The sequence below is a fragment of the Ochotona princeps genome, chromosome 1, assembly GCF_030435755.1.
Source record: "Ochotona princeps isolate mOchPri1 chromosome 1, mOchPri1.hap1, whole genome shotgun sequence".
NCBI lineage: Eukaryota > Metazoa > Chordata > Mammalia > Lagomorpha > Ochotonidae > Ochotona > Ochotona princeps.
The window spans coordinates 171303777-171447955 of record NC_080832.1 but is presented as its reverse complement, the minus strand read 5'-3'; the positions used below and the strand labels follow the sequence as shown (position 1 = coordinate 171447955).

The 144179-nt window shown below is 41.4% G+C and overlaps 1 protein-coding gene and 1 pseudogene across 6 annotated transcripts; one reads left to right on the top strand and one right to left on the bottom strand.

Moving 5' to 3' along the window:
- Positions 1-57291: 57291 nt before the first annotated feature.
- On the bottom strand, positions 57292-115196 carry LOC131481170 (ankyrin repeat domain-containing protein 26-like). Of its 6 annotated transcripts, XM_058668864.1 has the most exons (13): positions 115077-115196; positions 114794-114979; positions 106192-106225; positions 105223-105352; positions 96751-96964; positions 94517-94700; positions 90557-90621; positions 90158-90251; positions 86622-86912; positions 85880-86094; positions 65310-65538; positions 58504-58555; positions 57292-57428 (listed from the first exon to the last, which is right to left on the bottom strand). In XM_058668864.1, the coding sequence occupies exons 2-13, from the start codon at positions 114943-114945 to the stop codon at positions 57304-57306; spliced, it is 1785 nt and encodes a 594-aa protein (XP_058524847.1). In that variant the 5' UTR covers positions 114946-114979; positions 115077-115196; the 3' UTR covers positions 57292-57303. The 6 variants fall into 6 exon arrangements, with proteins under 6 accessions (XP_058524847.1, XP_058524853.1, XP_058524856.1 ...); XM_058668870.1 differs by lacking the exon at positions 115077-115196 and having other exon boundaries at positions 94538-94700; positions 114794-115070; XM_058668873.1 differs by lacking the exons at positions 58504-58555; positions 115077-115196 and having other exon boundaries at positions 114794-115070.
- Positions 115197-117731: 2535 nt separating this feature from the next.
- Positions 117732-118232, top strand: LOC131481536 (elongation of very long chain fatty acids protein 6-like; annotated as a pseudogene).
- The last annotated feature ends 25947 nt before the right edge of the window (positions 118233-144179 follow it).

Sequence of the window (144179 nt, the reverse complement as noted above, 5' to 3'; positions counted from 1 at the left end):
ATTACCTGCTGGCACCCACACAGGCTGCAGCTCAGTTTCTGGGAAAACACAAACAAACCCTCTTCCCATAGTTAGCAAGGCGCCAGGGCCTCTCCACTTGTGAGTGGCTGGGTCCCTCCATCAAACAACAGGTGTCCGTGTTGAGCCTGCAAGCAGCCTCCAGTAACGCAGAGTTGGTGCTCACCAGGAGGCAAGATCTGAAGAAAATTTAAGGTGAGTAAGGCCAAATTAATGCATTTACAGGGGTAGCATATTCCCCCCTCTGCTTTTAAAGCATAACTAACATCTTTGTGCTTTTACAAACCTATCAGAAAGTTCTGGGCGTGGCTGCAGGTTGCCACAGCCCCAAGGCAACCTGCTCTTGATAAACAAACAGCAACACATGATAACAATTTGAAACAACTTTTTACAAAGGACAAAATGTTAAGACACATATGTATGCGCGCACTTACACAGACACACACACACACTTTTGGAGACTTGAAAATATTATTCTCAACCAAGCTTAGTAGTAGTGTTCACCAGAAACCAGTAAGTGAAACGCCATTAAATCAATAGTTTTGAACCAAGAAACTCAGACAAAAACATTGATCATTCTATGAAATCCCTCCATCAATCTAAAATTGCAAATTTCAGTCTTCCTAGCAATACAGCCATGCTAAGAATACATAATTAGCAATGCAAACTAAAATTAAACCTTCACAACTCCATGGATGTATACAACGTTTTGACACAATAAAATTTTACTCCATTTGCTATTTGGCAATAATCTTAGTATAATCCAATAGCCTGGTCAACTGTCTCCACAAAACGGGAGATAGATCCGTTGGCATTCTTGAGGCCTCGTAAGAATACCAAGGGAATCCCTAGGATTTGAAACCTTTGAATTCTTAAATGCTTTTTTAAGGATAGCTAAAAATATCTGAAACAAGATTTGTTGTTGACATTAGCATAACACATGATAGATTACAATTGGTTATTGATGCGAGATCATCACTCAAATATCTTTAAAACAAATACAAAACCTTGACACATTAAAGGCAGTGAGAGATTTGATAACCAGCCAAAAACACAAGAATTACATTAATACATGCAATTAATACATGCAAACACCTTGTAGACAATGGATATCACATTAACTTATACCTTGAAATAATCAAATAGTGTTCGAGTTCAATTTTATACCAAACTATTTACGATAAAATTTCACATTTTTATTAAATGTCCCCCCCAAAAACCCTCAAGATTTACAAAAGCCTAGTATCTTTGAATTCCAAGCTCCCAAAAGTTGCAACGGATATACAGATGAAGTCAGTTTGCTAAACATCTACCACAACAAAAGACCTTGAAATTGGTGATTATTGTGAAATCCAGCCATTAGACTGAAGACCTGTATTCCAGCTTCCTCAGCATTACAAAATATTCCAAAAGACATGTAGTTGCAACTTGGGTACATTAACAAACAAAACAGCAAACATTCACTTTATAATGATATAATGACATCACCCAAACATTCCTTAAAGCAAGAACATCTCTTTTGTTAATTTTAAACAATGAGAACGTAATGAGACAGTGAACATAAAAATTAACTTAATATAAAGACTTGTACTTAAAAATTAGTATACATGATTAAGCAATGCTGTATAGGAAAAAGTGCTATATGAATAACATGCATACACCACAACTGATTGGAATTTCAGCCTCCAGGATTTATACTTGCAGGGTGAGGAGCACAGGTGGGGCAATGAGACAGTGGCAGTTTTAAGTTTGTAGCTTCTCTGCAGATTCCCGTTTTGTAAACCTGTGAATGTTTGGGACCTGGGGCTGACCCCTCCCAGAGTCTTCTGGCCACAGGCATCTGCCATCAAGGTCAAATTTGGATTTACATTCTTTTTTCCAGTGTTGGCCTCTTCGGCACTTAGGACATATTCCAGGGGAGTGACTGTTAAAAGTATCCGCATGGTATTTTTGAGTTGAAGGAAGCATTCGGCAATCTTTTCTAAGGTGTCCTGGCTTGCCACAATTAAAACATTTAGCCTTCATTTGTTTTTGAATAGCAAAAGTTTCAAGTGCTGCTAGGCGGGCATGGTGTTTAAATGTCCCTATGTTGCAACAGGCTCTCAGGTAACCCAGAAGATCCTCTTTTTCTTTTATAGGACAAATAACAGCCTGGCAGTCCTCATTCGCATTATCAAAGGCCAGTTGCTTTAACAACAATTTCCTAGTGCCTTCTCCCCTAACTTGTTTTTCAATGGAGTCTGTCAAACGTCTTACAAAATCAGCATAAGATTCTCTGGCTCCTTGAATGACTTTTGTATAACTACCTGCAAATTCAGACCCAGTCTCAATTTTCTCCCATGCCCACAATGCTACGTCTCGTATATGCATGAGTACAGCTTGAGGTAGCTGTATCTGTTGCTCTGTAGTAACCCACTGTCCATCTCCAACCAACATATCATAAGTCAGTTGTCCCCCACCAGGGAGTTGCCGACCTGATGCTCCTAAGGATCGCAGTTTTTCTTTAGCCATATCGCTTCTCCACATTTTCCATTGTAAATATTGAGAAGGAGAAAACCCTTTTTTGCTATTACTTCAAAATCATAAGGAATCCAGTTTGCTCCCTGGCTCCAGCCATTTAAATATTCCCACACATAAGAAGAAGTAGGTTCATAGGACACGCAAGCCTTTTTAAAAGCTATGATGGCATTAACATCTAGGATTTTAAAGGTAGGTTGATTATTTTCTTGACTAAGAATGATTGGAAAAAGCAATCGGAATTTATGAGGTCTCCGGAAAACATCAGGCATTTGGAAATGTCTTTGATCAGATTTAAGAGCAAGACGGCATGGGCTGATATTTAACTGTTGTTTTATCCCAGCCTCATTTACCTCACTAGAGAAATCCTGTGGTTTAACACTAAAAATGTTCTTTTTCTTAGTTCTAATTTCATTTTCAATCACATTATGGTAACATCTTCCAAGCTTTCTTTTCCTAATTTCCATATCTGTAGTATACGGCCTTTCTCTTTTAGCTGCATTACAGTGGCATCTCCTCATGGGAGGGTCTCTCACACATTCTTTCTCATCTTCATCTGTAGTATAAGCCATTTCTTTAGTAGCCACATTACGGTGGCGTCTCCTGATAGGGAAATCTCTCACGGGCTCCTCTTTGCCATCCTCCTCATCTGTACTATGAGGCATTTCTTTTTTAGCCATATTACAACGTTCTTTCCTGTTAGGTGGGCCTCTTAAGGATTCCCTTTCTCTTTCTTCCTTGTTCGTACTATGAAACACTTCTTTTCTAGCTACATTTCGGGGGTGTCTCCCCTTAGAGGAATTTCTTGCAGATTCCCCTTCTAAAATTATAATAGCTCTAATTAAAGCCGATGTAATCCAAAAACTAGCTTGAATATCTTCTATCCTTCCGGCCTTTTCACCATTTTTCTGAGTAAAATTCTTAAGTCCAGTTTCTAGTGTCCATTCATCTGGAGACCAAGAATTATATTCACTAACAAGCTCTAAATAAGAACGCAATTGCTGCCTAGTTATCTTCGCTTCACTTTTCTCTAAAAAATTCTGCATAAGAGAGATAAAAGACTGTGCCCTACACTGGTTCTGACCATTGTCCCACTCACCACTTTATGTGGGGGTCTCCGCTGCACTTTCTCTTCTTCTTTCAAGTCCCTGTTCAGGCACCAGTTGTCGCTGTCCCGCAGCGATGGACTTGGTGCACGGAGCCGATAATAACACACGTGGACCCTGACGGATGGTCAAAAGCCGAGGTTTATTAGTAGCATCAGACTTTATACTCTGAGGGTCATATAAGATAAGGGAGGAAGTGCTGAACTTCTCAACAAAACCATTAATGCTTATTTGGAACACCTTTTGTCTTGTATATTCCACCAGGTGTTCTCATATACATATGCAGATGATATCCAATAAGGTATACACAAGGTAGCCATTTGGTTATTCTCCTCCAAATATTATCCAACCAACTGTAATCCTGTGCTCACTAACATTTTAGGGTCACAATGTCCTTCTACATTACGGTTAGGGTTAGGTTTAGGATTAGGGTTAGGGTTAGTGTTAGGATTAGGGTTACGGTCAGGGTTGGGGTTCTGGTTGGGGTTTAGGGTTAGGGTTGATATAAGCATTAGGTTTACAGTTAGGGTTAGTGTTAGGGTTAGGGTTGCAGTTACGGTTAGGGTTTGTGTTAGGTTTAGGGTTAGGGTTGGTGTAAGCATTAGGGTTAGGGTTTGCGTTAGGATAGGGTTAGGTTTAGGGTTAGGGTTTGTGTTAGGGTTAGGGTTATGGTTAGGGTGAGACTGAAGTTTAGGGTTAGGGTTAGGCTTGGTGTAAGCATTAGGGTAGGGTTAGGTTTAGGGTGTGTGTTAGAGTTAGGGTTGAGCTTAGAGGTAGAGAGTGTAAGGGTTAGGATTAGTGTTGGTGTAAGCATTTGGATTAGGGTTAGGGTTAGGGTTAAGGTTTGTGTTAGGGTTAGGGTTAGGTTTAGGATTTGTGTTAGGGTTAGGGTTAGTGTTGGTATAAGCATTAGGGTTAGTGTTGGTATAAGCATTAGGGTTAGGTTTTATGTTAGGGTTGTGTATAGGGTTAGGGTTAGGTTAAGGGTTAGGGATAGAATTCTAATAAGCATTACTTTAAGGGTTAGGATTACGGTTTGTATCAGGGTAATGGTTATGGTTAGGGTTAGGGTTTGTGTTAGAGTTGGTGTGTTAGGTTTAGGGTTAGTGCTGGGTTAGGGGTACGGTCAGGGTTAGGGTTCGGGTTATTGTTAGAGTTAGGGTTGTTGTAAGCATGAGGGTTAGGGTTACGATTAGGATTAGGGTTGGTGTTAGGGTTAGGGTTAGGGTTAGGATTGGTGTAACCATTAGGTTTAGGGTTAGGGTTAGTGTTAGGGTTAGGGTTACCGTCAGGGTTATGGTTCGGGTTAGGTTTAGAGTTAGGGTTGGTGTAAGAATTAGGGTTAGGGTTAAGGATAGGGTTAGTTTTTTGTTAGGGTTGGTGCAAGCATTATAGTTAGGGTTAGGGTCAGTGTTAGGGTTAGCGTTAGTGTTAGGGTTAGCGTTAGGGTGAGGATGAGGTTTAGGGTTCGGGTTGGTGTAACCATTAGGTTTAGGGTTAGGGTTAGTGTTAGGGTTAGCGTTAGGGTTGATATTAGGGTTAGGGTTTGTGTTAGGTTTAGGGTTAGGGTTGGTGTAAGCAATATGATTAGGGTTAGGGTTAAGGTTTGTGTTAGAGTTAGGGTAGAGGTTAGGGTTAGGGTTAGTGTAGGGTTAGGGTATGGTGAGATTGAGGTTTAGGGTTAGGGTTAGTGTTGGTGTAAGAATTAGGGTTAGGGTTACGGTTATGGTTAGGTTTGTGTTAGGGTTGGTGTAAGCATTATGGTTAGGTTTAGGGTTAGTGTTAGGGTTAGGGTTAGGGATATGGTTAGGGTTAGCGTTGGTGTAACCATTAGGTTTAGGGTCAGGGTTAGAGGTAGGGTTGGATTTAGGGTTAGGGTTAGGGTGAAGCTGAGGTTTAGGGTTAAGGTTAAGGTTCTGTAAGCATTAGGGTTATGGTTAGCGTTAAGATAGGGTTAGGTATAGGGTTATTGCTTGTGTTAGGGTTAGGGTTCTGGTTAGGGTGAGATTGAGGTTTAGGGTTAGGGTTAGGATTGGTGTAAGCATTAGGTTTAGGGTTAGGTTTACGGTCTGTTTTAGAGTTAGGTTTGGGCTTATTGGTAGAGATTGTTAGGGTTAGGATTAGTGATGGTGTAAACATTTTGGTTACGAATGGAGTTAGGGTTAGGGTGAAGGGTTCTGTTAGGTTTAATGTTAGTGTTAGTGTTAGAGTTAGGGTTAGGGTTAGGTTTATGGTTAGGGTTGGTGTAAGCATTAGTGTTAGGGTTAGGGTTAGGGTTAGGGCTACGGTATGGGTTAAGGTTCGGGTTAGGGTTAGAGTTAAGGTTGGTTTAAGAATTAGGGATAGGGTTACGGTTAGGGTTAGGGTTTGTGTTAATGTTGGTGTATGCATTTATGTTAGGGTTAGTGTTACATTAGTGTTTTGGTTTGTGTTAGGGTTAGGGTAAGGTTTAGGGTTATGGTTTGTGCTATTGTTAGGGTTTTGGTTAGGGTTTATGTTAGGGTTGGTGTAAGCATTAGGGTTAGTATTAGCGTTAGGGGTACAGTCAGGGATAGGGTTTAGGTTAGCGTTTGAGTTTGGATTGGTGTAAGCATCATGGTTAGGGTTACGGTTAGGTTGAGGGTTTGTGTAAGGTTTAGGATTAGGGTTACTGTTAGGGTTAGGATTGGTGTAATCGTTAGCTTTAGTGTTAGGGTTAGTGTTTTGGTTAGGGTTACGGTAAGGGTTAGGTTTCGTGTTAGGGTTAAAGTTAAGGTTGGTGTAAGACTTAGGGTTAGGGTTACGGTTAGGGTTACGGTTAGGGTTAGGGTTTGTGCTAGGGTTAGTGTTGGGGTTAGGGTTACGGTTAGTGTTTGGGTTATGTTTAGTGTTAGAGTTAGGGTAAGTGTTTGGGTTGGTGTAAGATTAGGGTTAGAGTTAGGGTTAGGGTTAGTGCTGGGTTATGGGTAAGGTCAGGGTTAGGGTTCAGGTTAGCGTTAGAGTTAGGTTTGGTGTAAGCATGAGGGTTAGGGTTACGGTTGGGGTTAGGGTTAGTGTTAGGGTTTGTGCTAGGATGAGGTTTAGGGTTAGGGTTAGGGTTAGGGTTTGTGTTAGGGTTATTGTTAGGGTTAGATTTAGAATTAGAGTTAGGGTGGGTGTAATCATTAGGTTTAGGGTTAGGGTTAGCGTTTTTGTCAGGGTTAGGTTTAAGGTTAGTTTTAGGTTTTGTGTTAGGGTTAGGGTTAGAGTTAGTTTTTTGTTATGGTTGGTGTAAGCATTAGGGTTAGGATTAGGGTTAGGGTTAGTGCTAGGTTTAGGGTTACGGTCTATGTTATTTTTCGGGTTAGGGTTAGAGTTTTGGTTGGTGTAAGCATTAGGTTTAGGTTTACGGTTAGGCTTAGCGTTTGTGTTAGTGTTGGCGTAAGCATTAGGGTTAGGGTTAGCGTAAGGGTTAGGGTTTGTGTTACGGTTAGGCTTAGGGTTGGTATAAGCGTTAGAATTAGGCTTAGGGTTAGGCTTAGATTTTTTGTTAAAGTTACGATTAGGGTTAGGGTTAGGGTTAGGTTTAGGGTTAGTGTTAGAATTCTTGTAAGCATTACTTTTAGGGTTAGGGTTAGGGTTTGTGTCAGGGTTAGGGTTAGTGTTAGGTTAATGGTTTGTGTTAGGGTTATCGTTATCGTTATTGTTAGGTTTAGGGTTAGTGTTAGGGTTAGGGTTAGTTTTACTGTTGTGTAAGCATTAGCGTTAGGGTTAGGGTTAGTGCTGGGTTAGGGGTAGGTCAGGGTTAGGGTTCGGGATAGCATTAGTTAGGGTTGGTGTAAGCATGAGGGTTATGGTTACGGTTAGGTTTCGGGTCCGTGTTAGGCTTTGGGTTAGGGTTAGAGTTTGTATTGATTTAACCATTAGTTTTAGGGTTAGGATTAGTATTAGGGTTAGTGTAATTGTCAGGGTTAGGGTTAGGCTTAGTGTTAAGGTTTCTGTTAGGGTTAGGGTTAGTGTTGGTATGACCATTAGGTTTAGGGTTAGGGTTAGAGGTATGGTTAGGGTTAGGGTGAGGGTTAGTGTCAGGGTTAGGGTTACGGTCAATGTAAGGGTTCGGATTACGGTAGAGTTAAGGTTGGTGTAAAAAATAGGGTTACGGTTACGGTTAGGGTTTGGATTTGTGCTAGGGTTGTTTTAAGCATTAGGGTTAGGGTTAGGGTTAGAGTTAGGGTTTGTGTTAGGGTTAGGTTTGGGGTTAGGGTTAGGGTTAGTGTTAGGGTTAGGTTTAGGGTGGGATTGAGGTTTAGGGTTAGGGTGTGTGTGTGGGTTAGGGTTGGGCTTACAGGTAGAGAGTGTTAGGGTTAGGGTTAGGTTTGGTTTAAGCTATTTGGGTTACGATTGGGGTTAGGGTTAGTGTTAGGGTCAAGTTTAGGGGTAGGGTTTGTGCTAGGGTTAGGGTTACGGTTGGTGCTAGCATTAGGGTTAGCGTTAGGTTTAGGGTTTTTTTAGGATTAGGGTTAGGGTTAGATTTAGAGTTAGGATTAGGGTTGGTATAATCATTAGGTTTAGGGTTAGGGTTTGTTTCGGGGTTAGGGTTAAGGTTAGTGTTAGGGTTTCTGTTAGGCTTAGTGTTAGGGTTAGGCTTTGTGTTAGGGTTGGTGTAAGCATTCGGGTTATGGTTAGTGTTAGGGTTAGTATTAGGTTTAGATTTAGGGTTAGGTCTAGGGTTAGGGTTAGGGTTAGGGTTAGGCTTGGTATAAGCTTTAATTTTATGTTTAGATTTAGGTTTTGTGTCAGGGTTAGCGTTAGGGTTAGTGTTTGTGTTAGGGTTAGGTTTGGGTTTAGGGTATGTGTTAGGGTTATGGTTAGGGTTGGTGTAAGCATTAGGGTTAGGCTTAGGGTTAATCTTAGTTTTTCTGTAAGGGTTAGGTTTAGAGTGAGGGTTAGGGTTAGGTTTTGAGTTAGGGTTAGAATTTTTGTAAGCATTGCTTTTATCGTTAGGGTTAGGGTTTGTGTCAAGTTTAGCTTAGGGTTAGGGTTATGGTTTATGTTCGGGTTAGGGTTAGGGTTTGTGTTAGGATTGGTTTAAGCATTAGGTTTAGGCTTTGGGTTAGAGTTAAGGTTTGTGTTAGGGTTAGGGTTGGGGTTAGGAATAGGGTTAGTGTTAGGGTTAGGTTTAGGGTGAGATTGATGTTTAGGGTTAGGGTTAGGGTTGGTGTAAGCATTAGGTTTAGGGTTAGGTTTAGGCTGTGTTTGAAACTTAGGGTTGGGCTTACTGGTAGAGAGTGTTAGGGTTAGTGTTAGTGTTGGTTTAATAATTTTGGGTTAAGATTGGGGTTAGGGTTTGTGTTAGGGTTAGGTTTGGTGTAAGCATGATGGTTAGGGTTACGGTTAGGTTTAGGGTTTGTGTTAGAGTTAGGTTTAGTGTTAGGGTTAGGATTGGTGTAACCATTAGGTTTAGGGTCAGGGTTAGTGTTAGGGTTAGGGTTACGGTCAGGGTTATGGTTCGGGTTAGGGTTAGAGTTAGGGTTGGTGTAAGAATTAGGGTTAGGGTTACTGTTAGGGTTAGGTTTGTGTTAGGGTTGGTGTAAGAATTAGGGTTAGGGTTACTGTTAGGGTTAGGTTTGTGTTAGGGTTGGTGTAAGCATTAGGGTTTGTGTTAGGGTTAGGGTTAGAGTTGGTGTAAGCATTATGTTTAGGGTTAGGTTTAGGGTGTGTGTGAGGCTTAGGGTTGGGTTAGGGGTAGAGAGTGTTAGGGTTAGGGTTAGTGTTGGTGTAAGCATTTGGGTTAAGTTTGGGGTTAGGCTTTGTGATAGGGTTAGAGTTAGGTTTAGGGTTTGTGTTAGGGTTAGTGTTCCGGTTAGAGTGAGGGTTAGATTTAGAGTTTGGGTTAGGGTTGGTGTACTCATTAGGTTTAGGGTTATGGTTAGGGTTTTTGTCAGGGTTAGGGTTAGGGTTAGTTGTATTGTTATGGTTAGGTTTAGCGTTATGTTTAGGGTTAGGGTTAGGGTTAGGGTTGGTGTATGCATTAGATTTAGGCTTAGAGTTAGTGTTTGTGTCAGGGTTAGTGTTAGGCTTAGCGTTATGGTTTGTGTTAGGGGTAGGGTTCGGTTTGGGTTAGTGTTAGGTTTAGGGTTATGGTGAGATTGAGGTTTACGTTTAGGGTGTGAGGGTTAGGATTGGTTTTAGGGGTAGAGAGTGTTAGGGTTACGGTTAGTGTTGGTGTCAGTATTTGGGTTATGATTGGGATTAGTGTTTGTGTTAGGGTTAGGGTTATGATTAAGGTTAGATAGAGTTAGGGTTAGGGTTGGTGTAATCATTAGGTTTAGGGTTAGGGTTAGAGTTTGTGTCAGAGTTTAGTGTTCGGGTTAGGGTTAGAGTTAGGGTTCGTGTAAGAATTAGGGTTAGAGGGGACAGAAAAAATGGCCGACCTGAGATAATAGGAATAGAAAGGGAAGCGCTGAATGTGAGACTGGGTATGGCTGGATAGAGATCTGCGGACCAAAGAACCACAGGAAAGATTTGCCAGAAGCTCGCTGGACATCAAGCATCCAAGAAGAAACACATTACTCGGAAGAAATCCAGAGAAGGAATGCAGGAAACACAAAGACCCGGTTAAAACGTGGTGAGTCATCCCGGGAAAAGGGCGCATCAGCTTGAAGCCCAGAGGGCCCAGGGCGGCTGGAGACAGCGGGACGGGTTGCCTTTTGCAAAGGCCCCTACCAGCAGCAGCGACTGCTCCCCTCCTGGCGGAACTTCCAGCAACCAAAGCTGTGAGACTGCTTGGCACTCTAAGCAACACGGGCTCCTAGAGGCAGCTGGCTAAGCAGCTTTGTTGTGGAGTGGGCACCTGTGACTCTGGGACGCACAGGAACCCAGAGAGGTGGAATACCCCAGGGGAGAAAAAGAACAAATTTTCGGCCTTTTCGCTCCCTGGGAGAACCATACTGAGACTGACCCTGCTCAGTGCCCCCTCTCCCCTGGAATTCTCCCAGTCTGAAGCTGTGTGAGAACTAAACAGTCCAATTTGTGTGGGAGCCAGGGCGTAGGGCTCCTACAGCCTGAGTGGTGCACCGCAGGAGACTTGTGCAGCTTAGCTTTCTCTACCGTCTCGTGGGCGTTGCCCCACTGAGGACTTCCTCCTCCGTGTGGGCCTCTGCTGCTTGTCCCTTGGGATCCCCGGTCCCAGGCTGTGTTGGAGAGTTCCGCGGGCCTCAGCACCAGACTGCTCTCTGGAATTCCTGCTTGGGAGTGCTGCTCCGGAATTCCCTCTCATGTGCTGCTCTGCTGAGAGGGACGGCGCCGCCTCCAGCTACCACAAGCAGACTCTTCTGGGCAGGCCTCCAGCTGGAAGAACCAGTCTCACCTATTCCGCTGAGTTGGCTCTGGTTTGGCCTCTCCCACTGGGCCCAGCAGGGGATTCTGCCTGAGAGGGGCTACTTTCTCAATTGCACTCTCTCAAACATGGAAGCAGAGTCCTGGGGGATGCAGGGCTGTGGGGAGCCACGCCCCTTCTGGCTTGCTCTTCTGCCCAGGTCATGGGGTTGTGCCGAGTGTTGTCCGGCCTCTGAAGCTCAGGATACGCCCAGCGGTAAGAGCCATTGGATGCTCTAGCAGCCGCTCCACTGTTCAGAGCTGGTGTGGGGACTTCTGAGCCCCAGTCCACGGCCCCGCTGCGGTTCCCTCTGCACTCTCTGGGAGCTACTAGGGAGTGGGGAGGCGCTTCAGGGGACTGAGGGCAAAGGCTGTGGACAAAAAAGTCAGACGCTAAAATCCCAAAACAACAGGAGGCAAAACACAATGAGGAGAAGTATCAGAAAAAGCAATGACCCAGAAGAAAGATCAAGCACTCCCTCCCAATACAACCAAAAACTAATCTCAATACCTGAGATGCAAGATGAATATATAGAGGAAGTACCAGAGAAGGACTTTAAGAAACTAGTGATGAAATTCATCAGAGACAGTGAGAAGCGTTGGGAAGAGTCCAAGGCATTTGAAAACCATGTCACTGCAGAAATAAACCAAGTCAAAAAGGGAATCCTCGATATAGAGCACAAAATTGAAAGCCTAACCAACAGAATGAACACAGCAGAGGACAGAATATCAGAATTGGAAGACAATCAGAATGAAAGGCAGCAGCTCATCAAACAGTTGGAGACAAATCTAGAGAAAGCCAATAGGTCCATACAGGAAATGAAAGACAACCTCAAAAAATCAAATATTAGAATAATAGGCCTTCCCAAAGGAGTGGAAAAGGAGACAAGCTTGCAACGGGTGCAAAATGAGATAATACAGGGGAACTTCCAGAACACTGGAAATATAAATCCAGCACAAATCCAGGAAGGACAAAGGACCCCCAGTAGATATGATCCAAACAGATCGTCACCCAGACATGTGGTCCTCAAGGTACCCTCAAGTGAACATAAGGAAACTATTCTAAGACAAGTAAGAAAAAAGGATAAGATTACTTTCAGAGGAAGGAAAATCAGAATCACAGCCGACCTATCAGAAGAAACGCTCCAAGCAAGGAGAGAATGGGGTAAAACCTATCAAATCCTGAAACAAAACAACTGCCAACCAAGAATAATGTGCCCAGCAAAGCTCTCCTTTGTATTTGAGAATGAAATCAAATACTTCAACAGTAAAGAGAAACTCGAGGAATACATCAATACAAAACCAGCTCTGGAAAATCTCCTCAGGAAGGTGCTAAACCCAGAAAGAAAAAATGAAAACCAAAATCAAAATGGCAAATGAGAAGACCTCCCCACTGAAACCCATACAAGGAAAGTCAACCAGTCAGAAACTCTAATAGTCACAAATACACACTTGCACACTTACACACACTCATAGCAGGCCAAAATCAATTCCTCTCAATATTATCTCTAAATACAAATGGCCTAAACTCACCAATCAAAAGGCATAGATTAACGGAATGGATCATCAAACAGCACCCAACAATCTGTTGCCTACAAGAGACACATCTAACCAGAAAAGCCTGTAAGAAATTTAAAGTGAAGGGATGAAAAAAGACATTTCATGCCAATGGACGAGAAAAGAAGGCTGGAGTAGCTATTCTAATCTCAGATGACCTAGACTTCAAGCTGACAGACATCAAAAAGAACAGAAAAGGACAGTATATAATGGTGAAGGGTCTGATCCATCAGGAAGTAATTACAATCATGAACATATATGCACCTAATTCCAATGCACCTAGCTACGTGAAGCAATTACTTACAGACTTAAGGGGAGCCATAGATATACACACAATAATAGTGGGCGATCTTAACACTCCGCTAACAACTATAGACAGATCAACAAAACAAAAACTCAACAAAGAAACAACAGAGCTTGTACAAACATTAGAAGAACTGCACTTAGTAGACATCTATAGAACTTTTCACACCAAGGCCACAGATTATACATTTTTTTTCAGCAGTGCATGGCACCTTCTCCAGGATCGACCACATGATAGGACACAAAGCAAATCTAAATGACTTCAAAAAGATAGAAATCATACCATGTACCCTCTCAGACCACCACGGAATGAAACTGGAAATCAGCAATTCAAAAAGCCCAAGGAAATACAGAAACTCTTGAAGGTTGAACAACATGCCATTGAATGAACAATGGGTCAGGGAAGAAATTAAAGGTGAGATCAAAAAATTTATGGAAACCAATGAAAACCCTGACACAACATTCCAAAACTTGTGGGACACTGCCAAAGCAGTGCTGCGGGGTAAATTCATCGCAATTGGAGCTCATGTCAAGGCCCAAGAGAAGCGCCAAATACAGGAACTAACCACACACCTCCAGGAATTGGAAAAGTAGCAGCAGATGAGCCCCACACACAACAGGAAACAAGAAATCATCAAAACAAGGGAGGAAATCAACCAGATAGAAATAAAAAAAAAAAACATACACAAAATCAAAGAATCAAAAAGCTGTTTTTTTGAAAAGATAAATAAAATAGACACCCCGCTGGCCCAACTAACAAAGAAAAAACAAGAGAAAGCAAGAATTAACAGCATCAAAGATGATAAAGGCAACATAACAAAAGACATTACAACCATTAAGAACATAATTAGAAATTACTACAAAGCACTGTACTCCAACAAATCAGAAGACCACCAAGAAATGGAAAAGTTCTTAGACTCACACTACCTGCCAAAATTTAGCCCAGAGGCAACAAATGACCTGAACAAACCCATAACTGAAGCAGAGATTGAATCAGTGATTAAAGACCTCCCAACAAAGAAAAGCCCAGGCCCAGACGGCTTCACTCCAGAATTCTACAAAACATTCCAAACCGAACTAACCCCAATCCTCTACAAACTCTTCAAAACAATAGAAAAGGAAGCAACCCTTCCAAACCCATTCTATGAAGCCAACATTACATTAATCCCAAAACTGGACAGAGATCCTACAGAGAAAGAAAACTACAGACCTATCTCTTTGATGAACATTGATGCTGAGATACTCAACAAAATCCTAGCCAATAGAATTCAAAAAATCATCCGACAGATCATTTTCCGGATCAAGTAGGATTCATCCCTGGAATGCAGGGGTGGTTCAAGATTCGGAAATCCATAAATGTGATATACCACATCCAAAAACTAAAAAACAAGAATCACATGATAGTATCAATAGACACAGAAAAAGTTTTCGACAAAATCCAGCACAACTTCCTGCTAAAGACCCTAACCAAGGTAGGCATAGATGGAAAAATCCACAACATAATCAAGCAATATATGAAAAACCCAATGCCAGCATCATACTGAATGGAGAAAAACTAGAACCCTTCCCACTGAAATCTGGAACAAGACAGGGATGTCCACTTTTTCCACTGCTATTCAACATAGTTCTAGAGATACTCGCTTAGGCCATAAGACAAGAAAAAGAAATCAAAGGAATCCAAATGGAAATGAAGAAGTCAAGCTCGCACTATATGCAGATGACATGATTTTTTATATGGAAGAGCCAAAAGGCTCAACACAGAGACTACTAGAACTTATATGAGAGTTCGGTGGAGTGGCAGGGTACAAAATTAATGAACAAAAATCAACAGCCATATTGTATGCTAACAGCCCCAAGTTGGAAAAAGATCTAACCAGTAAGATAACATTCAAAATAACAGGGAAAAGCATGAAGTATCTGGGAATTAACCTAACCAAAAATGTAGGAGACCTATTTGAGGAAACCTACAAACTACTTAAAAAAGAAATTGAACAAGATCTAGAAAGATGGAGTAACATCCCATGCTCCTGGATAGGTAAAATCAATCATTAAAATGTCTATATTGCAAAAAGCAATATATACATTCAACGCAATTCCCATCAAATTGCCAAAAACATTCTTCATGGAACTGGAAACAATGATCCAAAAGTTCATCTGGAAACACAAAAAACCACGAATAGCTAGAACCATCCTGAAGAACAGGAAGTTAGCAGGGGGAATCACAGTCCCGGACCTCTGGACATACTATAGGGCAGTGGTTATCAAAACAGCCTGGTACTGGCACAAAGATAGAGAGGAAGATCAATGGAGCAGAATAGAAACAGCAGAAGGGAACCCACACAGATACAGTCAAATAATCTTTGATAAAAGGACAAACGACAACCCAGGCAAATGGAAAGGTCTGTTCAATAAATGCTGTTGGGACAACTGGTTGATAGCCTGCAGAAACAAAAAGATAGATCCACATCTCTCACCATACACCAAGATCAAATCCAAACGGATAAAAGATCTAAACCTGCATCCAGAAACCCTCAAACGTTTGGAAGAAAATGTTGGAAACACACTGCAACACCTAGGGGTAGGCCCTCACTTCCTAAAAAAGACTCCAAAAGCAGTAGAAATCAAGACCAAAATAAACAAATGGGACCTCATCAAACTAAGAAGCTTCTGCACAGCAAAGGAAACAATCAACAAAGTAAAAAAGCAACCCACAGAATGGGAGAAGATCTTCGCGCACGACATAGGTGATAGAGGACTAATCTCCAGAATATACAAAGTATTACAAAACAGCCAAAATACCAAAATAAACAAGCCACTCAAGAAATGGGCACGGGAAATGGGCAAACATTTCACAAAGGAACAATCCCAAATGGCAAATAAACATATGAAAAAATGCTCAAGTTCCCTGGCAATAAGGGAAATTCAAATTAAAACATCAATGAGATACCACCTAACGCCAGTAATGGTGACCCACATGAAAAACACCAACAACACTTGCTGGCGAGGTTTCAGGGAAAAAGGAACCCTACTCCACTGCTGGTGGGGCTGCAGATTGGTACAGCCTCTATGGAAATCAGTATGGAGGATATTCAAACAACTCAAAATCGACAACCCTATGACCCAGCTATAGCACTCCTAGGAATATATACAGAACACTTGTTTTATGAGAAACCAACATGCACTCCTATGTTCATAGCAGCACAATCAGTAATTGCAAAAACATGGAAGCAGCCAAAATGCCCATCAGCAGAGGATTGGATAAGAAAGCTATGGTTCATCTACTCCATGGAATACTACTCAGCTATTAAAAAAAAAAATAAAATGCAGTTCTTTGTGGCCAAATGGGCCAAACTGGAAACCATAATGCTAAGGGAAATGAACCAATCCCAAAAGGCTAGATACCACATGTTTGCCTTAATTTAAGATGATATGATGTTAAGCATATCATGTTATGTTATGGATATTATGTCATTTGTAGTATATAAACTAAAATTGAACTGTGAATGGGGGTGTCACACAAAGTGGTTAAGAAATCACATTTATTTTTAGCATGTTGACTGCTCAATATCATGTCAATTCAATCCATAATGATGTTAATTGTTGCAGATGGTATATTAGTGCTTTTATTTGACTGGGAAGATGCTCTGCTGACTTTGCCCTCAGACCAGAGAGGGTCTTCCCAATAAGTAGATGGGCTTGTCTGGACTATGGGATGTTGGACTCTATGCTTGGCAAATTCTTGCAGGGAGGGAATTTCAACTAAACTTGAACTATGGTTATGCAGCGCGGTGGAGGAACCCACCATGGGGGGAGGGGGGGGAGAATCCCAGATTCTATGTAATTACAACACAATGTAATTAATGAATAAATTTAATAAAAAAAATCTAAGGGAAATGTGAAGGAAACGTAGCATGCTCCCTAACCTTACCCTTAATCCTAACCCAACCATAAGGGAAATTTGCAGGAAAAGTAGCATGCTGCCTTTACCAATCACTAACCATAACCATAACCCTTACCTAATCTTAACCCTAACCCAAACCTAAGCAAAATTTGAAAGAAAAATAGCATGCTATCACTCTCACTAACCCTAACCCTAAACATAACCCTAACCCTAACACCTCACTCTAACTCTAACCATAACTCTAACTCTGACTAAGGGAAATTTGAAAGAACAGTAGCTTGCTTCCTATTCCAAACCCTAACCCTAACCTATAAGCCTAAACCTAACACTAACAAATAACCCTAACCATTATAAAAACCCTAACCCTGACCCTAACCCTAACACCTCAGGGAAATTTGTAGCAAAAGTAGCATGCTCCCTAACCCTAACCCTAACCCAAACCCTAACCCTAACCTTAACCCTAACACCTCAGGGAAATTTGTAGGAAAAGTAGCAGGCTCCCAAACCCTAACCCAAACCCTAACCCTAGCCCTATCCTAACGGAATTTGGAAGGAACAGCAGCATGGTCCCTATCCCTATTCTTAAACATAAACCTAACCCAAACCAAAACACTTACCCTAACACCTAACCCTAACCTGAACCCTAATCCCTAACCCTAACACTAACACTTAGCCCTAACTCTAATGCTAACGCTAACACTAAACTAAGTGAAACATGTAGAAAAACTAGTATGCTCTCTCTTCCTAAACCTAACACTAACCCTAACCCTAAGCGAACCTAAGGGAAATTTGCAGGAAAATAGCATGCTGCCTTTCCCAATCACTAACCATAACTATAACCCTAACTCTAACCCTAACCTAAACCTAAAGGACATTTGAAGGAAAAATATCATGCAGCCTATCACTATCACTAACCCTAACCCTAGCACTAACCCTAACCCTAACCCTACCAAAATGGAAATTGGAAGGAAATGTAGCATAGTCCCCACCCTATTCCTAAACAGAACCCTAGCACAAACCAAAACACTAACTCTAACACCTAACCCTAATCATAACACTAACCCAAACCCTAATCCTAATCCTAACCCTAACCTTAGAGAAATTTGAAGGAATAGTAGCTTGCTCCTGTGTCTAACCCTAATGCTAACACTAACAAATAACCCTAACCCTAACCCCTATGCCTAACCCTAACCCTAACATCTATCTCTAACCCTAACCCTAACCATAAACATAACCATAACACCTCAGGGAAATTTGCAGCAAAAGTAGCACACTCTCTCTTCCTAAACCTAACCCTAACCCTAACCCTTAACAAAATCTAAAGGACAACAGTTTTTGCCTCAAACCTGTGTGTGTGTGTGTGTGTGTGTGTGTGTGTGAGTGTGTGTGTGTGTGTGAATGAAAATGAAGCGTTTCTGACTTCAGTGTGCACAGAATCTCAACATCAGCAACTAAACCATTGGGCATCGGAGTCCCATCCGGAGGTGTTTACCTGGCATTTTGACAAGATATTGTGCCAAAGCTCAGAGAGAGAAGTGAGGAGAAAATAAATTTTAAAAATTACTAAATAATAAAAAAGGCGGTGGAAATCAAGAATGTAAATTTGCGAGAGTGAGTGAAATTTACCGACACTGTCTGGTGTACCTTTGTGTCATGATAGTCAATGATGGAGAGCAGTGGTGGTAGTGGAGTTTGAGGGGTGAGATGAAATTTTCAGTGTTCTCTAGCACTTCAGGGAAATTTGTAGCAAAAGTAGCATGCTCCCTAACAATAAACATAAAACCTAACCCTAACACCTAACCCTAACCCTAACACTAACACAAGCACCTAACCTTAACCCTAACCCGCACACCTAACCATAACACCTAACCCTAACTATAACCCTAACCTGAACACCTAACCCCTAATCCTTAACCTAACTCTAGCCCCAGGCCCACCACCCCCGTTTTGCTTGCATTTCTTTTCTAGTCTGGGGGGTAATGTGGCACACCTGAGCATCTCGGTGGTTTAGTGTTGGGTTAATTAACAAGCAGACCAGGTGGGAAAGAGCTGTGGGCAGCACTGTACTGCCCCAGGTGGAGCCAGCAGAAGCAGGTCATCACTGAACGTTGAGCCCAGCTTCCCCTGGTGGAACGAGTGTTCCTCTCTTTCTTAAACAATGGGAAAAATAAATGCATAAGTCAATGAGAAAATGAAATTTCAACCTTAAACAGTTTTTAGAAAGACTCTTCAGGAATACACAAAGAAGAGAGAGAGAGAGAAAGAAAGAAAGAAAAGAAAGAAAGAAAGAAAGAAAGAAAGAAAGAAAGAAAGAAAGAAAGAAAGAAAGAAAGAAAGGTAGGTTTTAAAGAAAGAAAAAAAACCCATTGGACAAGTGTAGAGATGGATGGATAAGATTCTTTAGGAAGGATAATACCACTGTAGTAAAATGGGGAAAATCTGTGGAGGGGTAGGAGTTGAGGGGTGGTGGGGAAGAAAACAAGACAGTCAATTAGCATTGAACATCTAAACAGAGGGGGGAGGAGAACCGGTGCAGAGATATCAAGGAGGAGGCAAAGAGAGAGTGGGGAGGGAGAGGGAAGGTAAGTTTTAGGAAGACTGAGAGGATACAGAAAACAAATAGGTAAACAGAGACACCTGGTGCCTAAGGATGTGCATCAATTGCCGCCGGGCACCTGATGGACCACCGCCAAGAGACTAAGTGCTACCAGGCACCTATGGACCACCGCCAAGAGACTAAGTGCTACCAGGAACCTAGGGACCACCGCCAAGAGACTAAGTGCTACCAGGCACCTATGGACCACCGCCAAGAGCCTAAGTGCTACCAGGAACCTATGGACCACCGCCAAGAGACTAAGTGCTACCAGGCACCTATGGACCACCGCCAAGAGACTAAGTGCTACCAGGCACCTATGGACCACCGCCAAGAGACTAAGTGCTACCAGGCACCTATGGACCACCAGCAAGAGACTAAGTGCTACCAGGCACCTGATGGACCACCGCCAAGAGCCTAAGTGCTACCAGGCACCTATGGACCACCGCCAAGAGCCTAAGTGCTACCAGGCACCTATGGACCACCGCCAAGAGACTAAGTGCTACCAGGCACCTATGGACCACCGCCAAGAGCCTAAGTGCTACCAGGCACCTATGGACCACCGCCAAGAGCCTAAGTGCTACCAGGCACCTATGGACCACCGCCAAGAGACTAAGTGCTACCAGGCACCTATGGACCACCGCCAAGAGACTAAGTGCTACCAGGAACCTAGGGACCACCGCCAAGAGACTAAGTGCTACCAGGCACCTATGGACCACCGCCAAGAGACTAAATGCTACCAGGCACCTATGGACCACCGCCAAGAGACTAAGTGCTACCAGGCACCTGATGGACCACCGCCAAGAGACTAAGTGCTACCAGGCACCTGATGGACCACCGCCAAGAGACTAAGTGCTACCAGGCACCTATGGACCACCGCCAAGAGACTAAGTGCTACCAGGCACCTATGGACCACCGCCAAGAGACTAAGTGCTACCAGGCACCTGATGGACCACCGCCAAGAGACTAAGTGCTACCAGGCACCTGATGGACCACCGCCAAGAGACTAAGTGCTACCAGGCACCTATGGACCACCAGCAAGAGACGTAGTGCAAACGGACACCTGGTCGACCGCCGCCAAGAGACTAAGTGCTACCAGGCACCTATGGACCACCGCCAAGAGACTAAGTGCTACCAGGCACCTGATGGACCACCGCCAAGAGACTAAGTGCTACCAGGCACCTGATGGACCACCGCCAAGAGACTAAGTGCTACCAGGCACCTATGGACCACCAGCAAGAGACGTAGTGCAAACGGACACCTCGTCGACCGCCGCCAAGAGACTAAGTGCTACCAGGCACCTGATGGACCACCGCCAAGAGACTAAGTGCTACCAGGTACCTGATGGACCACCGCCAAGAGACTAAGTGCTACCAGGCACCTATGGACCACCGCCAAGAGACTAAGTGCTACCAGGCACCTATGGACCACCAGCAAGAGACTAAGTGCTACCAGGCACCTATGGACCACCGCCAAGAGACTAAGTGCTACCAGGCACCTATGGACCACCGCCAAGAGACTAAGTGCTACCAGGCACCTGATGGACCACCGCCAAGAGACTAAGTGCTACCAGGCACCTATGGACCACCGCCAAGAGACGTATTGCAAAAGGACATCTGGTCGACCGCCGCCCAGATACGAAAAGAAAGGGTTGGTTTGGGAGGGAGAGAGGCAAAGGGAGAGACAATCTTCCACCACGTCACCAATCAATTCAGGACATTTTCCTCAAATGCAGGCCTAGAGAACTCAGAACATTGGTGAACAGAACATTTGAGAAAGGATGGAATCCTGGTTCTCAGTGCCACACAACTCTGTTTAGGATACAAACAGGCTTTTCTACAGCTTTTGCCTCAAACCTGTGTGTGTGTGTGTGTGTGTGTGTGTGTGAAAATGAAACGCTTCTGACTTCAATGTCCACAGAATCTCAACATCAACAACTAAACCAATTGGGCATCGGAGTCCCATCCGGAGGCGTTTACATGGCATTTTGACAAGATATTGAGCCAAAGCTCAGAGAGAGAAATGAGGAGAGAATAAATCAAAGAAATAACTAAATAATAAAAAAGGTGGTGGAAATCATGAATGTAAATTTGAATGATCGGTATTCCGGGAGTGTCTAATCTTATAGGAGCAATTTTCAATCTCAGAAATGTGATAGTCACACACGGTCAGAACCATTAGACTTCAAAATTTAGGTTTATCCAAGGAAACAACAGCGTGTTTTCCGTTTCCAGTTACGTCAATGAATATCCATTTATTGATGTACAAAACTTTTTGGAAAAAAAAAGCTTAAATAATTAACCCAACAAAGTAACCAAAATTGTGAAATGTGCCTTAAAACTAATCCACAAAACAGCTGCCTATTGGCTCCTGAAGCAACATGGCGCAGCTACACAAGGGAAAACTTATAACTGACCAAGGGAAAACATTACTGATATTCATTAGACCTAATATATTCCCACAAATGATTCATTGAGGCTCATTCCTGTCATTGCAAACAAGCTTATAAAGTAGTAAAGCTGATAATAAATGACCTCATCTCATGCACTGAAGTTCTCCGTTGAATCCAGAGCAATAAGTAACTTACTTTTCATTCATAGGTCATTGAGGGAATAATTATATCTCTGGGATTGACTACCATCTCCACTCATGATGCCTCCACTCACAAAGTCAGGAATAAAGAGGCAGTGGTTTTTTAAGAGATATTTAATCGAAATAATTTAAGTAACTATGGTAAATGAACCTGAGCTTTTACCATTGGCCTTAATGCAAGTTCAAAACAGCCCTGGTTCCAGGATCTTATTGCTTTTGAGGTAATATATGGGTGTCACTTTCTAAGAGATGACATCACCATTGTTGGAAATAGCAGATGAGTCTTTTTTTTTAATATTTATTTATTTTATTACAGTCAGATATACAGAGAGGAGGGGAAACAGAAAGGAAGATCTTCCGTCCGATGATTCACTCCCCAAGTGACCACAACAGCCGGTGCTGCGCCAATCCGAAGCCGGGAACTAGGAACCTCTTCCAGGTCTCCCACACGGATGCAGGGTCTCAAAGCACTGGGCCATCCTCGACTGCTTTCCCAGGCCACAAGCAGGAAGCTGGATGGGAAGTGGAGCTGCCGGGATTAGAACCGGCACCCATATGGGATCCCGGGGCATTTAAGGTGAGGACTTTAGCTGCTAGGCCATGCCGCTGGGCCCAGCAGATGAGTTGTATGCCAGATCTTCCAGAACCTTTTTTTTCTTGTTGTTCTTGTTCTACTATTCCCGTGTCACTCTTAAAATTTATCCACTGTTAAATAGAGACTGCCCCACCCTGATTAAATCCCTTGACACTTAATGTTTCAAACATCCTACAGATCCACCATTCAATAACAAAACATTAGACTACAGTTTCAGTTCCTGGAAATAATTCACCTCAGACACAGCTTTAAATTCAAGGACTCTTCTACACTGTTGGAAGGACTCGGTGCCTCTTTTGTCACAAGTATATCCATCAAATACAGTCATGTCTTCTTTACTTGTGATAGCTGAATTTCTTTCATTTTTTTCAAATATTTGTCTTATATATGTTTGAAAGGCATATTTAGGAAGAGAGGGAAAGACACACAGAGAGGTCAATGGACACAATGGCTAGGAATTGACCATGATGGGGCCAAGAGACAGTAGGTTCTTTCAGGTCTCCAATGTGAGTGCAGAGGCCCAAGAACTTAGATAATCTTTAGCTCTCTTGGCTGCATTAACAGAGGTGGATCATAAGAAGGGCACGATCTACACAGGTGCTCATAGTACCATATGCGAGCACTACAGGTGAGAGATTAATACCAAAATTGCACCTCAGTGCTTTTAATACAGGAGAGGCGGTGTTATTTTTCCTGGTCCTATCCTGAATTCCAAAGGTAATTATGCCACTTTTGACTGTAGTTGAAACTCCCATCTTAGTTATTTTTTTCCTCACTTACTCACTAGGTATGCCCATAAACCATGAAATCCAATACTTTGAAATGGTCATCCAGTTGGATAGTCTTTCTTGGCTCATATGTTGGAAACACCTTGCTGGACTCTAAGCCATGCCTATACTGTCCATCGAATGAAATCAACAAACAGGTGAAAACTCTGTGTACCAACTCATGCAATTAAACAATGAGTTAGGCGATAAATTTCTATGAAATGCTGCCTGGTTACACACTCAATAGGGAGAAAAGCCTATTGTATCTAGCCAATGATATTCCTCATGCAAAGGCCCATCTATTGCTTCTCCCATTTTAGTAGTACAAACCAGTTGTGTGAAGTTTTTGGTAGGACTTATTAAATCAGTTTTTTATATTCTAGTTTTTCCTCAGCAAGAATGGAAACAGCACCTTTAGTACCTGAAGATGTCGTTGGTCCTGGTGCATAACCAAACTGATAATGAAAATATAAATGATTTCTTCTTTTTCTGGAAATATTGGCTTTAAGTTATCTGCTGTCTTGACCTCACTGATCTCTGCCTAATGAATTCTTAGACATGTCAAATGACACCATCCAGAGGTCTATTTCCTGCCTTGTGGCCCTGGTTCTTAACTGTTTACAACTGCTTACAACTCCAACAAGCTTTTCTTTGAAACTCATTTGAAACATAATATGCCAGGAATCCCATAACCACTACAGAGAGGATACCTTCATTTGTCTTGATCATTAATTCTTCTCCAGAGATGATCCAAAAATATCATAAGTGGCCCCATTCTATCTTTATTTTTGTCATAAACACAAAATAATATACCAGCTATTCAAAAGTGTGCATTAAAGAATCAAAGCTGTCATTCTATTGAGCATGGGATTCTGATTTATACCTTATTCTGATATCCCAATGAAGGTGCAATGCACTGTAGTTTTGCCTATCTCAGAAACTAGTACTATAGTCCCAACACTCTACTTTCCCTGAGCTCTCTGTCCAATAGTCTAGATTTAAGAGAGGTGTATTGAGGATCCAGGCTGGGGCCCGAGCGGCTTGACCCGGGGCAGCCATGCGGCCCGGGTACTCGGGTCCCTGCCCTGATTCCAGCCTAATACAGCCTAATACATGGGGTGAGAGGCTCTCAGGCAGCTTACTGATTTGCTGGGGTCCTGGTTTGATGGCCTTCTTTTGGGAGTGTGGAGGTTGTCCTGGGACCCTGAGGAGCGGATTGGGAACGCCCCAGCACGCCATGCGGCTGGAGCGGGGGAGGAGCTAGCAGGATCCAGGTGGGGGCCCGAGCGGCTTGACTCCGGGCAGCCATGCAGCCCGGGTACTCGGGTCCCCGCCCTGATTCCAGCCTAACACAGCCAAGCCTTCCACCACGTACGTGCGTACATGGGATGAGAGGCTCTCGGGCGGCCAGTGCGCCATTTGGCGCCAGGCTGTGCCTGCTGAACCCCACCCCCCGGCCCAGAAGTTCTGGAATTTGGTTTCTTTGATATGTTGCATGAGATGCTCCATGCTGAACCCACAGTACTCTGAGAATGTGTATTATTCCTTAAGATTTTCAATGTCATTTAATCTTCCTCTGAAGAACCTGTAGTCACTTTATAGTGCCGATTGCCAACATCAGTTCACTCAAAAGGCAAAATTCCGGGCTTGTCTAGCAGGATATCCCATTACCTGATAGGATGAGGGATCAGCAGAGGGGTCACAGAAGGCAGGACTATGACATTGACTGGCATTCGAGAACCATACTCAGGGCTAGAATGTGTGAGGCATGCGTGCACCCATCCCCTGGAAACTCTGACCCCATTGTGCGGTTTAGAAGGGCCGGTGGAGTCTATGCAGGAGGCATGACAGTCTATGGGGTGCACTGGGCTGACCCAGAACAACCTCTGGCATACTTAACACTGGCTGGCAACAGGCCTGGTTGGGGAGTGTGGGGGAGGCCTTGGCTGCGTGGAGCCTACCACTAAGGTGCGCAGGAACTGGAAGGGGGCTGAGTTCTGGCAGGGTCACAGTTGTAATCCCTTGGAACAAATATCGATTCGGACTTGATGCACCATGCCGGATTAGACCACAGCACAATTTGGCGCTCCGGAGGACCAGGATAGATGTGGGACGGGCTCGGCTAGGCCTCAACCCCAACTGAGCCATATATGAGATATACGTGGGTATGGACGAGCCGTGGCTGGGCTGAAACTCTTAACAGCAGGAACCAGAATGGATTGAAGAGCGGAGCTGGCCAAAGGACCTGCTGGTATGCGTGAAGCCCGACACCAGGAAGGAGTCAGAGGGAGGAATCTGAACAGTTCCTCTGACAGGACACTGACCCTACAAATAAACGCAAGAAGCATGGAGGTAAACAACCCAGAAGAGGCTTTGGAATGTGACCCATTGGCATACACTTGGCTCCGGTTGGGGCAGACCAGGCTGAGTCGGTTCACGTCATCCACTGGCAAGCCCAAGCGCTGAAACTGTGTGGGGGCCTGGCCGGGTTTGGTTGTGATTAAAAAAAAAAAAAAAGGTACAAAACACAAAATGCCAAGGTGAAATGGCCTGTGCCAGTAGGGAGTGCAACACCCGACCAGCACACCTCCCACTGGTTTAGGTGAGGGACGAGAATGTGATGGACAGAGCCGGGGAGGGCTGCGATACTCATTGGTTCCAATGGAGGTCGGGGCTCAGAATAGAACCAACCCAGGGGTTAAAACCACCAGCTGATCGGAGTGACAGACGGTGGCAGGCACTGTGCTTACTAGTAGTACATGTAGGAGCCTGGACTGGGAATGCCTCAAAGTTTCTTTGGGGATTCCCCTGAACAAAATGGAGGAATCAAAGCATTAACCAAGAAAATCTGGAAAATGGAGTAGATCAACCAACCACCTCAGCTATATGCTTCCAGCGGAAAATTGGACAAGGGGAAACTGTAAGATGGACTATGTCAATCAGTGGACTCTGCACCAGCCTCATCATACCTGGACTGTTGCTGATGATATGCTGGAGCTTCTAATTGATCGAGGTGACGCTCTGCTGGCTCTGCCTTCAAACCTGAGAGTGCCTCCCTAAGAGGCCGTTGAACTTGAACTGGACAAGTGGGATGCTGGACTCTGTATGGTGTGAGCTTTTAATTAGGGAATCTCAACGGAACTTGAGCTGTGGTTATGCATCAAGGTGAAGGAATTCACCATGGGGGAAGGGTTTGGGGTGAAGGGGAGGAATCCCAGTACCTATGGAATTGTGTCATGTAATACAATGTAATTAATGAATAAATGAATATTTCAAAAAAAAAAAGAAAAAAAAGAGAGGTGTATTAATCCTATCACCAGTAATTCTTCTATCAAATAAATTTGGGCCCCTAATCCTGGAAAATCTGTTCCTAGAGTGAGTGTGGAAAATAGATGAGAAAAATTCCAAGGGCATTCTTGTCCATGATAATTCAAGGAACACACAACTCTATCTGTAAATTCTCCTTGATACTGCATTGACTCTTGAAGGGCCATGATTGAGGTAATGAAATCTCAAAAGACTCTAATTAACTAGCCAAGGTGGTTCTTCCAAATTAGCAAGCTTTAGACATTCTGGTAACTGAGGCCAGTGCTTGTGACCTAAATTAAAGCTGTTGCTTCTGAATCAACAACCCATAAAAGGTGGGGGCTAATCCAACTATAGGCACTAACTATAACTCTTCACTGATATCTCAAATGGGAAATCTGATTGGTGTCGTTGATAAAGATTCTCAAAGGAAGAATTTGGACATTTCAGAGTCCCTTTACTTAGATTCTCAACCTAACACTTCTAGTACATATTTTTGGTCCTCACTTTTTAAATGAATTGTCAAATCTCATCTCCCAGCAACAGTCTTAAAGCATTCAAATTACAAATGATTCTTAAATGAACCTCTAATGGACACCTAAGAAGATGACCGAAACACTTTCTGAAATTGACAACCCTTCCTCCACTCTAATCATATCCAGCGACATGCAGCCAGACTGGTCATCATTCTAATTTACAACAGAACTTGGCTAGTCATCTTGGAGGGAGGAATGTTAAACAAGAACTGGCATGATCTGGAAGTATGGTGAGCTTCCCCCTTATCCTTCATTTCACCCCCCTCCAAGTTCATGTGACCATCAGACCTGGTCAGTGATGCCTCTCTCACGTTTGAAAAATACTCTGCAACATCTGGAACCCTCCGGCACTGGCCCATTCTAAGCCAGCCAATTCAGTGACACCTAAATCCTATGTCTGTGGTGGAAATATTATATCACATAGATGAAATGGTCATTAGAGTACATGCTAAAGACTTAAGATTAGACCTCCCTACTTGGCATGCAACTCTGGCATGCCCTCTGCATGTCTTGCAACCAGCAAACCATGCTATTGGTTTCTACAGCTTTCCTTTACTTTCTGACTGGCCTAACAAATATTCCCATTTTACATTTCAAACACTTTTTCACTTATAAAGAAGAATCATATCAAACTACTTATTGTTAAGGCTCTGCCATAAAAAATATTGTGATATTTTAAGCAGTTGATATGTGATAAATCACCATTCTGATATAATAAAAATGCAATTGTTATTTCAAATTAAACTGCAAAAAATAAATTGTGAGCTTATAAAAACTTATCAACCTGACATATTTTTAATGTCAGTTTGTTATAAAAAATCCTGATTTCATTATCTGTTGCTACATGATAAGCTCTTGTGATGTCATAATGCCTTATGATGTTATAGTTTATTCAAAAAATTGTAAATCAAAAATTGTTTATAATCAATTGTGATGCCATTAAAACATTATTATCACCAATTATACACTGAAAGACATTATGCAACAAACTTTGCATTATGATATTTACATTATGATGCATTTTTTCAAAATCAATTATGCACTTATTAAATATAGTGATGCCATAAAGCTACTACTTGAATATCATATTCAATTATGATTTTATAAAATGCATTCTGGTGTCATAGAGAAACAAAATGTGATGCAATCCAAAATCGTAAAATCATCATAGATGAAAATCCACATAGTGGATTGTGATACCATAAAGCTATTATTATGACATCATAATCAAGTGGAATTTCATAAATCACTTAACTATTAACTATTACAATTAACTTTGTTATTATAACAACCATTTTGCTGTGATACAATTATTTTGATGCAATAACTAGCTTTCAACAAGCCACCATTTTGATATCATAGCTGACCATTATGATATTAAAATAAATTGTGCTAATGATCACATTGATCTCATAAGCCTAATATTATGATCCTCACAATTATAATTCACCACTGTATTGTCTTAAAAGCATTATACTGTTTGTAATAATGTGGCATTATAATGGCATTACCACTGTGAACTCTTGCCATTGAGATGCCATAATCAATTATAAAGTTGAATAATACATTGTTACTTATTAAATGTATAATTGCACTGCCACATTTGTGATGTGATAAACAATCGTGTGCTAATCAATTGTGCTGTCAAAAATCATAATTTTAGCTGTAATATTAAAAAGGGTATCATAGTCAATCTGCCTGTAAGAAAATATCATCATGATATGACAAACATACTATAATTATGTCATAATTTTGTGTCATGAACCACCATTGCATGGACAAAAATACTGTGGTGCTATAATCTATTGATATCAAGTAAATCACCATTCTGATATAAACCTAACAAAGTGATTTCATAATCAACTGCGTTATTATCAAACCTATCATAATGACATCACAATGTGATATCATAAACCATCTGCTTTGACATCATAATCAATTTTGATAAAAGAAAATCACTGTATTAAAAAACTGTTGTCAGGCCTGGCAGTGTAGCCTAGCAGCTAAAGTCCTCACCTTGAACGTGCTGGGATCTAATATGGGTGCAGATTCTAATCCCCACATCTCCACTCATCCAGCTCCCTGCTTGTGGCCTGGGAGTGCAGCAAAGAATGGCTCAATGCTTTGGGACCCTGCACCAGTGTGGGAGACCCGGAAGAGTTCCAGTTTCTCAGGTTCGGATCAGCGCAGCACCGGCCAGTGGGCTCACTTGGGGAACGAATCATCAGACAGAAGATCTTCCTCTCTGTCTCTCCTCCTCTCTGCATATCTGACTTTGCAATAAAAATAAATAAATCTTTAAAAAAAACTGTTGTCATCATCTGCTGATTTGTGATAAATACAATTTTGATATCATTTAAATAAATATGATATCATAATCAATTTTAGTCAATGTATTGTGAATTCAAATATATACAGTTAGCTTGTCATAATCAATTATGATGTTATAAAGTAAATGTTTTGCAATCCTATCAAATAAGAAGCCATAAACAACAATCAGCTATCACAAGCCTACTGCTCAACTGTTATAAGCAATTTTGATATAATAAAATGCATTTATCATCATAAAATCCATTGTAATGTTAAACTGATTGGTATGTGATAAATAACAATTCTGACATCATCAAATGGCCATTGTGATTTCATCATCAATTGTGAAGTCCTACAATCATTTTTGACATAAAAATCCTACAATTGTGATCACAATCTATTTTGATGTTAAAAACGTCCATCACACTTTGAAAAGCAATGTGATGTAATTTTCTTCATAAAGGTCATCTATGCTTTTGGTTAAATTTATTCCCAGATATTTCATGCTTGTCTCTGTTATTTTGAATGGTAGCTTGTTGGTTAGATCTTCTTCCATCTTGCGGCCATTTGCATACACTATGGCTGTTGATTTTTGTTCATTTATCTTGTATCCTGCCACTCTGCCAAATTCTCGTATGAGTTCTAGGAGTCTTTGTATTGAGTTTTTTGGTTCTTCTATGTAGAGAATCATGTCATCTACGAATAGTGAAAGCTTGATTTCTTCATTTCCAATTTGGCTTCCTTTACTTTCTTTGTCTTGTCTTATGGCTTCTGCAAGTACCTCTAGGACTATATTGAATAGCAGTGGTGATAGTGGGCAGCCTTGTCTTGTTCCAGATCTCAGTGGGAAGGGATCCAGTTTTTCTCCATTTAGTATGATGCTGGCATTGGGTTTTTCATATATTGCTTTGATTATGTTGTGGATTGTTCCTTCTATCCCCACCCTGGTTAGGGTTTTTAACATGAAGTGGTGTTGAATTTTGTCGAAGGCTTTTTCTGCATCTATGGATACCATTATATGGTTTTTGTTTTTCAGTTTTTGGATGTCATGTATCACATTTATGGATTTCCTTATGTTGAACCATCCCTGCATTCCCTGGATGAAACCTACTTGGTCTGGATGGATGATCTGTCTAATGTTTTTTTGTATTCTATTTGCTAGGATTTTGTTGAGAATCTTAGCGTCAACATTCATCAGAGAGATCGGTCTGTAGTTTTCCTTCTCTGTTAATTCTCTATTTGGTTTTGGGATTAATGTGATATTGGCTTCATAGAATGAGTTTGGAAGAGCTGCTTCCTTTTCTATTGTTTTGAAGAGCTTGTAAAGGATTGGGGTTAGCTCTGGTTGGAATGTTTTGTAGAATTCTGTGGTAAAACCATCTGGGCCTGGGCTTTTCTTTGTTGGGAGCTCTTTAATCACTGATTGTATTTCTGATTCAATAATGGGTTTATTCAGGTCTTCTGTTGCTTCTGGGGTGAGTTTTGGTAAGTGGTGGGAGTCTAGGAATCTTTCCATTTCCAAGTGCGTATCGGATTTGTTGGCATATAGTTCTTTGTAATAATTTCTAATTATTTCCTTAATGGTAGTAGTGTCTGTTGTTATGTTGCCTTTTTCGTCCACAACATAATCAAAGCAATATATGAAAAACCGAATGCCAGCATCATACTAATTGGAGAAAAACTGGATCCCTTCCCACTGAGATCTGGAACAAGACAAGGCTGCCCACTATCACCACTGCTATTCAATATAGTCCTAGAGGTACTTGCAGAAGCCATAAGACAAGACAAAGAAAGCAAAGGAAGCCAAATTGGAAGTGAAGAAATCAAGCTTTCACTATTCGTAGACGACATGATTCTTTACATAGAAGAACCAAAAAACTCAATACAAAGACTCCTAGAACTCATACAAGAATTTGGCAGAGTGGCAGGATACAAGATAAATGAACAAAAATCAACAGCCATAGTGTATGCAAATGGCCGCAAGATGGAAGAAGATCTAACCAACAAGCTACCATTCAAAATAACAGAGACAAGCATGAAATATCTGGGAATAAATTTAACCAAAAGCGCAGAAGACCTTTATGAAGAAAATTACAAAACACTCAAAAAACAAATAGAACAAGACCTCGAAAGATGGAACAGCATCCCATGCTCCTGGATAGGCAAAATTAATATCATCAAAATGTCTATACTACCAAAAGCAATATATACATTCAATGCAATCCCAATCAAATTACCCACAGCATTCTTCATCGAACTGGAAAAAATGATACACAGATTCATCTGGAAACACAAAAAACCACGAATAGCCAGAACCACTCTGAAGAACAGCAACTTAACAGGGGGAATCACAGTACCGGATCTATGGACATACTGTAGGGCAGTGGTCATCAAAACAGCCTGGTACTGGCACAAAGATAGAGAGGAAGATCAGTGGAACAGAATAGAAACAACAGATGGAGACCCACACAGATACAATCAATTAATCTTTGACAAAAAGACAGACAACAACCCAAGCAAATGGAAAGGTCTGTTCAATAAATGCTGTTGGGACAACTGGTTGATAGCCTGCAGAAACAAAAAGATAGACCCACATCTCTCACCATACACCAAGATTAAATCTAAATGGATAAAAGACCTAAAGCTACATCCAGAAACCTTCAAACTTTTGCAAGAAAATGTTGGAAACACACTGCAACACTTAGGGGTAGGCCCTCACTTCCAAAAAAGACTCCAAAAGCAGTAGAAATCGAGATCAAAATAAACAAATGGGACCTCATCAAACTAAGAAGCTTCTGTACAGCTAGAGAAACAATCAACAAAGTAAAAAAACAACCTACAGAATGGGAGAAGATCTTTGCACACTACATAGGAGATAGAGGGCTGATCTCCAGAATATATAAAGATCTCTAGAGAAACCAAAACACCAGAACAAACTGCTCAAGAAATGGACACGGGTAATGGGCAGACATTTCACAAAAGCACAAACCCATTTGGCAAACAAGCATATGAAAAAAATGCTCAAGTTCCCTGGCAATAAGGGAAATCCAAATGAAGACAACAATGAGGTACCACCTAACTCCAGTAAGGATGGCACACATACATAATACCACCAACACTTGCTGGCGAGGTTGTGGGGAAAAGGGAACCCTTCTCCACTGCTGGTGGGACTGCAGACTGGTACAGCCTCTATGGGAATCAGTTTGGCGAATACTCAAACAACTGAAAATCAACATACCATATGATCCAGCAATAGCACTTCTAGGGATATATCCAAAACATCTCCTACACAAGAAACCAACATGCATGCCTATGTCCATAGCAGCACAATCTACAATCGCAAAAACCTGGATGCAGCCAAAATGCCTATCAATAGAAGACTGGATAAGGAAGCTATGGTTCATCTACTCTATGGAATACTACTCAGCTATTAAAAAAAAACGAAATGCAGTTCTTTGTGGACAAATGGGCCTGACTGGAATCCATCATGCTAAGAGAAATGAACCAATCCCAAAAGGTTAAATACCACATGTTGGCCTTAATCTGAGATGAAAAGATGTCAACTTGGAAGATAGTACCTGTATATTGTAATATTAGTGCAATCTCTAACAACCTGTATCCAATGCAATAAGATAACACGATATAATCTATAAACCAACAATTAATGTCAGAATATTTAAGATCTACATTGTAAAACTGTAAAACCTACTATACCCTCAATACGCTATTTTAACTGGTAATGGGGAGGGAGTTCAGGGAAATCTTTCAGGACCATAAAAAGATTGAGAAAAATGTACAATATAGCCTATCAAGGTCAAATCTGGTAATTCACAGACAACAGACTCAAAGTGGCACTAAACAACAATAAAACTACTATACCAATGCATGAGGGGGGAATCGGGTGCGATCCTGACAACCTCTTAACAGGAGGTCATGTGTGTGGAGCAGGGAGGCACTCCAGAGTGGAGCAGGTGGTAAGGAGGAGGCTTGGACCCCAACCATCAAGACTCCCAGACCTTCACCACAAACTATTAAGACGAGCAACAAGGACTATACCCCAACTGCCAAGGAGGCCACAGGGAATTGGATGCCCTCGGAGGCTGAGTACTCTGAGGTCATCCACCCCAAACCGGAGCTTCCGCAGGGGGTGGAAGATGTCCAAACAATACCGCGCAGAAACCAACGTCATCGGAATGACAATCAGAAGCCCTGAGCGGTCCGCAGACACAGAAGAATAATAAATGTCCTTCGGGAGCAGGGAGGAGAGCTTTCTCTGGTCCGAGCCTGGCTCCACCTTTGGACCCCCGCCCTCCCTCGCAGTGACCATCGGGATTGCTTCGAAAACCCCTCACAGCAAACAAACAATCATACAAACTTAAAAAACCTAAAGTAAATAGACAAACAACAGAAAGTAGAGCTTGAAATCTGACAGGAAAGAGCTGGCATGGATTGGCTCATGCCTTGCTGGGTGGGACACAAAGATTAGTCACTCCTCACCATGGTGTTGAGGATTTTCCTGAACACCCCCCCCCAAAAAAAAATGTTCTGCACCTTAAATGTTGACAAATATCTTGTTAGAGTTACAAGCCAGTCTAGATTATCCCAAAATCTGCCAAGGTCAACAAAATTATACTTCAACACAACAAATGGCTAAATACTAAAATGAAATAGACATGAGACAGCTGAATGGTACCCTATAGCCTTTTCAAGGTATATAGCAGCCAGTCCGGTCCTGAATATAAACTAAAATTGAGATGTCAATGAGCTAATCATAGGTTGTGGTTAGGACTTGTTTTTTTCTTTAACATACTGGTTACTCAAAACCATGTCAATTCCATAATATTGCAAATTGCTGTTGATGTTATTATTGGGACTCTTAATTGACTGTGAGGATATTATACTAGCTCTGACTTGGGACCAGAAATGGTCTTCCCAAGAAACTGTTCAACCCATCTGGACAATAAGTAGCCGGACTCCATGCTTAGTATATGTTTGCAAGGAAAAAATCTTGATTGAATTTGAACTGTAATGCTGCATCAAGGTGGAGGAATCCACCAGGGGGCAGGGGAGGCGGAGGGGTGGGGGGATTCCCAGAGCCTATGAAACAGTCACATAATGCTAAATATTAATAAAAAAACCAAATATTTATATATAATAAAAAAAGAAAAACAATGTGATGCCATTTTTTCATAAATCGTAACTCTCTTATTATAATCTTGTCGTTGTGATGATATGATTATGATTTCATACAAAGCACTGTGATCTCATAAACCTAACACTGTGTTATCATAATCAAATTTCATATCATGAAAACTTGTCATTTAATATTGCACTATCACATTTAATTGGCCTTTGATGAACCAAAATTCTGATATTCAAAATTACCATTGAAAATTATTATTATTTTCTGGTGTGATATTTTCTTTATTATGTGTCATAATAAAAGAAACAAAATAAAAAATTCCTGTCTGACTCCAAAAACTTACAATTGTTATGCTTAATCAATTGTGATATCATAAGCAAATCATTATACCGTACTAACTGCTTTGAGGTCATAAAGCATCACTGTATTGTGATGTTCGACAACTGGATTTTGATAAGGTACTATTAAATATCACCAAATTCCACAGTACTCTCATAATTAACTGTGAAATCATATCATTATGATTGTGCCAACATAATCATGATGTCATAAGCCACCATTGCACTCTCATAAAAATATTACAATGTCATAATGAAATAGTATGTGATTAGCCATCAAGGTGTAGTAAATTTGTCATGAGATGTGATAGGCCATTATGACATCGTAGTTAAATTTGACCTCATATACTTACACTATGACATCTTATCACTGCATTGCCATAATGTCCTAATGAAATTGGCATATAGTAAAGCATGATTCTGATAACATTAACTTCCATAATGATGTGATAAACAACGTGCATACAATCCTATGTTTCTTCATAAATGCCCCATTATGATGTCACAATTTATTGTGATGGCATAAGCTTAGCATTGCACCACCATAATCAAATTTATACCATAAACCACCATTGTAATGTCATAAAAAAAATACTGTGAAGTTGTAAGTGGTTCGTGATTTAAAAACCATTCTGATATAAACATACAACAGTGATGCCATGAGCAATTGTTACATCATAAACCTAGTGTGTATGACTTCAAAATCAATTGTGCACAGACAAAATATTTTGTTATACTAATTTTGACTTTATATACACTACTACATTACCATCAAACAAGATTTCATAATATATTTTATTGTTTAAAACACCAGACTGATGTTATAGACATGTAATGATATAATAAGCACAGTCATACATTACATTGTGACTTCACAAACACAACATTGTAACATTATAATCAATTTTGAAATCATAAATCACAGTATTGTCATAAATGGTCTTGATTTCATAATTGATTATTGGTGAGAAACCACCTGATATCATAAATATTTCATTTGCTGTAATACTGAATTTTGAAGCCATATATTCCAATAAACAAAATGTATCATCTTTTTATAACAAATTCATTTTGGTTTTGATGTTTAAATAATTGGGAGGGATGCATGTCCATGTGAACAACTGATTAGAGTGGGGAGCGTCAAATGGGGGAAAGTGGATGAAACAATTGCCTCCATTCTCTTCCTGTATCTGAAGAAAGTAGAGAGAGAAAGAGAAAGGACTGCTCCCAGCAGCCCAGCTCTGTCAGTACTTGAGAAGGGGGCACAGCCACCTGATGTCATCCAGAGGTCCTCCATATGGAGCATGTTGCAAGAGTACTATTTAAATGGCTTCAACAGTTCTTAGATGCTGTTGATTTCATTGCTCTGAAGTTGAGGAAATTCTTTCAAGATCCATTCGTTAACATAGTCCACCTTAGAGTCTGCATTTGCCCAGATATTTTCAAAGTTTGACCAAGAGAGTTGTCCAACTTGCTCTGCCCTCCATGGTACGAGATATTTTCTAGAGGCCACAATGAACTGTTTATCATGTCCCCCATGAGCATTTGGGTATACTGACCACTGAACAGGGCTCAATAACCAAGAAAAACCAAACACTCCAAAATCAGACGATAGATCCTGTGGTTTTCATTGTGGTTGGAGTTCTGAGTCCAATGACACAGCTCAGGGAGTTCCCAAAGAAATCCTGCAAGGCAGAGGTGACACCAGTGCTAGCCAGTGCAAGGTCCAACTCATCCCGTCACCTACATCAGCCTACACACACACACACACACACACACACACACACACACACACACACGTGGTTGTTTTCACCTGGTTAGTTGTATCTCTAGTTCCATCTCATATATAAACTAACAGATGCTCTGACACAGCCTAAACCTGCCCATCACACTCAGCCCTCCAACACATAAGCAGGAACTGCAGCCTAATTGGAGTGACTCTCCAACCCCAGTAACTCCCAACAGGCTCACAGCCAGCCCTAGTTTCTATGCATGCCGGTATGTGTAACAGGTTGGTCCATCTGTACTGCATTCCATTTGACTCTCACACACATTAATGGGCATTGGAGCCTAGCTCAGCCTGACCAACCCCACTATCCAGTCCATATTCGTGCCAGCCACCACCTGTCCAGACCAAGCCACGTTAAAATACCCACTCCACCCCAGTTCTCATGCTTAGCAATGGGGATTGCAGTATATCAGAGAAGTGTCCACAATTTCCCTACTAGGCCCAACTCTCAGCTCCAGATGTTTCACTTTCCAAGTGGTTCTATGATTAGCCAGACAGGATGTGCCCTCAGTTACAGCACCTGCTAACTAATGTTGCATCAAAGCTCAACCAGTCTGCACTTAACTCTAGCTCATGCATGCATCAGTGGATATGGCCGCTTAGTCCAGCCATGATCTCCTCCTAACCCAACTCTCATTCTGGCCTATAGGCTTTGTAGCCTGGCCCAACCTGGCCCAGCCTGGTCTGTTCCGAATCCTCATGGTCAACAGCAGGAATAGTAGCCCAGCAAGGGAGCAACCTTACTGGGCTTGACCCCCATCCCTGGTCTTACGTGTGTTAGTGGATGCTGTGGCCGAGACTTGTATGGCTTACTCACCTCAGCATTTACCCTCAGGTGCTGCAACATGGCTTGCTCCAGTTTGCCTCAGGTTCTCATGCTGGTGGTCACTGGATCCTACCAGCCATGCAGCCCCAGCCCTAGCCCCAATATGAACCAGCTGGTGTTGATGCCCAAGTTGGCCTGTCTTGCATCTTATACTGGTTCTCACATATGTCAATGGGTGCTATGAACTGTCCCAGCAGGGCCCACACTCAGATGTGACTTACATGTATTCTAGCAACTACTTTAACCTGACTTGGTCTGGCCTGCTTCCAGCCTCAGTTCTTGCTCTCACCTTCACAGACTGTATCCTAACAGAGGAGTTCCCCAAGTTCCTATATTGGGTCACCTCCCAATTGCGGATCTAATGCTTACCAATGGGGTCTTTGCCCAGTATGACCTGGCCCACCCCTTCCTCTCCAGGCAGGTACAGTGGCCTTGCCCAACTAGCCCACCCCCATTCTGGCTCTTACTGTTGGGTGCTACAGCCCAACCCTGCTTGGTCCACATTCAGACCCAGCTCTCACATGATTCAGCAGGTGCAGAGACCTAGCTTAGTCTGTCCTACACGTACTCTGGCTCTAAGGAGCACCAGCGGGTCCCAGAACCTAGGCTAGTCTGGCACATCTAAGAACCAGAACACACCCATGCCAAGGGATACTATAACCATGTCCAATGTGCTATCTTAATCAAGCTTGATGTCATAAATGTATGCGGTATCTTAACCAATTCTGTTATTAAGCAAACATCCCGTAATATTGAATTTTAATGTCATAAGTCACTCTTGTGGTACACATGAGCTTACAATTGTGATGCAGTTATAAATTGTTATGTTGTAAATAGGATTGTAATGTCATATAAGCAAAATATTTACTCATACCCAATTGTGATGTCATGAATCAACATTGTGATGTCATAATTTTCATGTGACAAAAATAGAAATCTAGAAAAGTGATGTAATGAATCAATTTTTAATTAAAATCAATTTTAATGTTATAAGCAATCATTGTAAAGTATTAAAATCATTGTACTGCCATAAGCATTGAAAATGTGGTAAACATTTTAAAACCATAAACATAACTCAGTGATGCTATATCACCTTTGATGTAACAAACTTTTCATTGTGCCATCATAAACAATATTATGTTATAAAACATTATGCCACATAATCATTATTTTATAAAGCCACAATTTTATAAAAACATTGTGTTATCATAATTAATAGGTATATGAATAAAAACAATTATATAAGTCAACAATTTTGGATCACACCATTAATTTTGAAGTCAGACAATTGGTTGTAAAAATGTAAACCTGCCATAATAACATCACAATCAGTTTTGTTATTAGAAACCACCACAGTGTTGTAACAAAATCTTAATCATGGCATGATCAATTGATTTATGATATACTACCATTCTGACATCTTAATCATCGTGATGTCATAAACAGTTCTGATACCATAAACCAAACATTATGCCATAATAATCATTTTTAAATGTGAGACATCATTAAAATGCAATACAAAGCAATGTGAAATAATCAATTGGTATGTTACAGAGCAAAATTCTGACTCCATAAGCCTATCATAGCAATGTCATTTTCAATTGTGAAGTTGTGACTTCATAAACCAAAATCATGGTATATAAATAAATTCTGTGTCATAAGGACATACTATTGTAACAACATGGGGAAAATCAGTCCGAGGGTGGGAATTTGGTTTGTGGGGGGAATCCCAGAATCTATGGAGTTGCACCATGAAATCCAAATATTCAAAATAAAAATAAAAAATAGCATTTTGGATCCTAACTAATTTTGATGCCTAAACCATCATTTTATTTTCAGGAAAAATATTGAGAAATCACTAGCAATTGTGTGAGGTAAAGCACAATTATGATATCATAAATATAAGATATTACTATCTTTTTTGTTTTGTTTTGTTTTTTGGTTTGTTTTGGGTTGGTTTTTTTTATTATTTATTTTTTAAAATCAATTACATTGGGGTTTAAACTTCCAGAGGCCAGGAGGCTGTCGGGGGGCTGCAGGATGGAGCGTCTTACTCGGATCCCGACCCCAGCCACCATGTGCTCATGGTGAGCTGGGTCCGGGCCTGCCTGGGTGTGGGCGCTGCTTCCTTTTGGGGTGAGTACACCGAGGGGGAAGTCTCCATGACTGGGTAGGTCCAGGGCCCACTGGTAAGCCCAAAAATTTGGGTGGTTATTGGACTAAGCTAGCTGTGACCAAGGAGCCTGCCATCAATCACAAGTAAAGGGACCCACAACAGTCAGGACTGGTCAAGGCAGCAGCACCCAAATGTGCATCCTGAATAGGGTGTGGGATGGGCTGGGCTGCAACATTCACCAGCTCATACAAGGCCAAATGGAAGGCGAGAGTACACCAGGCACTGGCCTAAAACCCATTGGCATGTATGAGAACTGGGTCTCGGAGTGGATTAAGTGGAGGTATTTGGGAAACTTCCCTGGTGAGTCATAGCTCCCGTTTATGAAAGTGTGATCCAGACCTAGGGGGTCGGACAAGCTGGGCAAAGTAGCTCCAAAATGTGTAAATTGGTAATGGAACGGAATGTACTGGGCAGGACAGAGCAAACCTTAGCCTACAAGCAAAACTAGAAACCAGCATGGAGCACAGATCATGCCAAGCTAGGCTCTTGCACCTACTGGCCTACTTGAGTCAAGGACACTAAGCCACAGTGTCTAAGGCAGAGGACAGGACAAGTGTGGGACTGAGACAAGCTGAGTCAGAGCAACCACTGGCAGGTGCATAATCTACGGCTAGGAACAGACCCAGTTGGGGAGGTAAGGGGTCACACTAACTGGGTTGAGGTTCCTACCAAGGGCGCATGAGCTGGAATGGGGCTGTTGTAGTCTCCCGTGGCACTAGTGTGGACTGGGACTGGATGCACCAGGCCAGGCCAGACTGAAACACTTTCTGGTGTTCTGGAGGACCAGGGTAGATGTGGGACAGACTAGGCTAGGTCTCAACCCCATCTGAGCCATGTATGAGCTGTACGTGGGTACGGACGAGCCGTGGCTGGGCTGAAACATCCAACAACAAAAACCAGAATGGGGTGAAAGCCAGCCAGGAAAAGCCACTGTTCCTCCTAAGACAGGTGAACTGAGTAGTGTTGGCTCATGGACCCCCTGGTATGTGCAAAATCTGGCATTCAGAGGGGTTCTGATGGAGGAGCCTGGGCAACTCCTCTGGCAGGACACGGACCCTGCAGGTAAGGAAACAGCCCAGAATAGGACATGGAAAGTTTCCCACTGTCATGCATTTGGCATGGGTCAGGGGCATACCAGGCTGAATCAGTTCATGTCATCCACTGGCAAAACCGAACACCGGAACAGAGTGTGGGTCAAGCCGGGTTTGGTCATAACAAAACCAGTGCACAATATGGAATACCAGGGTGAGGTTGCCTGTGCCAGATGGGACTGCAGCACCCAACCAGCACTTGCGAGATCCAGGAAGGGAGGGGGCAGAGCTGGCAGGGGGATTAAGGGGCTGGTCCCCTCACCAGACAGCTACTCCCACTGAAGAGGTTGGACTGGGATGGGGACAGACCAGACTAAGCAAGGCTGCAGCACCTGTGCGCTGCATGTGGACTAGATCAGGGAAAAACCAGGCTGGGTTGATTATTCCTGAGGGTGCAAGCATAAATTAGAGTAGGTGAGGGATGTTTGGGCTTAGCCATAGCATCAGTTGGCAGAAGCTGGCACTGGGGACTAATTCTGTCAAGTTAAATCACAGAACCACCCGAAGAGTGCATAAGCCGGGACTGAGAGAGACCTGGGAGGGAAATAGTGGGTTCCCCCTTCCTGGGTCACTAGTCCCACGGGAGGGCATGAAAACTAGGATGGGGGCTGGGGTGGCTAGACAGAGAGGCACTCAACAACATCCGTGAGGGCTGGATGGTTGAGTTGGTTAGATGGAACTAAGCTTTAATACCCATTGACAAGTACAAGAGCCAAATGGGATGGGGGACAGACTGGTCTACTGCTACACATACTGGCAAACCAGGGTAGGGGGTGGGCCTGATGGGGGTTATTGTGGGTCACCCTGACTAGGCTGCAGCTCCCACTGGTTGATGTAAGGGCCGAGTATGTGCTGGGCAGAACCAGGCTGGACTGCAACACCCATTGGTTCCAGTGCAACTCAGGACTGAAAACAGAACCAACACAGCAATTGCAACCACCAGCTGATCGTGGTGATGGACTGTGCCGACCCCTGTGCTTGCTAGAACATACAAGAATCTGGTCTGGGAATACCTCAAGGTTTCTTTGGAGATCTCCCCAATCGAACTGCTGGACTCAGAACTCTAACCAACAAAAGACAGAAGACAGGTCAATCATTCATCTCAGCTGTATATTGTTGGCAGCGAAATATGGGGCAAACGGGGACTTGATGATGGACCATATCAATCAGTGGACGACCTCATCGAGCGCAACTGGCAGCGATTCATAACTGGAGAACTATTAAAACCACTTGAGCAAATATCTCACAGCATGCTCCACATCCGGGACTTGGGGTGGGCGGGAAACTGGGTGGGGCTTCTCCCTCAGTATCCCCCTTTACCTCAGATACATGATGGAAAAAATATGGACATAATAGTATTACCCACTTCCCTATACCCCCTGAACCTTTTTTTGTTTAACCACAATTAACTATGTAAAGATTGTCAACAACAATACAATACAATAAAAAAAAAAGAACCCAGACCTGTAATTCATTGGAAGGAGTGCCACAACTGACTGCAAACAAAGAGCCATGTGCCAACTGCAATAAATAAAATTGAACTGTAGACCTGTGGGTAACAGAGCTCAAAAAACCTAACCCAAGGAGAAGACTCTGCTAACCAGAAGTACAATAACCAAGAGCAAAAGAAGAGACAGAAGCACAATGAATACTACTAAAGACTCCCTTGCAAAAAAGGAAAAGCCTTTGCCAACCTTAGAGTTAACAAAAGAAGAAAATGGGGAATACAGAATTCAAGACATTTGTTAGAAAAATTCTTTTCAACAATGAGAAGCATGTAAAGCAGGCATTCTAGGAATTCAAGGAATATGTCACACTGGAAATGAATTAAGAGAAAGTTAATCAGAAATGAAGAATACAGTGGAGCAAATTAAAAGTACAGTGGAGGGTCTCCAAAATAGAATGAAGGAGGCAGAAGAAAGAATTCAAAATCAAAAGATATTTCCTGTGACCAGGAGGGGGCAGGTGGGAAACAAAAAGCTGGAAACAGAGCTGGATCAGGAAAAAAAAAGAGTATTCAAGAAATGAAAGGCACTATTTAAATGCCAAATATAAGAGTTATGTGTGTTCCAGAAGGTGCAGAAAGAGAAGCTGGGTTTAAAAATGTATTTAATGAGATAATAAAGGAAAATTTCCCTAACCTGGAGAAAGAACTTGGATACAACATCCAAAAGGGGTACAGAATTTGGCCAAACGTGATCTTCACCACGACATGATGATAATCAAACTCTCTTTAATCGAACATAAGAAAAAGATCCTTAAATGTGCAAGTGAAAAAAATGAAGTGACATATAAAGGAAAGCAAATTGCCTCACAGGAGACCTTTCACAGACCTTTCATCTCTGTCCTTACTATCACCAGGAAAGGCAGGCTGGTGACAGTTCAGTGTCACTGCTCCTGTGGGGCTGCCAGAGCCCCTTGCAGCTTCTCCGGTTCTCACTCCCTATAAAGTCCTGCAGCTCAGTACATCCTCCACCCTGTGGACGGATCCCCGAGGAAGAAGAAAAGTGTTGTCACTCACCTTCTGAGTATGTCAAGTCCCAGGTGAGTGACCTTCTGAGTATGTAAATTCCTGGTCATCAGGATTATCCACAGTTTCTACCATGCCTGCGTCTGTTTCTGCAATCAGAGAAAGTGTTGCCAATCACTTATAGTCTAAAACTTAACCTGGTGGACATCTTGTATAGCACTTAGGTTGTCAGTTGGGATGCATGCATCCCCCATCAGAGGGCCTGGATTCAAGTCTTGGCTGAACTTGATGCTAATGGTCACAATTGCAGGTAGTACATGATGAATTAAACAGTTAGGTCTAAGCCACCTACAAGGGAGACCAGGATGGCTTTCCCCACTCCCTGTTTTGGTGGTCCAGTCTGGCCATTTCAGACATTCTGGGTGTGAGCTGACAGCTGAGAGCACCTTGCTTTCCCTGGATGCCTCCCTGTATGTGTCTGATTCTCGCAATACGAAAATATTTAGAACTTCATTTCCAGTTATCTTGCAATCATAGTACTGCATGATATGCCACGTTGCTTTAGTGAAGTTTTTAGCTGGAAAAATGACTTTAAAAATTTTCTCCTGGGCCAGGCACAATAGCCTAGAGGCTAAAACCTTGCCTTGTATCCATGAGATCCCATTCTGGTGTCAGTTCATGTCCTGACTGCTCCGCTTCTCTTCCAGTTCTCTGCTTGTGGCATAAGAAAGTACTAGAGAACAGCCCAAAGCCTTGGGATCCTGTACCCATGTGGTAGGCCTGAAAGAAACTCTTGGCTACTGAGTTCAGATTAGATCAGTTCACCTCCTGTCCTTATGACACTACTTCCCAATGGCTAATCTCCATTATATAGTTAATCTGTGAAAATATATGTACTACATGTTTACATTTATATCTATTTGTCTGTATTTTTTCATGAAATTGTCTTATGTCAGAGAGAACATATGTTATTTGTCCTCCAGAAATTGATTTACTGAGCACAGTGGTCTCCAGTTGACACCTCTCTGTTGCAAATGGTGGAACTCCTTGTTTTTAATGGCTGTGTAGTATTTCATGCCGTAGACATATCACTCATTTTCTTTATCCATTCCTATTTTGATATGCATCTGGGTTGTTTCCATGTCTTTGTTACTGTGCTGCTATAAATATAGGGATGCAGGTCACTTTCTTAAATGCAAATCTCACATCATTTGGACACATTATCAGGAGTGGGATGGTGGGGTCATATGTTAGATCAATTTTCGGTTGTCTGAGCATTCCCCATTCTGACTTCCCTAGTGGTTTCACAAGTCTCTACACCCACCAGCAATACAGTAGAGTACATTTTGCCCCTCATCCTTGCCAGTAGGTGTTGTTAGTCAATTTCTATGTGGAGGCCATTCTCAGTGGAGTTAAATGGAACCTCAATGTAGTTTTTATTTGTATTTACCTAATAGCCAGGAATCCCAGTTTTTCACATATCTATTAGCCATTTAATTTTTTAATGTCTGTTTATTTCCTTTGCCCATTTCTCTATAAGACTGTTAGTTTTGCAGTGGCTGACTTTCTGAAGTTCTTTGTGATTCCTGGCTGTAAGTCTTCTGTTGGTATCCTCTGCTCTTGTTGATCGTTTCCTTTGGTGTTCAGAAGTGTTCGATGTAGTTCCTGGTGTAGTTTTTAGGATTATCCCTGCAAAGTTAGCTTTTGAAAGGCTGCTGAATAAATAAATATTCAGGTCCTTCAAGCCTGAATCTATGTATACTGTAGTATTGCATTCATATTCTTAAATCAGAGGAGGGATTGACTCTATCTACTGTACTTACAAAGTACTATTTGTTTTGCTTTAAACCTAGCCATTATAATTCCATCAGTGATGATGGAATTAAAGCTTGATACAGCTATCAAAGGATTAACCAAATTATCTCTTGCTATCTATTAAAAAATGTTTGGAAAATGTGTGTGCCTTGTTCTAGAGACAAGACTATAAAATCACATGTAATCATTACACTGCAGAAAGTATTTCCTTGCTGCAAGAATAACAAAGCAAATTACATTTCAAAGCATAAGTGATTGATTTTCAGAAATTCAATAGCTGGTTGGTGGTACCAGTGGCTGGAAAATGGGCTATAGTGTTCCTTCCAGATCAACTAGAGGGGAGACATGTGGAGCTTCAGCTATTGCTCCATCCATATTCCCTACCCCTTCCTTGAAAATGAGCCCAGTTTCCCTACCTCCATGCAGATCCACTTGTAGGAGAGTCAGAAATATTTGGGCACAAAAGCATCCCATCTCTTAACCCATACTCATATAAGCAGCCCATACCTCTCCTGGCACCAAAGCAGGTCAAGCTCTAATACTCCTCTCCCACCCCACTCCATCTCTAAGACTGCTGAGCATTGCATATTTGTACTAGGCTCAAATACAGCCACTGTGGCACTGCAAACCACAATTGGGGCCTATGGGCAAGTAAGCAGCTCACCCTGCTGGCTATAGGCTGTACCATAAATTACCAGTATGACCACAGCCTGGAGGAGTCACTGCAAGATACCTACCAGTCTGTGAGATCTTCTTTCTACAGCTGAATATGAGCAAGCTTGGGCTGTACAACCATGATATCCAGTGACTCACTCCTGAGACAGCCAATTTCACAGTTAGTGGAGCTACAAATGTCCCACAGCAGTATCTCTGAGATCAGCATGAGTGCCAGAGTCCATGAAGGGAACCCTGCATAAATTGTATCTGCATGTGCAATGTTAGTTCCCAACATAATTGGAAGCTTTGTGTGAGACAGACAACTGCACTTGAACCAACAGAAGAATCTCTTGTAGTCATAAATGCTGAGGAGCTGCCAGTACTACAACTTTGATACCAGCTCTGCCAAAGCCCTGGAGATATCCCCCAGGTGTCATTTTCAACCCCCTAGGGCAGTTATTGGCCACTGGAACAGCCAAAAGCATGTGGTCCAGCGACAGGAAACTGAACCTAGAGAACATGGAGAAGGAGCTTCTCCGACACACTCCACATGGCAATGTCAGGGATAACTACAAGAAACATAGCCAAGAATCTCAAGCTGGTCTGTGCTGGAGGCTCGGGATTTTTGCTCCAACCAGCTATGTGGTTGTGACCAGAGGAACTCAGACCAGGCAGCCTTGGTGCCAATGGCACTGGATGAAGACCATGGGCCACCTAGTGATGCACTCTGGAGACATAGGGTGTAAGGTTAAAGGGAGTCTGGGGGATGGCACAGGTAAGGGTAAGCAGTGACCTGAGGGTTCATGTCCTGGTGGAGGAGCTAACTGGACACTCCAGATGGATTGGAATTCTAGCTAGTGAGCTTAAGAGCCCTAAAGGGGGTATTGGTCTGGCCTTTACATGGTTGCAGTCCCCCTTGACATGGATGTGGACTGGGTCTGAGGTAAGACAGACTGGGCTGAACTTCAGTACCCACTGGTACTCAGGAGAATCAGGGTGGGTATAGAACAGGCTGGGCTAGGTCTCAACTCCTGCTGAACCGTGTGAGAGCTGTGTCTTGGTGTTGACTAGTTGTGGCTGGGCTGCAACACCCAACAGTAAGAACCAGAATGGGTATGGACCTATTGGACAAGGCCACCATTCCTACCAGGACAGGAGGTAGATAAAGTCAGCCTGAGTCAAGAACCCACAAGTGTGCACAAGAACTGCCATTGGGAGGAGATTTGATAGACGAGCTTGGATAACTCCTCTGCCAGGTTGTGGTCCTTGTAGGTAAGCACAAGGACCAAGGCAAGGAGCAACCCAAACCAGGACAGGTTACAGTACTCATTGGGTCAGGTCTGGGAGTGGGCCAGGTCAGGCCAGTCATAACAGACACTGGCATATCTGAGAACCAGGATGGGGTACAGGAGGTATCAGGGTGGGTGGCCAAACCAGCCAATTTACACTGAGCCTGGGATGTGTGGCTGACTGGGCAAGGCTAGGCCATAGCAGCAACCAGTAGGAGCTAGAACTGGGGGCAGTTCCAGGAAACCAGGTTGAAGCATGTGCTGATAAATGCCAAAGTGAGATGAACCATGCCAGTCTGGAGGAGGTGGGTGCCAGATCCAAGAGCCCCAGAGGCAGAGATGTCTGGTAGGGCCCTTCAGCCGATCTGCAAGGTGGATGTCAGGTCTGTGAGCCCCGAAGGTGGGGAGTCCAACTGAGGCTAGGTAATCTGACCCAAGTCCTTGAGCTGGCCTGCACAGTGGGTACTAGGCCCATGAACTCTGGGTCTGGATTCTTCAGTCTGCCTCCAAGGTGGGTAATGGATACATGAGCCCTAGGGGAAGGGAGTTCAATGGGGCCAGGATAGGCTGGCCTAGAGCTTTAGGCCTGCCTGTGCAGTAGGTGACAGATCAATGATCCCTGGGAGCAAGGGGTCTGGCAGGACCCAGGTTGTCTGCCCTGGGACCTTTGGCCCATCTGTGAGGTGGGAGCTAGATCTGTGAGCCCCAAGGCTGGGATTCTGACATGTCTCAGGTCTTCGGGTCTGGGTCCTTCAGCCCACTTGCATGGTGGGTGCCGGGTCCTTGAGCCCTAGTGACAGGCTTCTGCTGGGTCTCAGGGTCATCTGGTCAGAACCTTCAGCCCACATATGAGCTGGGTACTGGATCCATGAATCCCAGGAGTGGGAGTCTGACAGTGCTTGAATTGCCTACACTAGGTTCTTGGCCCCACTTGTGAAGTGAGTGCTGGATCCTTGAGCCCCAGGGATGGAGGTCTGGTGGGTCTTGGGTCACCTGGCACAAGTCCTTGGGCCCACCTGCACTGTGAGTGCTGGGTATGTAAGCCCCTGGGTTGGGGGTGTCTGGCAGGCTTGGGTCACCTAGCCTGGGTCCTTCAGCCCACCTGCACAGTGGGTACAGGGTCCATGAAATGCACAGTTGCCTAGCCCAGAATCCATTGGCCCATCTGTGAGACCTGGTCCTCCTCAATGTAAAGCATGCAGGTCATGATGCACATAGAGGATATAGTAGCCCACTGGAGCCTAGAGAGGACATTTGGTACCATAACAGAGAATAGAGAACAGAACATATGGACAACGATGCCAGTCAAAGGATGACAGCAAATATCTGAGTAAATGGAGACTCTAAGGTCGACTGCATCAGCCAACGGAGATTGGAAAGGATTCCTCATCCACAGGTCAGTGAGAACGACAGCATTTCAAAACTATCGCATCCACCTGGGCAGAACCCTCGGAACATATGCCACACTGGGACCCTGTGTTGAAATTGGGTAGTTGTTCCTCATCCTCAAGTACTGGTATGGTTGGGAGGCTATGTATAGCTTCTCTCCTTACCTCCTCACCTCTCCAGAAATGTGAAGAAGAAATAACAAGTTTGGAAACAATGATCACAACCACTTTTCCCTAACCCTGTATCCTTCCCACCCTGATCAACTATGTAATAATAGTAATAATTCATAACCAGAGTGCATATGTGTGAGACAAGGCAGAGGATTAGCTTGCAAAATCACTGTGACAACCCACCTGAGCACTAGTGTGTTTCAATAAAGCATTGATTTTTATTATTGTTAAGTAAAATGCAAATAGTTATAAACTGGGATTGATTCTTTATCTAGAGAACCAGAGACCATGAATGAAAGAACAGAAATCTGGCTAGAAACAAAGAAGGAAACTTTATGATTTAGGAGTGGAGGCTAAGTCAGGGTTACAATTACTGAGCCAATTTCCCTGGTGTTCCAATTTTATAAAGACATTTTCTGAGAACTGACTCAGCGGAGACCGGTCACAGTAAGCAGGGCCATGACATTAACAAACACGCTAGGTAACCATATCTGGGGGAAGATTTTGTCAGGGATGTGTGGACCAAACCCTTTGGAAATTCTAGCCCCACAGGTTACTTCTAGAGATGAAGTGGTGATGGACTAAACTAGGTATGACCAAGGAGCCTGCCATTAACCACAGACTAAAGAACCGACAACAGTCTGGACTGGTCAAGGCAGCAGCACCCGAATGGGCTTCCTGAATAGGGTGTGGGATGGGCCAGGCTGCAACGTTCACCAGCTCATGCAAGGCCAAAAGGAAGCCCAGACTACGCCAGGCACTGGCCTAAAACCCAATATCATGTATAAGAACTAAGTCTGGGAGGGGATCAAGGGAAGAAACTTGGGAAACTCCCCTGGTGAGTCATAGCTCCCACTGGTGAACAGGTGGTCCAGACTTGGGGGTCGGACAAGCTCGTGGGCAAAGGAGCTCCAACGGCTCATCAATGAAAAAAAAGGCAGTGGAACAAGTACCCCAGGCAGTACTGAGCAAACCTTAGCCCACAAGTTATATTAGAAACCAGGATATAGCACAAGACATGCCCAGCTAGGTTCTTGCACCAACTGGTCTGACTGAGCCAGTGTCTAAGGCAGGGGTCGCTACAGGTGACAGGCTGTGCCAAGCTGAGTCAGAGCAACCACTGGCATGATGAACACTGGCTGGAAACAGGCCCGCTTGGGGAGCTAAGGGGACACCCTAGCTAGGTGGAGGTCCCCATTAAGGGGCACATGAGCTGGAATGGGACTGTGTTCTGATCAGGATACAGTTGTAGTCTCCCTTGGCACTAGTGTGGACTGGGACTGGATGCACCAGGCCAGGCCAGACTGAAACACTTTCTGGTGTTCTGGAGGACCAGGGTAGATGTGGGACAGACTAGGCTAGGTCTCAACCCCATCTGAGCCATGTATGAGCTATATGTGGGTACAGACGAGCCGTGGCTGGGCTGAAACATCCAACAACAAAAACCAGAATGGGGTGAAAGCCAGCCAGGAAAAGCCACTGTTCCTCCTAAGACAGGTGAACTGAGTAGTGTTGGCTCATGGACCCCCTGTATGTGCAAAATCTGGCATTCAGAGGGGTTCTGATGGAGGAGCCTGGGCAACTCCTCTGGCAGGACATGGACCCTGCAGGTAAGGAAACTGCAAGAAGCACAATAGGAAACAGCCCAGAACAGGCCATGGAAAGTGTCCCACTGTCATACATTTGGCATGGGTCAGGGGCATACCAGGCTGAATCAGTTCACGTCATCCACTGGCAAATCTGAACACCGGAACAGAGTGTGGGTCAAGCCAGGCTCAGTTGCAACAAAAGCAGTACACAACACGGAATGCCAAGGTGAAGTTGCCTATGCCAGATGTGACCACAGCACCCAACCAACACATGTGAGAATCAGGAAGGGAGGGTGCAGAGCCGGCAGGTTAATAAAGGGTAGTTCCCTTGCCGGACAGCTACTCCCACTGGAGAGGTTGGACTGGGATGGGGACAGACCAGACCAGACCAGGCAGGGCTACAACACCCGTGCGCCTCATGTAGACCAGATCAGGGAAAAAACGGGCTGGGCTAATTATTCGTGAGGGTGCAAGCATTAATTAGAGTAGGTGAGGGTTATTTGGGCTTAGCCGCAGCATCAGTTGGCAGAAGCTGGCACTGGGGGCTAGTTCTGTCAAGTTAAACCACGGAACCACCTGGACAGTGCATAATCCAGGAGTGGAAGTGGCCTGGGAGGGAAATAGTGGGCTCCTCCCTCTTGGGTTGCCACCCCCCAGGGAAGGCAAGAAAACTAGGACAGGGGCTGGTGTAGCTTGAGAGACACCCAACAACATCCGTGAAGGCTGGATAGTTGAGCTGGTTTAATGGAACAAGGTTTTAATACCAATTGACGTGTATGAGAGCAAAAGGGGATGTGGGACAGACTGGAATAGTCTGCCATACATACCGGCAAACCAGAGCAGGGGGCGGGCCTGGTGGGGGTTATTGTGGATTATTCCGACTAGGCTGCAGCCCACATTGATTTCTGTGAGGGCTTTGTATGTGCTGGGCAGAACCAGGCTGGACTGTGGCACCCATTGGTTCCAGTGGAAGACAGGGATGGAGGCAGAACCAACCCAGCAATTGCAACCACCAGCTGATTGGGGCAATGGACTGTGCTGGGCCCTGTGCTTGCTAGTACATACTAGAATCTGGTCTGGGAACACCTCAAAGTTTCTTTGGGGATCCCCTAAATCGAGCTTCTGGACTCAGAACCCTAACCATCAAAAGACAGAGGACAGAATAAGTCAATCAACCACCCCAACTGTATGTTGTCAGTGAAAAACTGGGCAAACAGAGACTCTGTCATGGACTACGTCAATCAGTGGATTCTCCAACGACCACATCGTGCTTGGAGTGGTGAGAGTGGCAGCAATTCAGAACTGTTGCACTATCAAAACCACTTGATCAAGACCCTCGGAGCATGCCCCACATTCAGGACCTGGGCTGGGTGGGAGACTGGGTGGGGATTCTCCCTTAAAATCCTCTTTTACATCAGATATATTAAGGAAACAATACAGATCTAATTGTCTTGCCCATCTTCCTGTAGCGCTTGAACCTTTTTACCCTAATTATGTCAAGATTGTCAAAAAATAAATTAAAAAAAAAGAAATTTTCTGTAGCAAACTAAACTATAAACCTGGGGAGGAGTTGAAAGTTTCCAATGTGAATACTGCAAAACATTTCTAGGGGGTTAAGACCTCACATAAGGAAAGAAGGCAGGTACCAGCCTTCAGGCACAGCAGGTTAAGCCACTAGGAGTGACATCTGCATGATATATCAGAGAGCTGATTGGAGTGCTCTGCTTCTAATCCAGCTTCTTACTACTGTGTCTGAAAACTCAGCAGAAGATAGACAAAATATTTGGGTGTCTGCCACCTATTGGGAGACCTGGATGGAGTTCATGGTTTCTGGCTTTGGCTTGAACCAGACATGGCTTTTGTGGGCATTTGGGAAGTAGTAAATCAATAAATAGAAGAGCTCTCTTATTTGTTTCCCCCTCCTTATTTCCCTGCTTTTCAAATGTATGAATAAAGTTTAAAAAAAAAACCATAAGATGGCCTCCTGCACACTCATAGTAAGGTTGGGACCAGAGTTGGTAGTAGTAAGACTGTAACTTCCAGGAACTGATCAGATACGTGGAGACCCTATGAAGATCCCAATTCCTTGAGCTCACACTGAGTCTTCAGTGAAAGCACGGATAGACAGGTGAATCGACTTAGGCATCCTCTTTACAGCAATCACATGATCACATGTTGGTGGCACAGATTTTAACGATGGCTTTAGGCAGTCTGTGGAACAATTGAGTGTGATCATTCCCACGTTTAAATGGTATTTGAAATGCCACTTCCGTTACAGGGTTTTTTTAAATTATTTATTTCTAAATTCAAATTTCAATTTGAGTAGTACAAGTGGCAAGGAGCAGAACCTATATGGACTGTATTTAGGCACAATGCTAGGGATCCACATAGCTGTAACACATAATTCTTAGCAGAATTCTGTAAGAATATGTTGTTTAGAGGGACCAGATGATTGGTGATGGACACAGGTATTAGTATAGCTCAGTCTTGCAAATAAAAACCTTTCCTCCAAAGAAAGGACTTTACTGCTAAAGGAAAACTAGACTTGTGTGTTGTTAAATAAATTTGAAAACTAATTTTAAGGATTCTGAATTCTGATTTAAAAATAATTTTTCATATCTATCCAGTGAGATATTAGAATACTAATATCCTCCTGGTATGATGCTTGAATCCCTTACAAATTCCTAAGAAAAAGAAGATCTTGTGACTCATAGACAAATACAAATCATCTCGGTAGAGATAACCACGTGTATAACTAAGTAACTTGCCTGCCCAGTGCTTAAAGGATTGTGTGAAATCACGGGTTATAAGACTGAGTGGCGGAGTGGTGACCAACACCATGTAAGAACAGCTGTTTGACAACTTCTGAGTAATTTTTTTAAAAATTTATTTTTATTACAAAGTCAAATGTACAGAGAGGAGGAGAGACACAGAGGAAGATCTTCCATCAGATGATTCACTCCCCAAGTGAGCCACAACAGCCAGTGCTGCGCTGATCCAAAGCCAGGAACTTCCTCCAGGTCTCCCACGCGGGTGCAGGGTCCCAAGGCATTGGGCCGTCCTCTCCTGCTTTCCCAGGCCACAAGCAGGGAGCTGGATGGGAAGTGGAGCTGCCGGGATTAGAACCGGCACCCATATGGGATCCCGGGGTGTTCAAGGCGAGGACTTTAGCCACTAGGCTACGCCGCCGGGCCCACTTCTGAGTAATTTTAACCTCTCTGTTTAGAATCTTCAGCTGTGTAGTATTTATAGCCCCTCTGTTCCAGAACAGACTTGTAATTAATCATAATGTTGTAGTGACTTCAATTTTCTGCTTTAATATGACATCAAAACAGATTTTTTGATGCTATAATTATATGATTATACCGGTGTCTATAGCTAAAGGACTATGCTACTGCATGAGGGAAAATAGTGATGGGGAGGGAGGAAAGGGAGGTAGAAGAAGAAATCTGTGTACCTACAAAACTTATCATGGACAATAATAATAGTAATAATATTAGAAACTTCCACAAATGATTCTAAGATACACCCAAAGTTGACAATACTGGTTTCATGAATAACAGATAACTGTCACTACTTAATGCTTATACTTTCAGTATTCATATTTTACTGGTGAGCAGTCTGAACCACCTATGAAATAATTTGCTTGAGATGTCATTATGTCTTATTTTTTTTAACATCAGGACAACGTAGAAAGTAACTTTTTGATGGATAAAATAAACAATAACTTCATAGTTCAGAAATAATGTTAATTTTAGGTAATTTTAAACTTAATATTCCATTGCTTATGAAGATACAATTTTAGTGCCCTTAACAATGGAAATATAGAGACTTGATCCATATGATGGGTTATCCTAGGACCTAATTCACCTAAATAGATCTCTTGGAACTTTTTATGCTACTGGACTTCACAACAGTTAATTAATAGCAATTGAGATTATTCATACAAGAGTTCCACTGAAATGAACTGTAGAAAAGTATTATGTTATATATTATTCAAATTTTAAAATGTCATTTTATTAATCTTTTTATGTTTATTTTTATGTTTTCATCTTAAAACATGAGTTACTGGTTCATAATAATGACTATATACATCTATATTATGTATATGTGTGTATGTGTGTATATGAGCACAATATTGAAGCAAAATGCCGCAGTCCTGTCAACACCTGGAAGGCAAAGCACAGTGTATGAAACATTAGCACACCCAGGCACTTCATTGTTTCTCATATCTTACTATACTTTTGTTTCCATGACTTTATTTATATCTATATGCTGAAAGTCTCTAAATCTAAATTTTAAAGACATGTATCTATCTTCAACATTACTCCAATCTCAACTTGAACATGTTTTCCCATCATAAACAAAAAAACCACAGTCAGATATCTGTTCCTTATCTTGATTTTCCAGTATCAGATACATCACGTTATGCACTATATTCAATAAACTGGAAAATTCATGGACCAAGGCCATTTGAGCTTCTCATTTCAGATGACATGCAGTGTGACTTTAACACTGCAAACACTTTGATTCATATCCTTACAATGATACTAATACAATTCAATTAGACCTTGAGTTTTTTTAAATATTTTTTTTATTTATGAGGAATATGTATTGTTAGTCTCTGTTAACAAGGATCTCATGAAGGCAGAATCATAACATTGGACTGCATCCACACCCACGTGCCTGAGGTCTTTGTCTCTCTGCACTTGGAGTCACTGCCAAAAACCCAAAACCAACAAAAACCCTTCAACTTCAGTGAAGGAAATAGTTTCAAGCACTGAGGATATTTACAAATGATTAGCCATAGAATGCACAACTGTAAGTCTTCACACAAAACAACTACATAAATTAGTAAAAAGAAAATGGAAGAATTTCTGCTTTAAATACTAAGACTGAAGTTTGGCATTGTGGCCTATGCCACTATGCCACTATGAGTTAAGTCACCACCTGCAATGCAAGTATCCTATATGGGCACTGATTCTAGTTTTAGCTGCTCATCTTCAATCCAGCTCCTTGCTAATTGGCCTGAGACAGCAGCAACACAGACGCTGACAAAGCCTCTCCCGACGATGTGCTTGGCATGATGATCATTGAAAGCCTCTCTCTTCAGTCTGAAAGTTAGTTTTCATACATTGAATCCTATCTTCAGAGTCCTTCTTTTTCTTTTTAAGATCTATTTATTTTTGTTGGAAACTCAGAACCACAGAGAGAATGAGAGACAGAAAGATTCTCTATCTGCTAGCTGAAGCTGAGCTGATCCAAGGAACCAGGAGCCTCCTCCAGGCCTCTCCATGTGAGTGCAGTGTCCCAAGACTTTGGGCCATCCTCTAGTGCTTTACCAGGCCACAGGTCGGGAGCCGGAAGGGGAGTGGAGTGTCCAGGACACAAATCAGCACTCATATGGAATCCCAGTGTACACAAAGTGAGGACCTTAGCCACTAGGCTACTGCACCAAGCCCCATAGTCTTTGTTTTTAAAGCCAGCCAGGATCTTGCAGCCCAACCTGAATGACTGGGAACTGTAAGGGTATCGGAGAAGTTTGGTGGCTCTGGGTAGCAATCTGATATTAGGTGCTGCTACCTGAGGGGAGTTGTCTTTGCCTGGAGAGGAGCAGCGTATTTCTTCTGAGACTGGCCCCTACCACTGGGGAATCCCATGCATTCAGCCTGCTCATTCTGCCCACTGAAGACACAAGGAGCTGCATCTGCTACTTCCTGTTGGCCTTGCTTCTTGCTGTTTACGTAGGTGGCTGGGAGCCAGAGACCTCCAACTTCTGCTTGATAAACTTACTTGGCTCATGAGGTCTGAACTGATCCAACCATCCTGAATTCAGCAGGAAAGCTATGGGATCTGGCACACGGTGCTAATGTTCAGGTACCTGATGAGCTTTCCCATCTGCTGTATCTAGTTGAGTATTCCAGACTCCAAGGCTCAAGTGAATCTGTGTTTAAAGCTCAGACTGGCCAGCTGAGGCTGTGGAGTTGGCTGTCTTCTCTTTTTCTTTCTTTCTTTCCTTCTTTCTTTCTTTCTTTCTTTCTTTCTTTCTTTCTTTGATTTATTTATTTTTATTGGAAACACAGATATACAGAGGAGGAGAAATAGAAAGGAAGATCTTCCATCCAATGGTTCACTCCCCAAGTGAGCCACAACGGCTAGAGCTGAGCTTTTCTGAAGCTTGAGCCAGGAGCTCTTCTGGGTCTCCCACACGGGTGCAGGGTCCCAAGGCCTTGGGCCATCCTCGACTGCTTTCCCAGGCCACAAGCAGGGAGCTGGATGGGAAACAGGGCCACCGGGATTAGAATCGGCATCCATATGGGATCCCAGCATGTGCAAGGAAAGGACTTTAACCACTATGCTACTGTGCTGGGCCCAGCTGTCTCCTCTTTTAAGGCTTTATTGGCTTACTCCACTACTACCTGTTTTGCTGCTTTTTGTTATGGAGTCACTTGCAGCAGGAGAAAGTTCGAATCTCCAACTAGAAGACAGAATCTGCAGGGGCTCCCCAGAAGGCACACACACTGAATCAATGTAATAGTAGGACTCAGACCAGATAACCATGTGAGACTGAAGGAGCACTGTGCTGAAGTTCAGCATTCTTTTCAGAATCTTTCTTCATGGGAAAGGTAAGATGATGCTTCTGATTTTCTACTGTCCTTAGCTTTGGCTCCTTGAAGCACAATAGTCATGGCTTTCATAGTTGCATCCTACTTGGTCACTTCCATGCTACATATCTCTGCCAGGGGGAACTCTCAGCCACTGATGACAGCTTGGAATTTATACCAAGAGTCAAGGTGTGCTGCACTCTTGCTCTATCAAGTTGAATTCACAGATCTGACTAGTGAACCGACCATACTTTAACAGCCCAGGGATGGATTTCCTTATTTGGTACTCTATTTCCTGTAGTAAGGAATGCCATGGCAAACCATGATGTAGAAGGAAGTCACCTCTATTAAAAGTTCAGAACTTACCTGCTACTGCTCCAGCCTCATTAGTTCTATCCTGTCCTCCTGCCCACTTTCTAATTTGCTGGAAATGCCTATTCCACACTTTTCCTGTTATGATTTTTAAGATCACACATTTACTAGAGGAAAAAAACTAAAATGATACGTAAATTTTTGTCTTTCAGACCTTATATTTTTTGTTTAAGAACTGTACATATTCTTGTGATGCTTTTAAAAGTAGATCTTCAACTTGAGTAGATTGCATATGAGAAGACTGGTAGAATACAGATGTACAGTCATCAGCACCTGGAAAACCAAATTCTATGTTTTATCTCAAATATCTCATAGTTACTTAAGTCTTATTCAGTGTAAATATTTGAGGATATTTACTGTCATAAGAAAAACAAAAATGCACATGTAAGACTGTAGTTACAATTAGGATTTCCTTATAAACACTGAAGTTAGTTATCATTGTGAGCTAAGTATCATGCCTTCTGATTTTTCTCTTCTACACTCATTTGGCCAATAGCCATGTGTTGAGCACCAGGATTACTAAATGGAGCTGATGTATAGTCCTCAATAATTTTATCAATGTAACCTTATGGAAGCAACTTCTATACAGTCATATAGTCCATGAAAGGAATAAAACAGTACACTACTGAAACACACAGAAGTAACATTTATTCTAGCTTGGTGTCACTATTGTAGACTTTTGAGGGGTGGTGGCATACCAGTTAACACATGAAAGACAAGGAGAAAATATCCCAGCTAGAGGAAAACGTGGAAGCATATATGAAGCCCTAGAGGTAAAGAAGAGTGTCGAGGAACTCTAAGCACTCCAGTCAGGCTAATGCTAGATCCAGGAGTGGTAAGAGAACAGGATGGATCACTTGATAAGAACCAAAATGAGCTGGTGTCTTTAATTCTTCACTGGGGAATTTGTACCTTTTCCTGAGGACAAAACTAACAACAAAGTAAGTGAGTGGAAATTTAGAATATTATCTGTTAGGTAAGAGCAGAATAACTGTCTTTGTTTCAGTAAGTATTAGGAAACAATCTGAGATGTGGGGACCTTAAACAACTACCTAACCATGAGAAGTTGGTGGTGCTTTTGTTTCAGTACACAGACTGACAGTTTCTTTGGCATGGTAGATGTGAAGGAAGCGTAAGGTCAGAAGATAAGACATACAAAGACATTTTGATAACCCCAAAAGCTATAGAAAAATATGAATATTTTCATGTATTCTATTAGATGCATCTCAGTAACAATATGACTATACAAATGACAAACTAAACAATGGAAAGTGATGCTATTTTCTGTTAGCAGTTTATTTCAGAAATCAGTTAATAGAAAATTATTTGTCAAATTTTGGTAACATACCATTTTGTTTTTGTAGTTCTCTAGTGATATATTCGTCCAACTCCTGATGTATCTAAAATAAATAAAGTATTATCTGTAACATTTAACTTAAAAAATGCTAAACCTCACTTGAAGATTGCTTATTTGAAAACAATCATATAAATTTAAAAAACATATTAAGTATCTAATGGACTTATAAACAGTATAATTGACATTGGTTGACTGAATATTAAATACTTCTTATGGATGATCTTAATCATGTGCAAAAGTTAGGAACCTCATCATGTTTTTCTGTATGAATTATTTGTATTTAGTAAAAAAAAAAAAACACTCTTTCCTAAAATTATGTCTTTTTTCTAATGTTCTTTTCTCAAGAATAATTTTTCTATTCTGCATGAGCAGAAAATTAATGTTTTAAGGTGTTTTTATGCTTACTTTTCAGCACACAGTCTTTACTACTAATCGAAGAAAGTGATAGCATCATAACATTGTCTGAAACTTCTATTGGAAAAAAATTAATAAGAATTACACAGGCAAAACATTGAATAAAATATGCAGTTTTAATATGACTCAGTATTTATTCATATGACACACATGTGAAGAAAGCTTGCTTGGAAAAATATATATGAGAGCTTTATAGAATTACATACAAGTCAAACAATCGTTAGTACTTTAAACACTAACTTTATTTATTTTCAACAATTAAGAACATGTTTTGAAGCAACAATTTTACTTGTATACCTTCATTATAAAATTCACGGATATATTTCAAACTGTATAGTAAATATCCCCATTTACAATCTTGTTGTATAAATACTTTAAAAAGGGATTATCTCACTATAATGTCCAAACACAGGGTCTTGCTACAACAGCCTAATGGCTAAATCCTCACCTTGCATCCACCAGGATCCCATATGGGTACAGGTTCATATCCCAGCTACATTATTTCCTATCCTACTCCCTGTTTGTGGTCTAGGAAAGCAGTAGAGGATGGCCCAAAAGCACTGGCACTCTGCACCCATGTGAGAAACCCGGAAGAAGCTGCTGGGTCCTGGCTTTGGATCATTTCAGCTACGACCATTGGGGAGTGAGCCAATGAATGAAGATCTTTGGCTCTCCTTCTCCTTGTAAAGCTTTCCAATATAATTTTTAAATGCCCAAACATGGTCTGAAATAGTAATAAGCTGAACATAGTATATATGGTAAGTCAATAGAAGATGAAAAGAGAAGACTTCACTGAAACGATCTTAAGTGAACAGACTATACAAAACATAAAATACATTTTGCATGGTGTAAATTAGAGAACTGCCATGTAATGTTATCTTGTCTGCATTTCTTAATTCCTTATTAATGCTATGAAAAAGTTTAAGCAAGACAATTTTTAAGAAGATTTATTTTTGAAAGGTAGATTTTACAGATAGAAGAATGTGAGAGGGAGAGAGAGCGAAATCAATCTTCCATCCACAGTTCACTCCCCAAATGGCCACAATGGTGATGCTGAGCAGTTCTGAGGCCTGGAGTTTCCTCTAGGTCTCACACTTGGGAGCAAAGTCTCAAGAACTTAGCATAATCCTCCTCTGCTTTTTCTGTCATAAACAGGGAACTGGATTAGAAGTGGAACAGCCAGGACACAATCAGGTACCCATTTCGGAGGGCAGTGCCACAGGCAGAGAATTAACAAGTTACACCACTATGTTGGCCGCAAGCAAAGCCTTATTTAACATAACCTCTACATTAGAATTACATGGTGGAAACAGTTACCCCTTTCCAAGCCTTGGAATGGTCTCTGATATGAGATTTAACCTCCAGTCTTTTCCTGATCTTTCAAACTTTACTGATCAAAAGTGACTTTGAGAAAGACACTCCAGGGAAGATTTAAATATTCAGAGGCTAAAAGGACAAATCCAAAACACTGGTAAGAATTACCCTGGGAAGCGCAGAAGAGAAGGCTATGGTTTTCTCTCAGGTCATAGGAAATTGGAGTGTTTTCACCCACATTCACAAGTTTAAACTAACAAGTTTTTTTTTTTTAATTTGTTTGGTTTTTAAAGATTTGTTTATTTTTATTGGAAAGACAAGTTTACAGAGAAGAGAGACAAAAAGATTGTCATCTGCTCGTTCACTCCCCAAGTGGCCGCAGTCGTTGGAACTGAGCCAAATTGAAGCCAGGAGCTTCTGGATTTCTCAAGCAGGTGCAGGATCCCATGGCTTTGGGCCATCCTTTACTACTCTCCCAAACCACAAGCAAGGAGCTGGATGGAAAGTGGAGCAGCTGGGACATAAACCAGAGGCCATACAGGATCTCAGTACTTGCCAGTTGATGATTTAGTCACTGACCCATCACACCAGTCCCCAAAATAATAAGTCTTTTTGAAGTTAAGTCAGATGTAAGTATTAGGAACAGCAGTTAAGATACTGTTTGGGATACCTACTTCCCATATTGGAGTACTCCAGCCCAGGATACACTTATGACTTCAGCTTCTTGTGCACAATATAGGAGAAAACTCAAATAATTGAGTCCTGACACCTCGTAGGAGATTAGTTCCCATCTCCTGGCTTTAGCCTGGTGTAGCTCTGGCTCATGTATGATTTGAGGGATAAATTGATGGATGGGAGCTATGTCTATGTGTCTACATCCAATTATCCCTCTCGCTGTCTCTCCCATTCCCTTCATTCCTTCAAGTAATATATATTAAAATTATCTTTCCCAACAATTCATTCTTACTTACATAGGAACAATAAAACACAGATATGGACAATGGTTGTGTCCTATTAAATACATTGTCTGACACCACTTGTAGAGGGAAAAAGAAAAATATAATGCCATGGTGGTATTCCGTCCTATTTTGTTACATAAGGTAACAAAAATGGCTCTGAACTATGCAGAGCAATAGCTAAAGAAAAAAAATGAATGTTGCCAGGAGAAATACAACTTAATCAACTGCTAATCTTCATTTCATGAATAATACTAAGTCAGAAATTAGATATACTGTCAAATCAAGCTAAATGTACACTTTAAAACAACTCCATTCCTTTATAGACTTCATTTGTGTGGGGAAGAAATAAAGAAGGTGGAATGATTTGAAATCCAATGTTAGCATGGAAAAGAGCACAACTGAAGCGTCATTGAAACTCGTCCCTTTCACAGGATGCTATGAAGGAAAGAACAACATCCCACCAGGTATTAACTAATTAGCCATGTTTACTTCCACCTGGAACTTTTCATACTATGTCCCAAAGAAGTCTACATTCTACAGAGTAGACTATCTGTTAGGAACACACAGCTTCAGATCCTCATGTGTCATTATTTTCAAAGCTCTACATAGCTATGTTTTTTATCATATGGGCTCGTGCACTGACTTTTACAAAGAAAAGATTCTGGCCTTCAAAACCATTGCAATAGGCAAAGTCTCTAATGTCACATATGGAGTATTCTGGCTGAGAGAGACTGCATCATCCCTAGGTCACAGACTCAACTGACCATAGGTCAGCAATTAATTGTGTATCTTTTTTCTGAGTCTGAAGATACATGGCAGCTACTTCCCTCATATTCAGGACAGATATACTGAGTTTAAAATATAACTCAATATATATATATATGTAAAACCTGTTTCACAGTTGAATTATTTTTAGGCATAAAACGTAAGAGCAACTCTCTAACATAACTTTGAGTTCCAACATTATCAATAAGAGAATAAAATTATAATCACACTCTGACAGTAGTCATCAGCATGTTATATTCATGAGAAAACTTTTGAATCATGAACAAAACTGAAACAGAATATTTTTCATATTGAGGATGGGAACTCTATCTTCATGAAAGAGGTAAATTTAGTCCAATCCATGAAATTGGTGAAGCGTATCTCCCAGGCTTTGATTGCTCTGCATCATGTTTTTCTGAAAGGAAAATGGCTCCCCAACGTCACATGAACTCAAATATGCTGCCTTCTTGGAAAAAAGCAGCCAGCTGGTCAAATGGTCACTGAGCATTTGTTTCTGATATATACAATTGTGTGAGAAAGTGTGTAATCTGGGGATGAAGTGTTTGGAAGACCACTGTGGCAGCAATCTAAGCCATACCCCATCACAGGACATTAGTACTAGAAATGACTAAGTCAGTTACCATCTGTCTGGCTCCTCTATTTTGAACACATAAGAGGAAGGGGTAGTGTCATTTCCAGGCCAACCCACCAGATCCTTAACAAGAAAGATGCTGATACAATACTTATTTAAATGTCTATTTCTTACTTGACTATAGACTTTTCTATGATTTTTTAAAATTTTTATTTGAAAGGCAGCTTTTAGAGAGTAAATAAAGGTCTTCCATCAGCTGGCTCATTCCCCAAACGGCTGCAACTGCCAGACCTGAAGCTAATCCGCATCCTGCTGGTGCTGATATCCCATATTTGGCACCAGTTTGTGTCCCAGATGCTTCACTTCTGATTTAGTTCTCTGTAAATGGCCTGAAAAAATAGTGGAGGATGTCTCAAGTCCTTAGGATCCTGGACCAAGGTCTAACAGAAGACTTCAAGCACGTTATCAAAGAGTATAAGAAAAGCTGGTCAAACAGCACTTCATATGAAGTTTTACAGCAAGCACAATGGAGCAAGCACCTGAATGTGAGGAAGACCTGGATAGCCAGTGAGCCTTTAAGAAATTTCTCATCTCTGGTACTAGAAAGTCAACAATTTCTCATAACAATCAAGGTCACTCAAATAAGACCATCAGAACATTCTTCCCTGCATTGGGATCCTTGAGGCTACATGAAGACTGTCTCTTGCCCTGGAAATCATGCTGTGTTACTGACAGCAAAGAGCAGTGCAGCAGGTTCTCCTTCTCCCCACCTCCACACACCTTCCTGTCCCTCCCCATCCTAAGAGTAGGCCACATGGATCTGCAATCCCCTCATCTTTATAATAAACATGTAAAATTTAAGCTTACAAAATGATTTTTTGCATGTTAATTTTATAACCTGTGACTTAACTGAATAGCTATAGTAGTCCTTAAAGTTTTCTGGAGTAGTGTTTAGGTTTCTCTGTACAGAACATTATGCCATCAGTAGTCATATTTTCATTTTTTTCTCTCCAATTTTGACACCATTTGTTTCTTTTTCTTCCTTAATTAAGTTTATTCCAGTACTACCTTGATTAAGAGTGGCAAAAGTGGACATTTTTGTATTGCTTAAAATCTGAGAGTACTTTTTTTAATTTACTAATCTTACATCATAATTTTGGAGGACAAAGACAAGATCATATAATTTATTACAAACTAAAATGAAACTGAGCTAAGAATTTGATAAAAAGAGGTAGAATTTTACAACTTTTTGTATCAATCACTTAATTTGTTCTCTTTTAAACTATGTAGCTTAATAGTTTAAGCTGTTAGTTTAAAACAATGCTAACAGGCCCGGCGCCTAGCCTAGCGGCTATCCTCGCCTTGAATGCGCTGGGATCTCATATCGGCGCCAGTTCTAATCCTGGCAGCTCCCTGCTGTGGCCTGGGAAAGCAGCTGAGGACGATCCTGCACCCACATGGGAGACCTGGAAAAGGTTCCTGGTTCCCGGCTTCAGATCGGCACAGCACCGGCCGTTGCGGTCACTTGGGAAGTGAATCATCTGACGGACGATATTCCTCTTTGTCTCTCCTCCTCTCTGTACATCTGACTTTGTAATAAAATAAATAAATCTTTTAAAAAAAATTTAAAAATAAAACAATGCTAAGAAACTCTGGACTTGCTATTCTGTGATCTACCAGGGTATGAAGTCACAAAAACATGCTCATATCTTCATCTGATATGGGCCTAGGCTATGCTTCTCCGCAATTAGAAGGCTGAAAACATGGAACTACAACTCAATGTGGACTCAGTGAAAATTTAAAACAGTGACCAATAATGAGATTTAGCTTTGGGAGCTTTGTTCAAATGGATATTTTTTGATCTCTTGGCAAACAAATGAGAACTATCTCAAACTGAGTCAACTGAATTTTATCAACTTTACAACTGACAGTCACTCCTGAACCTTATTCTTAAATCCTCAAAATGTATTTTTCCTAGGAACAAAATCACAAAGTCAGGTTGGATGGTTTCTACTGTGTCTTCAATCAAGATATGGACTGTGTGAACACTTTCACTGGCTTCTCTGTAGGAAGAAAATATATGATTCTGCTTGGTGATTGTTGATATTTACAGACACTAGTTCCATCCTCTGAATCAAGCATTCAAGTGATAGTGAGTAAATGTGTAACAACTTCAAGTATCTGCTTAATTTAACTTTTTAATAACTTATACATTTTCCCATCAATGGAAACACTTCACAAAAGTTGAAGTTAAAAGGTAAAAATAAAGAGTAATTAAAGAGATGTTATTTAAGATCATGAAATATTCTAAAAGAAAAATTAATCTTTAGTGGTGCTATATGTTCTTTCACAGGTAAGTATCTTTTATTCCTTCAATCAATAATAAACATTCATCAGTGGTTAAGTGTTTAGATGATTAAGAGTGCAAAACTTGGTACAGTGCATTAAAACTCAAATAGCATTTTCAACCAGTCAAACCAAGTTCCATTGGAAAATAAGTCAAATTATTTCCAAGTACTCCTTTAGTTATGATGAAAATGTTTTCTGCTTCTAAAAGATTATACGGACACATCTCTTAAAGTAATTTAAAGTGTTGGTTCAATTCTATTATTGAACAAGAGGTAGAATTTATTTCCATAGTGATAAAGTTAATTATGATCTTAGCAAAAGTAAGTCAAACCGAATCTTTCACTAAATTAAAAATGTGAATTTTATAACAAATCTGAAGCCCAAAGGAAAAAAAATTATCTAACCTTGGTCAAATAGTCATCCATGCTGTTATTTGATGGCTGTGCTCTTAAGACAGGAATCAGCAAGTTCTCTTTCACAACAAGATCTCTATTGAGCACTAAGTTGTTCTTAGGATTCCCACAGCAAGGCACCACTTGGACAGACCTCACCGTCAGAGCACTGAGCAGTGATCTGTTCACTCTCTTCTCTGTATGAAGCTCCTTGCTCACTGCTGCTAGCCTCTTCTTAGTGCTGTGAATTGTTCAAATGACACTTTACCCAGTTGACTCTAGTAATCCCTAAATGTCTTGCATTTTAAAAAGATTTACTAATTGCAGAAGCAGAGTTACAGACAGAGTGAAGAGACACAGAGATACATCTTCCATCCACTGGTTCACTCCCCAAATCACCACAATGGATGGGGGAGTTGGCCCAGGCCAAAACTAGGAGCCTGGGATTACATCAGGACCTCTCATGTTGATGACTGGAGCATCTGCTACTGTGTTAGTAGGGAGTTGGTTAAGAAGCACAGAAGCCAAGGCTCAAACCAGTGCTCATGTGGGATGAAAGCAGCAGAGTCAGCAGATTAAGCCACTGAACCACAGTGCACACAAACAGGAAGAATTTTCCATTAAACAATATTTCAGTGCAAAATATGTCAGAGCACACAGGTAATATGAAGTTTACAGGTTGTAAATTCTTCTAAGGCAGTACGTGTAGCTATAGGTGCGTTTCTAATGAACAACTAAAATAAGCAGGAATAACAAATGACTGTTAATGATGTATGGCTGGCCTAGTGAAACTTTCTTAGAACATCTCTACTTACAAGATTATTGTGGGTGAGGTCAGCAATATTAATAGTTCAGACTAATATGTGAGATGATGAACATGTTAACTATATGAACTATAATAACCATTTTTCTGCACATAAATATATCAACACATTATGGTCAACACATTGAACACATACAACAAAAGTCTTTTATTTTTAACGTTTATATTTTTTCTATTTGAAGTGTATAGAATTAAAGGGCCATGGGATGGAGAGAGAGAAAGGAGAAAGAAGAAAAAGGAGAGAGATTAAATCCATATGTGGTTCTACTTCCCAAATGCCTGCAACAACCAGAACTGGGCCAGGTTGAAACCAAAAAGCCTATAATCCCATCTGGGTCTTCAACATCCATGTAGGGTGCCAAGCAATGGGATCATTATCTGGCTGTTCCCACAATGCATTAACAGGAAGCCGGATCAGAAATGGAGGAGCTAGGATTCAAACTGGCACTCTCATAAGGAATACACCCACTACATCACAATCTAACCCTCAAAATCTTTGTAAAAATGCTAGAAACACTTGTATATTTAGTTAAATCAGATCAGAAAAAAACAAAATTCCTCAAACACATTTTTAAGCATTTGTTTTTATCACGTTGCAGTTCATCCTTTACCTTAGGAATCTAAACATTTGACACTATAGCCATTTAGGGTAGCAACCTCTTGGGCAAATGGTTAGCTAAGCTGATGAAGAAAAAGAGCTAGAGCAGCCCTAAAGGCAATTAGCTCATTAGCCATGGTATCAATGGTGGGAACCAAACTTTGTCATCCACTCCATCTCACGCTGACAAAGGTTCAGTTTATTTCTTAAATTCTTTATTTGAAAAACAGGGGGATTGCGGGAAGATGGCCGACCATAGAGAGCTGGTGTAGGGCAGAGTGAGGACAGAGGGGAACTGATCCAGCAGAGAAACAAACCAGGAGACACGGAATTGTGGGGATAGGTGTAGAAAGGTCACTGGAGTTCGCTGAAGTAAGAAGATCTACACAGCGTGGAAAGACAACCATAAAAAGTAAGAAAGAAAATATAGCACACAGCGAGAAACTTGGTGAGTCGCGATCCCAGCCAGGGGGAAGGCGGCGGAATCTCAGCCGTTCCAGGGAGGACAAAGGAGGTTGGAAGGACAGGCATCCACACCGACAGGAGCACCGACCACTGGAGTGCAGGAGACCCTAAAGGAGGCTACTGGATTGAACAAAGGGGGCATCAACCCATGAAGATAAGCGGGGGGGGGTTGCCCAGAAACGTGCCTCCCAGCAGGTCAGCAGCTTTGAGAGAGTGCAGAGGGGACTGGAGCTGCGCTCTGGGACAGGGTTACAGTAATCCCCAATTCAGCTCCGAATAGTTGACTAGCTGCAAGAGACTCCAGTGGAAACTGTTGCTGGGCTCAGCCTGAGCACTAGGAGCGGGGCAACACTCAGCAGAGCCTCCCTGGACAGAGGTGCAGGCTGGTGGGAGCACGGCTACATGACTTCCATGGCTCTGCTCCCAACGGCCAAACACCTTTGAGAAAGTGCAAAAAAAAAAAAGAGAGAAAAAGAAAAGCCTTGTAAAGGGGGCAGGGCAGGACTGTGAACTTGAACAGATCCCCTGTTGTGCTCAGCTCAGCAGGAGACCCCGAAGCAAAGCCGGTTCTGCAGAACCTTGGGGCAAGTTCTCCCAGCCCATAGAAGCTGGAGGTTGCTAAACAAAGCCTGCTGGCCTGGCAGCAGAGTCCCTGTAGTACATCTCCCAGTGGGACAACTCTTTTGAGGGGGAATTCCAAGGAGAAGAACTTGAGGGATCTTTCCAACCCAGCCTAGGGTGTAGATTCCAAACCACAGGAGGCAGGGGCCCAGGACAGAGACCCCCACAGTGTGCAGCATGGGTCCCCAGCCCAAGAGGCAAGACAAGACTCTCAGGACCTGTGGCCTGACGTGGCGCAGAGGCCTCTACTACACGCGGCCATGGCCCCAGCTCCCGCCCTGAGCCCAAGAGCCAAGACAAGACTCTGCGTACCTGTGGCCTGAGATGGCGCAGAAACCCCAAGCCCAAGAGGCAAGATGCGGCTCTGCAGACCTGTGGCCTGAGGTGGCACAGAGGCTCTGAGCCCAAGAGGCAAAACACAGCTCAGCAGAGTCAACTAACCCAGATGGAGGTGTGGAACAGTGTGTCTCCCAGTGAGGCAACGACTTTGAGTGAGAGCTGCAGGGGGAAGGCCTGGCACTAGGGCTGGGACATAGAGCCTCCTGACCTAGCTTGGGGCTGTGGTCCACAAACTCCGAAAAACAAGGAGCTGGAGTCTCAAGCAGAACCCCCTGCTGTGCTTAGGTAGAGCTCCAGAGTCAGTGGCACCACCCAACAGATCTCCTGAACAAGGAAGAAACACAGGCAAGCAAGGCCACAGCAGGGGGTTTCCCAATGGGGGAATACATCTTTGATGGTATAGTTGGGTGTGGAACAGCAAGCTGTACATCTACCCAGAGCAAAGAGAAGAAGACCAAGGTTACAAACTATATCATTTACACCCTATCCACATTGGCACACATAGGACAACACCCAACCAACTAGCTACAATGGAGACAGGTTGCAGAGATATAAACCCAGGTGCAAACGAAGCCAATCAACACCCACCTCACCATCATCTGCTGTCCCCAAGCGAGTAAGAAGAAGTATACTTAGGCCACCAATCCATACAGCAGTTGCTGGGTCACACTTCCTATAAGCTACAGTAGTGAGGGCAACGGCTCCGGACTAGCAAGTCAGAGGCTAAAATCCCAAAAGGGCAAGAAACAACAGCACAATGAGGAGAAGTATCAGAAAAGGTAATGACTCAGAAGAAAGATCAAGCATTTCCCCCCAAAACAACCAAAAACTAATCTCAATACCTGAGATGCAAGATGATGACATAGAGGAATTACCAGAGAAGGAATTTAAGAAACTAGTGATGAGATTCATCAGAGACAGCGAGAAGCGCTGGGAAGAGTCCAAGAAATTCGAAAACCATGTCATTGCAGAAATAAATCAAGTCAAAAAGGGAATCCTCAATATAGCACACAAAATTGAAAGCCTAACCAACAGAATGAACACAGCAGAGGACAGAATATTAGAATTGGAAGACATTCAGAATGAAAGGCAACAGTTCAACAAACAGTTGGAGACAAATCTAGAGAAAGGCAATAGGTCCATACAGGAAATGAAAGACAACCTCAAAAAATCAAATATTAGATTTCCCTGCACTCCCTCCCCATTACAGGTTAACATAGCATATTGAGGGTATAGTAGGTTTTACAGTTTTTTGATGTAGATCTTGAGTATTCTGACATTAATTGTTGGTTTATAGATTATATCGCATTATCTTATTGCATTGGATACAGGTTGTTAGAGATTGCACTAATATTACAATATACAGGTACTATCTTCCAAGTTGTCATCTTTTCATCTCAGATTAAGGCAAACATGTGGTATTTAACCTTTTGGGATTGGTTCATTTCTCTTAGCATGATGGATTCCAGTCGGGCCCATTTGTCCACAAAGAACTGCATTTCGTTTTTTTTAATAGCTGAGTAGTATTCCATAGAGTAGATGAACCGTAGCTTTCTTATCCAGTCTTTTGCTGATGGGCATTTTGGCTGCTTCCAGGTTTTTGCGATTGTAGATTGTGCTGCTATGAGCATAGGCATGCATGTTGGTTTCTTGTGTAGGAGATGTTTTGGATATATCCCCAGGACTGCTATTGCTGGGTCATATAGTATGTTTTCAGTTGTTTGAGTATTTGCCAAACTGATTCCCATAGAGGCTGTACAAGTCTGCATCCCACCAGCAGTGGAGAACGGTTCCCTTTTCCCCACAGCCTCGCCAGCAAATGTTGCTGGTATTATGTATGTGTGCCATCCTTACTGTAGTTAGGTGGTACCTCATTGTTGTCTTCATTTGGATTTCCCTTATTGCCAGGGAACTTGAGCATTTTTTCATATGTCTATTTGCCATTTGGGTTTGTGCTTTTGTGAAATGTCTGCCCATTTCCCGTACCCATTTCTTGAGTGGCTTGTTTGTTTTGGTGTTTTGGTTTCTCTGGAGATCTTTGTATATTCTGGAGATCAGCCCTCTGTCACCTATGTAGTGTGCAAGGATCTTCTCCCATTCTGTGGGTTGTTTTTTTACTTTGTTGATTGTTTCTCTAGCTGTACAGAAGCTTCTTAGTTTGATGAGGTCCCATTTGTTTATTTTGGTCTCGATTTCTGCTGCTTTTGGATTCTTTTTTAGGAAGTGAGGGCCTACCCCTAAGTGTTGCAGTGTGTTTCCAACATTTTCTTCCAAACGTTTGAAGGTTTCTGGATGTAGCTTTAGGTCTTTTATCCATTTAGATTTGATCTTAGTGTATGGTGAGAAATGTGGGTCTATCTTTTTGTTTCTGCAGGCTATCAACCAGTTGTCCCAACAGCATTTATTGAACAGACCTTTCCATTTGCCTGGGTTGTTGTCTGTCTTTTTGTCAAAGATTAATTGATTGTATCTGTGTGGGTCTCCATCTGTTGTTTCTATTCTGTTCCACTGATCTTCCTCTCTATCTTTGTGCCAGTACCAGGCTGTTTTGATGACCACTGCCCTACAGTATGTCCATGGATCCGGTACTGTGATTCCCCTGTTAAGTTCCTGTTCTTCAGAGTGGTTCTGGCTATTCGTGGTTTTTTGTGTTTCCAGATGAACCTTTGGATCATTGTTTCCAGTTCCATGAAGAATGTTTTTGGCAATTTGATTGGGATTGCATTGAATGTATATATTGCTTTTGGTAGTATAGACATTTTGATGATATTAATTTTGCCTATCCAGGAGCATGGGATGTTGTTCCATCTTTCGAGGTCTTGTTCTATTTTTTTTCAGCAGTTTGTAGTTTTCTTCATAAAGGTCTTCTACGCTTTTGGTTAAATTTACTCCCAGATATTTCATGCTTGTCTCTGTTTTTTGAATGGTAGCTTGTTGGTTAGATCTTCTTCCATCTGGCAGCCGTTTGCATACACTAGGCTGTTGATTTTTGTTCATTTATCTTGTATCCTGCCACTCTGCCAAATTCTTGTATGAGTTCTAGGAGTCTTTGTATTGAGTTTTTTGGTTCTTCTATGTAAAGAATCATGTCATCTACGAATAGTGAAAGCTTGACTTCTTTATTTCCAAATTGGATTCCTTTGATTTCTATGTCTTGTCTTATGGCTTCTGCAAGTACCTCTAGGACTATATTGAATAACAGTGGTGATCTATATCGAAAAACTGTAAAATCTACTATACCCTCCATACGCTATGTTAACCTGTAATGGGGAGGGAGTGCAGGGAAATCTTTCAGGACCATAAAAAGATTGAGAAAAATGTACAATATAGCCTATCAAGATCAAATCTGGTAACTCACAGACAACAGACTCAAAGTGGCACTAAACAACAATAAAACTACTATACCAATGCATGACGGGGGAATTGGGTGCGATCTTAACAGGAGGTCATGTGCGTGGAGCAGGGGGACACTCCAGAGTGGAGCAGGTGGTAAGGAGGACGCTTGGATCCCAACCATGAAGACTCTCAGACCTTCACCACAAACTATTAAGACGAGCAACAAAGACTATATCCCTACTGCCAAGGAGGCCACAGGGAATTGGATGCCCACAGAGGCCGAGCACTCTGAGGTCACCCACCCCCAACCGGAGCTCCCACAGGGGATGGAAGATGTCCAAACAATACCGCTCAGAAACCAACGTCATCGGAAAGACAACCAGAAGCTCTGAGTGGTCCACAGAAACAGAAGAACAATAAATGTCCTTTGGGACCAGGGAGGAGAGCTTTCTCTGGTCCGAGTCTGGCTCCACCTTTGGACCCCCACCCTCCCTCACAATGACCATCGGGATTGCTTCGAAAACCCCTCACAGCAAACAAACAATCATACAAACTTAAAAAACCTAAAATAAATAGACAAACAACAGAAAGTAGAGCTTGAAATCTGACAGGAAAGAGCTGGCGTAGATTGGCTCATACCTCGCTGGGTGGGACACAAAGATTAGTTACTCCTCACCATGGTGTTGAGGATTTTCCTGCACACCACCCCCCAAAAACAAACAAACAAAAAATGTGTTCTGCACCTTAAATGTCGACAAAAATCTTGTTACAAGCCAGTCTAGATTATCCTAAAATCTGCCAAGATCAGCAAAATTATACTTCGACACAACAAATGGCTAAATACTAAAATGAAATAGACACGAGACAGCTGAATGGTACCTTATAGCAGCCGATCCTGAATATAAACTAAAATTGAAATGTCAATGAACTAATCATAGGTTGTGGTTAGGACTTGCTTTTTTTTTTAACATACTGGTTACTCAAAACCATGTCAATTCCATAATATTGCAAATTGCTGTTGATGTTATAATGAGACTCTTAATTGACTGGGATGATATTCTACCAGCTCTAACTTCGGACCAGAAATGGTCTCCCCAAGAAACTGTTCAACCCATCTGGACAATAAGTAGCTGGACTCTATGCTTGGTATACATTTGCAAGGAAAGAATCTTGATTGAATTTGAACTGTAATACTGCATCAAGGTGGAGGAATCCACCAGGGGGGAGGGGAGGGGAGAGAGAAAGGTGGGAGGAAACCAAGAGCCTATGAAACTGTCACACAATGCAAAATAATTAATAAAAAATCAAACATTAGAACAATATTCCTTCCAGAGGGAGTAGAAAAGGAGATAGGCTTGCAATGGGTATTCAATGAGATAATACAGGAGAACTTCCAGAACACCGGAAATATAAATCCAGCACAAATCCAGGAAGGTCAGAGAACCCCCAATAGATTTGACCCAAAGCGATCCTCACCCAGACATGTGCTCCTCAAACTGCCTTCAAGTGAATACAAGGAAACAATTCTAAGACAAGTAAGAAAAAAGGACAAGATTACTTTCAGAGGAAGGAAAATCAGAATCACAGCCGACCTATCAGAAGAACCACTTCAGGCAAGAAGAGAGTAGGGTAAAACATTACAAATCCTGAAACAAAACAACTGTCAACGAAGAATAATGTACCCGGCAAAACTCTCATTTGTATTTGAGAATGAAATTAAATATTTTGACAGCAAAGAAAAAGTAGAAGAATATATCAACATGAAAAAGCTCTAGACAACCTTCTCAGGAAGGTGCTAAACCCAGAAAGAAAAAATAAAAACCAAAATCAAAGATGGCAAATGGGAAGACCTCCCCACTAAAATCCATACAAGGAAAGTCAACCAATCAGAAACTCTAATAGTCGCACATACACACTTGCACACTTACACACACTCATGGCAGCCCAAAATCAATTTCTCTCAATATTATCTCTAAACACAAATGGACTAAACTCACCAATCAAAAGACACAGATTAACAGAATGGATCACCAAACAGCACCCAACTATCTGTTGCATACAAGAGACACATCTAACCAGAAAAGCCTCTAAGAAACTGAAAGTGAAGGGATGGAAAAAGTCATTTCATGCCAGTGGACGAGAAAAAAGGTTGGGGTAGCTATTCTAATTTCAGATGATATAGACTTCAAGCTGACAGACATCAAAAAGGACAGAGAAGGACATTATATATTGGTGAAGGGACTGATCCATCAGGAAGTAATCACCAGTGTGAATATATATGCACCTAATTCCAATGCACCTAGGTACGTGAAGCAATTACTTACAGACTTAAGAGGAGACATTGATATGCACACAATAATAGTGGGTGACCTTAACACCCCACTAACAACAATAGACAGATCAACAAAACAAAACTCAACAAAGAAACAACAGAGTTCATACAAACAGTAGAACAACTGGACTTGGTAGACATCTATAGACCTTTTTACTCTAAGGCCACAGATTATACATTTTTTTCAGCAGTGCATGGCACCTTCTCCAGGATCGACCACATGATAGGACACAAAGCAAATCTAAATAACTTCAAAAAGATAGGAATCATACCATGTACCCTCTCAGACCACCACGGAATGAAATTGGAAATCACCAATTCAAAATGCCCCAGGAAATACAGAAACTCTTGGAGGCTGAACAAAATGCTATTAAACGAACAATGGGTCAGGGAAGAAATTAAAGATGAGATCAAAAAATTTATGGAAACCAATGAAAACCCTGACACAACATTCCAAAACTTGTGGGACACTGCCAAAGCAGTGCTACGGGGTAAATTCATCGCAATTGGAGCTCATGTCAAGGCCCAAGAGAAGCGCCAAATACAGGAACTAACCACACACCTCCAGGAATTGGAAAAGTAGCAGCAGATGAGCCCCACACACAACAGGAAACAAGAAACCATCAAAACAAGGGAGGAAATTAATCAGATAGAAACAAAAAAACTATACACAAAATCAAAGAATCAAAAAGCTGTTTTTTTGAGAAGATAAATAAAATAGACACCCCACTGGCCCGACTGACAAAGAAAAAACAAGAGAAAGCAAGAATTAACAGCATCAAAGATGATAAAGGCAACATAACAAAAGACACTACAACCATTAAGAACATAATCAGAAATTACTATAAAGCACTATACTCCAACAAATCAGAAGACCACCAAGAAATGGAAAAGTTCTTAGACTTATACAACTTGCCAAAACTTAGCCCAGATGCAACAAACGACCTGAACAAACCCATAACTGAAGCAGAGATTGAATCAGTGATTAAAGACCTCCCAACAAAGAAAAGCCCAGGCCCAGACGGCTTCACTACAGAATTCTACAAAACATTCTGAAGAGAACTAACCCCAATCCTCTACAAACTCTTCAATACAATAGAAAAAAAGGCAACTCTTCCAAACTCATTCTATGAAGCCAACATCACCTTCATCCCAAAACCTGAAAGAAACCCAACGGAGAAGGAAAACTACAGACCTGTTTCTCTGATGAACATCGACGCTAAGATTCTCAACAAAATCCTAGCCAATAGAATTCAAAAAATCATCCGACAGATCATTCATCCGGATCAAGTAGGATTCATCCCTGGAATGCAGGGATGGTTCAACATCCGGAAATCCATAAATGTGATACACCACATCCAAACATTACAAAACAAGAACTACATGATAGTATCATTAGATGCAGAAAAAGCTTTCGACAAAATCCAACACCACTTCCTGCTAAAAACCCTAAAAGGTAGGCATAAGATGGAAAAATCCACAACATAATCAAAGCAATATATGAAAAACCCAACGCCAGCATCATACTGAATGGAGAAAAACTGGAACCCTTACCACTGAAATCTGGAACAAGACAGGGATGTCCACTTTCTCCGCTGCTGTTCAACATTGTCCTAGAGGTAATCGCTGAGGCCATAAGACAAGACAAGAAAGCAAAGGAATCCAAATGGGAATCGAAGAAGTCAAGCTTTCACTATACGCAGATGACATGATTCTCTACATAGAAGAGCCAAGAGGTTCACTACAGAGACTGCTAGATCTTATACGAGAGTTTGGAAGAGTGGCAGGATACAAAATTAATGAACAAAAATCAACAGCCATAGTGTATGCAAATAGCCCAAAGATGGAAAAAGACCTAACCAGCAAGATACCGTTCAAACTAACTGAGAAGGGGAGAAAAAGATGGCCGACTGCAGAAAGCTGGTGTAGGGTGGAGTAGGGAAGGAGGGGAGCCGATCCAGCAGAGAAACAGGCCAGGAGGTGCGAAACTGTAGGGAGAAGAACGAGAAGGTCACTGGAGTTCACTAAAGCAAGAAGATCTACACAGCGTGAAGGAACAGCCGCAAAAAGTAGGAAAGAAAATACAGCACGCCGCGAGAAACCTGGTGAGTCACGATCCCAGGCAGGGGGAAGGCGGCAGAGGCTCAACCGCCCCAGGGAAAACAGAGGCGGCTGGAAGGATAGGCGCCCACACCGACAGGGGCACCAGTCCCCTGGAAGGCAGGAGCCCCCAGAGGAGGCTACTGGACTGATCATTGGGTGCATCATCCCTGCAGAAGTGGAGGAAAAGCAGGGGAGATTTCCCAGAGGCTTGCCTACCCGCTGCTCAGCGGCTGAGGGAGAGTGCAGAGGGAACAGGAGCGGCGCTGTGGGACTGGGGCTCAGAGATCCCCGTATCGGCTCTGAGCTGTGGACTGGCTGCGGGAGAGTCAGTGGATCCTGTTGCTGGACTAGCCCTGAGCCCCAGAGGCTGGGCAACGCTCGACAGGGCCTCACGTCCTGGGCAGAGGAGCAGACTAGTGGGGGCACATCTCACCTCAAGGGCTCTGTGCCTCTCAGAGATCCGCTTCTACCCTTGAGAGAGTGCAGCTGAGGAAGTGGCTTCTTCAGGGCAGAGTCCCCAGCTGGGCTCAGCTAGAGAGGCCAGACCAGAGCGGGCTCAGCTGAACTGGCCGGACAGGTTTTCCCAGCAGGAGCCCACTCGGAAAGACCTGCCTGCGGTGTTGCAGCCCTCAGCGGAGCAGCGCTTCCGAGTTTGGCACTGGGGCCGCAGAGATTTCCAGCCCAGCACAGGCCGGGGTTGGGGATTTTAGACTCCGAGCAGCAGGAGCCCCTGCTGTGCTAACCTCAAGCCCTGAAGGAGAGTCTCGGCTCAGCACTGAGGCGGAGACCCCCGCTGTATTAGCCTTGTGACCCAAAGCCCAGGCGCGGCTCAGCAGAGTGAATCTGTAGGGCACTGCCTTTGAGAGGGAGCCACAGGGGAAGGGGCCTGGCACTGGGGCTGGCCCACAAAGCCTCCTGACCCAGCTCAGGGCTGTGATCTACAGATCCTGAAAGCAGCTGGTGACTCAGGCAGTAAGCCCTGCTGGGCTCAGCCGGAGACCCCAAACCAGAGCCGGCTCAGCTGAATCACCGCTAAAATCTCAAAACAACAAGAAGCAAAAACACAATGAGGAGAAGTATCAGAAAAAGCAATGACCCAGAGGAAAGATCAAGCACTCCCTCCCAATACAACCAAAAACTAATCTCAATATCTGAGATGCAAGATGAAGACATAGAGGAACTATCAGATAAGGACTTTAAGAAGCTAATGATGAAATTCGTCAGAGAGAGTGAAAAGCGCTGGGAAGAGTCTAAGGCATTCGAAAACCATATCACTGCAGAAATAAATCAAATCAAAAAGGGAATCCTCGATATAGAGCACAAAATTGAAAGCCTAACCAACAGAATGAACACAGCAGAGGACAGAATATCAGAATTGGAAGACAATCAGAATGAAAGGCAGCAGCTCATCAAACAGTTGGAGACAAATCTAGAGAAAGCCAATAGGTCCATACAGGAAATGAAAGACAACCTCAAAAAATCAAATATTAGAATAATAGGCCTTCCCGAAGGAGTGGAAAAGGAGACAGGCTTGCAATGGGTGCTCAATGAGATAATACAGGAGAACTTCCAGAATATTGGAAATATAAATCCAGCACAAATCCAGGAAGGGCAAAGAACCCCCAGGAGATACGACCCAAACAAATCGTCTCCCAGACATGTGGTCCTCAAGCTACCTTCAAGTGAACACAAGGAAACCATTCTAAGACAAGTAAGAAAAAAGGATAAGATTACTTTCAGGGGAAGGGAAATCAGGATCACAGCCGACCTATCAGAAGAAACGCTCCAAGCAAGGAGAGAATGGGGTAAAATCTATCAAATCCTGAAACAAAACAACTGCCAACCAAGAATAATGTACCCAGCAAAGCTCTCATTTATATTTGAGAATGAAATTAAATACTTCAACAGTAAAGAGAAACTCGAAGAATACATCAACACGAAACCAGCTCTGGAAAATCTCCTCAGGAAGGTGCTAAACCCAGATAGAAAAAATACAAACCAAAATCAAAGATGGCAAATGGGAAGACCTCCCCACTAAAATCCATACAAGAAAAGTCAACCAATCAAGAACTCTAATAGTCGCAAATACACACTTGCATACTTACACTCATGGCAGCCCAAAACCAATTCCTTTCAATATTATCTCTAAACACAAATGGCTTAAACTCACCAATCAAAAGGCATAGATTAACGGAATGGATCATCAAACAGCACCCAACTATATGTTGTCTACAAGAGACACATCTAACCAGAAAAGCCTGTAAGAAATTTAAAGTGAAAGGATGGAAAAAGACATTTCATGCCAATGGACGAGAAAAAAAGGCTGGCGTAGCTGTTCTAATCTCAGATGACCTAGACTTCAAGCTGACAGACATCAAAAAGGACAGAGAAGGACATTATATATTGGTGAAGGGACTGATCCATCAAGAAGTAATTACAATCGTGAACATATATGCACCTAATTCCAATGCGCCTAGCTTCGTGAAGCAACTACTTACAGACTTAAGGGGAGACATAGATACACACACAATAATAGTGGGTGATCTTAACACCCCACTAACAACTATAGACAGATCAACAAAACAAAAACTCAACAAAGAAACAACAGAGCTCGTACAAACATTAGAACAACTAGACTTGGTAGACATTTATAGAATTTTTTATCCTAAGACCACAGATTATACATTTTTTTCAGCAGTGCATGGCACCTTCTCCAGGATCGACCACATGATAGGACACAAAGCAAATCTACATAACTTCAAAAAGATAGGAATCATACCATGTACCCTCTCAGACCACCACGGAATGAAACTGGAAATCAGCAATTCAAAATGTCCCAGGAAATATAGAAACTCTTGGAGGCTGAACAATATGCCATTGAATGAACAATGGGTCAGGGAAGAAATTAAAGATGAGATCAAAAAATTTATGGTAACCAATGAAAACTCTGACACAACATTCCAAAACTTGTGGGACACTGCCAAAGCAGTGCTAAGGGGTAAACTCATCGCAATTGGAGCTCATGTCAAGGCCCAAGAGAGTCGCCAAATACAGGAACTAACCACACACCTCCAGGAATTGGAAAAGCAGCAGCAGATGAGCCCCACACACAACAGGAAACAAGAAATCATCAAAACAAGGGAGGAAATCAACCAGATAGAAATAAAAAAAACCATACACAAAATCAACGAATCAAAAAGCTGGTTTTTTGAAAAGATAAACAAAATAGACACCCCGCTGGCCCGTCTGACAAAGAAAAAACAAGAGAAAGCAAGAATTAACAGCATCAAAGATGAAAAAGGCAACATAACAACAGACATTACAACCATTAAGAACATAATCAGAAATTACTACAAAGCACTGTACTCCAACAAATCAGAAGACCACCAAGAAATGGAAAAGTTCTTAGACTCACACAACCTGCCAAAACTTAGCCCAGAGGCAACAATCAACCTGAACAAACCCATAACTGAAGCAGAGATTGAATCAGTGATTAAAGACCTCCCAACAAAGAAAAGCCCAGGCCCAGACGGCTTCACTACAGAATTCTACAAAACATTCCGAACAGAACTAACTCCAATCCTCTACAAACTCTTCAAAACAATAGAAAAGGAAGCAACCCTTCCAAACTCATTCTATGAAGCCAACATTACCTTAATCCCAAAACCGGGCAGAGATCCTACAGAGAAAGAAAACTACAGACCTATCTCTTTGATGAACATTGATGCTAAGATTCTCAACAAAATCCTAGCCAACAGAATTCAAAAACACATCAGACAGATCATTCATCCAGATCAAGTAGGATTCATCCCTGGAATGCAGGGATGGTTCAACATTCGCAAATCCATAAATGTGATACACCACATCCAAAAACTGAAAAACAAGAATCACATGATAGTATCAATAGATGCAGAAAAAGCTTTCGACAAAATTCAGCACAACTTCCTGCTAAAGACCCTAACCAAGGTAGGCATAGATGGAAAAATCCACAACATAATCAAAGCAATATATGAAAAACCCAATGCCAGCATCATACTGAATGGAGAAAAACTGGAACCCTTCCCACTGAGATCTGGAACAAGACAGGGATGTCCGCTTTCACCGCTGCTATTCAACATAGTTCTAGAGGTACTCGCTGAGGCCATAAGACAAGAAAAAGAAATCAAAGGAATCCAAATGGGAAATGAAGAAGTCAAGCTTTCACTATATGCAGATGACATGATTCTTTATATGGAAGAGCCAAAAGGCTCAACACAGAGACTACTAGAACTTATACGAGAGTTTGGTAGAGTGGCAGGGTACAAAATTAATGAACAAAAATCAACAGCCATAGTGTATGCTAACAGCCCCAAGTTGGAAAAAGATCTAACCAGCAAGATACCATTCAAAGTAACAAAGGAAAGCATGAAGTATCTGGGAATTAACCTAACCAAAAATGTAGGAGACCTATTCGAGGAAAACTACAAACTACTTAAAAAAGAAATTGAACAAGATCTAGAAAGATGGAGTAACATCCCATGCTCCTGGATAGGTAAAATCAATATCATTAAAATGTCTATACTGCCAAAAGCAATATATACATTCAACGCAATCCCAATCAAATTGCCCAAAACATTCTTCACAGACCTGGAAACAACGATCCAAAGGTTCATCTGGAAACACAAAAAACCACGAATAGCTAGAACCATTCTCAAGAACAGGAAGTTAGCAGGGGGAATCACAGTTCCGGACCTCTGGACATACTATAGGGCAGTGGTTATCAAAACAGCCTGGTACTGGCACAAAAATAGAGAAGAAGATCAATGGAGCAGAATAGAAACACCAGATGGGAACCCACAGAAATACAGCCAAATAATCTTTGACAAAAAGACAAACGACAACCCAGGCAAATGGAAAGGTCTGTTCAATAAATGCTGTTGGGACAACTGGTTGATAGCCTGCAGAAACAAAAAGATAGACCCACATCTCTCACCATATACTAAGATCAAATCCAAATGGATAAAAGATTTAAACCTACATCCAGAAACCTTCAAACTTTTGGAAGAAAATGTTGGAAACACACTGGAACACTTAGGGGTAGGCCCTCACTTCCTAAAAAAGACTCCAAATGCAGTAGAAATCAAGACCAAAATAAACAATTGGGACCTCATCAAACTAAGAAGCTTCTGTACAGCTAGAGAAACAATCAACAAAGTAAAAAGGCAACCCACAGAATGGGAGAAGATCTTTGCACACGACTTAGGTGATAGAGGGCTGATCTCCAGAATATACAAAGAGCTACAAAACAACCAAAATGTCAAAACAAACAAGCCACTCAAGAAATGGGCACGGGAAATGGGCAAACACTTCACAAAGGAACAAACCCAAATGGCAAATAAACATATGAAAAAATGCTCAAGTTCCCTGGCAATAAGGGAAATCCAAATTAAAACATCAATGAGGTACCACCTAACGCCAGTAAGACTGGCCCACATGAATAAAAGCACCAACAACACTTGTTGGCGAGGTTGCGGGGAAAAGGGAACCCTACTCCACTGCTGGTGGGGCTGCAGGCTGGTACAGCCTCTATGGAAATCAGTATGGAGAACATTCAAACAACTCAAATACAACATACCGTATGACCCGGCAATAGCACTCCTAGGAATATATCCAGAACACTTGTTTTATGAGAAACCAACATGCACTCCTATGCTCATAGCAGCACAATCAGTAATTGCAAAGACATGGAAGCAACCAAAATGCCCATCAACAGAGGATTGGATAAGAAAGCTATGGTTCATCTACTCCATGGAATACTACTCAGCTATTAAACAAAACAAAATGCAGTTCTTTGTGGCCAAATGGGCCAAACTGGAAACCATAATGCTAAGGGAAATGAGCCAATCCCAAAAGATTAAATACCACATGTTTGCCTTAATTTAAGATGACACGATGTTATGTATAACAAGTTATGTTATGAATGTTATATGTTGTGTATAAACCTAAATTGAAATGTCAATGAGGTGGTCACAGAAGGTGGATAAGAAATCGCATTCACTTTTACCATATTGGTTACTCGTTACTATGTCAATTAATTCCATGGTGATGTAAATTTTTGCTGATGGTATGTTGGAGCTTTTAATTGATCGGGGTGATAGTCTGCTGGCTCTGTCTTCAGACCAGAGAGTGTATACCTAAGAAGCCGTTGAACTTATCTGGACAATAAGATGCTGGACTCTATGTTTGGTATATGCTTGCAATGGGGGAATCTCAATTGAACTTGAGCTGTGGTTATGCAACAAGGTGGAGGAATCCACCATGGTGGGAGGGTTTGGGGAGGGGTGGGGAGAATCCCAGTACCTATGAAACTGTGTCACATAATACAATGTAATTAATGAATTTAAAATAAAATCAAACTAACTGAGAAAAGTATGAAGTATCTGGGAATTAACCTAACCAAAAATGTAGAAGACCTATTTGAAGAAAACTACAAACTTCTTAAAAAAGAAACTGAACAAGACCTCTAAAGATGGAATAGCATCCCATGCTCCTGGATAGGTAAAATCAATATCATTAAAATGTCTATACTGCCAAAAGCAATATATACATTCAATGCAATCCCAATCAAATTGCCAAAAACATTCTTCATGGAACTGGAAACAATGATCCAAAGGTTCATCTGGAAACACAAAAAACCACGAACAGCTAGAACCATTCTCAAGAACAGAAAGTTAGCAGGGGGAATCACAGTCCCAGACCTCTGGACAGACTATAGGGCAGTGGTTATCAAAACAGCGTGGTACTGGCAAAAAAAACAGAGAAGAAGATCAATGGAGCAGAATAGAAACACCAGAAGGGAACCCACGCAGATACAGTCAAATAATCTTTGATAAAAGGACAAACAACAACCCAGGCAAATGGAAAGGTCTGTTCAATAAATGCTGTTGGGACAACTGGTTGATAGCCTGCAGAAACAAAAAGATAGATCCACATCTCTCACCATACACCAAGATCAAATCCAAACGGATAAAAGATCTAAACCTGCATCCAGAAACCCTCAAACGTTTGGAAGAAAATGTTGGAAACACACTGCAACACTTAGGGGTAGGTCCCTACTTCCTAAAAAGGACACCAAAAGCATTAGCAATCAAAAGCAGAATAAACAAATGGGACCTCATCAAACTAAGAAGCTTCTGCACAGCAAAGGAAGCAATCAACAAAGTAAAAAAGCAACCCACAGAATGGGAGAAGATCTTCGCGCACGACATAGGTGACAGAGGGCTAATTTCCAGAATATACAAAGAACTACAAAACAGCCAAAACACCAAAACAAACAAGCCACTCAAGAAATGGGTACGGGAAATGGGCAAACACTTCACAAAGGAACAATTCCAAATGGCAAATAGACATATGAAACAATGCTCAAGTTCCCTGGCAATAAGGGAAATCCAAATTAAAACATCAATGAGGTACCACCTAACGCCAGTAAGACTGGCCCACATGAATAAAAGCACCAACAACACTTGTTGGCGAGGTTGTGGGGAAAAGGGAACCCTACTCCACTGCTGGTGGGGCTGCAGATTGGTACAGCCTCTATGGAAATCAGTATGGAGAACATTCAAACACCTGAAAATCAACATGTCGTATGATCCAGCAATAGCACTCTTAGGAATTTATACAAAACACCTGTTTTATGAGAAACCAACATGTACCACTATGCTCTTAGCAGCACAATCAGTAATTGCAAAAACATGGAAGCAACCAAAATGCCCATCAGCAGAAGACTGGATAAGAAAGCTATGGTTCATCTACTCCATGGAATATTACTCAGCTATTAAAAAAAACAAAATGCAGTTCCTTGTGGCCAAATGGGCCAAGTTGGAAACCGTAATGCTAAGGGAAATGAACCAATCCCAAAAGGTCAGATACCACATGTTTGCGTTAATTTAAGAGGATATGATGTTATGTAAAACATGTTATTTTATGTATATTATATGTTGTGTATAAACTAAAACTGAATTGACAATGATGTGATCAAAGAAGATGGTTAAGAAATTGAAATTGTTTTTAACATGCTTGTTCCTCAATACTATAACTATTAGTTACACACGAAGTTAATTGTTGCTGAGGGTATGTTGGAGCCTTTAATTGATCGGGTTGATAATCTGATGGTTCTGCCCTCGGACCGGACAGGGTCTCCCCAGGAAGCTGAGGAACTAGATTGGACTATAAAATGTTGGACTCTATGTTTAGTTTATGCTTGCAAAGAGGGACTCTCAACTGTACTTGATCAGTGGATATGCAACAAGGTGGAACACTCCACATGGGGGACGGGCGGGGGAGGGGTGGGATGATTCCCAGTTCCAACGAATCTGTATCACATAATACAATGTAATCAATGAATAAAAAAATAAAATATTAAAAAAAAGAAAAAAAAGAAAAACAAAATAGGGCTGGTATTGTGGCACAGCATGTAAAGTTATGCACTGTGATGCATCCCACCTGGTCACTGGCTGAATTCCTGAATGCTCAACTTCTGATCCAGATCCCTGCCAATGTGCCTGGAGATTCTGGTTCCCGGCTACAGTCTGCCCCGCCTTGGCCATTGTAGCCACTTGAGGAATGAATCACTGAATGATGATCTCTCCCTCTCTGGCTCTTCTTCTTTGAAGATTTATTTATTTTTATTGGGAAGTTGGATATACAGAGAGGGGGAGAGACAGAGAGGAAGATCTTCTGCCCACTGATTCACTCCCCAATTGGCCACAACAGCCAGAGCTGTGCCAATTCAAAGCTAAGAGCCAGGAGTCTCTCTCGTTTTCTCACATGGGTGCAGTGTCCCAAGGCTTTGGGCCATCCTCAATTGCTTTCCTAAACTATAAGCAGAGAGCTGGATGGGAAGTGGGGCTGCCAGGATTAGAACCTGCACTTTAACAGGCCACCACACTGGACCCTCTGGTTCTCATTTTATTTGACTCTTTCAAATAAAAAAAATATGAGAAATAAAGAAAATAAGGTATTTGTTAACTTGTTTATTTCAAAGACAGGGAGAAAAGGAGAGACAGAGAGGACTTATATTTGTTGGTTCACTCCCCAAATACCAGCTACTGCCAGAGGCACACCACAACAAAATCAGGAGTCAGGAATTCCATCAAGTGTCTCCTTAATGTGGGGGTGATTCACTTTGACTGTCAACTGCCTCCAAGAAGCCTCAGGAACTGGATCAGAAACAGAAGAAGGCCTCCTTCTGAAGCATACTGACATTGGCTATTCAGGCACCCAAATGGCAACCCAAACTGCCACACAGTAATATTTGCCCCAGGGTTTTATTGTTAACCATTCTATATTAATCTCCCTATTTCAGGAGTTGGAAGACCAGGAAGGATAATTTTTCTCAAGGCACCCTCTACTGACAGCACCAATGATGAAAATTACAGAACATTAGCTTACTGAGGGCAAGATTGTGCCAAGAACAATAGTTGTACTTGGCATTTTGGATTTGAGTCCCGAGACTCTGAAAGACATTTAATCTAATAGTAAGTGTCTTATTATCACTTGAAAGAGTGAGCAGCGACACAAATAGACCTTCCTACCAAAGTCTCATTTTACAAGGGCTTACAACAGCCAGAGATGGGCAAGGCCAAGCCAGTTTCCTCAAATCCCATCTGAGCCTTCCAACTGGTATCAGTGAGCCAAGTATATGACCCAATATTTGGTACTTCCTTAGGTGAACATTAGCAGGCATCCAGAACAGAAGCTGGATTACTGGGACTCAAACCAGGTGTCTGATGTGGATTGCAAGTACCCAAGTAATCACTTGAGCACTGCACCAAGTATCCAGCTCTGGATTGACATAATTTCCAGCAGTATTTAGTCCACTTAGAATTCTTATTCTACTAATCTTACAAGTCCATCTCTAAAAAATGATGGCTTAGAGGTAAATAAATATGCTTAACTTATTTTATAGTATTCATGGCTTAGCTTACTCATTTAATTCACTTGACAATGATTTCTTAGCTTCTAATTCTTCTTGATAGAATAGTTTATATTTTTCCAATTCTGTAATCTTAGAATCGTGAGCAGTTTTCATTTTAGAGAGTTCAAATTCTAGATCATTAATTTTGAGTTCCATGTGGCTCCTTACGGTAGAATCATTATTCTCTCTTAACTGATTTATCTTTTCCTGAGATGCTGACTGTGCCTAAATAAAATCAGAAAAATATGCCTTAAGATAATTATATTTTGGTAAATTGTTGCATATTTTTTTCTTCATTTTTCATTCAGTGATTCTGAGAACAGTCTTACAGATGTGAACAACAGATAACATTTAAAATATTTGTCTTTACTATACACTGAAGTAATTTTGAACTACAACAAAACCTGAACTCTTCCTGCTAGTTCTCATATAATTTTATAATTAGGAAAATAAAATTTAATTTAAAAATTAAAAACCGAATAGTGTCACATAAGAGCAATAATTTCTAAATACTGTCTGAGTTTATGCTAACTAATCCTAATAATCAAATGAAAATTATAATTTAGAAAGATCAGCTTGGTTCTAATAATCATGAAACTTAGTTAAAATAATTAACATGCTGCTTCTCTTCTAGAAATCCACAAAACAAAATATTATAAAGAAAATATGGGAAATACACACAATATCCTCAGGTATATCCAAATCATTTGTTTCAGTGAACAAATTGGACATACTATGAATATATAATTAACCTGTAAAAATAGATTGACTTCTTTTAATCTGTCTACAATGTACTGCCTTGCTTTTTCTTCAACCTCCTGTTTATACAACACTATTTGACCATGTTCTGTCATATTCATTTTTATATGATTTCTCAAGTTTGCTACTATCTGTTTCAATTGATTTTTCTCTTCTTTCAGTTTTTTGTATTTCTTTTCAATTGCTTTCAAAGATATCAACTGTTGTTGAAGAGCTTCATTCATTGTATACAAATGTTGAAAGTTTGAAGACACAGTATCCAATTTTTTTCTAAGATCATCAGTCTGCATGGATAAAATAATATAGGTCAGTAATGGAAAAATTAGGCTGAATCAGTATATTACAAAAATGGTGATACATTTTGAAATAAATCCAAAGGCAGTAAAATACATTCTATAAAATCATACAGTAACCTTGAGCTACTTGTTCAAATTATCAGCAAAGCAAAAACCACCAAGAATCACAAAATGTATTCTTTATTCTCATTATATCTGTCATGTTTCCTTTGTGTTTGGTCTTAAATTTTTATTTCCTATCATTGTTTCAGGTCTTTCTCATTTAAGATGATTCTAAGTCACACTTAAAAAGGGGGAGGGGGACTAGCACTCTGGTACAGCTGGCTAAGCTGATGCCTGAGACTGCTAACATCCTATACCAACACCAGGCTGGGGTCCTGCCTGCTCCTCTTCCAATCAGGCTCCCTGTTAATGTGTCTGGAAAAACAGTGGAAGATTGCTCAAATCTTTTGGCCCTGGCATCCATGGGGGAGACTCAGATAAAGTTCCAGGCTCCAGTTCTGGCACAGCAACAGCCAGACCCTTTAGGAAGCAAACCACAGGAAAGAAGATATCTCTGTGTGTTTCCCCTTCTGTCTGTAGCTCTGCCTTTCAAAACAATACATAAACCTTTAAATATAGAAAAGCATCTACTGCTTGTATTAATATCACAATAATAACAGAATTTATGAGAATTGTGCTATAATAATCATGCATTTGCTCTGAGAATCTAATGAATTAATGTATTCTTATAACCTGTGTAATCTACACAAAATGTTTTATTCCTTCCTTTCTACCACCTTCATTCAGCATATTCTAAAAAAGATGTTTTAGGGATTTTGTATTATTTTATTTAAGTTGCAGTCAATAAATGGCTCCCTGAATAAGACTTTGAAAATTGCTAGATCTTGTGAGTAGAGACTCTAATGGCATAAGCCTTTCTCTGGACTACAATTGACTTCATCCCAGAATGAATACAATGACTGAACTGGCCTAGTTCAAAGCCTGGAGCTTCTTTCATATCCCCTAGGTGGGTACAGGTTCAAAAGGACTGAAACCATCCTATGCTGCTTTCCCAGGCCATAATCAATAAGCTGGATTGGAAGTGCAGCAGCTGGTACTAAAATTGGTGCACATGTAGGATGGTGGAATAGCAGGCAGAGGCCTAATTCACCACACCACAAAACTGAATTTCATTTCAAAGAGTAATCACTCTTGAGGTAAAGGATCTATTACATTTTCTGGTGGATATAAGATGTAACATGATCCCTATGTTCTCTAATAAGTAACATTAATAATGCTGTTTTGTAGTTTTTTGAAACTTTTCACAAAATAAGGAATTGTGCTACACAAGAACAGGAAAAAGCATTGCTAGAGCATAATTTGTCTGGAATCAGGAAGAGCTAATTTCCTGCAGACCTAATCATTACTGAATTTTGGAAAGGCCAGTAGAATGCTGGACTCAGAACATGTCTACAACTTTTCTGATATTTCTCCTATTAAATCCCCTCCCCTTAACATAAACTGGCCTCAGTAAATAGAATATTACAGAACTTCTCTGTGACCTTTGTATGTTACCAAATGTGATGCAGTTCCCAACTATACAAGTTCATGCTTATAGCCCAACAATCATCTTGTGAAAACCAACAAGCCTTGAGGTGAATAATCAGCCAAAAGCCAGTTTTAACTATCAAATATATGAATAAGTATTTATATTATTTCCAATCCCCATTTTTAAATCACTGCAGATGATGTCAAGTGAGAAGAAATTAGTGGTTCATGGAGTCTTGTTGAAATTACAGATAGCACACTAAGTCAAATGCAAAGAGTTCCTACCTGCTAAATACGCCCAGTGGCTGGGGAGAGCCAGGAACCAGAGCTCAATCCTTGTTCCTATATGGGTGGCAAGGACTCAAGTACTGGAGCCACCATCTGCCAGGGCCTCCACTGGCAGAAATGGAATTAGGATCCAGAGCCAGAGGAGCCTGCAGCAATCAAGCCCAAGCATTCCTCCCTTAAACTGAGGTGCCTTCACCCTTCACTACTGGGTTATACCTGCCCAGGAACTGGGAATTTTGAAGTGTTTCTCTATAAAGTCAGAAAAAAAAAAAACTTGCACAGATCCTGATACTAAATATGAGGAGTTGCCACTTGAAACTGATTTAATTTAGTGTTTACATACAGTCTCTTAATCTTATTTTTCAAGGATTTATATACTTTTAAAGGAAAATTTTACAGAGAGAGGGAAGACAGAGAGAAGTCTTTCACCAGTTGGTTTACTTCAGCAATGTTCACATAGCCAGAGCTAAGCTCATCTGAAACCAGAAGCTAGGAACTTTCTCCCTGGTCCCCCACATAGGTGCAGGGGCCCAAGGACTTGAGCCATCCTCTGCTGCTTTCTCAGCCCGTAAGTCGAGAACTGAATTGGTAATAGAACTGTTGGGACATAAACAGGCACCCACATGGAGTGTCAGCACTAGTTAGCAGAGGATTGGCATGCTACACCGCCACACCAGCCCTTGATCTTAACTTTTACGAAGGAAAGCAGGAGTAGACAATCCTTGTTTAGTCAATTACATAATTATATAGTTTCCACTATGCATCTAGAAATAGGAATTATGGATTACACACACACCAATATTTTGTAAGATTTGACAAAGCCCTTCAAAGGCTTATTAAACACACGCTCATGGAAAGTTAGTTTCGAAACTTACAATGCTAACAGCATTATGTTCCTGGTAATATGTGCTTGGGGAACCATCTCTGCTTATTCACTAATCTCTCCTTTTCTCCTAAATTCCCATTACTGAACAAAGCTTGTATAATGACCTAGTTTCCATTATTGACAGGATTATAGCATAAAAGTATTTCAGTTGCACAATCTCATAGAAAGCATTTTAAACTTTCAGGGAAAAATATTTGAAAATACAAATATTACCAAGGATTTAAACATAAAGTTTTGTATCATTGCTTACAGCAACATGATTTATAGAAATCAAAAGGAAATGTTCATAAGTGGATGAGCAAAAATATAAAATACATGAAATGTTATTTTTAGACTACCGTGACTTTTAAGATGTTACTACCAAAATAAGTCTATGCATCCAGTTGATTCTTCTAAAACAAGAGGTTAAACACTAAGAGTGCCAAGAATATGCGTATAAATTAAAAAAACTTGTATTAGAAGCCCTTTACACTCCTAAAATATCTTATACAAAACTATGACAGACATAAACTTTTTATAATTGACTTACTGAACTTGAACTTAACAGGTTTTGCTGAATCTCTTTTATTTTGTCTGATTGCTCTTTGATTGTAAGTTTTAACTGCAAATTTTCACTTTCAAGGCTGAAACATATATTTTAATTAATTATTTTCATATGTAACTACAAACCCAACCACATAAATGATTAACATCTAAGACATAATTTACATTAATCCTTGAATGATTTAAAAGTAAATAATTCAGTAATTCTACCATTTCTCAATGTGTTTTCTGGATAATCACAAATATAGGAATAACATGGAAAATTGTGCGTTTTAAGATGGTTTAAGGCTGAAAATTTTCTCTGGTTTCACTGATACCACTCCCATACTACACTCATTCCCTTTGTAAATATTTAAGCTATTTGGTGTGCTAGTTTCAATTGTACTTCTCCAAGTAGTCCTGCCTCTTCATGGTTTCTTGCACGGCATTGCGATTCTGTGCTTCTTGCACCTGAAACAAAGGCGACAATGGAAGAATTTTATTAATCATTTTAAATAACTCTGCTCATGGCTTGCATTCTTCACTAAAATGTGTGTAAATTTTTGCCATACAATGTGATCTGCATGTTGCTTAGGGCTGTGTTACACTCTAACTGCAGAGCTGAGCTTTTCTACCAGTGATCTTCTAGCACAGAAGAACTTAAAATAATATTCTCTGGTCCTCCACAATAACATCAATAACCATGCTTTAGGTTCAAGCACATTAGCTCTTTGCTCTAAATTATACACTATCAGATAATTACACAAAGCTGATCAACTGGACAAAGATTAAAAATCATATTGTATGATAAGCAATTCTATATTTAGAATATCAAATGTACCATATTAAGCATAGTTTTTAAAAATTGACTTAAGTGAATAATGATGACTTCGCTAGGGATTTTAAAAATTAACCTAATATTTTAGATGACAAATTGTTTAATTAGCCAGTATCTGCATAGAAGCCAGAATGCCACACTATAAACCTCAGATCTACCAATTACCAACTGTATGATCACAAGCAAATGAACTTCCTATGTCTCTGGATCTTTAGCAGTATACTGGAGATAAGAATAATATCCGCCAAATCAAATTACAGGGAAGGTAAGTTTGTGAGTAAAGGTAGAGTACTTAGAAGAGCATGTGGTCATAGTGAGTCATATTACTGATTTCATGTTCTTGCTCATTTTGACATTTTGCTTAGATGGCATGGCAGAAAACTGACCCCTTACAAGCTTCACTGATTTGTTTTTCATATTATTGAAATTGGCAACACAAGGGGCATGCAGCGCAAGACACATTCCCAGTACATCATAAAAGTTGCACCCGTTCTATGAGACAGCGTTCCCAAATAAATTCCACCCTGGCAACTATATGAAGTTGTTGAAGCAAGCTCTCAGATGAGTGGATTAACGTTACATGATATGGCATATCAGAAAAGATAGAGTTAGGGTTCATGTACTTGTTACAAACCTCACTTATAATGAATATAAACTTGAGTATAAAATGAAATAAAATTTAAATATTTTTGATAGTTAGAAAACATGAATATTTGAAAGAAAACTATCTTCTAGGTTTAAGTGCTTTTAATTTTACATTAGAAGTGCTTAAAATGCACTCAAAATTAAAGCTTTAAATTTTTTAATATTGATATATATGTGTCAAAGAAGATACATTTCAGTAAATTTCTCACAAAAATAGCTCACATGTTAACTGCGTAGATTGCAACTAAAAAGAGGAAGAAACGTTTTTTAAATACAGGCAGGTGGGCTGGCACTGTGGCACAATAAATAAGCTAAGCCGCTGTCTAAAACGTCAGCATTCCATATTGGAGTGTAACCTCTAATCCCAGCTGTTCTGTTTCTGATACAGATAACCGCCAATGTGCCTGGGAAGGCGATGGAGCTTGGCTCAAATACTTGGGCCCCTGTCATTCATGAGGGAGATTCAGATAAGAGCTCCAGGCTCCTGGCTTCGGCGTGGACCAGCTTCGGGTATTGTGAACATTGAGATAGTGAATCAGTAGTTCAACGATCTCTCTTTCTATCCTTCTCTATCATTCTGTTGTATAAAGCAGGTAGGTAGGGAATATGCAATAATATGACATTATAAAATATTTAACTAGTTTCACATGTCTCAAAGTTAGAATGCTTGAATTTTAAAATAAAAGTGTCAGAACTAGTTTTTAAATTCAACTTGTTTTCCATTGCATTATTCTTTTTTTTTTTAAATTATTTATTATTTAACTTCAGTAATTACATTGTATTATGTGACACAGTTACATAGATACTTGGGTTCTCCCCACCCCTCCCCAAACCCTCCCACCATGGTGGATTCCTCCACCTTGTTGCATAACCACAGCTCAAGTTCAGTTGAGATTTCCCCATTGCAAGCGTATACCAAACATAGAGTCCAGCATCTTATTGTCCCGTCAAGTTCAATGGCTTCTTAGGTATACCCTCTCTGGTCTGATGACAGAGCCAGCAGAGTATCATCCCAGTCAATTGAAAGCTCCAACATACCATCAGCAAAAATTTACATCATTATGGAATTAATTGACATAGTAATGAGTAACCAATATGTTAAAAGTAAATGCGGGTTCCCAGCCACCTTCTGTGACCACCTCACCTATACTTCAATTTTAGTTTATACACAACATATAACATTCAAAACATAACATGTTATACATAACATCATATCATCTTAAATTAAGGCAAACATATGGTATTTAACCTTTTGGGATTGGCTCATTTCCCTTAGCATTATGGTTTCCAGTTTGGCCCATTTGGCCACAAAGAACTGCATTTTGTTTTTTTTAATAGCTGAGTAGTATTCCATGGAGTAGATGAACCATAGCTTTCTTATCCAATCCTCTGTTGATGGGCATTTTGGTTGTTTCCATGTTTTTGCAATTACTGATTGTGCTGCTATGAACATAGGAGTGCATGTTGGTTTCTCATAGAACAAGTGTTCTGGATATATTCCTAGGAGTGCTATTGCTGGATCATATGGTATGTTGAATTTGAGTTGTTTGAATATTCTCCATACTGATTTCCATAGAGGCTGTACCAGCCTGCAGCCCCACCAGCAGTGGAGTAGGGTTCCCTTTTCCCCGCAACCTCGCCAACAAGTGTCGTTGGTGCTTTTATTCATGTGGGCCAGTCTTACTGGCGTTAGGTGGTACCTCATTGATGTTTTAATTTGGATTTCCCTTATTGCCAGGGAACTTGAGCATTTTTTCATATGTTTATTTGCCATTTGGGTTTGTTCCTTTGTGAAGTGTCTGCCCATTTCCCGTGCCCATTTCTTGAGTGGGTTGTTTGTTTTGACATTTTGGTTGTTTTGTAGCTCTTTGTATATTCTGGATATTAGCCCTCTATCACCTATGTCGTGTGCGAAGATCTTCTCCCATTCTGTGGGTTGCCTTTTTACTTTGTTGATTGTTTCTCTAGCTGTACAGAAGCTTCTTAGTTTGATGAGGTCCCAATTGTTTATTTTGGTCTTGATTTCTACTGCTTTTGGAGTCTTTTTTAGGAAGTGAGGGCCTACCCCTAAGTGTTCCAGTGTGTTTCCAACATTTTCTTCCAAAAGTTTGAAGGTTTCTGGATGTAGGTTTAGATCTGTTATCCATTTAGATCTGATCTTAGTGTATGGTGAGAGATGTGGATCTATTTTTTTGTTTCTGCAGGCTATCAACCAGTTGTCCCAACAGCATTTATTGAACAGACCTTCCCATTTGCCTGGGTTGTCATTTGTCTTTTTGTCAAAGATTATTTGGCTGTATCTGTGTGGGTTTCCTTCTGGCGTTTCTATTCTGCTCCATTGATCTTCCTCTCTATCTTTGTGCCAGTACCACGCTGTTTTGATAACCACTGCCCTATAGTATGTCCAGAGGTCCGGAACTGTGATTCCCCCTGCTAACTTCCTGTTCTTCAGGATAGTTCTAGCTATCCGTGGTTTTTTGTGCTTCCAGATGAACCTTTGGATCATTGTTTCCAGTTCCATGAAGAATGTTTTGGGCAATTTGATTGGGATTGCGTTGAATGTATATATTGCTTTTGGCAGTATAGACATTTTAATGATATTGATTTTACCTATCCAGGAGCATGGGATGTTACTCCATCTTTTGAGGTCTTGTTCAATTTCTTTTTTAAGCAGTTTGTAGTTTTCTTCAAATAAGTCTTCTACATGTACTAAGCATTATCAGCGCCAGACTTACAATAAATAACTTTCAGCTATAAGTTTTATAATTGAAGATTATATATATTGTTTGCTTTAAATCTAAATAATACATTTCAAATAAGGGGCTAGTGTAAGTAATAATAAATGCAGTTAGAAATATCAGCTTGTACAAAAGATTCATCCACCTGATTCAAATTACTTCTTACAATCTTCAGTTCCATTTCTCGTGCTCTCAGGGTAAGCTCAAGTTCTCCTTTCTCTTCAACTTCTTTACTATATTGCTTTTCTTTTCTTTTTAACCCCTCCCTAATTTTTTCACACAGTATATTGGCATTTCTTCTCTTCTCTTTTTCTTTCTTTAATGTAAATCTGCAGGTATATAAGATTATCTCAAAATTAATTTCATTGGAAAATAAAAAGTTCACTTAGTGATTTGGTTTGTTATCCTAATGTCTGCGTTATGAAGTATTTTTCTTCTAATTTGTACATTTTTAATTTCTCATTTTATTCCTTCCCATACAACAGATACACTTGAAAACTGGTGATGAAGGAACATTTTAATAACTGACAAATTTCTTTTATGAGTATCTGAGGCATGTGTTAATTTTAAATGATTCAGCAAAGTTACAAATTAAAAATTGCCTTGTAAAAACAGTGTTGTAGTTTAATTAAAACAAAATTAAGCTTTCACTAACTTTAATGTTAGCACTTATATAATATTTCCATAACATATTTCAAGAATCCTTGAAAATGATTCACAACAGAAGGCAGCACCATCCAGTATCTTCACACAATATAGCTTCAGAGTACAGTAATTCGTGAATAGAAAAGAAAGTATGTTACTATACACATTTTTCATTGCTCTTTTGGTGACAATTGTTCTATTATGTTATTGACTATTTTAATGTTTTATTTATTTTAATTTTGCTTCAGTTTCAGCGAGAAGAGAATTGACAAGAACCCCAAATGAACTTCAGAGCTGACCTCTGAAGCTAGGGGACGAACGTTTCTTCCAGGTTCAGCGTCCCAAGGACTTGAATAATTCTCTGCTGCCTTCTCAGACCATTAGCAGGGAGTTGGATTCGAAGAGCAGCAGCCAGTATCCCACCCAGTAGACATACGGGACACCAGAGCCACATGTAAAGGATTAGACTGATAGCCCACCATACCGGTCAAAAGTATTCTAAGTTTTAGAAACAGTTTCAAAAAATTTTGAAGGAAAAAATGTAATGAAGAATAACAAAGCTTTTCAAATATAATAATTAGTTTTATTTGTGTGTGAAGATTTTGGTTTACTTTTTATTACAATTAAGCATAAAATAACTTTTAAAAGCATCATGGATTTAGAAAATGGTCACCTCAAACTCTGTTGTTCAATTGTAAATGAATATAAACTTTCTTGAGAATGATGCAGGAACATTAGATTGTTTTTTAAGTTTCAATTTGATAAACACATCTATAGAAGAATTTACACAATTAAAAATGTTAAAGAAGATTTATAAAATGATGTTCCTTATTATACTAGCAATATTTTCATAAAGTGGAACCAATGATGGTTCAAATGGCTAATCTTCTGTCTTGCAGTGCTGGCATTCCATAAGGATGCCAGTTCATATCCCGGCTGCTTCATGTCTGATCTAGTTTCCTGTCTATGGCTTGGGAAAGCAATGGAGGATGGCCTAAAGCCTTAGCACCCTGCACCCACGAGGCAAACCTGGAAGAGGCTCCTGGCTCCTGGCTTGAGAATGTTTCAGTTCAAGCTTTTGAGGCCATCTGGGGGATGAACCAGTGGATGGAACATTTTTCTCTCTGTCTCCTTCTGTACATCTGTTTTTCCAATAAAATAAATACATCTCTTTAAAAAAAAAACAGTGAAAATTCAACTTGGTAAGAATGAAATTTCACTTTACAGAAACGTGTATAGTCATTCAAATTATGATTTTGAAAAATAAGCATTTATGTATCAGAATTATCCAATTATAAACCTGATATATACATGTCCTTTCCATAAATTTCTCATCCCTCATGACTAAAAGGTCCCCTCTATAAAGTATCTGCAGATATGACAGGAACTCAAATTCTCCTGCACATTTGCAGCAAAAAAGTAAATAGTTCAGGGCTGCATTTTATTTAGCAATTAAGGTATCTGTGCCCCTTGCAGGAGGGTCTGGGTTCAGTTCCTGCTTCCTGCCAATGCTGATTCTGGACAATAATGCTTATGATTCAGGTAATCCTGGCTGTTCACCACTCAGACAAAATGCTTAGATGCTGGCATTGGCCCTGATCCTCCCCAGGTCTTCACAGGTACTTGATGAGTTTACCAGACAGTCATGTCTCATACACTCTTTCTCCAATAAACCAGTATGATTTTGGAAACATGATATAGTTTAAATATTTCCTTGTAAGTAGAATGTCATACCTCAAACTGCAGCACTTTTGTTCCCATTCTACTGTTTGGTGCTCCAACTGTGATTTCACTTCTCTTAGTTCTGAGAGCTTTTTGTGTAGTCTACAGACCTTATTTTCCATATGTTTAGTTTTTCTTCTCAGCAGTCTGCAGTGACTTTTTTTAAATTCTATTAATCTTTCATATGCAAGTACCGCATCCTGGATTTTCAATAAGCTGACAGAATCTTTCATAACGAAATAAATATAGAAATAAATTATGATATTTTTCCCTATAAACTCTTTAATTGTTTTCATATTTCACTCACTTAGGCACTTAACACATGTATAGTTCATATCTGTAATGTAATATATTGTGCTGAGTTTTCCAGATAAGAAAGAAGATCCCTGTTTTCATTTAGCTTACAGTCTACTGGAGGAAATAAATCAATTTACAACTTTGAAATTCTGTAAGAAAGTAGAATTCTATAATCACATTATACAATCTGATCTACACTGGGTCGAGGGCAAATCTCCCTGAGAAAGACATGGCCACACTGGGCAATGAAAAATTATACATACTGAAGCAACTCTTAAAGTGACAAAATCAAGAATTATAGCTAACAATCCTTCACAGAAGAGAAAGAAGACAAAATTTTTAAAAAGCATTGCAATAATCTAAAACAAGCAAAAAAAAAAAAATTGGGGAGAAATATCAACCAACATAGGGCCCAGTGGCATGGCTAAGCAGCTAAAGTCCTCGCCTTGAACACCCCGGGATCTCATATGGGCGCCGGTTCTAATCCCGGCAGCTCCACTTCCCATCCAGTTCCCTGCTTGTGGCCTGGGAAAGCAGTCGAGGACAGCCAAAGCTTTGGGACCCTGCACCCATGGGAGACCCGGGAGACCTGAAAGAGGTTCCTGGTTTGAGATCGGCACAGAACCGGCCGTTGCGCTCACTTGGGGAGTGAATCATCAGACAGAAGATCTTCCTTTCTGTCTCCCCTCCTCTCTGTATATCTGACTTTGTAATAAAAATAAATAAATCTTTAAAAAAAATCAACCAACATAAGGATATTCAAACTTAATTCTATCTAAAAAGAATTTCAAAATATGTGAGGAAAAATGGACAGAACTGTAAAGAAAATTTAGAAATACCATCCTGTACTTCAAGATGCCATAATCAATCAATTACAGAAGATGTAGAGTGAAAATCAACAAGAATATACATTTGAGAGCATTATTCTTCTCAACTAATCATGGAATATTTACTAAAATAGACTAGATGACATACCATGAAGATATAAATAATAAATTAATCTCAAAGGCTTTAAGTTGTGCAGAAAATGCTCCCTAACTGCAAAGCAATCAAATTGTGTGCATATTTGGATGCTGGGGTGCATGCAGTAGGGGTGGATGACACAAAGGTGTGAAGAAAACAGCTCCCCTGTTTGGCAGGGCCCCGGGAAGCTTCCAGCTGTTTGGTAGGGCCTGGCAGATGTCTCTCCGACCACCTTGATGCGGTTTCACCCTCTTTTTGCATGGACACTCAAACACCCCACTAAGTATTCTATAATCTATTGAGGCATTATTGTTTGTCCCTGAGAGGGCTTGTGTAAGGTGATGTGAGCTTGGGATTTAATGTTATTGATAGTGGGCCTTTAACTACACAAAGGAGTACAATTAAGCCCATGCCATTTCTAGACATCCTATTGTGTACCTACACATTGCCCTAAGATCTGGGCCAGACATGTAGCATGCCTTCTGGGAAATGGCTTGGTAAGAATCTTACAAACTAATGGAAGTGATGGGAGTATGAGTTGAAACTGCTATGGCAAAAAAATATAGCTACTGTGACCCTAAAAGGTTAGCCTGCCCTTGCAACTCTTTACAACATAGAAAATGTAGCTGTTTTAGCCATTTTAATAATTGTTTTTAACTAGAGGAATTATAGGGTGATTTCATTAATATCATAGAGATATATGTTTGGTTATTGTTTGTGGGGTTACAGAACCTGTAATTGTAGTGGGATTTAATATTCAAAATTTTTGTCTTGGATTTTTATGTTGTTTTCCCTTGTAACATAATTTTCCCATTAAATAATGGGCAAGTTGTGGAAATAGAAATGTGGTAGGACAGTATTACTAATTAGTATATAATTTCAGGTGCCTTGGCCTCGGAGCCCTGGCTGTCACCCAATGGCTACTACTGAAGAATGAATAATGGCTTGCTTTGAAGAAAATGATTATAGTAACTTACAGAATTATCTTTAAGAGCACCTGGTTGACCATGAAGTAAAACATAAAATAATCAATTTCTGTGCATACTCACATAGTCAGGAAGTTAAAATGGAACAATCAAACAATTGTGCAGAAGCTTGCACTGTGTCTGAGTAAATAAAAAGGACAACTTTATCTTGAGCTGTTACAAAAGGGCACCAAGTGACAGTGTCTGTGTCTTTTCTTATTGCCAACTCCACACACCCTTCTCAAGCTCTGAACTCAGGTGGAGCTGGACTCGGGCATTTGGAAACAAAGGAATACACACTGAAATAGCTCTGAGTCTTAGAGGTACTGATGAGAGAAAACACAAAACACTTGTTACTGAAGGAATTTTTTTTAAATTATTTATTATTTTTACTTCATTAATTACATTGTATTATGTGACACAGTTACATAGGTACTTGGGTTCTCCCAACCCCTCCCCAAGCCCTCCCACCATGGTGGATTCCTCCACCTTGTTGCATAAACACAGCTCAAGTTCAGTAGAGATTCCCCCATTGCAAGCGTATACCAAACATAGAGTCCAGCATCTTATTGTCCAGTCAAGTTCAATGGCTTCTTAGGTATACCCTCTCTGGTCTGAAGGAATTTTAAAACACAACAACAGAATTTATATAATATAGTTACAGGAACAGTTAGAGTAAGAACATTTTAGAGCTATCTATACAATACATTCAGAAAGCTTGCTTGAAAATGTTAAAACAATGTATTTTCTTTGCACTTTAAGCCCACTCAGAAGAATCTCAAACCAATGACCTTCACTTCCACCTTAAAAACTAGGGAAAAAGAGTACATTAAATCCAAGAAAAGAAGAAGAAATCCAGCAAAACGTCTGCTGTGTTCTAAAAGCAGAATTCAAATGCAGAAATGTCATCACAGAGGTGATGGTATCATTACTGGGTAAGGCCTTATGGAAGTTAAATTGGATGTGGAAGCATTATAAAAAAGACACCTGGAAGTGTCTTTGTCCTTTTTGATGTCTATAAACCAGGAAGGAGCCATCAGTAGCCAAATATTTTAGTCTTGATCTTGAACTTGTCTGATCCCAGAAATGGAAATAAATATATTCTGTTATTCATAAGCTACACACTGTTAGGTTATTACAGAAGTCAGGACAAATTGTGACAACATGAAATCTGAAATCAGTTAAACAGAAAACTGACAACAAACAGCAAAACTCAATGAAATTACAACATTTAGATCATAAAACTGACAAATGTCTGTCTAGTCAGGCTGACAGTGAAAATAAAATATAAAAAGTGTCAACATAAAAATTAACAATACAATATTACTGCAAATTCCACAGCTGCTAAAAGAACAATATGATGATATGAAATGTGTGTGTATACGAAATGACAACTTACATAAAATAAACAGGTTTCTTGAAAGAAGGATCATATTGATAAAAGAGGTGGCTGGACAAACTTGGGTTGTATAACAGATAACTGTATCTCCCCCTTAATTTTGATGAGAAACTAAACCAGCTGCTAAAAAATGAATTCTTGGAGATGACAGGAAGGCCAATCAGGAAAGGCAGGGGTAGCTGAACGTGCAGAGAGCTTTAAGACAGGATCAAGTGGAGCAGTAACCTGGAAAGGGAGGATTGCCAGTAGAGATGACAGAAACTCCCTGGAGTTCATCGAAGGAAGATGGGTGACACCCAGACAAGGAAAATTTTCTGAGAATTTCCAGGATTGCAGCTATCAGACCATAGATGTGAGTGCAGTCAAGACATGGGAAGGCACCCCAAACCACAAGCAAAAGCATAATGAGTTTTGAATCAGTATGGAAAGAACAGGAACATGAAGACTTCCAACAGGATCCTAGTCAAAGAGACAGTGGGGGGTAAAAATAATTATGACACAACACCAATGAAGAAAGACAAACCTGAGGAGAAACTCCCAGGCACTCAATCAAATATCCCCTTATGGAATTGGAGTGCCTTCGGAGGCCGAGAACTCTGAGGTCACCCACCCCCATCTGGATCTATCACATGGGATGGAAGAAGTCCAAATCCTTCCTTGTATGATCCAAGGTCATCGGAACAACAGCCAGGAACCCTGAGTGGTCTGCAGAAACAGAACAGTAAACTTGCTTCCGGAATAGGGAAGGGAGCTTTCTCTGGTCTTTGCTTGGTTCCAACTTTGGACCCCCACCCTCTCTCGCAATGACCATCAGGATCACTCCGGAAACCCCTCAAAACAAACAAATAACCAAACAAACAAAAAATCTAGAATAGACAGAGAACAACAAGGAAAGCTTAGAATCAGACAGGAAATGGTCGGGGTGGATTCACTTATACCTTGCTAGGTGGGACACCAAGATTAGTTACTCCTCACTAGGGTACTGAAGGTTTCTCTGCACACCCCTCCTAAAACTGTTCTGTACCTAAACTGTCGACATATGTATTGTTAGAGTTATAAGCCAGTCTAGACTACCCGAGAAACAACCAGGTTCAGCAAAATTATGCTTCAACGTTATAAAATGCTAAATACTATAATGAAAATAGACACGCGATAGCTGAATAATAATCTATAACCTTTTAAGGTGTATAGAACCCGGTTGTATATAAACTAAGATTGAAATGTCAATGAAGAAGTTACAGGATGTAGTTAAGAACTTGCATTTTTTTTTCTTTTAACATATTGGTTACTCAATACTATGTCAATTAATTCCATAACGTTATAAATTGTTGCTGATGTTATGTTGGGGCTTTTAATTGATCGGGATGATACTCTGCTGGCTCTATCTTCATACCAAGAAGCCGTTGAACCTATCTGGACAATAAGATGCTGGACTCCATGCTTGGTATATGCTTGCAATGAAAGAATCTCAACTGAACTTGAACAGTGGTACTGCAACAAGGTGGAGGAATCCACCATGGGGGGAGGGTTTAGAGAGCAGTGGGGGAATCCCAGTACCTATAACACTGTGTCACATAATGCAATGTAATTAATAATAAAAAATGAAATGCAAAAAAAAATCAAATCACAAGGAAGATAACAAGAAAATAATGGAATAAAGAACAGTTACAAAACAAACAAACAAAAAATAATCCCCTTCCGCTCCCCACCCCCAGCAAGGAGGGCACACCATTGAGGAATGAGCATCTGGAGGGTGAACCATCTGAGAGGGGTATTCACACAACAAGAGCATACAACAGTAGACCCAAGAATCATTACTATTAAAACATCAATTCCCTCTACATTTTAACCTACAGACACAATAAATTTCATCCTGATTCTAAGCTAGACAACAGAATATCATCTTAACTGAAGAGTCCTGTGGAGGTACAAAGTATATGAGTCACCCAAAATACTCCTCCAAAAAGAATAAGATCAGGTGGATGACATCAAGAATTATTCTATAAGTATGTTTTAATCACAACAAAATGAAAATTATAATAACACCACATAAGTCAATGGGACATAACAGAAGGTTCAGATATAGGTGCACATATAAACAATTAACGTATTTTGATTAGCCCACAATGACAGTTCAGTGAAGAAGGGATAATTATTTCAACATATGGAGTAAAATGATTAGATACATACATTCAAATAATGAAATTAGCTTTACATATAAATTCTTTTGCAAAAAATCAGCATTAAAGTATCATAAATCTAAATGCAGGACTTAGAACTATAATAAGATTTCTAGCAGAAAGTATAAGAGGAAATATTTTTACCTCATTCTAGGAAAACACTGATAGATATAATAGAAAAAGTAAAATCCATGCTTGAGCACAGACATTCTAGACATCATCAAAATTTAAAACTTCTGCTCAAAACATATTAAGAAAAATATCAGGACAAAATGTCTTTGGAGGGCCCAGCGTGATAGCATAGTGGTTAAAGGCCTCACCTTGCACGCGCCAGAATCCCATATGGGCGCCAGTTTTAATCCAGGCAGCCCTGCTTCCCTTCTAGTTCCCTGTTTGTGTCCCGGGAAAGCAGTCGAGGATGGCCCAATGCCTTGGTATCCTGCACCCATGTGGGAGACCTGGAAGAGTCCCTGGCTCCTGGCTTCAGATTGGCTCACCTCCAGCCGCTATGGTCACTTGGGGAGAGAACCATTGGATGGAAGATCTTCCTCTCTGTCTCTCCTCCTCTCTGTATATCAGCCTTACCAATAAAAATAAATAAATCCTTAAAAAAAATCTATTTGCAAAAAAAATAATAATAAAACACAAAAACACCGGGTATCTCTCAATCTATATATTTATCTAATACATATCTAGTGGTTTCTATTTAAAAAATCTATTTTAACCTGGTGAAACATTCTAGTTCCTTGACAAATGCTCATTATTATTAGCGACTACGGAAAACAAAAGTAAAAACATAATAGTAATTACAACTCATACCCAGTAGAATGGCTAATATTTTAAAAATAGACAATACTATTTGTGAAGATCACCCGGGGACTGGAGTTCTCATAAAATATTGATGAGACTGGACATTGATGCCAATAGTTTGAAAAATAATCCAGCAGGGTTTTTTTAAGATTCATTTTTATTGGAAAGTCAGATATACAGATAGGAGGAGAAATAGGAAGATCTTCCATCTGATGATTCACTCCCCAAGTGAGCGCAACGGCCGGTGCTGTGCCAATCCGGAGCCAGGAGCCAGGAACTTCCTCCAGGTCTCCCACAGAGGTGCAGGATCCCAAAGCATTGGGCCGTCCTCAACTGCTTTCCCAGGCCACAAGCAGGGAGGTGATGGGAAGTGGAGCTGCCAGGATTAGAACCGGTGCCCATAAGGGATCCCGGGGTGCATTCAAGGCGAGGACCTTAGCCACTAGGCCACGCCACTGGGCCCAATCAGCATTTTTTTTTAAAGATTTATTTTTATTTTTATTACAAAGTCAGATATACTGAGAGGAACAGAGATAGAGAGGAAGCGGAACTGCCGGGATTAGAACCAGCGGCCATATGGGATCAAGGCGAGGACCTTAGCCACTAGGCCACGCCGCCGAGCCCCAATCAGCATTTTTTTAATTATTATTATTAAATCATACAGAAGGACATAGACACATTTTGGGGATGATGGCTCTGTTAAATATCTTGCTCATGGGGCTACTTAAAAATTCAGTTTCTCGGGCCCTGCGTGGTGACCTAGTGGCTCAAGTCCTCACATTGAACACACTGGGATCCCATATGGGTACTGGTTCTAATCCCACTTCCCATCCACCTGGAGGAAGTTCCTGGCTCCTGGCTTAGGATCAGAGCAGTACCAGCCATTGTGGTTACTTGGGCAGTGAGTCACTGTGGGGGAAATCTTCCTCTCTGTCTTTCCTGCTCTCTGTATATCTGACTTTCCAATATAAATAAATTTTCCAAAAAATTCAGTTTCTCCTCACAACTTAAAACATACAAATTGGGGCCCAGTGGCGTGGCCTAGCCGCTAAAGTCCTCACCGTGAAAGCCCCAGGATCCCATTTGGGCGCCGGTTCTAAACCCGGCAGCTCCACTTCCCATCCAGCTCCCTGCTTGTGGCCTGGGAAAGCAGTCGAGGACAGCCCAAAAGCTTTGGGACCCCGCACCCGTGTGGGAGACCCGGAAGAGGTTCCAGGTTCCCGGCATCGGATTGGCGCACACCGGCCCGTTGCGGCTCACTTGGGGAGTGAACCATCGGATGGAAGATCTTCCTCTCTGTCTCTCCTCCTCTGTGTATATCTGTCTTTCCAATAAAATGAATAAATCTTAAAAAAAAACATACAAATTGGATACTTTATAAATATGATATTTATTACATAGAAATTACACCTAAGTAAGTACAAGGGAGAACAAAATCTACTTCAGCAACAAACATGTAAGACAGTGGTTGGCACATACAAAGCAAATAATATGGTGCAGTATAAAGGCTAACAAGATTATTCACTAAAATGACAAGTGACACTCAGGTTTTTAAACAAGGCAATAACGTCACCTGATGGTTTTCAAATGAATAAAATTATGCTGCAGACCAGACCATGTTTTGGTGACATAAAGGAGCAGGGTTACTGCAGCATCAAGGAAGGAGAATGTGATAACCAAGAAAATCAACAAAATGTGGGACTGTCATTCTCACTGAGAAAATTACTGTATAAATTATCATTAGTGTTGGCTGAGAGTACACAATATATTCCAGATTTCACCCAGTTTTAATACACAGTTCATCTCAATGCTGAACAGCATGTGCAGATATTACTATGGTACATACGAAAATGTAAGGTGGATGTCTCACCTTTACAGTCCATTCGCAGTTTTTCAATTAGTAACAGAGAATTCTTAGATTGAGGCCACTCATATTCCTCTGAGACTATCTCCAGTGACTGGGTTATCTCATCATCTGCGGAACTTATTTGGCATTGACCCTGTTAAATAAGTAAATACGTCTTAAAGTGTCCTTTAAAATCTAGACAATTATTTATAAATAGAGTAATGACGACTCATTTTCTGCATAAGAAAAATGACATGACACATACTTCTCACAAGGCCTGAGTTCTTGTCAAAAAGATGCTGATACAAAGGTACTGCTTTTTCTTTAATTTCTTGAATTTTGCTCTTAAAAACAGAAGTATTTTATTTATTTTATTATTTCATGATACAGTTCCATAGGCTCCAGAATTTCACTTCGCCCTCTCCACAGCCCCTTTCCCCCTTCCACTAATTTCTCCTATATTATTACAGCAGTATAGCCCTTCATAAACAGCACTGGTTCCATCATTATGTATCCTGACACTGTAGGTATGGATAATGGCAGAGCATCCAGCATTCTATTGTCAAGATACATGCAACAGTTCCATTGGGGATTCTCCTTTGATTTGGAAGTAGAGATGCATACTGCATTGCATCTTCATGTAGTTTCTATTACACAGTTAGTATATAAACCCTTAAATAAAGAAAATACAATGAAATAAACAACATGAAGAAAAACAGAAAATTCACAACATCATGAAGTTAAATACAATGCTACTGAATGACTAATGTGTTCCTGAAGCAATGAAAACAAAAATTAAAAACCTTCTTAAAGAAAATAATCCGACTGTTTCAATCACACTTCTAAAATAGAGACCTTTATAAAATTCCTGGGTTTTTTTCTAATTTACCTTTCACATTTTATTTTGAAATTCAGGCTTTTGTAATATATCACTTTGTCTTCTGTAATATATTTTTTCAATGCAATAATACATTTTATTATTTTGTATAATACCTGTTTAATTCCATTAATCACTTTCCTTGAAGGCCTAAAAAACAAATAAGCACTTCCAAAATATTATATATACAAAATGTAAGACATATACTATTATACTTTTAACATGTCTTTTCATTTATCTTTTTACATAGTACTTTGCATAAAATTTAATGAACATCAATAGTAACATCAGAAAAGAAAAAATATGCTATCAGCAATATTAACACAAAGTAATTTAGTTTATCTTTCTGGCAGTCAAAATTAAACAAAAATATTATTTGCATTTTTAAACATTTCTTTATTGGAAAGCTAGGAATGAGAGAGGTGGATTATGTCAGCCAGTGGATTCTGGAGAGATTTCATCATGCTTGGAATGGCAAGATTGGCAGCAATTCAGAACTGTTGAACGATCAAAACCACTTAAATAGGACCCTCAGAGCATGCCCCACATCAGGGATTCTGGGATGGGTGGGAGGCTGGGTAGGGCTTCTCCCTTTCACTAAATCCTAACTGGAAAACACTAATTTGTATTTCTGTGAGCTAACCCTTTATTAATGATGCTGTTACTGATTTATTCAGGATTTATTGTGCAATCAGTAAATATAATTTTAAGTATTGTACATGCATTAAATTCACAATGGTGAGGGTTAAATCTCACAATTCCATGAGATAAGTAACATATTAGAAATATTACAGAAGAAATAACCTAGGCAGAACAAGGCCAAGACAGTGGCCTAAGTTTACACAGCTTCTTAGCAGCAAATTCTGGATTCAATCCTAGGAATTATGGCTCCACAATGTACAAATTTTACTTCTAAGAAATTTAAAGATAGAATAACCAATATTATCATTCTATTGGCTATTGCTATATGAACACTACATTGTGACTCCTGCAGATATCTGTCAAAATTATAAGTTTCATATATAGGCATGTTTCAAAGTCTACACTAGATGAACTAAAATGTATCTTTCTGAATGAAGAAATTTATTAGCAGACATTAGGCAATTTGTTAAGTTGTTTATCCTTGCATTTTACAAAATACTTATTGAGCACCTAACACATATCAACAAGGAACCATGAATTTTATTTCTTAGAACCTTGTAATGCAAGAGTCATGATCTGTGACAGATCATCAATAGTTTACTCTTTTATTTTACAAAAAATTCTCTCCTTTCCCTCAGAAGCTGAACTATTTTAGAGAACCTTGCAAAGTCATAGGTGCTCATGTTGATTATGTCAATGATTCTGTAACAGGTAGAATTAGCAAGGAATAATAGAATTCTGTAAAGTACAGCCTAAGCATTTTTGTAATCACAAATCTACAATTTATGCATAACTATTTAACTTTTACTTCAATACTCTAATGTTCAATCCTATCATAATATCCCATCTGCAGTTAAGATGCTCAAATAACCCACTGGAGTGCCAGATTTTTATTCCCAGTTTTGGTTCCTACTTCCAACTTACTCAGAGGCAATGGAGACCATTCAAGAAATTGTACCATTGGCAACATGAAAGCCCTAGACTAAGTATCCTTTCTCACAACCTGGGCCTGCTAGCTTACATTGTAAACACACCCTGAGTGTCAAAGAATTAATAGTCTGCCTCTAAATACTAGGCTGCTATGATAGATGAATATTAATCCCCTTATGCTTCTGCAGGCCTTTTAATTATTAAATTCCAACTGTCCCCAAAACTATACAGCATTAAACAGCTCTTTTAAGACAGACATGCCTAGATAGCAGTCTGTACAAGACAATACATTTCAGCATTATCTGATTTATTTACAGTACGATGGTTTGTATCACCATGGCCAGAATTTTCCAAATCCATTTTATCTACTACCCATTTATTTTACTTATTTTGGCAAATTACAAATGACAGAACATGCCTGAAACAGAGAATCTACATCTATCTCACCAAGGAAGTTTCAATGAGAAACAAACAACATTTCTAGAAGACTCAGGAAAAGTTTATAATTGACAGAGACAACAAACAGCAGACTAAAATCCAGCCTAGAGAGAAAAATGAAAAATTCTGTCACTCTTACCCCAGTGTCTTAGCCAGAGAACACAATCATGTTGGGAAAAAATATACATTTTATAATATATATATATATAATATTTATATTTATAAAATATATTGTATTTATTAACATTTATATTTATATTATATACATACAAATAAATATATATAAACATAAAAATATATATAAACATACAATATCAGAACTGAGCATACTGTCAGAAGAAACAATTCAGTAAAGATTAGAACTGTAAATGGCAGAGAGCTTTCCGTTGGACCAACAGAAAACAAAGCTCATCATAACCGCTGCCATTTGTGCTGCCTTGCCACTGCCACCCACTCCTATTCTGTCCACTCAGTTGAGGAACTCTATCTGCTGGAATACGGTTCCAAATATTAGAAATGAGAAGATGGGAAAAGTTTCAGTAAAGAATTGACAAGATCTGCAAACAGTACAGATCTGAAGGTCAGCAGAGACAGGCAGACAGAGAGAGCGAATGAGTGAGCATAGGCATGTGAACACACACACACACACACACACACACACACCAGTTGATGCTGCCAACCAGAGCTCCTTCCCTAGCTTCCTTGCTGGGAAAACCTTTTGTTACAAGATGTAATCTGAAAGGACTACAATTCTACAACTCCCACCCCCACTGTAGAATGGCAGCACTGACTATGGGAAAATTCCTCAGATATACTGATCTGAATTAGTCTAGCGGGCAGACTTATGTCCAAGAGAGTACTTTGCTCATAACAGGAAAACCACACCACCTCCTAACATCCCCAAACTATCATATTCATGCTGCTAGGAGGCTACAAAACTCCACCTGAATTAGGAGGAATTAAGCTATCCTTTCTATACCAGAAGTTCCCAGAAAACACAAGGGCAATTTCCAGAAAAGAAAGCAGGTCCCTGTGAATACAGCCATGGGAGTTCTGGGCCAAAGCCCTGGACCTAAACCTCTGTGCCACTGAGGGAAGTTCCATGGACTGCCTGGAGCCAGTTGTCAGAAGTCCAGACTCAATACAAGAAAACCACACATGAGGAAGCACACTCCACAGTTCTAAAAAAAAAATTTGTTTGAAAGATTTACAGAGAGAAGGGAGACACATATATAGAAAGTGAGAGAAAGAGAAAGAGAGAGATATTGAACCAAATATTTCATTTCCCAAATGGCCATAATAACCAGAGCTTGACCAGTTGGAATCTAAAAGGTCTCCCTGTGGGTGCAGGGGCCCAAATATTTGAGCCAACTTCCACTGCTTCTAGGCACATTAGTAGGGAAGTGGATGAGAAGTAAAGTATCCAGGACTTCAACCACCATTCATATAGGATGGTGACATTGTCGTGTAGAATGCTAAGCCTCAGCCTGGGAAGTTCTTGCCACATGGTCTGGGAAGCAAGAATACAATCCCAGGTATCACCTTGGATGTCCTGCAAGAACTGGGTCACTTGGGCCCGGCAGCGTGGCCTAGCGGCTAAAGTCCTCGCCTTGAAAGCCCCGGGATCCCATATGGGCGCCGGTTCTAATCCCGGCAGCCCCACTTCCCATCCAGCTCCCTGCTCGTGGCCTGGGAAAGCAGTTGAGGACGGCCCAATGCATTGGGACACTGCACCCGCGTGGGAGACCCAGAAGAGGTTCCAGGTTCCCTGCTTCGGATCGGCGCGCATCGGCCCGTTGCGGCTCACTTGGGGAGTGAATCATCGGACGGAAGATCTTCCTCTCTGTCTCTCCTCCTCTGTGTATATCTGGCTGTAATAAAATGAATAAATATTAAAAAAAAAAGAACTGGGTCACTTGCTTTAGGTCTCCAGGACTGCTGGTGGTGGTACTATGACTCCTGAAGTAGCTTGCTCTCTCCTGTGTTAACCAGAAGGCTCTGCCTACATCCCACTGCTACAGACTGGTTACTCAGTTCACAATATCTGGAAGAAATGGCCTTCAACCTGAGAGAAGTGCTCTAGGTAAAGAGCACAGTACATCCTGCAGCACTGTGACAATTGGTACTACTAGCACTACCTTCCTCAGAGTCATTGGCACAGAATCTACAAGAGTAAGGGAAGAAAGTGCTGTTTCAATAAAAAACTGGCTAGTGCACAACCCTCTGCATTGTCCCTTAGTCACTCTGTGGCAATTGGATAAAGTCCCTTTAATATCTCCAAGGGTTGGGAATTGGGCTTTCGGTGCTAAAAGTTTTGGGTTATTGAGTCTCACATTGCCAAAACCTGGGGTAGTGCCATCCACGTCTTACAGTCTGAAAGCCATAGTCATTGGAGCAACAGCTTTGCATCATCCTTGCTTGTCTAGCAGGAAAAGGGGAAAAGGGCCTCTGTGTCCTAAAGCATCAGAAACATGACTACAAATTAAAACAAACAAAAGGTTCCAGTTAGGTATACTTGACACCCAACACCCTAGGGACTAAAAAATACACCTGTGGAATGTCCTGTCCACTCCAGTAATTTCCCTGCCTGCACATACTGCTGCAGATTAGGTAATGTGGCTCTTGTAGACACTGCAGACATTGACCACCTGGGAAGAAATCTGTCAAGACTTATATTGTGAGAGTCAAGTATAACCACAGCCCAATCAATAATCCAAGTCACACCCAACATTCAAAAAAGTCTTTTCCAGTGAAACCTATTCTAATAAAAGTGATCATGGCAGTTTTGGGGTTCTCCATCTCAAGATGGTGTGCAGCGGCACGTTGTTAGTTCAGGGTCCAAGAGCGAGTTGAGGGGTGCCGATTGCCGAGTCGTGGGGACCAGAGGTCATAGGCCTCAGTGAGGAAGTGGACATGGAGACCCGAGAACTCAGGACACTGGGATGGGGAGAGGGTCGGATGCACCAGGACAGGTAGCTGTGGCCACATCTTGTCATAGACAAAGAGCAGGAGGAAAAACCACTATGCTAAAAAAGGGTGTAGCCACATGCACCATATACACTGCACCAAATGGGTGTGGTGCATGCCCAAAGACAAAGCCAGCAAGAAGTTCATCAACCAGAACGTAGTGGAGGCCATGGCTGTGAGGGATGTCTCAGAAGCAAGCTTGTTCAACATCTACATGCTTCCCAATCTGTACGTGAAGTGTTACTGTGTGAGCAGTGCCATTCACAGCCAGGTGGTTAGAAACTGATCTCGTGAAACCTGCTAGGACTGGACCCCACCACCCTGATTTCAGACCTGCTCATGCTGCTCCACGACCTCGACCGAAACCCATGGTCTTTAAGAGCTGAAGAAAAATTGTCCCTAGAAAAAAATGGAAATCTATGTTTTAAGAAAAAGCATAGCAGATGTACTTATGTCAGTACAAGAGCATAGGAAATATGAGAAAACAAAGTGGTATAACTACTCTAAGAGAAATCAGTCATTTTCCAGAGATAGACATTGATCTGTAGGAAATCTAGAAAGGTCCTGAAAAAGAATTTAAAATAATGATAATAAGGAAAATGATATGCAACAGACTGCAGAGAAACAGATGAAGGTGATGAACTGGAACCACAGTAGCCAGAATCAAGCCGTCACTGTGATGGGGGATGGGAGCATCTTCAGCTGCAGCTTAACGAGAATTCATGCAATTCTAATCTTAGCACACCTTCCTAGGCAATTCCCCAAGTCCTTGTCCTTCCTTCTTATACTGAACCTTGATCAGAAAATCCCAATTCTGTTGATCCTGTTATTGTTATTGTTAGAACTTGGTCTTTAACTCTTAAATACATTCTTATCTTTCCCCGTTGGGTATGACTGCTAATTCTGTTTTTATCTGTCCACTGGGTACACTAGTTCTACTACCTGTCTCTACTATTAAAACATATCTAGATGATAACAAATAATGCAGAGCTCTTGGATTAAAATCAAGAAACCTGAGTTAAATACTCCATTTCTGCCAAATCCTACACCTATATAAGTCACTATAGACTGTTTGAATTTCAGGTATCCCATCTGAATAACCATATGAATTGTGTGTTAAACATGTGTTGGAGTAATAACAGACATTTCATTAGTCTTCAAGATACCTTAAAATTCTAAAATCCTATGTGTTTTCCATTCTGTCAACAGAAAAGTGGGAATATTTCAACTAGAAGAAGAAAGAGAAAATCAGGACAGAAGAAATAAGAAAACTAGAAAGCAAAGTAAAAAAATCAAAAGAATATGAGTCATGCAAAAATGAGTTAAAAATATACTTCATTATAGTAAAGCTGAAATATAAGCCAGTAGATGAAGCAACTACCGAACTGAAATATAGAAATATCCTATAACCACATGCAATCTATAACGAACACAACTATACGTAAATACCTCTCACTAACATAAATTAGTTCCTCCTTAGAGCTTACGTAATACTGCTTGTGTCCTTGCTTATGACCTGCGATCCTGGAAGCAAATTACACATCTGTCCTAAAAGCTAACATGACAGAAACACACTGGTTGCCACTGAAGTTGTCAGTATAAAAATCTCTAAAGCAGTTATATATAAATCACTTTCAGAATTTATCTGAGTTGTAGCTGTGTCTTCACCCAGTGTTGCACAGGTCATTGTAAATCCAGCCTAAGGATCAAAAGAATATATTTGGGAGCCAGGCTGACCACCAAATAATGGGTCACATACTTGTTAACTATGGAATTAAGGGCCAATTAATCCACTATGCTGAACCACAGTTGCTTAATTAGCATAAAAACTAATTATGTCACAGAAGGTGGATAAGAAATCGCATTTACTTTTACCATATTGGTTACTCGTTACTATGTCAATTAATTCCATGGTGATGTAAATTTTTGCTGATGGTATGTTGGAGCTTTTAATTGATCGGGATGATAGTCTGCTGGCTCTGTCTTCAGACCAGAGAGTGTATACCTAAGAAGCCGTTGAACTTATCTGGACAATAAGATGCTGGACTCTATGTTTGGTATATGCTTGCAATGGGGGAATCTCAACTGAACTTGAACTGTGGTTATGCAACAAGGTGGAGGAATCCACCATGGTGGGAGGGTTTGGGGAGGGGTGGGGAGAATCCCAGTACCTATGAAACTGTGTCACATAATACAATGTAATTAATGAATTTAAAATAAAATTAAAAAAAAAAAAAAAACTAATTATGATAACCTATCCTTTTCAAAACTACTGTAATCTCTATGAGAAATCACCATTGTTAACCACATTTAATAATATCTAACTCACATTACAACAATCAATAAATAATAAATTTTCCATCTGTTTTCCTTTGTAAGATAGACTCAAAATATTCTTTTTTTTAAGATTTATTTTATTTTTATTACAAAGTCAGATATACTGAGAGGAGGAAAGATAGAGAGGAAGTGGAGCTGCCGGGATTAGAACCAGCAGCCACATGGGATCAAGGCGAGGACCTTAGCCACTAGGCCACGCTGCCAAGCCCATAGACTCAAAATATTCTGAAAACTGTGGAAGTGATTTCTCATTAGGGTTCATTACAGAAAACAGATCACTTAAGTGTACAAACACATTATGGTGCCTGCTCTGGGAAACAGTGACATGGACATTCCAGAATCTAAGAAAAAGGTGCTACCCAACACAAAAAGGTTTTTGCATAAAAATCAAATATAAGAAAGAAAATTGATTTTTACAACATCATATGTACCTGACAGCTAATTTCCAGCAAATAGTATTTTCCAGCAGGAAAGACAAGAATTTCAAACGACAATACACCATGCAGGTCTAGGCTAAGACATGGGATCCATGTGAGACTTTTTTTTTTTTCATTGTACTGAAAAGGAAAGAGATTTTCTATCTACTGTTTCACTCCCCAAATGTCTGTCACAGTGTGGGCTGAACTCAGTATAGGTCTCCCACATGGATGTCAGAGATACAGGACTTGAGTCTTCATGCAGCTTCCCTGGCTGCTCACAAGCATGAAGGTGGTGCTGGGACTCAGACTCAGTACACCTGTGTGGGATATGCCGTACAAGCAGGCATCTTAGCCTCTGTGCCAAATACCAACCTCAGGAGGATTTGTTTATTATTTTGGCAAATAAGCCTTCAAAACACTTTTGAGTTGATGCTTGGTAATTTCTTTTTAGCATAAAATTAAAAACAATTTATCAAAATTATTTATAGGAATTTCGGTTTCCTTCTTGTACTTTTCTCAGCTTGTGTATTTTAAGTTTCACCCATCAGCAACTTCATTTTATGACAATCTGCCTAGTTTGCTCTAGTCAATATCCATTTCAGTTATAACATCTTTTTGTATTAATACGAAATACAACCATTATCAAGTTGCAAATTCTTATGTGATATTTGGTGATTTCTAAATTTCCTATTAAGTTCCATCATTTGTGTTTTCAATAAGCAACAAATGATTACTTTGAGCAACGTTGATAGCACATTTTCAAATTGATGACGGCAACTAATGTTCTTACAAGAGTAAAGAAAAGACGGTAGCGGTAACAAAGAATTGTAAAACCCTGCTATGCTTATTTTGTTTATGTAAAATAGATAAACACCCAAACAGCTGACAGAGCCACCTGAGCCCCGGCATCCCGAGTCACAGCATTGTCCGTGGCCAGGTTAGCACCCAGCCCTGCAATACCCTCCCCGGCAGCAGTCCCCATTACCAGGTCTGGTCTCCATGGTTCCTGCCTCTTGGCCTGATCTTCGGGAGCTGTTGTTCTGTTCCTTCATCCCCCTCGTTGGCTGCTGCAGGTGGTTTCCTGATAGCCTCCTCTGGGAAGCGATCCCCGGACTGTGATTTCACCCCACTCGCCATCCTCCCATCGGATGACCTTCAAGAGACACTCGCCCTTAAATGGAGAAAAGAACCTTTACGGTGAGACTACCAGAGTTTCTCCCATCCTGGGGAGTCCAAGGCCAGCCCAGCAGAGGAGCCAGAGGTCTCACCTGGAGGTCCCAACTGAAATAGCAGGCCACAACCAGCATTCCCACAATCCAGCCTCACAATGACTGTTGCCAAGCAACTCCCTTAACGCATGCGCCCATCTGAACCTCTAGAGGGCGCATGCGCAAGTCAACAAGCTGGTCAGGGATAATGAGCGCTTGTTTGTAGGGCTCACACATGCTTCACCTGCAATCACAAGCTTTTTATTCCACAGCAGGAAGCCACTATAGGGTCTGGATCTATGCCTGGGTACTGTCAACTGAGTGGAGAGCTGCCATTTTACATTTCTCTAGGGCCGAGTGCTGGGATGGGCTATGCAGGAGGCAGGGCTTATGGGCAAGTGAGGGCTGAGCTGCATGCGTCAGGGTTTTCCAGGCTGCATGTTGCTTTTTCAAAGATTTTTTTTTTTATTTGATTGGCATAGTTACAGAAAAGGAGAGAGAGAAATGGCAATGATTAGATCAATCTCCCATCTACTTGTTCACTTGTGAAAGGCCAACAATAGTCAAAGCTAGGTCAGGCCAGAGTCAGGAACCAGGAATTCCATCCAGGTCTTTCATATTGGTAGAAGGAGCCCTAGTACTCTGGCCGTCTTTGGCTTCCTTCCCAAGCACATTAACAGGGAGCTGGATTGTAGCTTCCAGCAAGGGTCTTTCCAGGTTTGAGTAACAGTATCTTCTAGAAAATGGGACTGTTTTAATGCTGTTTTCCCAGGGTGGCAGGAGGTGACTGGAATAAGGTAAATACCAGCTCCCTTATCGTACACTGCTCATGACCTCTACTGTCCCTTGGTAGATCCAGGCTGCCCTTGTTGCTGGCAGCTCCTGAGCTAGTACATGTTAGGAGGCTGAGAAGGCTGGGAGAGAATCCCAGTGGTTGGCCTGAAGCCATAGCTGGCCCTCCTCTGCCTTTGTTAGGATGGCAGGCACTGTTCATTGCCTCCAAAAGGGGCTCCTCCCTCTCTAAGTCCCACCTGCTGGAACAGCTGCAGGTTTAGGCTTTCCCAATCCTTGAAGGTCTGGGAGTTCTTGCTGCATCTGTGCAGCCCAAGCCACACTTGTACACCTGTGCAGTGTGTGCTCATCTCCCTCACCGGAAAACCAGGCCTGCAGTGACACAGAGATCCCTCCTGGCACGATCACCCTGGCTATACAGCCAGCCAGGTGTGTGACACTTCCACGGTTAGTGTGTGGTGATCAGATCTGTGAGCCCAGATGAATTCAGTTTGCATTTTCTTTTAAACAGCTTACTGTTTGCATCTCTCTGGGTTCACCTAATGATTTCTCTACCTTCCTTTAAGCAGTTGTTATTGCATTTAGGGATGTGTAGGCAAGACCTTCTAGCTCCTAACATTCTTAATTGCTAAGGTCTTTAAAGATTTGTTTATCTAAAAGACAAAGAAGGATAGAGAGAGAATCTTTCATCATCATTTCGTGTCACAAAAGGTCACAATAGCAGGGCCAGGCCACATTGAAGTCAAGAGCTGAGACCTCCATTCTGGCCTCCCATGTAGATGTCAGAAGCCCAGACACTTGAACCATCATATGCTGCCTTCTTAAGTGCATTAGCACGGAGCTGGATGAGAAGTGAAGTAGCTGGGACTCAATTACAGCTCCCACATGGGATGCTAGCATCACAATGAGGTGACATAACCCACCCACACTGCCATCACACATCTTCTGGGATTCTTTGCCCATGTAAATGGCTGCCCCTGCATGTGAACTGCACTCATCATTTGCTTCCTCTGAATAGAGGTGACAAGAATAGCACTCAGGATTAGGGGAATTAAAGAAAAAACTGTGGCTTCCCTCTTGTTCTCACTCTCTGGTTGGTTGGTTTTCGGGAAAGTTAACAGCCCCATTAGCTCCTTCTGAGGAGCCACACATGACAAAGTACTGCATCTGATCTCTGTCTGATGACTGCCAAAACCTGGGACCCTTGGACCAAAGACCTTCGCACAAAATGAGTCACACTGACTGCACTGTGAGTACACTTGAAGGGAAATTTTCCCACAGTTGAGATGGTAGGTTTGGATAACCCTGTGAACGTAGGCTTCAGGGAGACCTTGTGGCAGAAGGCCTGGCCACATTTGGATTTTTGACCCACTGAAGCAGCTGTGAGACAATACTACCATATTAAGTTTCTAGCCATTTTTTTTACATTTGAAAAATTTATGAAAGATAAATTCTGAATTTTTCATTTTTTTACAGCTGAAAATGAAAACATGAATATTTCATGCATATTTCTGTGAAACCTCTCTATGGTGAAACAAACTATGGATGATAAAGATTATATAGAACGTTAACCCTCAGGCAAATCTCAGAACAAACACAGGAATAGCTTTGAACTACTATTTCTTGTCGCTATATTTTTAAGTAAATAAATGTTTAGCAGATGTAAACTATTCAATATTTGCCACCAAATATTGGTAAACATAGTATTCGCTAGCATATTACTTTCAAGTTAAAATAACAAAAATAAACACCAATAATTATAATGCTTTTTTAGCAATGTTATATAACACCACATTAAGGTATAAATTCTTTTGACTTATAGTTCTTAAAAAACTGCTACCATCAATCCTCCCCTGCCAGCATATGATTAAGAAGCTCTGTGAGCAAACAGAACACATAGCAATTCCGAAGAGATCAGCCCCAATGAACATGTCAGTGTTGACTTTACAAGAACAGGATTTTGAAAAACAGTTCAAACAAGAATGAGGCCATCCAGTGGATGTGGGAAAACTGTGGGAAATCTTTCCTGTTTTCTACTCTGTATGCTGCCTTTTATATTTGGTGGGAGGCCCCTCCTGGACAAACTAAGACTGAACTGAGAAAACCATTTGTGCTCTGGGATCTAACCCTTTCAGTCTTCAGTATATTTGGTACTGTTTGAACTGTGCTTCTATGGTGTATATTCTGATGACCAAAGGTTGGATGCAGTTAGTTTCTGACCAGAGTTTAGTCAGTCTTTACAATGGACCTGTCATCAAATTCTGGACTTACACATTTGTCCAAAGCAAAGCAGCAGAGCTAGGAGATACAATCTTCATTATTCTAAAGAAGCAGAAGCTGATCTTCTTGCACTGGTTTCATGACATCATTGTGCTCCTATGCGCTTGGTACTCCTCCAAGGCCGTGATGGCCAGGGACAGCTAGTTTGTGCGCATGAACAACGACACGCATGCCACAATGTGCTTGCTATGCCTTGTGGGCTGAGGGTTTCTGAGTCTCTCGGGAGTTTCTGTGTTCATCACCTTGTCCAGATCACTCAGAAGCTGATGGGCTGTCATTAACTACCTGGTCTTCCACTGAAAGAAGCAGATCAATACTCATGCAACTCAACTCCCTTGTGCTCTTCTGTCATTTCATCTCTGAGGCTTATATCGGCAAAATGTGGAAAAACAACCAAGGCTGAATCGTGTTTGGCATCGTGGCATAAGCCATAGCTGGGTCACCCAAATAGTAACCAAAAAAGAAAATGTCACAAGGAATCACACATGGTGCAGCTACAAACAAAACAAAACACATGAGCAAACATACAACCCAAGGCAGCTGAGGAATGACTGGGCCAAGCCCAATAAGTTCATCATCTTTTTTGGGCGAGGACTCGCTGAGTGCATCGTCATTTCCACACACAGCTGCCGGGCAGTCCCATCCCCTCAGTTTGTAGAACCAATCAGAACTCACGAGAGAGCATGGGAGGCGAAACAAAAGGGTGCTCACAGTAAAGGCAAACAGTAACAAAAACGTATCTCCTAGGTGCTCTAGTTCTCTAAAGATGGAATGCCTTTAAGAAACTGTGAGCACACAGACACAGAATCCGTTCTCTGTTTCTACATCAAACTGGAGCCCATAGGAAAGAGACAAATGGAAGAGACACAGGGCACAGATCTAGAACAGCAACACTGTGGCAGACAGCTAAGCCTTGCTCAGAAAGGCTAGTAGGCATAGCCCCTGTGAGAAAAGATGTCTTAATCTTTCTTTTTTAACTTTTCAACGGAACAACAACAGTAACAACAACAACAAAACAGTATTCTTCCCATATTTGCATAGCCTCATGCTAGTGAGTTTGGCAGAGCCATACAGAACACACTTTTTTTTTTTCCTTTTCCAACGTTCTGAATGGAACAATGAGAACTAGGCAGCCTGGGGCTTCCAGGAACCACTTGGTTCCAGAGTACATCTGAAAGAGTATGTGATTTCTGTCTCATGTGAGTTAGGAAGCCTTATCCTGTGTTCAGCTGCCACAGACAGAAGAATAAAATCACTCTCCTCTCCCTCCCCTCTTAGGTGGAAGAGAAAGAGGAAAAGTCGATGGGAAGAGAAGCGAGCTGGATGTCAACGTCATAAACAACACATGCCTCTCCCTCTTTGACGTCACACATGCTCATTGCTTTCCAAATGAAACCCTGTGGCACAGTCCATGTGTTCTATTTGTGTGTGTGTGAATTTCAAAAGGAAAATCTGCGAGAGTTCTCCTGATGTAGGGTGAGCGTGTGTTTCTGCATCAGCTGCACTTACTCTCAAAGTGGTGTAGAGATGTTTAAAGTGCCCTCTGCTGGCCAAGTGGAGATACTTCGACAAACGTGCTTCATAGCAAATCAGCCTGAAAACTGTTGGCGGCCAAGGGCCCCCTAGAGGCCTCTCCGTCAAAGTTTAGATGCTATGACACACTTCACAATCTTGGCCAAATCTGAAAACATTCTTCCTGCTTCAGGTCAGTTTCAGATTTTTTTTAAAGGGACCTTTCCTTCTGGAGATCAGAAAACCAATTTTTTAAGAGCCATGTTCTTGAAACAAAAAAACAACAAAAAGATAATATCTGTATTATTCCAGTCCCTTACAAGCTAAATAAATGTGTTCCTCATATTTTAAAGAAGCAAGTATGGAAAGTTGTTCAATGTGATATAATAGTATTCTGTTTGGCTAAGTAGCTTAATGGTTTGGCAAACTAGTGGAAAATATTAGGGGCTATTGTGCTGCATAGGTTACACAAACACAGACACCTATACGCACACAGTTGTTGGGTACACTGAACTTCAAAGCCCAAATGAATAGAAACACACTTTCTGGCTAACAGGAAAACTGCTGTTTATCTTTCTTCCTTTATTTGATCATATACAATAAAAGGGACTTTTTCAAGTTATTTTTAAATTTGTTTTGCTTTAATTATGCTGCTCCTGTTTTTCTGTCAGAGGTGGTAACGGCATTCTCGGCCGCTTGTTCATGTGAGGAACTTACAAAGAAAAAGTTTTATCCCATTCTATGAAAAGCAAATAGCAACAGTGATATGAAATCTTCAGTGTGAGATTATGGGTAAGTTCTATTTCACAAAAATATAGTGTAAAATGGCATTCACCTGGCCTGGCACGATGACTGAAATGGCTAATCCTCCATCCCCAAGTGCAAAAACCCAAACAGGCAAGAGTTCATGTCCCAGTTGCTCCACTTCTGATCCAGTTTCGTGCTTGTGGCCTGGGGAAGTAGCTGAGGATGGCCACAAGTCTTGAGACCTGCACCCACTTCAGGACTTGAAAGAAGCTCCAGGCTTTTGCTTTCAGATCAGCTCAACTGCAACAGTTGTGGCCATTTTTGGAGTGAACCAGTGGATGGCAGATCATTCTCTTTGTTTCTCCTTCTCCCTGTGAGTCTGCCTTTCCAATAAAAATAAATAAATCTTTAAAAAAGAGAAAATAATAAGATGGCATTCATCCCATTCCACATTAGATCCCTTCAGCAGTGACATTAAGAAGAGTCAGTGAAGTTCATGTCTATGCTTTTTTGTTCTCTAACCGTTTGATAATGATACCTTGTCTGAGACCTGGATTTTCTTTTTCAGTCTTAAAGAGAGCAACTCGCAGTGTCTGAGCTGCAGACAGATTTGCTCATTCTAGCTCGTTAAACACAGGATGCATGATAGCATTGTGAGGGATAAAAAACACAGAAGAGGTCTCAGTTTCATTCTTTATCTCTCTCATTGTCATTCTCATTCAAAAGCCAAATACAGTAAAAAAGTAGGGCTAAAGTGCAAAGGCATCTTTATTCACTGCAGTGTTTCTTTTCCTTTTTGGTGTGATAAAGGCAATAGTGCATCAATTATACACCGAATTCCGAGAAGTACAATGATATATCCTTTTCCAGCAATGAGTAAACTGAAGCCATTTCCGAGTCTGCAATCACCCGCTTTGTTTAGAGTGTGAATGACCAGTCTTGCTCTGCACTTTGCATTGATGCACTAGCTTTTTAATTCTTTCCAGAGCTCAGGCTGCTTTCTAGTAGTCTCAATACCTTTCGTATTTAATGGAACCTAATAAAATTCCATGTGCATCCAGATGCAAAGTATGCCTTGTGAGGAGAAGCAGAGTGGCTGGGGCCGAACCATGTGCCCTTTCCCTCGCTTGCTTTCCTTCCTCTGCTTGCACATCCTGCAGGAAGTCAGGCCCTGAATGTCTCCTCCCTTGCCCACCATCTCACCTCTGGGAAGATAAGATGTCGAAGGCTGGAGTGGTAAAAATGGAACAAAGACCGCATCCGGGCTTAGTCCCTTCTTTGAGAGGCCATGTTCCGGGGGCTTCTCCCGGCCATGCAGAAAAATGAACTGCTCTCTTTGCAAGGTTTCAATGGATGCTAATTGGTTTGCTTCATCAGTGCCCGCTGCCTGGGGAGGTTTATTACTAAGAGACAGGTAAAGGAGCCCTAAGCTCAGACTCACATATCAGGAGATATCTTGTGTAGTCATCAAGACTCTCCTAGAGGCCAACCCTGGCCCATATTTGGCCATGGGGAACCAATGAGCTTTGTTCCAGTTATTCATTCATCAGCACATTTGAAAAATATAGAGAAAGCAATTACAAATGTTTCCTGGGTCACAACGTTCTTTGAAAATTTAAAAACAGCACAGTTCCTTGGTGTTCATAAGAGCTTGCTTTAGTGTATGTGTGTGGTGTGTGTGTGTGTGTGTGTGTGTAGAGCTCAATGAGACTGGAGATAGCCCCGGTCAATTTCATGGACATTTCTTCTTCCTCATAAAGGACATCTTGAAATTGATGTCTTGATTCATTCAGTATTTATCAATCTTCAATTTATTTATAATTATGAAACAACTGCTACGTGCCAGGGAGAAAATCTTTCACTGTTAGATTTTGAGTCAGTCCTAAGACATAAGTGAACTGAAAGCAGGTTTTCAGTAAACGACACAGTTATCCTGGCATTTGAGTCCTCTTCTCTGCTTCCCTGGGTAAAGCCTGGACTGAAAGATTAGTGATCCTTCTTATTCCCTCGGTCTCATGCACATGATCACATGAAACGAGCCACTGCCAGGACGTGAACTGTTCCTGAGGCACAAGGGTCTTTTCAGGGTCTTCATTAAGCAGTAATATCGACTTATTTCAGCCTAATTCCTGAGTTTCCAGAAAAATTTTCTAAAACAAACAGCTTTGATTTTCAAGGTTGTAGGATACAAGGTAAATACATAAAAATCAGTAAGTTTACTTCAAAATAAAAATGAACAGGGCCCAGCACGATAGAATAGTGGTTAAAGTCCTTGCCATGATTGTACCAGGATTCCAAATGGGCACCAGTTCAAATCCCGGCAGCCCCACTTGCTGTGCAGCTCCCTGTTTGTGGCCTGGGAAAGCAGTCGAGGACAGCCCAAAGCTTTGGGACCTTGCACCCACGTGGGAGACCCAGAGGAGGCTCCTGGCTTCACAATGGCTCAGCTCCAGCCATTGCAGCCACTTGGGGAGTGGACCAGCGAACAGAAGATCTTCCTCTCTGGCTCTCTTCATCTCTATACATCTGCCTTTCCAATAAAAATAAATATATATTTTTTAAAGTTTAAAAATAAAATAAAATAAAAATGAACAAATTGAAATTTGTATTTACATTAGGATAAAAATATAAACTACTTAGGGATTATATTGCCCTCCCATACCTGCTGCAGTGAAATGACATCACTTATGACCATAACACATATAATCTACCAAAATTAAATCATGAGACAGCTAATAACCTGAACAGCCCTATAATGTGGACTGAAATTGAACAAGTAATAAAAGCCCTCCCAACAAAGAAAAGCCCTGAACCAGAAGCCTTCACTGCAAAATTATACCAAATTTTCGAAAAGAACTTCCCACAATGCTCCACAAGCTATTCCAAACAATAGAAAGGGAGGCAATCCTTCCAAACCCTTTCTATAAAGCCAATATCACCTTAATACCAAAGCCAAACAGAGATGCAAAAGAAAAACAGAACTATAGACCAATAGGCCTGCAGAGGGCATCTAGTACCATGGGTTGCAGAACAAATTGGGCAGCCCTTCTGGACAAGTATTTGGACAAATTGAGACTCTAAGGTGGTCTATGTTAGCTAATAATGGACCTTGGAAGGATTTCCTCAACCTTGAAGCAATGGAATCAGCAGTATCTCAGAACTATCAAAACTACTTAAGCAGCATTCTTGGAGCATGCTTCACACTGGGAATCCTGGGATGACACGAGGTATCTTTCCCCTATTCCTGGGTACTGATATGATTGGCTTGCTAGGAGAGGCCCTGAGCCCTTCTCTTTCCACTTTCTGCAAATACCTAAAGAAATAAGAAGACTAGAGGCAGTTATCTCATCTACTTTCCCCTAGTCCTTGACCCTGCTCACCCTAATGGGTTGTCCACATGGGCATGCATCCCTCTCAAGTACTTAAATATCATGAAAAATAAAATGAATGTGGGCCCAGCAGCGTGGCCTAGCAGCTAAAGTCCTTGCCTTGAATGCACCAGGATCCCATATGGGCGCCGGTTCTAATCCCGGCAGCTCCACTTCCCATCCAGCTTCCTGCTTGTGGCCTGGGAAAGCAGGAGAGGACGGCCCAAAGCCTTGGGACCCTGCACCCATGTGGGAGACCCAGAAGACGCTTCAGACTAGCTCATATTGACACAACAGTTCCCAGCCTGCTTTCTCTTCTTCTTGTACAGATACATATGCTATACAGTTGCATATAAGTATATAAGATATTATAATACTGCATATGGACATTAACTATGTATGAATATTATATATGTACATTTATTTAGATATTGAATACTTAATTAAGAAAAAGTTTTTTATTCCTTTAAATAATATTTTACATCTAGTTAAGTTTAAAAAAATTTAAATGTATTATTTTTCATGATACATTTTTGTCACTTCAGTGATTCCTCCATCCCCCCTTCCTCCTTCCCAGTTTTTCCTTCCCACCATTTTCCCCATGTTATGACAGTAGCATAGTCCTTAAGTAACAGTGGCAAGTTTAACTTCCTTCTATTTAAGTGTTTCGTGGAACTGTAGGTAAAGGAAATGATAGAAAACTAGCATCATACTGCCAATTATTTTACTGAGAGTCTTCATTTTAACACAGGAGTAGAGACACATAAGACAACGTATGCTCACTTCCTTGTATGCTAGTCTGCATTTTGCAGTTCATCTATGAGAATATATGTATATACTTGATTATCAATATATTTACTGATTTTTGTTCTTTGCAAGAAAGCTGACTAACATCAGAGAGAACATATATTTGCCTCCTGGGTTGATTACTTCACTAAGCATAATGGTCTCCAGTTGAGCTGTTTCTATGTCTTTACTGTGGATTGTGCTGCTTTAAATGCAGAGTGACAAGTTGCTTTCTTGTATACAGATTACATTTCAATCAGATATACTCCCCAGAATGGGATAGCTGGGTCATATGGTAGATTAAGTCTCAGTAGTCTGAGCACCCTCCATGCTGGCTTCTATAGCAGCTGCACTAGTCTGCACCCCTACCAACAATGACACAGGGCACCTTTATCCCCACGGGGCAGTTGCTGTTAGTTGGTTTCTATATGTAGGCCATTCTCACTGGAGTTAGGTGGAACCTCAGTGTGGTTTTATTTGCATTTCCTCAATAGTTATGGAGCTTAAGCATTTTTTCATATGTCTATTAATCATTTGAATTTGATCTTTAGAAAAATACCTGCTCCTTTGCTTGCCCAATTGGGTAGTTTGCTTTGTTTCTTCAGTACTATTTTTAATCTACAGGGTAGCTTTGGCTATTCATGAACTCTTGTGTTTCCAGATAAGTGTTTGTATCGTCCTTTTTATTTTTGAGAAGAATTTTGTTGGGATTTTGACTGGGATTGCATTGAATCTGTAAATTATGGTTATGTGGACATTGTGATTATATGGATTCTACCATTTTAGAAACACAGTAAATTTCTCCATCTTTTAATGATTTATTCAATTTTTTAAATGTTCTGAAATTGTCATCATAGAGGTCTGTCATGACTTTGGGTGGGTTTATTCCAAGGTATATAAGGTTTTTCTCTGCTGTATTATCTTTTTTTAAGATTTACTTTATTTTATTATTGGAAAGGCAGATATACAAAGAGAAGGAAGGAAACACAGAATAAAAGGCCATCCATCCTCTGGTTCACTCTCCAAGTGGCTATAATAACTGGAGCTGAGCTGATCTGAAGCCAGGAGTTTCTTCCTGGTCTGCAATGTGGATGCAGGTGGCTTTAGGCCAACCTCTATTGCTTTTCCAAGATATAAGCAGGGAGTTGGATGGGAAGTGGAGTAGCCAGGACATGAACCAATACCTTGTATTATGGTAGATACAAGGGTGAGGATTTAGCCACTCGGCTATTACGCTGAGTCCATTCTCTGCTATTTTAATTGGGACTGCTCTTAGCAGTTCTTTCTCAGCCACAGAGTTGTGTACACCAAGGCCATCAATTTATATTCATTGATTTTGTACACTAATACTTTGCCCAATGCTCTTACAAGTTCTAAAACTCTTTGATTGGGTCTTTTGGTTCTCCTATGTTATCTGTTAACAGGGATAATTTGACTTCTCATTTCCACATCTAATTCCTTTAATTTTTTTCTTGCTTAATAGTATTAGCTAGGACTACCAATACTATACTGTCAATGATTAAAGTGGACATTCTTGTCTAGTTGCAGATCTTACAGGGAAGCTTAGAAGCCTTCTACATTCAATATGATGCTGCTCTTCAGTTTTTCATAAATTGCTTTGTATTATAGAATGCTCCCCTTGTACCTTTCTTTTAGAGTTTTTATCATGAAATTGCACTATGTTTTAGCAAATGGCTTCACTGCAATTATTGAGAAAATCATGTCATTTCTATTCATTTGGCTGATGTGGTATATAACATTTATTGATTGGCATGTATTAAACCACCTTTACATGCCAGGGATAACTCCCATATGATCTGCGTGAATGATCTGTCTCATATATTTGTGCATTCTGTTGGCTAGTATTTTGTTGAGTATTTTTTGTATCTATTTTTATTAGGGATATCAGTCTGTAGTTCTCCTATCGTGTTTCTATCTGTTTTTTGTATCAGTCATGTTGGTTTAATATTACGAGTTTGCAAGGATTGTCTCTCTTTCTATTGTTTGGAATAGCTTGTGGAGGATGGGTGTAAGTTCTTGAAATATTTGGCACAACTCAGCAGTGAAGCCCAGTCTTAAGATTTTCTTTATTGGGAGGGGTTTAATTACTGACCGATCTCCATCCTGGTTATAGGTCCACTTAGGGTTTTTTTCTTTTTTCTGTTTTTAATTGGAAAATTAAGTATACAGAAAGGAGGAAAGACAGAAAGGAATATCTTCTATCCAATGGTTCACTCCCCAAGTAACCACAATGACCGGAACTGCTCCAATCCAAAGCTAGGAACCAGAAACTTCCTCCAGGTCTCCCATGCTGATGCAGGGTCCCAAGGCTTTGGGCCATACTCAACTGCTTTCCCAGACAACAAGCAGGGAGGTGGATGGAAAGCGGGGCTGCCAGAATTAGAACTAGCGCCCACATGGGATCCTGTAACATTCAAGGCGAGGATTTTAACCACTAGACCACTGCACCCAGGCCCCCACTTAAGTTTTTAATTACCTCATGATTCAGTTTTGCTAAATCATATGTGTCCAGAAAGCTATCCATTTCTTCTAAATCTTTTGATTTGCTGGCGTATAGTTGCTTATAGTAGTTCCTGATGCTTCTTTGAATGCCCAAGGTATCTATTATATATTTCCTTTTTCATTTCTGATTTTATTAACCCGTGTCTTCACTCTCTATTTTCATTAGTTGGACTAGGGGTGTGTCTGTTTTGTTAATTTTTTCAAAGATCCAGCTCTTTAATTGATCTTACATATTTTTCCTTTTTTTTCTCTTTGGTGTGTTTAATTTTTTACTCTTTCTGCTAATATTGGGTTTATTTTTCTGCTGTTTCCCTAGCTCCTTCAGATTGTTCAGTTTCCAAGTATTTGCATATTTCCTGGGGCTTTTCAACTTGTCAGTCTCCAGTTTCATTCCATGATGGTGAGAGAAGATTCTTGGTATAAATTTGTATTTTTAAAAATTTTGCTGAGGCTTGTTTTCTGAGGCTTGTTTGCTGAGGCTAGTCTGTAATGAGATCAATCCTGGAAAAGGTACTGTGCGTTCTATGACTGTAGGATTAAATGTTCTGTAGATATCAAGTCCATTTGTTCAGTTGTGTGGGTGAGTTCTGCTGTCTCCTTATGAATTTGTCTCATTTTTGTTCATTGGATTTAGTGTGATGTTAAGGGTCCCCAGCAGTATTATATTGGCAGTCTATATCTCTGTTTCCCATAGCTGGGTGTGCTGGAATTGGTTGCACAGTATATTTATTACCATTATTTATTCTCAGAGTGGATCAACTAATGATCAATTAATGTCATGGCCTTCATCTTTTTTAATAGTTTTCCAATAAAAATCTATATTATCTGCTATTAGAATGACTATATCAGCTGATTTTTTTCCCATTAGCCTGGAATATCTTTTTCCATCTTTTCACTTTGCTTTTATGTATCTTTGTTGCTGATATGTACTTTTTGTGGGCAAAAATAAATGATCCTGGTTTTGTTTTTTTAATCTGGCTTGATAATCTACATTTGTGATTGATGAATTTAAGTCATTTGCAAACAGGGTTAATAACAGATGAATCGTTCCTGCCATTTTAGCATTGCGTTTCTCATTGTTTGATTGAAGTTTCTTTCGTGGTTTCACTGAGATGTTTCCCACTTTTTTCCTTCTTTGGCTATGGTAGATCCCCTTTTTTTCTATAGCTAGCACATCTTTTAGCAAAATTTGTAGGGCTGGTCTGTTAGGGGTAAAATTTTTAAATTTTGGATTGCTTTGGACATGTTTTATTTCATGTCCAAACATGAATGAAATCTTTGCTGGGTATGTTATTCTGAGCTCACAGTTCTTTGTTTGTTTGCTTATGTGTTTGTTTTTTATTTTTTCCTTTAGGATCTGAAATATGACACTCCATTTTCTTCTGGTCAATGGTGTTTCCAATAAGAAGTCAGCTGTGAGTCTGATTGGTGTTCCTTTACAAGCTGCCCAACATTTCCTGTATGAACGTTTGTGTATTTTTTTTTATGGCCAACTGACGAGTATTTAACTGTGATGTACCATGGTGGACATCTCTTTTGGTCATGTTTCTTGGGGCTTTCTGTCCTTCTTATGTTTGGGTTTCCATTTCTTTCCTTGGTGTAAAGGAAGTTCCCAAACTTTTAATTGAATATATCTTTTAATTCAAATTCTCCTTCCATGCATTCGGGCACTCTTAAGAACCACATATTTGGCCTTTTGATGTTTTCACTTAGTTTCCGAATATTTTTAACTTTGCTCAACTCCTCTTACAGATTTCTGACGAGGCATTTTTGTCTGAAGTTCCTTCTAGCTCTTAGATTACTTATTCTGCCTCACTGATCCTGGCCTATGTGAGGTGAGGACTTTAGCTGCTAGGCTATCACACCAGGCCCTTAAGCACAATCTTGAGGATGATTTATGTCCAAGAAAATACTTTGGAAAAAAACAGGAAAACCACATATCCTCTTTCCATCCCCAATGTATCAGATTCATGCTGCTACTGGGAAGCTCCAAATTTCTACCTGCCTTAACCTCCATTACGACCAGATGTCCCTAGAAAAAGCAAGGGAAATTTCCAGGAAAGAGAGCATGCCATTGTGATTCCTACTACCATGGTAGTACTGGACCAAGGCCATGAGCCTATTCTATGACAACTAGGGAATTTCCCAGGGCTACTTGGAGATAGTTGTTATGGCAGTTAAGATTCAATATAAGGGGACCATGCCCAAGGAAATACACTCCAAAGTTCATACCACAGGGTGCTGGAGGTCACAGCACAAATCCAGGCTTCACCTGTGCATGCCCTGTATGAACTGTGACTGTTGCTGATGGTGCTATAACCTCTGGAACAGCTTGTACTTAACTAGGAGCTAGAGAACCCTGCCACTATTTCTGTTTCAAACTAGTTACTGTCACTTTACAATGACTAATAAAAGTGCCATTCATCTTGTGAGCTTTGGGAAAGGAACACACTGTATCCCACAGCTCCAGGTCAGTGGCAGTCAGTATAATATTTCTCAAAGTCCTTAGAACAAACTCTGAAGTATTGAGGGAAGAAACTGCTTGCATATCATTTCCATAGGCTGACAAATGAAAATGTGGAGTTTTTAGTATTTCTGTATTCACCACATAGGGTTTAGACGATGTCTTCTTAATACTTTGCAGGGCTAAGAACTGGATTTTTGGTGCTAAAAGCCCCAGCATTATTCATGAGGAGATTCTATCTACATAGTACAGTGTGAAGGCCACGGCTGTTTGTGAACAGGCCCAGTGTCACTCTTGCTTGCCTCTCAGGAAAAAGGAAAAGAACCTGTGTCCTATAGCATTAGAAACACAGCAATATACATTAAAAAAAGTCTGGTGTGACTGACATCCAACACTCTGGGAACCAAAAAGCATGCCTTTCACAGTTCATGCCCCAATCAGTAACATGACAATGTCCACAAACTGCTGCAGACTAGACAACTTGCTGACATTGTTTAGCACTGAAGAAATCATTGAGAAGTCACAATGCTATGCTCAACTATAGTTTAAACCAAATTAGCAACTCAAGCCAGATTTCAATCAGAAAACCTATTTCATAAGTAAAAACTATTATTCCAGATGTTCAATTGCAAATAGAAGAACACAGGAACTAGAAGAAATAAGGTAGAAAGACATCTCTAGAAGAGCCCAGTAGTTCTCCTGAGAGACATTTTGACCTATAAGGAATTCATAAAGTTCCTGTAAAAATATTCAAAGTAATGATCCTAAGGAAAATAAAATGCAACGGAATACAGACATTGAGAGAAAGAGAAGTGAGGAAAACAATAGATAACATGAATGAGAAATACAATAGAGAAAATAATCAGTAACAGGAAACACATTTTAGAGATGAAAACTTTCATCAATAAAATAAAAAATTCCACTGGAGACCACCAGAGCAGAAAAGATGAAGCAGAGGAAAAACTTACTTTGGGGACCAGTTCTGTGGCATAGTAATTTAAGCCACTCTCTGCAGTGTCTGCATTCCTTAACACTTGTCAGACTAGGTATGGTCGCAACACATGCCAGTACAAATTACAGCTTGGATGGTATATTCTGGGCTGGGCTAGACTGTAACCCTCACCAGTTGAAATTGGGAGTGGGCTGGGCCAGGCCAGGCTACAGCACCCACTAGCAAATGCCAAGGTGAGGTGGGTCATCCCAGACTGGGCCGCAGAGCCCAACTAGTACGAACCAGGGAGGGAGGGGTAAAGTTGGTAGGGGGACTGTGGAGGGCCCCCCTGCTGGAACATCTCTCTCACTGGGGAGCATGAGTTGGGATGGGGGCAGACCAGACTGAGCAGGGCTACAACACCTGTGGGTCTCATGTGAGCCAAATTAGGGAAGAGCCAGGTTTTGTTGACTGTCCCTACAGGTGCAAACATAAAGCAGAATGGGTGAGGGTTGATTGGGCTTTGCCGCAGCACCAGATAGCAGATGCTGGCACTGGTGGCGAATCTGTCAAGTTAAACTACAGAACTACCCGGAAAGTGAATGATCCGGGAGTGGGCCCAGCAGGGAAGCAATGGGCACCTCACTCTTGAGTTACCACTCCCACTGGAGAGCATGAAAACCAGGACTTGGGGCAGACATGGCTGGACAGAACAGCACCCACCAGCATGTATGTGGGCTGGATAGTGGGGCTGGTTGGGTTGAACTAGGCTTCAATGCCCATTGACATGTATGAGAGCTGAATGGGATGTGGGACAGACTGGACTAGTCTGCTGCACATACCAGCAAGCACGGGAACCAGGGCGGGGGTTATTATTGGTCGCTCCAACTAGGTTGCAGCTCCCACTGGTTTATGTGAGGATCAAATGTATGCTGGGCAGAATCAGGCTGGACTGCAACACCTATTGGTTCTTGTGGAAGGCAGGGCTGGAAACAGAACCGACCCAGCAATTGCGACCACCAGCTGATTGGGGGTGATGGTCTGTGCCAGACCCTCTACTGGCAAGAATCTGGTCTGGGATCACCTCAGACAAAGTTTCTTTGGGGATCCCCCTAATTGAACTGTCAGACTCAGAACCTTAACCATGAAAAGAAGTGCAGGTTCCCTGGTCTGTCATGGAGTGCAAGTGTCAGAACCAAGCCTCCTCAGAGGCTCAGATGGAGCAGTGGACAGCATAACCAGGTGCACATGGAGGATATGGCAGTTCATCAGAACCTGCAGAGGACAACTGGCACCACAACAGAGCACAGAACAAATCAATCAACTACCCCAGCCATATGTTGGCATTGAAAAACCTGGGCAAACAGAGACTCTAAGGTGGACTATGTCAATCAGTGGATTCTGCAGTGACTTCATCGTGCTTGGAATGGTGAGATTAGCAACAATTCAAAACTGTTGAACTTTCAAAACCACTTGAGCAAGACCCTCAGAACATGCCCCCACATCAGGGACCTGGGATGGGTGGGAGGCTGGATGGGGCTTCTCCCTTTACCTCCCTCTTTACCCCAGATACAGGGAAAAATGTGGGAATAGTAGTCTTACCCACTTTCCTGTCGCCTTGGACTCTATGTGCCCTAATTAACTATGTAAAGATTATCAAAAATAAAGAAAAAAATGAAAAAAAAAAAGCTGTCGACCTGAGTCCTGGCTGCTTCACTTCCAATACAACTGCCTGCTAATACACCCAGGGAGACAGCAGAGGATGGCCCAAGTATTTGGGCCCTTGTACCAACGTGGAAGACCTAGAAATTCTGGGTTCCTTACTTCTTTGTGGCCTATCCCCAGACACTGAGACCATTTGGAGAGTAAAAGAAATGATGGAAGACATCTTTTCCCCTCCCTCCATAACTCTGCCTTTCAAATAAATAAAACAAAAATATATATTAAAAAACAGAATTTCTAATATGGAAGAAAGACTTTGAAAATAACTCAGACAAAAATAAAAAAATATAGTGATGAAGACTTGCATGAACAATACCATTAAATAAATAATTATATTGGACAGGCAACTGCCTTTGTACTGGTGCAGGCAAGCTCACTGGGGCCTGGAAGTGTGGGCATGCAGGAGGCCTGTGCCATCAGGGGCATGTTGGGGATTTGGGGGTTCACACTCAAGCAGGCAGAGAGAGTCTGGGGATTTTGCCACATGCTTGGTCCCAGATGGGGTGGGAGGAGAAGAGCAGAGAGCCCTGGTGTGATGGTGTAACAGGCTTTGGAAACTGAATGTGCTTAGATTTTGGATGTGTGGAGGGGTAGGATCACAGGCCAGCATGTGTGTCAGGAGTTTGGGACCTTAGTGGGCAAGCAGAGCTCTAGCCAGCAAACCACCCCATCAGAATACTGGGCTTAGGAAGGCTGGGCTGGGGAACCTATGCGCTCCCAGGTAGAGGAACTGTGGATTGCTCAGGGAAACGGGTAAGGGAATGTGTGGGAGGGAGGACCACTGAGGGGAGAGGAATCACTTCTGAGGGACTTGCATTGAGAGGCCACGTGTTTGCATGTAAGCAAGGGAGCTGAGACCAATCAGTTTCAAAGGGGCAATTGGAGAACCATCCTAAATCAGACCAATGCACCCAACAATGCGGGAGAGCTGAATTGGTCTAGTTAGCATGGACCATCACTGACTACTGCTCACCAATGCAAACTAAAGCTAGGGCTGGGGCCTAACTGGCAGGTCTAGATCACAGTACCCACCAGTAAGTGTCATAATGGGACAAGTAATATTAGGCTGGACTATGATACTAACCAGCATGCAAGAAAACCAGGTCTGGGGGCATATTCTGTGGGGGATATATAGGCTCATCCCTTTGGATCTGCCATACCAGCTGGTTTGCTCAACAGCAGGGTGAAGTAAAGGGATGAGCTAGGCATGACCATGGAACCCTCTAGCACTCATGAGTACTGGAGTTGGGAAGAGACTGGGCTGGTTCAGGCTGTAGCACCTGCAGCTGCACCCAAGAATAGGGTATAGGCAGGCAGGGCTGCAATCCACCAGCTCATGCAACAGAAGAGAGAGAGAGCGGGGAAGACTATGCCAGGTGAGGGCCTAGCATATGCTGGCACATGTGATATCTGGGTCTGGGAGTGAGACTGGTAGGGGTAGCTTGGGAAACTCCCCTGGTGGGCCATCTTCCCAGTGAGAAGCATGTGATTTAGACCTGGGTATGGTCAGACTGAGCAAGGCAGTTCTACTCACTGGCAAGTGTCTGGGTTGCTTGTTTGGGGTTTGGGGTGAGTGGACCAGGCAGGATAAACGCAAACCATAGCACACTGACATATGCAGGAGCCGGAATAGGGTGCAGGCCATGCAGAGCTAGGCGAGGGAATCACAATTACCAATTTGCAAGAGACAAGGATGGCGACAAACTGGGCAAGGCTATACTGGAGCACCTACCAGCAAGAGTTTGGACTGAAGATGGGTTGGATCAGGCAAGGCTGCAGCATCTGATGGAAAAACCCAGGAAAGGGAATTTGCTACACCAGGCTGAGTCAGAACAGCCACTGGCATGTGCAAGATTTGTGGCTTGAAACAGGCCTGGCTGGGGAGCTAAGGAGACACTCCACCCAGGTTGTGGCTCCCATTGGAGAGTGCAAGAGCTGGAATGAGGGCAGAGATTTGGGCTGGACCTGACTTCAGTATCCCTTGGCATGGATTTGGACTGGATCTGGGGTAAGACAGACTGGGCTAGATTCCAGCATCCACTGGTGCTTGTGAGAGGCAGGGTAAGTGTAGAATAGACTGGGCTAGATCTCTGTACCCACTGAAAAAATGTGAGACCTGTGTCTGGGTGTGTACCAGGCATGGCTAGGCTGTAGCACTCAAGACTAAGAACCAGAATGGGTGTGGACCAGTCAGGGAAGCCACTTCTATTGCCACGAAAGGGGTTGACCAATTCATCCTGTGCCAGGGACATACCAGTGTGAGCAAGATCTGCAACTTGGACAAAATTTGATAGAAGAGGTTGGGGAGAGAAGATGGCCGACCTGGGAGGACGGGCATAGAAAGGGAGGCGCTGAAGGAGAGACAGGGCGCGGCTGGAGAGAGATCTGCGGACTGAGGAACCACAGGAAGGAGTGCCAGAAGCTCCCTGGACATCGAGCATCCAAGAAGAAACACATGGTTCGGAAGAAATCCAGAGAAGGAACGCAGGAAACACAAAGACCCAGTTAAAACGTGGTGAGTCATCCCGGGAAGGGGGTGCAACAGCGGGAAGCCCAGAGGACCCAGGGCAGCTGGAGACAGCAACACTGGCCCCTGGAGGCACCTAGCTTGGCGACTTTGTGGCGCTGGGACGCACAGGAACCCAGAGAGGTGGAGTGCGCCAGAGGTGAAAAAAAAAAAAACTATTTTCGGGCTTTTCGCTCCCTGAGAGAACTATACTGAGACTGTCCCTGTTCAGTGCCCCCTGTCCCCCAGAATTCTCCCAGTCTGAGGCTGTGCGAGAATTGAACGTTCCAACTTGTGTGGGAGCCAGGGCGGAGAGTTCCTACAGGTCCCCCAGTGGTAAGGTGCAGGAGACTTGCGCAGCTTAACTCTCTCTACTGGACATCGTTGGGCAGACCACATAGTACAACAACGTCTGGGGTGCGCCAGCACAGCCTCTCACTGCTGAAAGCCCGTGGCCTCACAAAGGCGGGCACCAGCGGCGGGCGCCAGCAGCGAGCGCCTGCAACGGGGAGTGCTGCTTCAGTTCCTCTGAGGGATCTGCCTCGGTAAAACCCCTTGGTGCAGCAGCAACTTCTGGTGTGCGCGCCTGCAGCTTCTCACTGCTGAATGCCTGAGGCCCCACAGAGGAGGCCGCCAGCAGTGCGCGCCTGCGGTAGGGAGTGCTGCTTTGGGTCCTCTGAGGGATCCCCCTAGGAAAACTGCCCCAGCACAACAACAGCAACTGGGGTGCAAGCCAGCACAGCTTCTCACTGCTGAATGCCTGTGGCCTCACAAAGGCGGGCACCGGCGGCGGGCGCCAGCAGCGAGCACTTGCGGCAGGGAGTGCTGCTTCAGTTCCTCTGAGGGATCTGCCTCGGTAAAACCCCTTGGTGCAGCAACAACTTCTGGTGTGCACCAGCACAGCTTCTCACTGCTGAATGCCTGTGGCCTCACAAAGGCGGGCACCAGCGGCGGGCGCCAGCAGCGAGCGCCTGCAACGGGGAGTGCTGCTTCAGTTCCTCTGAGGGAGCTGCCTCAGTAAAACCACTCGCAACAGCAACTTCTGGTGTGCGCGCCTGCAGCTTCTCACTGCTGAATCCCCGAGGCCCCACAGAGGAGGTCGACAGCAGTGCGCGCCTGCGGCGGGAGTGCTGCTTCGGTTCCTCTGAGGGATCCCCCTAGGAAAACTGCCCCAGCACAACAACAGCAGTCCTCTGAGGAATCCCTCTGGGCAAACCCCTCAGCACACCAGCATCTGAGTTTCACATCAGGCCAGGGTTGGGCAGCTCCACAACTGCAGGCCTGAGGGGCGCTAGGGGTCTTCCAAATCCACCCCAAAACTACAGACTAGGAGCCCTGAAGCTACAAAATACTGCTACTAAGCCCTACCCCTGAAAACACACACAGGACGAAAGGTCTAACCAACAGACCTTACAGAAACCAAGCTACAGAGGGTTATAGACATTCAGGGGTTGATATAGCTATCCCCCCGCACCAAACATCTCCAATAGAACTCAAAGAAATTCTCCTTCAAAAGTAAACCTAAAGGAAGCAGCGAACTCACACCTACTCCAAACTACTGCACAAAGACCAGAAACTGTAGATAAACAAATCAGAGAATACATCCCTGAAATCAACAAGAAACAATAACGCAATGAGAAGAAACTTCAGAAAAGGGAATGATCCAGACGAGAGAGCCAGTACCTCACCAAAAAAAGACCAAAAGCCAATATCTATTTCGGAGATACGAGAAGAAGACATGGAAGCTCTACCAGACAAGGAATTTAAAAAAATAATGTTAAAAGCTGTCAGAGACAATGAGAAGAACTGGGAAGACTTCAAGGAATTCAAGAACCACATAGTCACAGAAATACAGCAAGTCAAAAACAAAATCCTTGACTTAGAGCACAAACTTGAGAGCCTAACTAACAGAATAAATACAGCAGAAGAGAGGATCTCTGAAACCGAAGACACACAAAATGAACACACCCAGCTCATTAAACAGCTAGAAACAAGCCTGAACAAAGCCAATAAGACCATTCAGGAGATGAAAGACAACCTAAGAAAATCTAATATCAGAATTATGGGACTGCCCGAAGGAGCAGAAAGAGAATCAGGAATGCAAACAGTGCTCAACGAAATTATACAGGAAAACTTCCAAAACACTTGGAACATGAACCCAGCCCAAATCCAGGATGGTCAGAGGACTCCCAGCAGATATGACCCAAAGCGATCTTCACCCAGACATATGGTGCTCAAGTTCCACTCCAACGAAGACAAAGAAAGAATCCTAAGACAAGTACGAAGCAGAGAAAAGATCACATTCCGGGGAAAACCAATCAGGATCACTGCTGACTTCTCTGAAGAGACCCTACAAGCAAGGAGAGAATGGACAAAGATCTTCCAAATCCTGAAACAGAACAACTGTCAACCAAGATTAATGTACCCAGCAAAGATCTCATTTATATTCGAGAACGAAATCAGATACTTCCATAGCAAAGAGAAACTTGAAGAATATGCCAGCACAAAACCAACTCTTCAAAATCTCCTTAGAAATGTGCTAAACACGGAAAAAACAGGGGCAAACCACAAGCAAAGATGGCAAACAGGAAGATCTCCCCACTAAAGCCCACACAAGGAGGGGTAATTACACAGATAACAACACCCACAAAGACACATATGTATGGCAGGGCAAAATCGCAGCATCTCAATATTGACTCTTAACACAAATGGCCTGAACTCACCAATCAAAAGGCACAGATTAACGGAATGGATCATCAAACAAGATCCAACTATCTGTTGCCTACAAGAGACACATCTAACCAGAAAAGCCTCTAAGAAATTTAAAGTGAAGGGATGGAAACAGATATTTCACGCCAATGGACGAGAAAAAAGGGCTGGGGTAGCTGTCCTAATTTCAGATGATGTAGACTTCAAGCTTACAGACATCAAAAAGGACAGAGAAGGACATTATATATTGGTGAAAGGATTGATCCATCAGGAAGCAATTACCATCGTGAACATATATGCACCAAATCCCAATGCGCCTAGCTACGTGAAGCAATTACTTACAGACTTAAGGGGAGACATAGATATGCACACAATAGTAGTGGGTGACCTTAACACCCCACTAACAACAATAGACAGATCAACAAAACAAAAACTCAACAAAGAAACAACAGAGCTAATACAAACAATAGAACAACTGGACTTGGTTGACATTTATAGAACTTTTTATCCTAAAGCCACAGATTATACATTTTTTTCAGCAGTACATGGCACCTTCTCCAGGATCGACCACATGATAGGACACAAAGCAAATCTAAGTAACTTCAAAAAGATAGGAATCATACAATGTACCCTCTCAGACCACCATGGAATGAAACTGGAAATCAGCAATTCAAAATGCCCAAGGAAATACAGAAATTCTTGGAGGTTGAACAATATGCTATTGAACGAACAATGGGTCAGAGAAGAAATTAAAGATGAGATCAAAAAATTTATGGAAACCAATGAAAACTCTGACACAACATTCCAAAACTTGTGGGACACAGCCAAAGCAGTGCTACGGGGTAAATTCATCGCAATTGGAGCTCATGTCAAGGCCCAAGCGAGGCGCCAAATACAGGAACTAAACACACACCTCCAGGAATTGGAGAAGCAACAGCAGATGAGCCCCACACACAACAAGAAACAAGAAATCATCAAAACAAGGGAGGAAATCAACCATATAGAAATAAAAAAAACCATACACAAAATCAATGAATCAAAAAGCTGGTTTTTTGAAAAGATAAACAAAATAGACACCCCGCTGGCCCGACTGACAAAGAAAAAACAAGAGAAAGCAAGAATTAACAGCATCAAAGATGAAAAAGGCAACATAACAACAGACATTGCAACCATTAAGAACATAATTAGAAATTACTACAAAGCACTGTACTCCAACAAATCAGATGACCATCAAGAAATGGAAAAGTTCTTAGATTTATACAACCTGCCAAAACTTAGCCCAGAGGCAACAAACGACCTGAACAAGCCCATAACTGAAGCAGAGATTGAATCAGTGATTAAAGAACTCCCAACAAAGAAAAGCCCAGGTCCAGACGGCTTCACTACAGAATTCTACAAAACATTCCGAACAGAACTAACCCCAATCCTCTACAAACTCTTCAATATAATAGAAAAGGAAGCGACCCTTCCAAACTCATTCTATGAAGCCAACATTACCTTAATCCCAAAACCAGACAGAGATCCTACAGAGAAAGAAAACTACAGACCTATCTCTCTGATGAACATTGATGCTAAGATACTCAACAAAATCCTAGCCAATAGAATTCAAAAAATCATCCGACAGATCATTCATCCGGATCAAGTAGGATTCATCCCTGGAATGCAGGGATGGTTCAACATAAGGAAATCCATAAATGTGATACACCACATCCAAAAACTGAAAAACAAGAATCACATGATAGTATCAATAGACGCTGAAAAAGCTTTTGACAAAATCCAACACCACTTCCTGCTAAAAACCCTAACCAAAGTAGGCATAGATGGAAAAATCCACAACATAATCAAAGCAATATATGAAAAACCCAACGCCAGCATCATACTGAATGGAGAAAAACTGGAACCCTTCCCACTAAGAACTGGAACAAGACAGGGATGTCCACTTTCTCCACTGCTATTCAACATAGTCCTAGAGGTACTCGCTGAGGCCATAAGACAAGAAAAAGAAATCAAAGGAATCCAAATTGGAAATGAAGAAGTCAAACTTTCACTATACGCAGATGACATGATTCTTTACATAGAAGAGCCAAGAGGCTCAACACAGAGACTCCTAGAACTTATACGAGAGTATGGGAGTGTGGCAGGGTACAAAATTAATGAACAGAAATCAACATCCATAGTGTATGCAAACAACCCCAAGTTGGAAAAAGATCTAAGCAGCAAAATACCATTCAAAATAACAGAGAAAACTATGAAGTATCTGGGAATTAACCTAACCAAAAATGTAGGAGACCTATTTGAGGAAAACTACAAACCACTTAAAAAAGAAATTGAAGAAGACCTCAAAAGATGGAGTAACATCCCATGCTCCTGGATAGGTAAAATCAATATCATTAAAATGTCTATATTGCCAAAGGCGATATATACATTCAACGCAATTCCAATCAAACTGCCCAAAACATTCTTCATGGAACTGGAAACAACGATCCAAAAGTTCATCTGGAAGCACAAAAAACCACGAATAGCCAGAACCATCCTGAAGAACAGGAAGTTAGCAGGGGGAATCACAGTTCCAGACCTCTGGACATACTATAGGGCAGTGGTTATCAAAACAGCGTGGTACTGGCACAAAGATAGAGAGGAAGATCAATGGAGCAGAATAGAATCACCAGACAGTAATCCACATAGATACAGTCAATTAATCTTTGACAAAAAGACAGACAACAATCCAAGCAAATGGGAAGGTCTGTTCAATAAATGCTGTTGGGACAACTGGTTGATAGCCTGCAGAAACAAAAAGATAGACCCACATCTCTCACCATACACTAAGATCAAATCTAAATGGATAAAAGACCTAAACCTACATCCAGAAACCTTCAAACTTTTGGAAGAAAATGTTGGAAACACACTGCAACACTTAGGAGTAGGCCCTCACTTCCTAAAAAAGACTCCAAATGCAGTAGAAATCGAGACCAAAATAAACAATTGGGACCTCATCAAACTAAGAAGCTTCTGTACAGCTAGAGAAACAATCAACAAAGTAAAAAAGCAACCCACAGAATGGGAGAAGATCTTTGCGCACGACATAGGTGACAGAGGGCTAATTTCCAGAATATACAAAGAACTACAAAACAACCAAAATGTCAAAACAAACAAGCCACTCAAGAAATGGGCACAGGAAATGGGCAGACATTTCACAAAGGAACAAACCCAAATGGCAAACAAGCATATGAAAAAATGCTCAAGCTCCCTGGCAATAAGGGAAATCCAAATGAAGACAACCTTGAGGTACCACCTAACTCCAGTAAGGATGGCACACATACGTAATACCACCAACACTTGTTGGCGAGGATGTGGGGAAAAGGGAACCCTTCTCCACTGCTGGTGGGACTGCAGATTGGTACAGCCTCTATGGGAATCAGTTTGGCGAATACTCAAGCAACTGAAAATCAACATGCCATATGATCCAGCAATAGCACTCCTAGGGATATATCCAAAACATCTCCTACTCAAGAAACCAACATGCACGTCAATGTTCATAGCAGCACAATCTACAATCGCAAAAACCTGGAAGCAGCCAAAATGCCCATCAATAGAAGACTGGATAAGGAAGCTATGGTTCATCTACTCTATGGAATACTACTCAGCTATTAAAAAAAACGAAATGCAGTTCTTTGTGGACAAATGGGCCCGACTGGAATCCATCATGCTAAGAGAAATGAACCAATCCCAAAAGGTTAAATACCACATGTTTGCCTTAATCTGAGATGAAAAGATGACAACCTGATAGTACCTGTATATTGTAATATTATTGCAATCTCTAACAACCTGTATCCAATACAATAAGATAATGTGATATAATCTATAAACCAACAATTAATGTCAGAATACTTAAGATCTACATCGAAAAACTGTAAAACCTACTATACCCTCAATACGTTATGTTAATCCGTAATGGGGGGGAGTGCAGGGAAGCCTTTCAGGACCATAAAAAGAGTGAGGAAAAAGTATAATATAGCCTATCATGATCAAATCTGGTAATTCATAGACAACAGACTCAAAGCAGCACTAAACAATAGTAAAACTACTATACCAATGCATGAGGGGGGAATCGGGTGCGATCCTGACAACCTCTTAACAGGAGGTCATGTGCGTGGAGCAGGGGGGCACTCCAGGGTAGAGCAGATGGCAAGGAGAAAGCCTGGATCCCAACCATGAAGACTCCCAGACCTTCACCACAAACTACTAATACGAGCAACAAGGACTATATCCCAACTGCCAAGGAGGCCACAGGGAATTGGATGCCCTCGGAGGCCGAGTACTCTGAGGTCACCCACCCCTAACCGGAGCTCCCGCAGGGGATGGAAGAAGTCCAAACACTACCGCGCAGAAACCAACGTCATCGGAATGACAACCAGAAGCCCTGAGCGGTCCGCAGAAACAGAAGAACAATAAACGTCCCTCGGGACCAGGGAGGAGAGCTTTCTCTGGACCGAGCCTGGCTCCACCTCTGGACCCCCACCCTCCCTTGCAATGACCATCAGGATCGCTCCGAAAACCCCTCACAGCAAACAAACAATCATACAAACTAAAAAAAACCTAAAATAAATAGACAAACAACAAAAAGTAGAGCTTGAAATCCGACAGGAAAGAGCTGGCATGGATTGGCTAATGCCTCGCTGGGTAGGACACAAAGATTAGTCACTCCTTACCATGATGTTGGGGACTTTCCTGCACACCCCCCCCCAAAAAAAAATGTTCTGCACCTTAACTGCTGACAAATGTCTTGTTAGAGTTACAAGCCAGTCTAGATTATCCTAAAATCTGCCAAGATCAGTAAAATTAGACTTCAACACAACAAATGGCTAAATACTAAAATGAAATAGACACGAGACAGCTGAATGGTACCTTATAGCCATTTTAAGGTATATAGCAGCTGGTCCTGTATATGAACTAAAATTGAAATGTCAATGAGCTAATCATAGGTTGTGGTTAAGAACTTGCTTCTTTTTTGTTTTGTTTTGTTTTGTTTTGTTTTGTTTTGTTTTGTTTTTTTTAACATACTGGTTACGCAAAACCTTGTCAATTCCATAATGTTACAAATTGCTGTTGATGTTATATTGGGACTCTTAATTGACTGGGATGATATTCTACCAGCTCTGACTTTGGACCAGAAATGGTCTCCCCAACAAACTGTTCAACCCATCTGGACAATGAGTAGCTGGACTCTATGCTGGGTATATGTTTGCAAGGAAAGAATCTTGATGGAATTTGAACTGTAATACTGCATCAAGGTGGAGGAATCCACCAGGGGGGAGGGGTGTGGGGAGGGGTGGGGGGATTCCCAGAGCATATGAAACTGTCACATAATGCATAATAATTAATAAAAAAAAAAAAATTTGATAGAAGAGATTGAGAAATTCTTCCATCAGAACACAGTCCATGCAGGTAAATTAAGAACCAAGTCTGGGAGCAACCCAAACAAGACCAAGTTACAACACCTGCCGAAATACATGGGGGTAGACCAGGCTGAGACAGTTCATAGCATCCACTGGCAGATCTGAGAACCAGGACAGTGTGCACGATAGGCTAGTTTGTACTACAACACCAGCCATTTAACATTAGGGCCAGGACTAGGGTCTGTCCAGGATTCCCCAGCTAAAGTACCTACCATTATGAGCTGGAACTAAGGGAAGACTATGCTGAGCCAGACAACACCCTAGAGCAAATTATGAGGTGAGGAGGGCTATGCCAATCCGTGTCAGGAACCGTGCACTATAGCCACACTGAAGCCATTTTGAATATAGACCTATGGGACAGTGGAAACCCCCGGTTGGCTAGATGCTTGGGAAAGAAGTTATGAAACTAATCACACGCTTAGCTTCAATTGTTCCTAGCAACTGTTTCAGAATGTGATTGATGCTGTACTTACCAACATCTTGTTACTGATTACCTACGCTATTGTCGATATGTTGGTTACTATTGTTGATATGGTGGCTGCTCAAGAACAATCGGTCTTGAGACCATGGCTTGCGTCCCAGTTTCTCTTTCCCTGAGCCTTAGTTACTGAAGAATATAAAAACCCTCAGTTGAAATCAATAAACTGACAGCTTGATCAGACCTACTGTCTTGCTGTCCATTCTTTGTGTCTCTTGTCCCTTCATTCTCTCCTAGGTGGCTGCGACCCCGTTGACTGTCCTGCTGGACAGGACAAATTGGCGCCCAACATGGATGTATGCAGACCACCGACAGAGAGAACGCCGTGCCATCATTCATGGAGAGGCCTCTCGTGGTGTCAAAAGGAACACCGGTTGAGCAGTTTCACGGTTGACCCGCCGGAAGTCGAGCTCGTGGGAAATATTCACGGCTCCAATCTTATGGAGCCAAGGTAAGATGGGACAAGCATTATCATAACATGACCTATTCTTGCAAGGTCTTATAGATTCATTCAAGACATGAGGAATTAGGGTGAAAAAGAAAGACCTCAAAACCTTTTTGGATTTTGTTGGTCTGATTTGTTCCTGGCATCCCCAGGACGGTTCTATTGATGAGAAAACTTGGTGTAGAGTAGGTGATTGTTTTAAAGATTATTATGAGGTTTTTGGATCTGAGAAAATTCCTGTTACTGCTTTTAATTATTGGACTTTGATTTATGATATTTTAAAGATTAAGTCTCAACATCCAGATTTACAGGATCTGGCTTTTGAGGGAGAACGATCTCTTAAAGAGAGTCACTCTTGGCTGTCCACACCTATCCCCTCACCTTCCCCTGGTTCTCGACCATCTTCTGTCATTATAGATATAGAGGCAGAGTCCAGTGCCAAGC

What these genes read in the sequence shown, in the direction of transcription:
- LOC131481170 (XM_058668864.1), bottom strand. Translation starts at nt 114,945, where the DNA reads ATGGCGAGTGGGGTGAAATCACAGTCCGGGGATCGCTTCCCAGAGGAG. An exon ending in AGGCAGGACTACTTGGAGAA is followed by an intron (nt 90,252 to 90,556) that starts GTACAATTGAAA and finishes TATATGTTTCAG; the next exon opens with CCTTGAAAGTGAAAATTTGC. An exon ending in ACCTGTTAAGTTCAAGTTCA is followed by an intron (nt 86,913 to 90,157) that starts GTAAGTCAATTA and finishes TTATCCATGCAG; the next exon opens with ACTGATGATCTTAGAAAAAA.